The sequence below is a fragment of the Muscardinus avellanarius genome (assembly GCF_963383645.1).
Source record: "Muscardinus avellanarius genome assembly, chromosome: X".
NCBI classification, from domain to species: domain Eukaryota; kingdom Metazoa; phylum Chordata; class Mammalia; order Rodentia; family Gliridae; genus Muscardinus; species Muscardinus avellanarius.
The window spans coordinates 110323562-110467740 of record NC_137792.1 but is presented as its reverse complement, the minus strand read 5'-3'; the positions used below and the strand labels follow the sequence as shown (position 1 = coordinate 110467740).

Below are 144179 nucleotides of genomic sequence, written 5' to 3'. Positions count from 1 at the left end.
TATTTTTGTGGATTTGGGGATGGAACCCAGAGGCATTTGACCTCTGAGCTATACCCCCTTCCCAATTTTTTATTCTTTCTTTTGAAACAGGGTCTCACTGAGTTGCAGAGGGCCTCACTAAGTAGCCGAGGCTGTCACCACGCCCGGCCAGAAAATTCTTCATAGAAAGATTTCAAAAATAATTTAAAGCCAGGCATCAGTGGCCCACTCTTGTATTCCCAGTAATTGAGAGTCTAAGACAGGAGGATTACAGGTTTGCAGTCAGCCTCAGCTATTTAGTGAGGCCCTCTGCAATTTAGTGAAACTCTGTTTCAAAATAAAAATTAAACACAGGGTTAGCGGTATAGCTCAGAGGTAGAATATCCCTGGATTCAATCCCCAGTACTGCAATAAATAAAATAAAGTTAAAGCTGTGCATTGTGTGGCGCAAGCCTGTAATCCCAGTACTTGAGAGGCTGAGACAGGAGGATCTCAGGTTTGAGGACAGCCTTGGCAATTTAGCGAGACCCTTGGCAATTTAGTGAACACTGTTTCAAAAACAAAAATATAAAATAGGGCTGGGGATGTAGCTAAGAGCTAGAGACCAAAACTGGGGAAAGTGTTTGACACCTCCTATCTTCTTCCATCTGGAACTCTCTTTTAATTTGTACGTGTGTGTGTGCGCGCACGCATGTGTGGTGCTGGGGATGGGCCCTAGGGACCTTCTTCCTCTGGGCTACACCCAGTCTCCTTTTATTTATTTATTTATTTTGTGAAGAGGGTCTCGCTAAATTGCGGAGAGCCTCACTAAATTGCTGAGGCTGACCTTGAACCTGAGATTCTCTTATCTCAGCTTCCCAAGTACTGAGATTGCAAGCATGTGGCACCGTGCCCAGCTTGCCATTTATACTTGTATGCCTTTATTTTGTGGAAGATGAAAAGTGCCAATTTCCTAGATTTCAAAAAGGAAAATATACTGGGTGTAGTGGCAGACGTTTGCAATCTCAGTACTAGGGAGGCTGAGACAGAAGGATCGGAAGGTTCTAGGACAGACTCAGGAAGCAGTGAGACCCTGTTCCAAAATAAAAATGAAATAGGGCTGGGGTGTAGCTTGAAGATAGCATGTCCCTGGGCTCAACCCCCAGGACCACAAAAAAAAAAAAGGAAAATAAAGCTTGGGCGTCGTGGCAAATGCCTGTGATCCTAGTTAGTACTCGGGAGGCTGAGACAGAAGGATGGCAGGTTCCCTAGTTCCCAAGCTATTCCCCGCACAGTGAATCCAATTCCAGACGAGATGCCAGGAAACTCACACAAGTACCCTATGGTGATTATGATGATCAGACATGTTTGGGAAACTGCTGTACAAATCCCTTAGAGCCTTCGAGAAGAAAAAGACCAGCTTAGCTGGGCATAGTGGCACGTGCCTGTAATCCCCACTACTTGAGAGGCTGAGGCAGGAGGATTGCAGCTTTGAGGCCAGTCTCAGCAATTTATCAAGAACTCCAGCTGCTTAGTGAAACCCTGTTTCAAAATTAAAGAAAAATAAAGTAGGACTGGGTGGTGTAGCTCAGAGGCGGAATGCCCCTTGGGTCAATCCCCAGTATATAGGCCGGGCGCAGTGGCGCACGCTTGTAATCCCAGCATTCGGGAGGCTGAGACAGGAGGACTGCGGTTGGTGGACAGCCTCAGCTACTGAGTGAGGCCCTTTGCAACTCAGTGAGACCTGGTTTCAAAAAATAAAGAAGAAAAAATAGGGCTGAGGGTGTTGCTCGGAGGTAGAATGCCCCGGGATCCATCCCCAGTACCGCACACACAAAAGAGACAAAGACAAAATTCTAATTACAACACAGATGAAGAAACACGATATGGGTGGTAGTGCAGGTAATATTGTAGAGGATGGTAAAATTAGAAAAAGCCAAAACGCAACGAGGCAGGGTCGCGGACATAGCTCAGTGGTAGATACGGCTGCTTGCCTAGCATGAGCGAGGCCCTGGGTCAAATTGAGGACCATAAAAATATGTAAGGAGTCAAAAATTTGTTAATTACTGGGGTGGTTTTAACATAGGTCCATAAGTTCTTGGATCTATCACCCTCTAGAAGGTGGAACTTAATTCCCCCTCCCCTTGAGTGTGAGCTGGACTGAGTAACTTTCTTCTAAAAAAGAATACGGAAAAGGAAAAATAGTAATTTTAGCTGGCCATGATGGTGCAGGCCTGCAATCCCAGTACTTGGGAGGCTGAGACAGGAGGATCACAGGTTTAAAGCCAGCCTCAGCAACTTAGTGAGACCCTGTTTCAAAATAAAAATTAAAATAGGGCTAAGGGTATATCCTGGAGGTAGAATGCCCCCTGGGTTCCATCCATAGTACCACAGCAAATCAAAAGAAACAAAACAGTAATTTTTTTTTTTTTTTTTTTTTTTTTTTTTTTGGTGGTACTGGGGTTCCTGGAAGCCCTCCTTCCTCCGGGCTACACTCCCAGACCTATTTTATATTTTTGAAACAGGGTCTCTTACGCCAGCGCGGCTGGCTTCGAACCTGCGCAATCCTCCTGTCTCTGCCTCCCAAGCGCGGGGATTACAAGCGTGCGCCACCACGCCCGGCACAAAACAGTAATTTTTTTTTTCTTTTTTTGCAGTACTGGGGATGGAACCCAGGGACATTGTACCTCTGAGTGACACCTCCAAGCCTATTTTTTTGTTGTGTGTGTGGTACTGGAGTTCCTGGAACCCCTTCTACCTCCGGGCTATACTCCCAGACCTATTTTTTTATACTTTTTAAAATTTGGAAACAGGATCTCTTAAGCTAGCGCCGCTGACTTCGAACCTGCACAATCCTCCTGTCTCTGCCCCCCAAGCGTGGGGATTACAAGCGTGCGCCACCACGCCTGGCTTTTTTTTTTTTAATTTTTGAAACAGGGTCTCACTGAGTTGCAAAGAGCCTCACTAAGTAGCTGAGACAGCCTCGAACTGCAATCCTCCTGTCTCAGCCTCCAGAATGCTAGGATTACAAGCGTGCGCCACCACGCCCGGCAAAACAGTAATTTTATAGTGGAGAAAACTTGTAGGCAGTTCCTTAACCTATTGATCAAAGATACTGATGTCATGTGTATCACAAACTCACATTCTACAAACACCTAAACAGCACTCTTCCAGAAACAGCAAGGTTAAGCCTGGCGCGGTAGCGCACACTTGTAATCCCAGCATTCAGGAGCCTGAGACCGGAGGGAGGATCGCAGTTCGCGGACAGCCTCAGCTACTTGGTGAGGCCCTCTGCAACTCAGTGAGACACTGCTTCAGAAGGAAAGAATAATAAACTGGGCGTGGTGGTGCACACTTATAATCCCAGCATTTGGGAGGCTGAGACAGGAGGATCGGTTCGCTGACAGCCTCAGCTACTTAGTGAGGCCCTCTGCAACTCAGTGAGACTCTGCTTCAAATAAAGAATAAAAAATAGGGCAGGGGGTGTAGCTCGGAGGTCGAATGCCCCTGGGTTCCATCCCCAGACCTGCAAAAAAAAAAAAAAAATCAAGGTTATAACAGGCAAGGAAATACTGAGAAATTCTCAAGAAACTGGAGGAGGCTAAAGAGACATAATGACTAAATAAAACAGTATCCTGGATTAGATCCTGGCAGAGTTTGAAAAGGACATTTACCAAAAAAAAGAAAAAAGAAAAAAACTGTGTGTGTGTGTGTGTGTGTGTGTGTGTGCGCGCGCGCGCGCGTGCTCCTGGGGATGGAACCCAGGGGCATTCTAACTCTGAGCTCCACCCCCCGCCCTATTTTTATTCTTTATTTGGAAACAGGGTCTCACTAAGCTGCGAAGGGCCTAAGTAGCTGAGGCTGGCCGCGACCCCGTGCTCCTCCTCTCAGCCTCCCAAGGACGGCGATTACAGGCATGAAGCACCGCACTCAGCTAAGCCTGTATGTCAGAGGACCACATTACAATATTTCCAAGGCACGTGGATTAGAAATGTGAATTTTGTTGAAATGTTTTTTCCTTCTGGTGCAGAAAGAGATCCTTCTAGAAGATGGTGTTCCAGCTGGCATTTAGAAGACTGGAGGGGGTGGAATGACTCGTAAATTTATCTCAAGCGAATAAAAATGTGATGCCCAAACTTTTTTTTCTATTGTAAATTGGCAAACCAGCTTGCAACTTGATTCTTGTGTGTGCCTGTGTGTGGGCGCCTGTGTGAGAGAGCCAGAGGGATACTGGGGATGGGACCCAGGGGCATTCTACCTTTCAGCTACACCCCCAGCCCTTTTTATTTTGTTTTGTTTTGTTTTTTCTTTTAGCAGTACTGGGGATGGAACCCAGGGGCATTCTACCCCTTGAGCTATATCCCCGGCCCTATTTTTTATTCTTTATTTTGAAACAGGGCCTTACTGAGTTGCAGAGGGCCTAAGTAGCTGAGGCTGGCTGCAAACCGCGATCCTCCTGTCTCAGCCTCCCAAATGCTGGGATTACAAACATGGACCACCATGTTGGCTTTTTATTTTATTCATTCATTTTTTATTTTTTGCAGTATGGGGATAGAACCCAGGGGCTTTCTACCTCTGGGGTATACTCCCAGACCCATTTTATATTTTATTTGGAAACAGGGTCTCACTAAGTTGCTGAGAGCCTCACTAAGTAGCTGAGGCTGGCTTCAAACCCGTGTGATCCTCCTGTCTCAGCCTCCCAAGCGTGGGGATTACAAGAGTGCGCCACCAAACCTGGCTCTTATTTTTTATTTTTATTTATTTAATTTTTGTGGGTCTGGGGATGGAACCCAGGGGCATTTGACCTCTGAGCTACACCCCCTGCCCTTTTTTTATTCTTTATTTTGAAACAGGGGCTCACTAAATTGCCCAGGCTGGCCTCTTACTTGACATCCTCCTGCCTTAGCCTCTCCGAGAGCCGGAATTATAGGTGTGTGCTACCGTGCCTTGTTTATTGCTTACAATTGTGTGTGTGTGTGTGTGTGTGTGTGTGTGTGTGTGTGTGTTGTGTGTTGCTGGGGATTGAATCCAAGGGAGTTCTACTTCTGAGTCACATCCCAGCTCTATTTTATTTTTAAGTTTGAAACAGGGTCTCCCTAAGTTGGTAAGAGTCTCACAATGTTGTTGAGGCTGTCCCTGAACCTGTATCCTGTATCCTCCTGTATCAGCCTCCCAAATACTGGGATTACAAGTGTGCACCATCATGTCTGGGTTTTTTTTTCTGGTACTGGGGATGGAACCCAGGGACCTTCTACCTCCAGGCTACACTCCCAGACCTATTATTTATATTTTATTTGGAAACAGGGTCTAAGGTGCTGAGAGCCTCACTAAGTAGCAGGGGCTGGCTTTGAACCTGCGTGATCCTCCTGTCTCAGCCTCCCAAGTACTGGGATTACAAGTGTGCGCCACCACACCCAGAATTCTGGGATTTTTTATTTTTTTATTTTTTCGTACTAGGGATGGAACCCAGGGGCTTTTCTACCTCCTGGCAATACTCCCAGACCTATTTTATATTTTATTTGGAAACAGGGTCTCACTAAGTTGCTGAGAGCCTCACTTAAGTAGCTGGGGCTGGCTTCAAACTTGCATGATCCTCCTGTCTTAGCCTCCCAAGTGCTAGGATTATAAGCATGTGCCACCACGGCTGGCTCTGGTTTATTTTTTTTTTTAATTTTGAAACAGGATCTCAGTGTTGCTTTGGCTGGCCTTGAACCTGCAATCTTCTTGTCTCAGCCTCCCAAGTACTGGAATTACAGAGATGGGCCACTGACCCAGCATGATTCTTTTTTCTTTTGTGGTATTAGGGGTGGAACCCAGGGACATTCTACCACTGAGTTATACCCCTACCCTTTTAATTTTTTTATGTTTATAGTACTGGGAATTAAACCCAGGGGGAGTTTACTTCTGAGCTACACCCCTGGCCCTTTTTATTTTTATTTTATTTTTGTGGCACTGGGGATTAAACTCAGGCAGTTCTACCTCTGAACTATACCCACAGCATATTTTTTAAATTTTGACACAGAGTCTCACTAAGCTGTGGAGGGCCTCACTAAATTGCTGAGGTTGGCTATGATCCTGTGATCCTCCTGACCCAGCCTCCCAAATACTAGGATTATAGGCATGCATCACCATGCCCAGTTCTTTTTTTTTTTTTTTTTTTTTTTTTTGGTGGTACTGGGGGTGAAACCCAGAGGCTTTCTACCTCTGGGCTATACTCCCAGACCTTTTTTATATTTTATTTGGAAACAGGGTCTCACTAAGTAACAGGCTGGCTTCAAACCCGTGCGATCCTCCTGTCTCTGCCTCCCAAGCGCGGGGATTACAAGCGCGCGCCACCACGCCCGGCTGCCCAGTTCTTTTTTAAAAAATAAATAAATAACTTATTTTTGTGGTACTGGGGATGGAACCCAGGGACATTCTAACTCCAAGCTACACCCCCAGCCCTATTTTATTCTTTTATTTTGAAAAAAGGGTCTCACTAAATTGTGGAGGGCCTAAATTGGCTAGGCTGACCAGAAACCTGTGCTCCTCCTGTCTCAGCCTCCAAAGTACTGGGATTACAAGTGTGTGCCACCATGCTCAGCTTTTTAAATTGTTTTTGGTGTTACCGGGGATTGAACCCAGGGATGTTCTACCCCTGAGCTACATCCCAGTCCCATTTTATTTATTTATTTATTTATTTATTTATTTATTTATTTATTTATTTATTTATTTATTTATGTTTGCAGTACTACAATGGGATCCAGGGGCATTCTACCTCTGAGTGACCCAGCCCTATTTTTTAATCCTTTTTTTTTTTTTTTTTTTTTTTTTTGCGGGTCTGGGGATGGAACCCGGGAGCATTTAACCTCCGAGCTATACCCCCTGCCCTAGTTTTTTTTTATTCTCTAATTTGAAACTGGGTCTCACTAAGCTGCGGAGGGCCTAAGTAGCTGGGGCTGCCTGCGAACCACGATCCTCCGGCCTCAGCCTCCCGAATGCTTTATTTAGCTATGTTTCTTTACAACTGAAACTCTAGGAATTCAAAGTTAACATCCTTATTCTGAGCTTCTTATAGACACCAGAAAAGGTTTCAAGCTGTGCTGCCGTGGTTCTGCGGCCTTTGTCCAGCAGGACCTTGGTGAGCCAGCTGCATCCCGCCTCACTCGGATTCTCCTGCCCACAGTCTCGCTCGCCAAGACCAGGTCCTCAAGGATGGCACCGGTCACGGCTGCCTCCGTGCGGCTTCTGGGACGCTTTTTTGTGTGTGTGTGCGGCTTTTTTGAGTTGGCTTAGGTAGAATTCTCCTCTGAGCCCTAAAGACCACGGGCTTCCCACTCAAATTTTTCTCCAATTTCACATACTAGCTGGACTTGAATTTTCTGGAAAGATTGCAGTTGAGGAATGGGAACAAAAATTGTGATCGCTTTCCAACCACTGCCAAATTCAGTTTCCTTGGTGGCTGTGGCCTTGAGCTTCCGCAGCTGCGCCTTGAGGTCCGAGTTCACCTCCAGCCAGCAGCGCCTGTGAGATGCTGGTCTGGAACGTGTCGGCCTCTCGCCATTGGGCTTCACGATCTTGGCGCCCAGCTGGACTCGGCTGGTCCTTGCAGAGCGCTGTCTTCCGAAGCTCCCCTGCACTTTTCCTTCCTTCCTTCCTTCCTTCCTTCCTTCCTTCCTTCCTTCCTTCCTTCCTTTTCTTTCTTTCTTTCTTTCTTTCTTTTCTTTCTTTCTTTCTTCATTTTTGCAGGTCTCGAGATGGAACCCAGGGGCATTCGACCTCCGAGCTACACCCCCTGCCCCATTTTTATTCTTTATTTTGAAACAGGGTCTCACTAAATTGCGGAGGGTTTCTCTCTCTCTCTCTCTCTCTCTCTCTCTCTCTCTCTCTCTCTCTGTTACTAGGGATTGAGCATAGTGGAGTTCTACCACTGCAATAAATCCTCAAACTTTTTTTGGTGATACAGGGGCATTCTACCTCTGAGCTACACTTCTAGCCCTGTTCTACTTTTTATAATTTTCAGATTTGAGTTTGTTATCTTTATTCAGGATATCATGAAGAGGATGGATGTACGGGTTCCTAGTTGGGTTTTATTTATTTATTTAATTTATTTATTTATTTTTGTGGTACTGGGGGGTTGAACCGAGGAGGGTTTTACCACTGAGCTACATCCCCAGCCCTTATTTTGAAACAAGGTCTCACTAAGTTACTGCACACTGGCCTTGAACCTGCGGTCCTCCTTTCTCAGCCTCCCAAGTACTGGGATTACAGGTGTGCACCTCTGTGCCCAGCTCCTGTTTGGGTTGTCTGAGTGAACTTCCTGGAAAAGGAGGATGCTGCATTTGTAATGTTTCTGCAATGCTCATTCCCAGCTCTGCTTGCCTCCAGTGGTAACTGCACCTTGATCTTCTCTTTCTCCTTTCCTGGAATGGGCCCCTTCACATAGTTTGTTTTACAAAGGTGCTTCCTTTGAATAACTGGGTATGGGTGGAGATGACCAGGCAAAGTTTCATGAGGATGAATTTTTTGTGTGTGTGCGGGTCTGGGAATGGAACGCAGGGGCGTTTGACCTCCGAGCTACACCCCCAGCCCTATTTTCTATTCTTTATTTTGAAGCAGGGTCTCACTGAGTTGCAGAGGGCCTCACTAAGTAGCTGAGGCTGCTGTCCGTGAACCGCGATCCTCCAGTCTCAGCCTCCAGAATGCTGGGATTACAAGCGTGCGCCACCACGCCCGGCTCTGTGAGGGTGAATTCTGAGCAAAAATTTGGAAGCATGACAAGTTGTAATGGAAAAGAAGAGGGGCATTTGGTCTAGAAATGTGGACTGTCAAGCCGGGCGTGGTGGTGCACGTTTGTAATCCAGCATTCCGGAGGCTGAGACAGGAGGATCGCGGTTTGCTGACAGCCTCAGCTACTTAGTAAGGCCTTTTGTAACTCAGTGGGACCCTATTGCAAAAGAATAAAAAATAGGGCTGGGGGTATAGCTCAGAGGTAGAGTGCCCCTGGGCTCAATGCCCAGTACCAGACTGGAAATAATTAGAAATAATGAATAATAGGGGGAAATTGAGAGCAGGTTTTCTTTTGTGTGTGTGTGATACTGGGCATTGAACCCAGGGGCATTCTATCTCCGAGCTCTACTGCCAGCCCTATTCTTTATTTTTGAAACAAAGTCTCACTAAGTTGTAGAGGGCCTAAGTAGCTGAGTTTGGACGTGAACCTACAATTCTCCTGTCTCATCTTTTCAAGTACTAGGATTATAAGCGTGTGCCACCACCCCCAGCTAACAGCATGTTTTCTTAAAAGGAATGGAAAACATATTGCCAAGTAGTAAGAACCAATTAGCAATTTTATAGCACTTTTATGTATATATTTTGTGGGATTTGATGCCATAATTGTAAACCAACACGAATTAAGTCAAAAGTGGACTGATAGAATGAACTGAATTTTGGGAGCTGGGCGTGGTGGTGCACACTTGTAATTCCACCATTTGGGAGGCTGAGACAGGAGGATCCGGGTTTGCAGTCAGCCTCAGCTACTTAGTGAGGCCCTTGGTAACTCAGTGAGACCCGGTTTCAAAATTAAAAAAAAACAGAGCTGCGGGTGCAGCTCGGAGGTAGAATGCCCCTGGGTTCCATCCAAAAAAAATGGACTTTGGAATTATACTGTCATAGGTTCAAATCCCAGTTTTATATTTGGTCTGACCTGGGCAAGTTGTGTAATCTCTGAGGCTTTGATTTCTCAGTTGTAATAGTCCCTCAGTTTTCTTCTCTGTAACAAAAGTGGTAATAACCTGAGTAGGTGACACAGGCCTTTAATTCTGGAACTTGAGAGGCTGAAAGAAGAGAATCACAGGTTTGAGATCAGCCTTGCAATTTAGGGAGGCTTTGAACAACCTAGCTAAAGCCTGTTTCCAGATAAGGATTTAAATCAGGCGGGGGTGTGGCTCTGAGCTCAGTACACTCACCAATAGATAAATAAATGTTTGCTTTTGTGTGCGTGCCTGCGTGCGTGGTACTGGAGATTGAACCTGGGGGCATCTACCTCGGGCATCTACCTCTGACTACAACCCAGTCCTATTTTAGTTTTATTTCTTTATTGGAAATACTGAGGTTTGAACTCAAGGGCATTCTACCTCTGAGCTACACTCCCAGTCCAATTTTTTTTTTTTGGGTGGTACTGGGGGTGGAACCCAGAGGCTTTCTACCTCCGGGCTATACTCCCAGACCTTTTTTATATTTTATTTGGAAACAGGGTCTCACTAAGTTGCCGAGAGCCTCACTAAATAGCTGAGGCTGGCTTCGAACCTGTGCGATCCTCCTGTCTCAGCCTCCCAAGCACCAGGATTACAAGCGTGCGCCACCACGCCCGCCTCCCAGCCCTATTTTTTTTTTTTTTTGGTGGTACTAGGGGTGGAACCCAGAGGATTTCTACCTCCGGGCTATACTCCTAGACCTTTTTTATATATTTTTATTTGGAAACAGGGTCTCACTAAGTTGCTGAGAGCGTAAGTAGCTGAGGCTGGCTTTGAACCCGTGGGATCCTCCTGTCTCAGCCTCCCAAGCGCGGGGATTACAAGCGTGCGCCACCACGCCCGGCTTTCCCAGCCCTATTTTTATTCTTTACTTTGAAACAGGGTCTCACTATGTCACAGAGGCTTCACTAAATAGCTGAGGCTGGTTACGAACCTGTGATCCTCCTGTCTCAGTCTCCCAAATGCTGGGATTACAAGCGTGTGCCACCGCATGTGGCTTTTAATTCTATTTTGAAACAGGGTCTCACTAGGTTGAAGAGAGTCTTACTACTTGCTGAGGCTATCCTTGAACTTGTGATCCTCCTGTCTCAACCTCACAAGTATTGGGATTACAGGCATGTGCCAACAATGCCCAGAGAAATTTCATTTTATTATCACATGATGTGAAAAGGCATATACAGTACAGTATCATGGTAGATCCTCTGTAAATGGTGATTGGCTTTCCTTTCTATGTAATGTTTTAGAAAAATATTATTTGGCCAAGATGGTAGTACACACCTGTAATCCCATTATTTGGGAAGATGAGACAGAATCATGGGTTTGAAGCCAGCCTCAGCTACTTAGTGAGGCCCTCAGCAATTTAGTGAGACTTTGTTTTTAAATAAAAAATAAATTAGGCTTAGGGGTGTAGCTAGGAGGTAGGACACTCCTGGGTTCAATATCCAGTACTATTAAAAAAACAACAACAGAGGGAAAAAAGTATTATTTGTTGCTCTGGGGTTTTAATTATAGACCAAACTTTCAAAGTATGATGCTGTTCTTGCAAGCTAGATTTAAATTTATCAAGGTATAGAATAGGACCACATTTGCTGGAAAATGATAGGATGAAACTTGAGTGTTGCTGACAAAAGTATCAGTATGACTTGTTGAGTGAAAAAGTGTGCTGGAAAGAGTATAGACTTGTCATTAATCCAGACTTGAATTTTTTTTTGGTGGTACTGGGGGTGGAACCCAGAGGCTTTTCTATCTCCGGGCTACACTCCCAGTCCTATTTTTTATACTTTATTTGGAAACAGGGTCTCACTAAGTTGCTGAGAGGCTCACTCAGTAGCTGAGGCTGGCTTCGAACCCGTGCGATCCTCCTGTCTCAGCCTGCCAAGTGCTGGGATCACAAGCGTGCGCCACCACGCTTGGAACAGACTTGAAGTCTTACTTTGCTATTTAAAGCACTATGATGCTGTATAAGTCACTTAATCTCTGTATCTCAGAATAACACCTATTTTGTGGCATTATTGGGCTAGCTAGCTACAGCACATAATGGGAGCTCAATAATGGAAGTCATTGTAGTTACCGCTATTAATGACTAGAGTACATGTTGAGGCTTGAGAGATGGAGATCATAGACTAAAGTCAAAGTGAGAAAATGAGGATCGAGCCGGGCGTGGTGGCGCACGCTTGGAATCCCCGCGCTTGGGAGGCAGAGACAGGAGGATCGCGCGGGTTCGAAGCCAGCCGCGCATGCGCGCTGGCTTAGGAGACCCTGTTTCCAAATTTTAAAAAAAATGTAAAAATAGGTCTGGGAGTGTAGCCCAGAGGTAGAAGGGCTTCCAGGAACCCCAGTACCACAAAAAAAAAAAAAAGAAAAGAAAATGAGGATCGATACGGTATTGATAGTAACATAAGGGAATTCAAGAGAGGTAGAGGGTATTTTGCTGGTTTTTTTGTAGTACTAGGGATAGAACGCAGGAGCATTCTATCTCCGAGCCACACCTTCAGCCCTATTTATTATTTATTATTTTGAGGCACTAGGGATTGAGCCCAGGGCATACTAACTCCAGGCCCAATTTTTATTATTTTTTCTTACTAAGTTACAGAGGGCCTCACAAGTACCTGAGAATGGCCGTGAACCTGCGATCCTTCTATCTCAGCTCCCAAGTACTGGGATGACAAGCATGCATTACCATGTCTGGCCTTTTATTTATTTACTTATTGGTGTGGGGGGGGTACCAGAGATAGAACCCAGGAGCATTCTACTTCTGAGCTGTACTCCCAGCCTGCATTTTTATTCTTTATTTTGGAACAGGGCCTCACAAGTTGCTGAGGCTGGCCCCAAACCTGCAGTCCTCCTGTCTCAGTCTCCCAAGTACTGGGATGACAAGCACGTGCCCCCACGCCCAGCTTTTATTCTTTATTTTGAAACAGCGGCTCACTAAGTTGCAAAGGGTACTTGGGATTGACCCAGAAGCGCTCTTCCTCTGAACTGCACTACTCCCAGCTTGATTTTGTTTCTTATTTGGAAATGGGGCCTTGCTAGGTTGAGAGTCTCACTGCTTGCCGCAGCTGTCCTCAATTTGCAATCCTCCCATCTCAGCCCCCTGAGTACAGGGTTATAGTCCTGTGAAGCACTCCTGGCTTCAGTGTATTCTTCAGGCATATGTCTAATGTGTTCTGTGGTGCTTTAAATTCTTGAGTGGCAAGAGAGCTCATGGTTATCATGCGCCATCATGGATACTGAGGAGACGACGCTGGTCTTTTTAGATTATGATGAAGATGACTATGATGCTGATTGTGAAGATATTGATTGCAAATTGATGCCTCCACCACCTCCACCCCCAGGACCCATAAAAAAAGATAAGGACCAGGACGCTCTCACTGGTGGTAGGTAGAGACGGTCTACTTTTGGCTAAGGAACAAGTTTACATTCATAGATCCAGGCTTTTGGCACACTCCATATGTAAGGGGGTATTTAAAAAAATTAAGATGCTAGGGAAGGATGACACTTGTAGAAACGAGCCATACAGTCTCAGCTTTTAGTATTAAACGCGAAGTTTTACCTTCAAAACATCTGGTGGCAGTATTTTAACATGTACTCAAGAAGTTGTTTACGTCAGTGGCTCTCGAATCTGGCTGTCTATCAGAATTACTCGGGTCTTTGAAAAATTACAGATATCTTCGTCTCACTTCTGGGTAATTGATTCTTCAGGCTATCTGGGGTAGAATGCGGGAACTTAGAAGTATTCTTCGAGACTTTCTGAGGCAGCTAATCTGCCTGTTGGGATTTGGAAGCCACCTGTTAACAATACTGTGGAATGCTTCTGAGGCACGCGGCGTCTCCTCTCACAGTCAGATTTCAAGCTGGTGTGGTCTTCAGTGCACGATCATCTCACCAACTCCAGTCGGTGTTACAGTAATCACCCTGCCACAGGCTTGAAGACTGGGGAGAAACCGTGCCTTTGGTCCCCTGTATCTTGGTGTTATGTTAACCTAAATTCTTCCCATCGGAGTTGTGAGGCGATTTGAGTCTTTTTAAACTTTGAAGGCCACGGTTAGCATTGTTTATCGATCTTAGTTTACAGACAATCTTACCTTTATCCTGTGAGCTGAAAACATTCTCCAGTTTATAGATGCCTGAACTGGGCGTGGTAGGACAACTGGACATGGTGGGGCTTGTCCGATAGAAGTATTACATAGTTTTATTGCTGGGCACGATATCGGTCAGTTATGGGAAGTAGTAAATGTAGTAATAGTGTTTGTTTTCTCTCATCACAGTCCTAGGGTACCAGGTACCAGGTGAGTTTGGGATGGTGGGAAATGATGTCTTGGTTGACTTTTCTGGGCCGCGTGCTCTTCATGTGGGCGCTTGGGACTGCCTCCCCTGCCACTGAGCCATGCATCTGGCCTGGAGTGGGTGTTGGCTGAGTATGAGGAATGCTGCTCACAGTTACATGCCAAAGGGTTTCTCTTCCTTGTTGCAGTGTCTGAAGATGGAGAAGGCATCATCTTGCCCTCCATCATTGCCCCTTCCTCTTTGGCCTCAGAGAAAGTGGACTTCAAGTAGTTCTTCTGACTCAGAATCTGAGATGGGACCTCAGGAAGTAACACAGACAGAATCTGAGGATGGAAAGCTGACTCTACCATTGGCTGGGATTATGCAGTATGATGCCACCAAGCTGTTGCCAAGTGGTGTGTGTGTGTGTGCGTGCGTGCATGTACGTGGCACTGGGAATTGAACCCGGGGCATTCGACCTCTGAACTACACCTCCAGCTCTATTTTACTTTTGTTTTGAAATAGGGTCTCACTAGATTGATGAGAGCCTCACTAACTACTGTCCTCAAACCTGTGATCCTCCTGTCTCAGCCTCTCAAGTACTAGCATTACAAGCACATGCCAACACGCCTGGCTGGAGACTCTCTTAAAGTAATAGAGCCAGGTGTGGTGGCACACACTTATAATCCCAGTACTTGGGAAGCTAAGGCAGGAGGATTGTAGGTTCAATACCAGCCTCAGGTACTTAGTGAGGCCTTCCACAACTTAGTGAGACCGTTTCACTAAAGGAACATAAAGAATAAAAAATAGGGTTTTGGTGTAGCTTGGATGTAGAATGCTCCTAAAAAATAGGGTTTTGGTGTAGCTTGGATGTAGAATGCTCCTAGGTTCAATCTTTAGTAACACACACACACACACACACACACACACACACACACACACATGCACGCAATTAGTAGGTCAGGCATGGTGGGGGATCCAAGTGATTGAGGGGCTGTGACAGAAGGATTTCTGGTTCGAAGCAGCCTCAACCACTTAGTGAGAGCCTGTTTCACACTAAAAAATAAAACAAAGCTAGGATGCAGCTTGGATATAGAATTCCCTGGGTTCAATCTCAGTACCACTAAAAAAACAAACCAAACCAAACCAACAAAAAACCTACCTTATGTAATAGCCAGACATGGTGGTGCATGTTGCCTTAGCAACTTAGCATGACCATCTGAAAACAAAAATAAAGCCGGGGGTGGTGGCGCACGCTTGTAATCCCAGCATTCGGGCTGAGACTGGGAGGATCGTGGTTCGCGGACAGCCTTAGCTACTTAGTGAGGCCCTCTGCCAACTCAGTGAGACTCGGTTTCAAAATAAAGAATAAAATACAGGGCAGGGGGTATAGCTCTGAGGTCGAACACCCCTGAGTTCCATCGCCAGACCCGCAACAAAACAAAACAAAAAATAACATAGGGCTGGGGTAGCTTAGGGTTAGAATGCCTTATTTTCAATTCCCAGTACCATTATTTTTCTTTTTGCAGTACTGGGGATGGAACCCAGGGGCATTCTACCTCTGAGCTACACCCCTGGTCCTATATTTTTGTCTTTTTATTTTTTTGAAACAGGGTCTCACTGAGTTGCAAAGGGCTTCACTAAGTAGCTGAAGCTGTCCACGATCCGTGATCCTTCTGTCTCAGCCTCCAAAATTCTGGGATTACAAGCATGCGCCACCATCCCCGGCTGCCAGCCTAATTTTTTATTTTAGTTTGTTTGTTTTTGCAGGTCTGGAACCCAGTGGCATTTGACCTCCGAGCTACACCCCCTGCTCAATTTTTTATTTTGAACAGGGTCTCACTGAGTTGCAGAGGGCCTAAGTAACTGAGGATGTCCGCGAACCATGATCCTCCAGTCTCAGCCTCCCAAATGCTGGGATTACAAGTGTGAGCTACCACACCCTGCTTCTGATGTTTTATTCTTTATTTTTGAAACAGGATCTCAGGCCGGGCGTGGTGGCACATGCTTGCAATCCCAGCACTTGGGAGGCTGAGACAGGAGGATTGCGTAGATTTGAAGCCAGCCTCAGCTACTTTGTGAGGCTATCAACAATTTATTGAGACCCTGTTTCCAAATAAAATATAAAATAGGTCTGGGAGTATAGCACAGGGGTAGAAAGCCCCTGGGTTCCATCCCCACAACCGAAAAAAAAAAAATAGGAAACAGGATCTCACTAAGTTGCAGAGGGCCTCACTAAAGTAGCTGAGGCTGGCTGCCAACCTGGATCCTTCAGTCTCAGCCTCCCAAGTATTGAGATTACTAGCATGTACCACCATGCTTGAGTCTCGTATCATTTAAAAAAGAAACTGCTGGGTATGGTGTGGGCACATGCCTGTAATTCTAGTACTTGGGAGGCTGAGATAGAAGGATAGCAGGTTCCAAGTCAGCCTCGTCAACTTGGTGAGGCCCTGTTTCCAAATAAGAAATAAAAAATAGTTGGGCTTGTGGTATGCCCAGGAGGTAGAAGTCTCCTGGGTTCCACCTTTAGTACCACATGCAGGAAAAAAAACATATGCACTATGTATTTTTCTCTGGATGGAATATCCACGAGTTTTATTACAGTTTTCAAATTGTCTCTACCCCCTAAACAGGTAAAGATACGTGTGTGTGTGTGTGTGTGTGTGTGTGTGTGTGTTTGTGTTGCACTGGAGATTAGACCTAGGGCTATTCTACCTCTGAACTACAGGTTGACGAGAGCCTCACTCCTTGCTGAGGCTGTCTTAAACCTGTCATCCTCTTTCAGTCTCCCAAGTACTGGGATTACAAGTGTGTCACCACACCTGGCCTAAGATACATTATTTTAACCACTAATGTGTGTGTGTGGGGGGGTACTGGGGATAGAAACCAGGGGCATTCTACCTGAGCTACACTCCTAGTCCTTTTGTTTTTATATGGAGGTATAGGTCTGAGGACAATAGTCTCAGCAAATTAGCGACACCAGTATCAACATAACAAGACCATGTTTCAAAATAAAAAATAAAATAGGGCTGGGGGTGTAGCACAGAGTCGTAGAATGCCCCTGGGTTCAATCACCAGTACCACAAAAATTATTTTCCTTCCTAAATGTTTAATGATTTCTTTAATTTTGAGGATTTAGTTGCTTCTAATTTTATTTATTTATTTATTTATTTATTTTGTGGTACTGGGAGTGGAACCCAGGGGCTTTCTACCTCCGGGTTATACTCCCAGACCTATTTTTTATATTTTATTTGGAAACAGGGTCTTACTAAGTTACTGAGAACCTCACTAAGCAGCTGGCTTCGAACCTGTGTGATCCTCCTGTTTCAGCCTCCCAAGCGCGGGGATTACAAGTATGCGCCACCACGCCCGGCCTAGTTGCTTCTAATTTTATAACATAGCCTTTTTCTTTCCTTAAAGTAGTCTTGGTTTCATAAGAAAACAGATTTTTTTTTTATTAAGGGTCTCACTAAGTTGCTGAAGGTCTCTGCTAGCCTTGATCCTCCTGTCTCAGCCTCCCAAGCGCTAGGATGACAGGCTTGCACCACCACGCCAAGCCAAAGGTAATTTTTTGATTACTTCTGACATGCCCTCTGTTAAAAAGTAATATAATTCTGCTTACTGTTATTTGACTGCCTCTTACATATGTTATAGGACAACTGAGTCAATTTTTTGGTAATAAGAATGAAACCTAGAAGCCGGGCGTGGTGGCTCACGCTTGTAATCCCAGCATTTGGGAGGCTGAGATATGAGGATCATGGTTCGTGGACAGCCTCAGCTACTTAGTGAGGCCCTCTGCAACTCAGTGAGACGCTGTTTCAAAATAAAGAATAAAAATGGAGTTGGGAGTGGAGCTTGGAGATAAAATGTCCCTGAGCTCCATCCCCAGGACCAAAAAAAAAAAAAAAAAAAAAAAAAAAGGAACCCAGGATGCCTCAGATATGCTAGGCAAGTGCTCTACCACTGAGCTATACTCCCAGACTTTTTTTCTTGTGTGTGTGTGTGTGTGTGTGTGTGTGTGTGTGTGTGTGTGTGTGTGTAGTACTGGGGATGGAAGCCAGGGTCATTCAGCCTCTGAGATAATATTCCCAGCCTATTTTATTTTTTTATTGTAGTGAGGATTGAACATTGAACCCAGGGGTATTCTATCTCCAAGCTACACCCTCAGCCCTATTTTTTATTTTTATGTGGATCATATTGAAAATGACATACATTCACACAGTACTTGGTGCCACCCCCACTTCCCCTCCCCGCTCCTAACAATGAGTGTCCAGGTTGACTATGCTATATTCAACTTATACACACATTCAGATGTAGCTCCTCCAGTAATCAACCTCAACCTTCTTCCTCTCCTACCCTTCCTTTCTAGAGTGGCTGAAGTTTCCCCTCCATTATCTGGAATCCCTCTGGTATTCCTTCTAATACTCCCCAGTTTGGGCATATTAGAGAAAAATTACGTTCCTTCTCTTTCTGTTCAGCCCCCCCCCTTTTTTTGTGGTACTGTGTGTGGAACCCAGAGGCTTTCTACCTCCGGGCTATACTCCCAGACCTATTTCATACTTTATTGGAAACAGGGTCTCACTAAGTTGCTGAGAGCCTTGCTAAGTAGCTGAGGCTGGCTTTGAACCTGCACAACCTTCCTGTCTCAGCTTCCCAAGTGCTGGGATTACAAGCGTGTGCCACCATGCCCAGCAGCCCTATTTTTTATTTTGTTGTGGTACTGGGGATGGGACCCAGGGACATTCTACCCCTGAGCTACACCCCCAACCCTATTTTTTACTTTTTTATTTTTGGTTGCAGCGGGGATGGAACCCAGGGGCATTGAACCTCTGAGCTACACCTCTAGCCCTATTTTTTAGTCTTTTATTTATTTATTGCGGTACTGGAGATGGAACCCAGGGGCATTCTACCTCTGAGCTACACCCCCAGCCCCAATTTGTTATTCTTTATTTTGAAACAAGGTCTCACTGAGTTGCAAAGGGCCTAAGTAACTGAGGCTGTCTGCAAACCCAGATCCTCCTGTCTCAGCCTCCCAAATGCTGGGATTACAAGTGTGCACCACCACACCCAGCTTCTCTTTTTCATTTTTGAAACAGGGTCTCACAGAATTGCGAAGGGCCAAAGTAGCTGAGGCTGGCCATGAACCGCGATCTGCCTCCCAAATGCTGGGATTACAAGTATGTGTTACCAAGCCCCACTTACCCTTTATTTTGAAATAAGGCCTCACTAAATAGCTGAGGTTGTGTGCAAACTGGGATCCTGCTGTTTCAGACTCCCAAGTACTGGGATTACAAGCATACGCCACCATGCCCAGCTTCCTATTTTATTTTTTAGTGATACTGGAGACTGAACATTATTCTACCTTTGAGCTACACTCACCCAACCATATTTTTTTATTTTAAAACAGTCTCCTAGGTTGATGAGTCTCAATACTTCCTGAGGCTGTCCTTGAACCTATGATCCTGTCTCAGCCTTCCAAGTACTGGGGTTACAGGCTTGCACCACAATGCCTGGCTCCTAGACTATTTTTTGTGTATGTATGTGGTAATGGGGGTTGAACTAGAGGTTTCAACATCTGAGCTACTTAAAGCTTCCATGCCCCCACTCTATTTTTTATTTGGAAACAGAATGTCACTAAATTGCAGGCAGCCTTACTAAATGGCCAAGAACCTATGCTCCTCCAGTCTCAGCCTCCCAAGTACTGGGATCACATGTGGGCACCCCTACACTCGACTCCTAGACCTTTTAAAATCAATTAAATCATTTTTGTTGTATTGGAGATTGAATCCAGAGGAATTCTACCTCTAAGCTACACCCCCAGCCCTTTTTCATTTATATTTTTATGGCACTGGGGATTGAACTCAGGGGCATTCTGCCTCCGATTTATACCCTCAGCCCTGTTTATTTTTATTTTGAAACAGGGTCTCACTAGGTTGATGAGATTCTTACTATTTGCTGAGGCTGTCCTTGAACCCGTGATCCTCCTGTCTTAGCCTCCCAAATACTGGGATTACAGACATGGGCCACTATACCTGGCTCCCGGATCTTTTAAAATTTTATTTTGGGGCAGGGCCTCACTAATTGGACTTGAACTTGTGATCTACCTGCCTTGGCCTCTCAAGTACCTGGAATTATTACCATCATTATTTTGCAATATTGGGGATTGAACCTAGGGACATTCTACCTCTGAGCTACACCTCCAGCCCTATCTATCTATCTATCTATCTATCTATCTATCTATCTATCTATCTATCTAATTTAGCGGTACTAGGAATGGAACCGAGGAGCATTCTACCTCTGAGCCACACCCCAATCCTATTCTTTAGTCTTTTTAAATTTTTTTTGTGGTACTGGGGTTCTGGGAAACCCTTCTACCTCCGGGCTACACTCCCAGAACTATTTTTTATACTTTTTTAAAATTTGGAAACAGGGTCTCTCAAGCCTGCTTGGCTGGCTTCGAACCTGCGCGATCCTCCTGTCTCTGCCTCCCAAGTGCGGGGATTACAAGCGTGCACCACCATGCCTGGCATCTTTTTTTATTTTTTGAAACAGGGTCTGAGTTGCGAAGGGCCTCGCTAAGTAGCTGAGACTGTGGGAGAACAGCTATCCTCTGGTCTCCGCTTCCCGAATGCTGGGATTACAAGTGTGCGCCACCTCGCCTGGCTTCAGCCCTATTTTAAAAAATTCTTTACTTTGTTGAAACACACTCTAAGTTACAGAGGGCCTCACTAAGTAGCTGAGGCTGTCCACGAACCTGTGATCCTCCTGTCTTAGCCTCCCAAATGCTGGGATTACAAGCGTGTGCTACCATGCAGGCAAGTAACTAAAATTAAAGGCAAGTGTTGCCAACAGTGCCCACACTGAATCAATTTTTTAATGGAAGGCCTTATTTATACTATATAAGTGTTAGAGTCATAAACAAGGCTATAAGCACACACTTTTATTTTAATATAAATCAGGATGAATGTATATTTATACAAGTTGAGAAGTTGTAAAACTTAGTTGGCTGAAAACACTGGATTCCGAATCTCCAAAATGTGGAAAATCCAAACCTATACAAGGAAAAATTAAAAAGAAATGATTTTGAGTCTTATGCCTACTTAAACCAATAGGCAGAATTATAATCTATGTGTAACTTTAATAGTTTATGCATGGTATTTATTTCTGTGGTACTGGGAATTGAACTTGGGGAATTCTACCTCTGACCTATAGCCCCATTTTTATTTTATTTGTTATTTTGAAATGGGGTCTCATTAAGTTGCTGAGGACCTTGCTAAGTTGCTGAGGTTGGCTGTGAACTTATGATCCTCTTGTCTTAGTCTACTGAGTAACAGGATTACAGAAGTATGCCACCACATACAGCTATGCATGATAATTATAAGCAGATGAAATATAAAATACTAAAACAAAATTATTACTTAAAACACCTTGATTACTGTTATTATAAGAACCAAAAAATAAGGGCAAAATTCAATAGTTTATTTTTTGTGTGGTACTGGGGGATAGAACCTAGGGCCTTCTACCTCTGAACTAAACCCCAGCCCTATTTTATTTTGGAACAGGGTCTCACTAAGTTGTGGAGGGCCTGACTTATGTTCTTGAGGCTGGCTGTGAACCTGCGATTCACCTGTCTCAGTCTCCCAGTACAAAGATTACAAGTGTATACCACCATGCCCATCTTAAAAATTAATAGTTTTTTGTGGTGGTACTAGGGATATTATCCAGGGGCATTCTATCTCTGAGCTACACCCCCAGCCCTATTTTACTTTTATTAACTTTTTTTATTTTATAATGCCTTTATTGGTTGCATTATAGTCTCACATCCTAGTGCAAATTATATAAATCACTCACACAATATTTGGTGGGAAAAATCCCTGACTCCCTCCTCATTCCCCCCACTTTCCAATACAGAACACTGAATTGACATCGGTACTCTCCGTATGTTCATAGTATCGATGGAAGTAATTCCTTTTTTTAAAAAATTTTTTTATTGGTGCACTGTATTCATACATCATAGTGGGATACAAACTTTTGTAGACATACATGCATACATCGCCCAGTCAGCCCCCACCCGATCCCCACCCCATTCCCTCCCCATCCCTCCTTCCCATGCTTGGCTTAGTGGTTGACATCTAGTATTATAGCAATTTATCCAAAATTAAAAATGATAATCTCACATAACAGTTTCATTTGTCTGATACCAAGCTTTTGATAACTTAAAGATAACATTTCAATATTTCTTTTTGCTTTCCTTCTTACCAGAGAATATTTTTTTCTTTTCTTTTTTTAGGTGAAACTATCATATATTTATATATTTATTTTTCAGAAAAAAACTCTATCCTAACATGGAATATGGACTCTAGATACCCAAAATGATCTCCAAAAAGAACAAAGCTAGAAGATATATATTTTCTGATTTCAAACCATATAAAGCTACAATAATTGAAACAGTGTAGTACTGTTCTAAAGGCAGATATATAAACCATTGGAGTTAAATAAAAGCCCAGAGCTAAATTCTTTCATATATTGTCAAGTTATTTTTGACAAGGTTTCCATGAACATTTGGTGGGGGAAATAATAATCTTTTAACTAAATATTGTTGAAAAATAATAATTACATGAAAAAGAATAAAATTGGACCCTTACCTAACACCATATACAAATATTAATTCAAAATAGATAAAAGACCTAAATATAAATCTTAAGACTATAAACTTTTAGAAGAAAATCTGGGTCATAAAACCTCACAACATTGAAATTGGCAGTGATTTCTTGGACATGATTTCAATGGCAAAGGCAACAGAAGAGTATACAAACTCCCTAAAAAATATATATTGTATATCCAAAGACAATGTAAACAGAGTTAAAAGTTACTGATTGAATGGGATAAAATATTTCCAAATGCTATATCTGAAGGTATATTAATATTCCAACTAGAAATCCTAAAAATTAACAACAATAAAGGCAAAGAATACCATTTAGAGATAGGTAAAAGACTAACATAAGTAATGAATCTCCACAGATAACTAATCTTAGTTGTCTGTTGGATGGAAACTCTTGTTTCTCTAGTTCTGGAGTGTGTTACCTATTTCTTCTTTGTAGTTAATCTCTTTGAGTATTTTCTCTAGTGCTGGTTTTGAAGACATAAATTCCTTCAGTTTCTGTTTGTCATGGAAGCTTCTTATTTCTCCATCTAATTTGATAGAAAGTTTTGCTGGGTAGGAAATTTTGGCTGGAAGTTGTTTTCTTTCAGAGTTTGGAATATGTTACTCCAAGCCCTTCTGGCTCTCATGACTTGGTTTGGGAAGTCTGGAGTGATTCTAATTGTCTTGCTTCTGAATGTCACTTGGCCCTTTGTTTTTGTTGCCTTTAAGATTCTCTGCTTGGGAGACTTCCGGGAAGATGGCGACCGAGAAAAGCCTCAACAACAAATCTCCATTACCACAAAATCAGCGCCTTTCATAGCCAGAAAACACCATCACCAGTGAAACAAAAAATCACCAGGCTCCAGAGAGAAAGCGGACTGAGAACAGAGCCACAGAGGAGATACACCGGCCTCGCGCCCAAGGACGCGGCAGAAGCGGCAGCAGCGCCATACTGCCGGAGGCACCGGCGAATTCACCGGACGGCTACAGCAAGCCGAGGTGAGCCACTGCGGAACTGCTAGGCGGGATTTCTCCGCGCAGAGAGCATCTAAAGCTCCCAGTGGCCGAGCTCAGCACACGCTGCAGGGATTCAGAGTAGAAATCAAAATCAAGAAGAAAAACGCCAGCCCCATAGCCAAGGGCGTAGCAGCGGCGCCATATTGCCACCGGCGGCAGCAGCAGAGAATCCACCGAATCCGGTACAGCTACATCTGCGTACTCAAGAACAGTGAGTCAAATTGCGGGCCACAGAGGAGAAATCCCAGTACTGTACTCCCTGGGACTTGACCAAGTGGGGGAGGGGCGGTGGCAGAGATATCACACCATAGGAGAATGTGCAACCTGGCACCCCCCACAGTCTAAAGCAGCCTCTATCGACTCTCTGGGTCGGAGACTCTGTGATAAAACCCAGTAAAGGAGCAGTGGGGTCCGAGATACTACTGACTCGAGATCCAGAACACCTTAAGGGAAGTCATAGTGACCCAAGGGAAGAACCCAGAGAAGGCAAAAACATCAGAAATCATGGGAAAGAGGAATAACACTGGAGCAATTAATGCCCACTACCCCACAACATCAGAACCCGATAAAACAGAAAATCAGAGATTTCTAGAAGATCAAATCAGGAAAATAACTGTAGAAATAATAGAGGTGCTTCGAAAAGAACTCAGAGAGAGCCAAAAAGAGATAAAGGATGCAATTAATGAAGTAAAGGCCTCAATTCAAAGCACAAACACCCGATTAGAACACATGGAGAACAGAATCTCGCTCTTAGAAGATGAGCAATCCAAAAATGAACTCATAGTTTCTAATCTAGAAAAAAATATCCGACAGCAGGAATCTGATATTGAAGAAATATGGGCCCATTTTAAGAGAGCTAACCTAAGAATAATTGGAATAGAGGAGGGAAAAGAAAGTGAAACCAAAGGGATCAACAATCTCTTCAAAGAAGTAATAGCAGAAAAATTTCCAAACATAGAGCAAGAGGTTGATACAAAGGTCCAGGAAACTTATAGAACTCCCTTTAGACAGGATCGGAGAAGAGGATCCCCACGCCACATAATTGTCAAAATGACCAATGTGGAAGCCAAGCAGAGAATCTTAAAGGCAACAAAAACAAAGGGCCAAGTGACATTCAGAGGCAAACCAATTAGAATCACTCCAGACTTCCCAAACCAAGTCATGAGAGCCAGAAGGGCTTGGAGTAACATATTCCAAACTCTGAAAGAAAACAACTTCCAGCCAAAAATTTCCTACCCAGCAAAACTTTCTATCAAATTAGATGGAAAAATAAGAAGCTTCCATGACAAACAGAAACTGAAGGAATTTATGTCTTCAAAACCAGCACTAGAGAAAATACTCAAAGAGATTAACTACAAAGAAGAAATAGGTAACACACACCAGAACCAGAGAAACAAGAGTTTCCATCCAACAGACAATTAAGATTGGTTATCTGTGGAGATTCATTATTTATGTTAGTCTTTTACCTATCTCTAAATGGTATTGTTTGCCTTTATTGTTGTTAATTTTTAGGATTTCTAGTTGGAATATTAATATACCTTCAGATATAGCAATTGGAAATATTTTATCCCATTCTATTAGTAACTGTTAACTCTGTTTACATCGTCTTTGGATATACAATTTTTTTATTTTTTTATTTTTTAGGGAGTCTGTATACTCCTCTGTTGCCTGTGCCATTGAAATCATAACCAAGAAATCACTGCCAATTTCAATGTTGTGAGGTTTTATGACCCAGATTTTCTCCTAAAAGTTTATAGTCTTAAGATTTATATTTAGGTCTATTATCTATTTTGAGTTAATATTTGTATATGGGATTAGGTAAGGGTCCAATTTTATTCTTTTCCATGTAATTACTATTTTTTTACAATATTTAGTTAAAAGATTATCATTTCCACCACCAAATGTTCGTGGAAACCTGGAATAATTTATCTCTAGGCTTTTATTTAACTCCAATGGTTTATATATCTGCCTTTAGAATAGTACTACACTGTTTCAATTATTGTAGCTTTATATGGTTTGAAATCAGAAAATATATATCTTCTAGCTTTGTTCTTTTTCAAGATCGTTTTGGGTACCTAGACTCCATATTCCATATTAGGATAGATTTTTTTCTGAAAAATAAATACATAAATATATGATAGTTTCACCTAAAAAATAGAAAAAATAGATTCTCTGGTAAGAAAGAAAGCAAAAAGAAATATTGGAATGTTATCTTTAAGTCATCAAAAGCTTGGTATCAGACAAATGAAACTGTTATGTGAGATTATCATTTTTAATTTTAGATAAATTGCCATAATACTAGATGTCAACTACTAAGCCAAGCATGGGAGGGAGGGATAGGGAGAGAATGGGGTGGGGATTGGGTGGGGGCTGACTGGGAAAAGTGTGCATGTATGTCTACAAAAGTATGTATCCTACTATGATGTATGAATACAGTGCACCAATTAAAAAAAAAAAAGATTATCTGCTTGGCTTCCACATTGGTCATTTTGACAATTATGTGGCGTGGGGATCCTCTTCTCCGATCCTGTCTAAAGGGAGTTCTATAAGTTTCCTGGACCTGTGTATCGACCTCTTGCTCTATGTTTGGAAAATTTTCTGCTATTACTTCCTTGAAGAGATTGTTGATCCCTTTGGTTTCACTTTCTTTTCCCTCCTCTATTCCAATTATTCTTAGGTTAGCTCTCTTAAAATGGGCCCATATTTCTTCAATGTCAGATTCCTGCTCTCGGATATTTTTTTCTAGATTAGAAACTATGCGTTCATTTTTGGATTGATCATCTTCTAAGAGCGAGGTTCTATTCTCCATGTGTTCTAATCAGTTGTTTGTACTTTGAATTGAGGCCTTCATTAATTGCATCCTTTATCTCTTTTTGGCTCTCTCTGAATTCTTTTCAAAACACCTCTATTATTTCTACAGTTATTTTCCTGATTTGATCTTCTATAAATCTCTGAATTTCTGTTTTATCGGGTTCTGATGTTGTGGGGTTGTGGGCATTCATTGCTCCATTGTTATTCCTCTTTCCCATGATTTCGGAAGTTTGTGCCTTCTCTGGGTTCTTCCTTTGGGTCACTATGACTTCACTTAAGGTGCTCTGGATCCCGAGTCTGTGGTATCTCAGATCCCACTACTCCTTTACTGGGTTGTATCACAGAGTTTCAGACCCAGGGAGTCGATAGAGGCTGCTTTAGAATTGTGGGGGGTGCCAGGTTGGGCGCTCTCCTATGGTGTGATATCTCTGCCACTGCCACTCCCCCACTGGGTCAAGTCCCTGGGAGTGCAGTACTGGGATTTCTCCTCTCAGGCCCGCAATTTGACTCACTGTTGTTGAATATGCAGATCGAGCTGTAGTGGACTCGGTGAATTTGCTGCTGCTGCCGCAGGTGACAATATGGCGCCGCTGCCACACCCTCGGCCGTGAGGCTGGTGTATTTGTTCTGTTTTTGAGCCTTTTATTAACTTTTTTGTAATACTGGGGGTGGAACCCAGGGGCATTCTGCCTCCAAGCTACATCCCCAGCCCTATTTTTTATTCTTTATTTTGAAACAGGATCTCACTGAATTGATTGCGAATGGCGATCCTCCTGTCTCAGCCTCCCAAATGCTGGGATTACAAGCGTGCACCACCATACTTGGCTTTTTTACTTCTATTTTGAAACAGGATCTTGCTAGGTTGATGAGAGTTTCACTATTTGCTGAGCTGTCCTGAAACCTGCGACCCACCTATCTCAGGGTCCTGTCTCAGCCTCCCAAGTACTGGGACGACAGGCATGCCTTGCTAAAAGCATACCTTGCTAAAATTTGGAAATTTGCATAATTATGGCTCCATATATCTCTTAAAGTAGTTATGCTTACCAAAAGATTATTATTAATAATATTGCCATTATTTTTTGTGGCACTTGGGTGGAACTGGGAATTGAGTCCAGGGGCATTCGACCTGCGAGCTACACCCCCAGCCCTATTTTTTATTCCTTATTTTGAAACAGGGTCTCACTAAGTTGCAAAGGGCCTAAGTAGCTGAGGCTGTCTGCGAACCACAATCCTCCTATCTCAGCCTCCCAAATGCTGGGATTAAAAGTGTGTGCCACCACGCCTGGCTTCCCCAGTCCTATTTTATTTTTATTTTAAAACAGGGTCTCACTACTTGCTGGGGCTTTCCTTGAACCTGTGATCTTCCTGTTTTAGCCTCCCAAGTGGGATTACAGGTATTTGCCACCACACCCGGATCTTAATTTTATTTTGAGACAGGGTCTCACTAGGTTGGTGAGTCTCACTACTTGCTAAGGCTGTCTTCAAATCTGGGATTCCAAGTACTAGGATTATAGGCAAGCGCCACCATGCCTGGATGTAATTTTTATTTTATGGACTATCTGCATCAGAATTACAAGTGTGCAAGCTGGGCATGGTGGTGCACGCTTGTAATCCCAGCATTCAGGAGGCAGAGACCAGAGCTTTGTGGTTCAAGGACTATTGAGTGAAGCTCTTCACAACTCAGTGAGACCCTGTTTCAAAAATAAATAAATAAAAAATAGGTGTAGCTCAGAGGTCGAATGCCCCTGGGTTCCATCCCCAGATCTGAAAAAAAAAAAAGAAAAAAAAAAGAAAACAGAAACAGGGTTTCACTAAGTTGCTGAAGGCCTCATAAGTTACTACAGTTGTTCTTCAATCTACGATCCTCCTGTCTCAGCCTCCCAAGTACTGGGATTACAAGTGTGCGCCTCTTGTGCACACCTGGCTATTTTTTTTTTTTTGAAACTTGGATCTTAAGATGGGCATGGTGGCACATACCTGTAATCCAGTACTGGCTATGACAGAAGATCTCAGCAACTTAGTGAGGCTCTCATCGATTTAGTGAGACCTTGCTTCTAAATAAAAAATAAAACAAGCCTGGGGGTATTAGCTCTGAGGTTGAATGCCCCTGGGTTCCATCTTTAGTACCACAAAACAAACAAAAAGCAAACAAAGAGGGCCTTACTAAATTGTGAAGGGCCTAAGTAGCTGAAGCTGGGTTTGAACCTGCAATCCTCCTGTCTCAGCCTCTCAAATACTGAGATCACAGGCATGCAACACCAAGTCCAGGTGTTTGTATGTGTGGTGCTGGGGATAAAACCCAAAAGCAAAGAAAAGAAGAAAAAAACCCATCCAGAAGTGTTCTACTTGTAAGCTACTTCCCTAGCCCTATTTTATTTTTATTTGGAAACAGTATGTAGCTAAGTTCTTTTTTTTTTTTTTTTTGTGGTACTGGGGGTGGAACCCAGAGGCTTTCTACCTCCGGGCTATACTCCCAGACCTTTTTACCTTTTTTATACTTTTTTTGGAAACAGGGTCTCACTAAGTTGCTGAGAGCCTCACTAAGTAGCTGAGGCTGGCTTCGAACCCACGTGATCTTCCTGTCTCAGCCTCCCAAGCGCGGGGATTACAAGCGTGTGCCACCACGCCTGGCTTTGTAGCTAAGTTCTAAAGAGTCTCCTTAAATTGCTGAGACTAGCTCTGAATCTGTGATCCTCCTGTCTCATCCTCCCAAATAGAATACAGGCATGTGCTACCACACTCAGCTTCGTGTGTATGTGTTTTTACTGGGGATTTAACATAAGGCCATTTTAACTCTGAGCTACATCCTCAGTCTTATTTTTCATTTTGAAACAGAATCTTGTTGAATTGTTGAGGATGATCTCAAATCTGCGATCCTCCTTGATCAGCCTTTCCAAGTACTGGAATTACGGGTGTGCCTACCTGTGGAACACCTGTGGGATATCTGTTTTTTGTGGACCTGGGGATTGAACCCAGGGGCATTCTACCCCTGAGCTACACCCCAGCCTGATTTTTTTTTGCAATGATGAGGATAATACTCCAGGGGCATTCTACCTCTAACCTACACCCCCAGCCCTATTTTTTATTCTTTATTTTGAAACAGGGTCTCACTGAGTTGCAAAGGGCCTCACTAACGTGCACAATCATGCCCAGCAGATATCTGTTTTTTTAATGAGCACTGTAGTTTTCAAAATTGGGAGAGGGGAGCCAGCTGTGGTGGCACATGCTTGTAATCCCAGTACTTGGGAGGCTGAGACTGGAGGATATTCGTTCGTGGCCAGCCTCGGCAACTTAGTGAGGCCCTCTAAATTTAGCAAGACCCTGTTTCAAAATAAAGAATAAAAAAAATAAGGTTGAGGGTGTATCTCAGAAGTGGAATGCCCCTGGGTTCCATCCCTAATAATACCACAAAAAAAAATGGGAGAGGGGAAAAGTTATATTTAGCATGTTTTTGTATGTGTGGTACTGAAGAGGGAACCAGGGGCATTCTACCTTCAAGCTACACCCCCAGTCCTATTTTTTTTTGGTGGTATTGGGGGTGGAACCCAGGGGCTTTTCTCCCTCCGGGCTATACTCCCCAGACTTATTTTATACTTTATTTGGAAATAGGGTCTCACTAAATTGCTGAGAGCCTCGCTAAGTAGGTGAGGCTGGTTTCGAAACTGTGCGATCCTCCTGTCTCAGCCTCCCAAGCGCTGAAATTATAAGTGTGCGCCACCACGCCCGGCTCCCAGCCCTATTTTTTATTCTTTATTTTGAAACCGGGTCTCACTGAGTTGCAAAGGGCCTCGCTAAGTAGCTGAGGCTGTCTGTGAACCACGATCCTCCTGTCTCAGCCTCTCAAATGCTGGGATTACAAGCGTGCGCCACCATGCCCGGCTTTATTTAGCAATCTTTTTATGTATGTATGTATGTATGTATGTATGCATGCATGCATGCATGCATGCGATGGGTCTTGCTATACTGCTCCAGCTGGGTGTCTACTTCTTGGGCTCAAGTGATCTTCCTGTCTCATTCTCTCAGGTAGCTGGAACTAGAGGCATATGCCACCATTCCTGGCATGTGCTTACAAAATACTGTACTGTAATTTCAAAGATTCTGGAATTGCAAGAAAAAGAAAAGCTTTAACTAACGATAGAAAAAAAAAAAAAACTTGGAGCTGAGTGTGGTGGCGCATGCTTGTACTCCCAGTCCTTGGGAGGCTGAGACAGAAGGACTGCAGGTTCACAGACAGCTTCAGCTATTTAGTGAGACCTTCCACAACTCAGTGAGACTGTTTCAAAAGAAAAAATGAAGGGTGTAGCTCGGAGGTAGAATGCCCCTGGATTCCATCTTCGGTACCGCAAAAATTAAAAAAAAAAAAACTTGGTTATTTCCACAATGATTTGCAAACAAACCTGAGATCGCCTTCCCACATAAGCACTCTACTATTGCACTTAATGCAAGGCCCTCCGACACTCATGCTTCTGACCTTAGTTTAATGGTAGTCCTTTTCTACTCCAAAGCTAATACCTCTTCTGGTGTGACCCTGAACAAGTTCCTGCATTTGTAAACTGGAAATAATAACACCTATCTCATAGATGGTTCAGTGTTAGATGAGGTCAGGTAAGCAGAGCTCTCTTGTACAAGAGGCTGGCACAATGAATAATAGCTATTATTTTATCAAATCAAGCTCTCATAGACTGTTTCTACTTCCTCTCATTCAATCCTTCAACCCACTTGCCATCTGGTTTCTGCACCCATCATTCTAATGAGACTGCTTTCACCAAGCTCACCAATGGCCAGACCTAAATGACAAATTTCAGGCCGTCTTTGATTGGACTTTCTTACAAACACTCCTCTGGCTCCCCTCAAAACAGTGTAATCTGGTTTCCACATATTTCTGTGACCGGGTGTGTTGTTTTGTGGTGCTGGGGACTGAATCCAAGGCTGTTCTACCTCCAAGCTACACCTCCACCCCTTTTTATTTCAAAACAGGGTCTTGCTAAGTTGCTGAGGCTGACTGTGAACTTGTAATAGGTCTGGGAGTGTAGCCCGGAGGTAGAAGGGTTTCCAGAAACCCCACTACCACCAAACACACACACACACACACACAAAAAAAAAAAAAAAAAATTGGTCTGAGGGTATAGCTAAGAGGTAGAGTGCCTCTGGGTTCAATCCCCAGTATCATAATAAGTCAACTGTTATGCAGAGTTTTGTTTTTCACTCCTTAATCTTCCCCCTCCCAGGGCCTTATAAGTGCTAGGCAGGCATTGTACCACTGAACTATATACCCATCTGTAACTGCTTACTTTTGTAAATTCTATTTATTTTTGTGGTAGAACTGAATCTAGAGGCATTCTACTTCTGGGCTATAGCGCTCAGCCCTATGTCCTGTTTCTTCCATCCATCGATCCATCCATCCATTCATCCAGTGTTGGGGGATAAACCCAAGGGCATTCTACCTCACAGTTACACCTCAACCTTTTTTATTTTATTTTTAAATTTTATTTATTTATTTACTTACTTATTTATTTATGTATTTATTTTTGCAGGTCTGGGGATGGAACTCAGGGGCATTCAACCTCCAAGCTACACCCCCTGCCCTATTTTTATTTTTTATTTTGAAACCGGGTCTCACTGAGTTGCAGATGGCCTCACTATGTAGCTGAGGCTGTCTGCGAACTGCGATCCTCCGGTCTCGGTCTCCCAGGTACTGGAATTACAGGCGTGCATCACCATGCCTGGCTCCTTTTCAAATTTTAAGAATTATTTTAAGTTTACCAACGCCAATAGCAGCTACTCAGCAAGGCCTTCTCTATTAATTTAGAACACTCAGCCAGATGTGGTGGTTCATGCCTATAATCCCAAGTACTTGGGAGGCTGAGACAGGAGGATTGCAGGTTCAAAGCGGGCCTCAGCAATATAGAGGCCTGCAGCAACTTAGCAAGACCTTGTTTCAAAATACATACATACATACATACATAGCCAGGTGTGGTGCCTCATGCTTGTAATCCCATTACTTGGGATGCTGAGATAGAAGGAATTCAGGTTCGAGGATAGCCTCAACAAGTAGTGAGACGCTCAGTAACCTAGAGAGAGACCTTGTTTCAAAGTAAAAAATAAAATAGGGCTGGGGATGTAGCTTGGAGATAGAATGCCCTGGGTTCAATCCCCAGTGCCACATAAACAAACAAACAAACAAACAAACAAATAAATAAGGCTGCGGGTATAGCTTGGAGACAGAATGCCCCTTGGTTCAATCTTCAATACCCCCACCCCTACAAGTTCTTACAAGTAGGGCATGGTGGTGGCACAGGCTTGTAATCCCAGTTCTTGAGAGGCTGAGACAGAAGGATAGCAGGTTTGCAACGACTTAGTGAGATCCTGTTTCAAAATAAAAAATGAGGTAGAATGCCCCTGGGTTCAATCTCTAGTAACACGCGCGCGCGCACACACACACACACACACACACACACCCCTTACAACAAACCTTTAAGAAAAATACATCCCTATGTAAAATAAAAATGGTTAAGAATATTGGTAATTATCAGTAGAATATAGGTGATTCTCTATATTTTCACTGCAGACCAACCTGTGGTATCACAATAAGCTTTGAATTTACAAGTGAGCTAAGAATTCTTATGGAGTATATAGTCAAAGGAATTATATTCTATTAGGTGGAATCTCATGATTAGTTATACAAAATTGATTTGCTTCATGATTAGAAAAGGATCCACAATTGCCCCTTTAAAAATAACCATCTGAGCCGGACATGGTGGCGCACGCTTGTAATCCCAGCATTTGGGAGGCTGAGACTAGAGGATCGTGGTTCATGGATAGCCTCAGCTACTTAGTGAGGCCCTCCACAACTTAGTGAGATCCTGCTTCAAAATAAAGAATAAAAAATAGGGCAGAAGGTGTAGTTCGGAGGTAGAATGCTTCTGGGTTCCATCCTCAGACCCGCAAAAACACAGACCCCCCCCAACAAAACCAAAATAAATAATAAAAATAGGGCATGGGTGTAGCTTGGAGGTAGAATGCCCCTGGGTTCTATCCACAGACCAGCAAAAAAAAAAATCATCTGAGCCAGGTGTGGTGGTGCACATTTGTAATCCCAGCGCTTGGGAAGCTGAGACAGGAGGATCACACAGGTTTGAAGCCAGCCTCAGCTACTGAGTGAGGCTCTCAGCAACTTAGTGAGACCCTGTTTCCAAATAAACTATAAAATAGGGTGAGGGTGTAGCCTGGAGGTAAAAAGCCCGAGTTCCACCCCCAGTACTACAAAAATAAATAAAAATAAATAAAAATAATCCTCTAAACTGAGTTTGGTGGTGTACGCTTGTAATTCTTAGACTTGGGAGGCTCAGACAGGAGGATCACAGGTTTGAGGATAGCCCCAGTAAGTAATGAGATTCTCATCAACCTAGCGAGACCCTGCTTAAAAAAAAAACACACACACAAAAACCAAAAAGGGCTGAGAATATGGTTCAATTCCCAATCCTAAAAAACAAACAAACAAACAAACCAAAATCATCTAAGTTGGGCATGGTGGCGCACACTTGTAATCCCAGTACTTGGGAAGCTCAGGTACTTGGGAATCACAGGTTTTCGGCCAGCCTCAGGAACCTAGTGAGGGCCTCTATAACTTAGACTGTTTCAAAATAAAGAATAAAAATTCTACCTCTGAGATTCACCCCCGGCCCGATTTTTATTTTTAGACAGGGCCTTCCTAGGTTTTGAAGGCCTCACTAAATTGCTGAGGCTGCTCTTGAACCTTTGATCTCCCTGTGTCAGCTTCTTAAGTACTGGGATTAGGGCATATACCACCATTCCCAGGCCCCAACTCAAAATCCACACAACAAGCTGGGCCTGGTGGCACACACTTGTAATCCCAGCATTTAGGAGGCTGAGACCGGAGGATCGCGGATCGTGGTTTGCTGACAGCCTTAGCTACTTAGTGAGGCCCTCTGCAACTTAGTGAGACGCTGGTTCAAAATAAGAATAAAAAATAGGGCAGGGGGTGTAGCTCGGAGGTCAAATGCCCCTGGGCTCCATCCCTAGACTTGCAAAAAAAAAAAAAAAATCCACAGGCGACAGTATTTGCAAAGGTGAAACTGGTCAGAAACATGTATGTCCCTATCACTCTGAATTACATTATGACGCAAGACTACAATGCACCAATACAATAAACTCTATTAAAAAATTTAAAAAATCTTCTTGAAAAATAGTATATGATCTTTATCATTCCTGCCTCATCTCCCATCTGTTCCTCATCGTGCCCCTGGCTGGATTCCAATTTTACTACTGTGCTAAAGTGCTATGCTCAGGTCACCAACCCTAGGGCTCTCTCTCAGGCCGGATTTTATATCTCTGCAGTACATGTTTTCTTTCTTTTCTTCCTTCCTCCTTCCATGACAAGTGTCACTTTTAGGTTCTTTTGTGTGTGTGTGTGTGTGTGTGTGTGTGTGTGTGGTACTGGGGTTTGAACCCAGGGGCATTCTACCTCTGAGCTTCACCCTCGGCCCTATTTTTTAGTCATTATTTTTTATTTATTTATTTTTTGCAGTACTGGGGATGGAACCCAGAGCATTCTATCTCCAAGCTACACCCCCAGCCCTATTTTTAGTCTTTTATTTTTGAAACGGGGTCTCAATGAGTTGAAGAGGCCCTCACTAAAGTAGTTGAGCCTGCCCGCAAACTGCAATCCTCCTGTCTCAGCCTCTCAAATGCTGTGATTACAAGCCTGCGCCACCCTGACCAGCTAGGTTTTCTATATTTGATGGCTCTTAAATATTGGTCTTCACCAAGATTCTGTCCTCCACATTTTTTTTTTTTTTTTTTTGCGGGCCTGGGATGGAACCCAGGGGAGATCCTGTCTCAGCCTTCTGAGTACTGGGATTACAAGTATGCATCCCCTCCCTCTCTCTTTCCCTCTCTCGGTACTGGGGATAGAACCCAGAGGAATTCTACCTCCAAGCTGCACCCCCAGCCTTATTTATTATTTATTATTTATTATTTTTATTTTTATTTTTGGTGGTACTGGTGTTCCTGGAAGCCCTTCTACCTCCGGGCTACACTCCCAGACCTATTTTTACATTTTTATTTGGAAATAGGGTCTCCTAAGCCAGCGCGCGGGGCTGACTTCGAACCTGCGCGATCCTCCTGTTTCTGCCTCCCAAGCGTGGGGATTACAAGCGTGCACCACCACGCCCGACTATTTTTTATTTTGAAACAGGGTCTCACTGAGTTGCAAAGGGCCTCACTAAGTAGTAGCTGAGGCTGTCCTCGAACCGCAATCCTCCTGTCTCAGCCTCCCAAATGCTGGGATTACAAGCATGCACCACCATGCCCGGCTCCACATTTCTTTTTTTTGTACTGAAGATTGAACCCTGGGGCATCCTACCTTTGAGCTACACCCCCAGCTGGATTTTGTTTTTTATTTGGAGACAGGGTATCACTAAATTGCTGGGGTCCTTGCTAAATTGCTGAGGCTGGTCTTGAAACTGTGATCCTCCTATCTCAGCCTCCCAAGTACTGGGATTACGGGTGTGTGAGATCACAGCAGGCTTCCTCCATACTCTTGATCCTGCATGTGCTTCCCCGATGATTTGACCTACTTCCAGTGCTGCACAAATCCTAAACTTTATACCCAAGCCTACCTGAAACTCCAACCGAACACAACATCTATTTACCCTACCTTCCACCCTTGGCTTTTCCAGTGAATGATATCACCGGTTAATCAGTCACCCAAATCAGAAACCTATGTCCCATACTCCTACTTTCCAATAATCAGTCACTGACAGGTGCCTCTTGTTCCATCTCTACTGTAAGTGCCTCGGTCACATCGAGGCTTCCGTGACCTCACCTGTCATCACTCCTCTGCAGTCTAACCACATTCCTACTGCTGCTAGTGATTACACTAATATAAGTATTTTATCTGGAGGCTTAGAATTATTGTATTACATATGTTCCTTATATTCTAGCTACTTAGAGCTATGCTCGTAATACTCTGTCCCCTCTTCCTAGAATGTCTTCCTACCCCCAATGCCAGCAGTCTGGTAAACTTTTCCCTATTCTTCATGGGGGGGGGTGTCTCTCTCTCTCTCACTGGAAACTGAACCCAGAGGCATTCTGCCTCTGAGCTACACTCTCAATCCTATTTTATTTTGGTGGTACTGGGGGTGGAACCCAGAGGCTTTCTACCTCCGGGCTATACTCCCAGACCTTTTTTTTTTAAATATCTATTTTATTTGGAAACAGGGTCTCACTAAGTTGCTGAGAGCCTCACTCAGTAGCTGAGGCTGGCTTCGAACCTGTGTGATCCTCCTGTCTCAGCCTCCCAATCACAGGGATTACAAGCTTGCGCCACCACGCCCGACTTCAATCCTATTTTATTTTGAAACAGGGTTGTACTAGGTTGATAAGTCTCACTATCTGCTAAGGCTGTCCTCGAAACTGGATCCTCCTGTCTCAGACTCTCAAGTACTGGGGTTAAGGCATGCACCACCACATCTAGCATATCTCTCTTGCGAGGTTGCTGAATCTCCCAGCGGGGAGTGTTGGTGCACACATATAATACCAGTAACTTGACAGGAGGTTTAAGATCTTGTCTTGCTAGGTTCCTGAATCTTCCTACTTCTGAGGCTGAATTTGTGATCCTCCTGTCTCAGCCTCCTAAGTACTGGGATTACAGGCATGCACCACCACACTTGGCTTATTTTATTCTTTATTTTGATATGGGGGTTTCTCTAAGTTACTACATACTGGCCTCGAACCTGTAATTCTCCTGTCTCAGCCTCCCAAATACTAGGATAACAGGCATGTACCACTATGCCTGACTCATGATCTTTGTTTGTTTGTTTGTTTGTGGGTCTGGGGATGGAACCCAGAGGCATTTAACCTCCAAGCTACATCCCCTGGCTATTTTTTTTATTCTTTATTTTGAAACAGGGTCTCACTAAGTTGCAGAGGGCCTCACTAAGTAGCTGAGGCTGTCCGTGAACCGCGATCCTCCGGTCTCAGCCTCCCAAATGCTGGGATTACAAGCGTGTGCCACCACGTCTGGCTATGATCTATCTTTTTAGTTTCTTCAGATGGACTTAGTGCACATGCCTGTAATCTCAGTACTTGAGAGGTTTAAGACCACCCTCAGGCACCCAGTGTGGTGGCGCATGCTTGTAATCCCCGCTCTTGGGAGGCGGACACAGGAGGATCGCGCAGGTTCGAAGCCAGCCTTAGCTACTGAGTGAGGCTCTCAGCAACCTAGTGAAACCCTGTTTCCAAATAAAAAATAGGGCTGGGGGTATAGCTCAGAGGTATAATGCTTCTAGGGTTCAATTGCTAGTAACCCCCACCAGAAACACACAAAAATCCCAGCTGGGAGTGTTGGTGCAAACCTGTAATCCTAGTACTTGGGAAGCTAAGACAGGAGGATCACAGTAATATCAGCCTCAGCAACTTAGTGATTTTGTTTCAAAACAACAACAACAACAAAACCCAAACAAAAAACCAAACAAAAAATAACAATACTGGGTATGGCGGCGCATGCTTGTAATCCCAGTACTTGGGAGGCTGAGACATGCAATCAGACACAACATTTTTCCTCTGTATTAGCATGTAGTAGGCTGCTCCATAAAAAGACAAGTGGTTTGGTAAATGTTAAAATGAATGAATGAATACTATGTATCCAACCAATTTCCCAAACCAAAATTCTAGAAGTCACCACCTTCCATTCATCCTTCTCTACTCCAAAGTCTTGTTTATCCTATCTAAAATGATCTCAAATCCATCTCCCTCCTCTCTATCCAATGTCACAGACCCATTCCCCCTTACTTGAACTACATTTGCTTCCTTCCAAACCATTCTCCACACTATTGCTGAGAATTTTTAAATTTTATTATGAAAATAATTCATACTTATAAAAATGCAAACAATACAGAAATAAAAACAAAATACCCACCTGGTATACATACAACCACATAAACCTCTCCCCTTCATTAGCATTCCTCAGAGGATATCACTGCAAACAATTTAGCATAAATCCTTTCATACCTCTTCCTTTGCATATGCAAGTATACATAAACACATAAATATACACATGATTGTTTTTTTACAAAAATGGGACCATACATGTCTGTGACATATGTTTCTTCATTTTTTTCTTCATTCAATAAGCAGAAAATTTCTAAAACACAAATCTGATTATATTGCTCCTCTAGAGTTCATTTCTCATAATGTAAAACTCATTCATTAGTAGCAATGCAAAGCTCTTGATGACATACTTCCTGCTCATCTTTCAGTCATATTTCTAGTAATTCCAGCATTAAAACATGAACATAAACCATCTAAATCCTTCCCGAAGCAAGGCAGGTACAAACAAACAAACAAACTAGGAACACACTGCCATTTCTAGATTTTGGCTTTTTTACTTCATGTGACATTCTGCCTGGACTTTTCCATCAGGCAAGCTCCTACCAATTAATTCAATAATCAGCTTAAAAAATTACCTCTAGGAAAATTTCCTAACTTTTTTCAAACATGATCACTCCCCTATTTCCCCTATACTTTACAGCTAGCTTCATAATTGCACTTATCTCATAGTACTATAATGATTTAGTAAGACATTTCGAAATCCGCTCCCGTCACCCAACTTGATGGTGAGCTCTTTACGGAAAAGGGATGGGGTCTTATTTACCTTTGCATCCCAAGGATCTGATAGAGTGCTTACAAAAAGCAGATACTCAGTAACATATCTGTTGAGGATTTAATGGCTCTAGAAACATTTACTGAATGCCTACTTTGCACAGAACCATAACCTAAGCATGAAAAGAAACAGAAGTACAATCTTTGCCCTAAGAAAGTTACCGTTTCCGTACTATTTCCCCTGGGGGAGGAACAGACACATTTACAGGGCAACATTTCATTTCTGACATACAGGCGTTCCAAACAGTCATTTGCCTTAAATCCTTTAGGAACAAGGCATCTTCTAATCAAATAAATAAATGGGCAGTGTGTCCAAAAGCTTTGCTTTTTAAGTATGGCACAGAGCTGACCAGAACCCAATTCCTTGTTCTAGCAGGGGTATTCTCCCCTATTCCAGCCTGCAAATTAGAAAACTGAAATGATGCCATGCTTAGAAAATTTCTAATATACCAAGAAAATATGAAGTTATTAATCCTTTCAGAATTTTTCCTCCTTCCCCAGGGAAAAGTTGTACCAAGAGCAATAAATGGAATTAAAGGAGGGCACTGGAAAAGAGTGAGCGTGCTCTCTTTTTGGTAGTGGTAAGGAGGAAGAGGGTTGCCTTGTTTGACTCAAAGGGTGACATTGCCCCAAGATCAGGAGATGTGATTCAGTATCATTTACTTATTTTTAAAGGCTAAAGTGTTAGTTATTATGGTGATTTCAGGATCAGACACTGTACAAATATTAACAAATTGGGGAAAAGTGAACCACCTAGCCTGGAGAACAGGAAAGGCTGACCAAGGAGGCCTAAAGGAAGCCTCATTCATCAGAGTCCAAGTCACTGTCCCCAGCAATGGAGTGGAAATCCTCACTGTCCTCCTCGTCCTCTGACAGGTGGACCTGGCTTAGTACACTCGGCCCAGAGCGCTGCTCTTCCTCCTCATCTTCTTCCTCCTCTGATACCTCATACCCACCGATGCTGCTGAAGCTTGTGTCCTGGGTGTTCGACTTGGGATCAGGCTCCTCCTCATAGCTCCCATAACTGAGAAGAGAAACATGTCATTTCTCAAGCTCGGGCATTGTCCTGTAGCTGATCATTCCCATTCTCAGTGCCACCAATGATCAGCCCATCTCACCTCCCCTAGACACTAACGTGACTGATTCTGGACCGCTCTACATCTCCTTAAGAAAAAAATGAACCTGTTCTGAAACAACTTGTCAACTTCATATACACAAGTACTGGGTGAAACTCTTCTCTATTCCCCAAACAACACACACTGCCAAGCTAGCATAAGCATAAATGCTCTAACAGCTTCACAGCTTCACCTGCCACTTACACTTTCCCTCACATATCCAGCCAAAGTTAGCCAATCGTCCTGGAGATTCTCTCGGCACTTTATCCGGTCTCCGTCCCCTCCTTTCCATCCCCACTCTGCCTGTCTAGCTTGGCTGTTTGTTAACTCTGGCCTGCACTACTAGAATAGCCTCCAGTCGTGCTCTCTTTCAGTTAATTCTTCACACTTCTGCCAGAGTGCTCTTTCTTTTTTGTTTGTTTGTTTATTCTTAATTTTACTTAAAAAACCACACAAGTAATGCACATTTCACTGGTTAGAAAAATTAGAACATACACCAGAAAAAAATCACCAATAACTCCGCCACCCAGAGATAATCTGTTGGTACATGACCTTCTAATTTTGTTATATGTACTTCAGATGCCTAAACATTTTCTTACAAATGAGATATTCTCTATGTTCTTCAGAAACCCGATTTTCCACTAATGACTATAATGAATATCTTTCTGTGTCGATAAATGTGTTTATAGCATAATTTTAATAACTTCATGGTATTCTGCTGAATAGCACTGTACCATGATTTAACAGTCTTTCACAAGGACATTTCAGCTGTTTCCAATTGTTCCATTATGAGAAACGATGCTATGATAACTATCCTCATACAAACATATTAATGAAGGCATTTTATTACTCCCATAGAATAATTTCCTAGCTATGAATTTTGGGGCCAAAAAGGATACACATTAAAAACTTTTATCTTATCTTATTGTTTTTATTTTTTTGGTGGTACTGGGGTGGAACCCAGAGGCTTTCTACCTCCAGGCTATACTCCCAGACCTATTTTATACTTTATTTGGAAACACGGTCTCACTAAGTTGCTGAGAGCCTCACTAAGTAGCTGAGGCTGGCTTCAAACCTGTGTGATCCTCCTGTCTCAGCCTCCCAAGCGCTGGGATTACAAGCGTGCGCCACCACGCCCGGCTTCACATGAAAAACTTTTAATTTTAGCGATAAGTTGCTATACCCATCTCGTACTACTTTTCCTTTTTTTTTTTTCTTAGTATTGGGGATTGAACCAAGGAGCATTCTATTTTGAAGCTATACCTCTAGCCCTGTCTTCCTTTATTTTGAAACAGGGTCTCACTAAGTTGCATAGAGCCCAAGTAGCTGAGGCTGGCAGAGAACCAGTGATTCTCCTGTCTCAACCTCCCAAGTAGTGGGATTAAAAGCGTGCTTGCTCCATCATGCCTGGCTCCTCACAACTTTCTTTTTTTGTGGGTCTGGGGATGGAACCCGGGGACATTCGATCTCTAAGGTACAGCCCCTACCCTATTTTTTATTCCTTATTTTGAAACAGAGTCTCACTAAGTTGCAGAGGGCCTCGGTAGCTGAGGCTGTCTGCGAACTGTGATCCTCTGGTCTCAAGCCTCCCGAATGCTGGGATTACAAGCGTGCGCCACCACGCCCGGCTCCTCATACTCTTCCTGACACCAAACGTTATCATTCATTTTAATCTTCACCGGTCTGATATGTAAAAAACTGCAGTTAGCTGTTTTATTTCATTTCTTTGACTATGGAAGTTATTTTTTTCATATACTTATTGGCCACTAGCATTTCTTTTATAAATTACTAGTTCATGCTGTTTATCCATTTTTCTCTTGCTGTGAGAGCAATCTTTTTTTTGTGTGTGTGTGGTACTGGGGACTGAACCCAGGGGCAGGCTACCTTCAAGTTATAACCCAGCCCTGTTTTTTTTTTTTATTTGGAAACAGGGTCTCCCTAAATTGCTGAAGCTGTCCTCAAACCTGTGATCCTCTCGTCTTGGCTTCTCAAGTACTGGGATTACAGGCATGCGCACCATGCCCGGCTCAGTGCAACATTTTAAAAATGTAAGAGCATACTATTCTCTTTCAATGCCTGCACAAAACTTCAGGACCTTTATAATTTGGTCCTTACCTACTTCTTTAAGTAATTTATTTTTTTTATGTGGTACTGGAGATGGAAACCAGGGGCATTGTACCTCCAAGGTACACCCCCAGCCCTGTTTTTTAGTATTTTTATTTTTTGAAACAGGGTCTCACTAAGTTGCAGAGGGCGTCACTAAGTAGCTGAGGCTGTCTGCGAAACACAATCCTCCAGTTTCTGCCTCCTGAATGCTGGGATTACAAGCGTGCACCACCACGCTCAGCTTCCAGCCCAATTTCTTATTCTTTATTTTGAAACTGAGTCTCATTAAGTTGTGGAGTGCCTTGTTAAGTAGCCGAGGCTAGCCGTGGACCAGGATCCTCCTGTCTCAGTCTCCCAAGTACTGGGATTACAAGCGTGTGCCACCACGCCCAGCTACATTATTTGTGCCACCACGCCCAGCTACATTATTTCTTATTTTTAATTTTGCATGGCTGGGGATTGAACCCAGGGCTTCCCACATGATAGGTAAGGACTCTACAATTGAGCGATATCACCAGCCCTTTATTTTTTTATTTGCGGCACTGGAGGTGGAACCTAGGAGCATTCTATCTCTGAGCTATACCCCTAACCTTATATTTTATTCTTTATTTTGAAACAGGGTCTCATTGAGTTGCAAAGAGACTCACTACATAGCTGAGGCTGTCCTTGAACCACAATCCTCCTATCTCAGCCTCCGAAATGCTGGGATTACAAGCCTGTGCCACCATGCCTGGCTACCAGCCCTTTATTTTACTTTATTTTCTGTGGTACTGGGGATTGATCCCAGGGGTATTCTACCTTTCAGCTATACCCCAGCCCAATTTTATTTTTTTATTTTGAAAGAGTCTCACTGGTTGATGAGTCTCAACTACTTGCTGAGGCTGCCCTTGAATCTGTGGATTACTGGCATGTACCACTACATCTGGTCACCAGCCCTTTAATAAATCATTTCTATCACATAGATCATGGATCTTACATATAGATCAATCAAAAACTCTAGCCACACTGAGACAGCTGTATTCTCTAAAAGTATTTTGGGTCTCTGGGTCTTCACACATGTTCCTGGTCTCTGGAACATCTTTTGCTTTCTTTATCTAATTACTATTCATATTTGGCTCAGTTTCCTTCTCTAACCAGCTTCCTTCCCCTTTCGTTTCCAAGTTCTAGAGAAACCCAATGGTTGCCTGCCACAGAACTTTTTATGCTACCCTGTGATTGCCTGTCTACCTGTGTTAGGCTTCCTCCTAGACTGAATGCCTTAAGGGAAGGAAGCACATTTTAGTTGTTTTTGTACTTATAATAAATATATGCTGAATGAATAAAGACACTTATGTGCTTGCTGGGTAAATCTATCATATATTAAATCCAATAGGTTTTTCCCTCCTCATCTCATGCTTGTATTATCTATAAATATCCACCCATTGGCTGCCACAATGTCTACTTAGTAGATGCCTCTTCATCACTTAAGGCCCAATTCAAAATGTTCCCTTGTCTGTGAGGCTTTCCCTGCTGACTTTAAGCAGAGCGAGACACTCCCTCTCTTCAGTGGTGCCTTGGCACTTTGTACTTTTATTGTGTGTGTGGTACTGGGGGTGGAACCCAGGGGCCTTCTACCTCCGGGCTACCCTCCCAGACCTACTTTATATTTTATTTGGAAACAGGGTCTAAGTTGTTGAAAGCCTCACTTAGAAGCTGAGGCTGGCTTTGAACCTGCGTGATCCTCCTCTCTCAGCCTCCTAAGTGCAGGGATTACAAGCGTGCACCACCACGCCTAGCTTTGGCACTTATCACATTGTATTTGGAATGCTTTGTGTCAGTCTCTTCCACTAGAAGAGCTCCTCAGAGGCAGGCTATTTCTTGCTCCTCTGGGTATCCCCAGGGCCTAGCATAGTGCCTGGCCCTAGTAGGGGCTCAGGAAATGTTTGATGGAGAAAAGCAATCTGATGCTGGGCCCTTTGACATCCTAGCTGTGCATTGATGCCACAGCACTGTAGCATGTTGCTGCCGATTACCTGATGTTGCTATCCTCCAAAGCACGGGTCGCCTCCCCACCGTCTCCCTCATAGGACAGCATGCTTTCTTCATTGTCCATGCCCATCCTTGTGTTCTCCTGAAGCACGCGGGGCTGTCTGGGTCTTATACCACCAGATCCCACATCAGAGTCGCTTCCACTCTCACTCAACTGAATAGCTGTAAAAAGAGAAGAGATAAGCTTGACAGAAGTAACATCTTCAGCTAGGCCATCCAGAACGTGTTTCTCTAATACATCTACACAGACATGTTGCCTGTAATCTAAACCTCAGAGGCCTCTATAGTGGCAATACCTATAGTTTAGAGACTGAATCCAAATCACTTTTCTCCATCTCAGTCCAACCTACATGATTCCTATAATCTCTTCCAAGACAACCAATACCATGGATATTAATACAGAAAACATCCCCAAACAGGATATTTTTCCCTTAATTTTCCTTCTCTGTTGCCACACTTTGATCTTGTTTTTAGCATTATTCAAATCAAAGCTACTTAGGCACTGACTCTTTCACTGTTGTCTGCCTGTCTCTCTTTTGCTGGTTCTGGGGACTGAATCCAGGGGACTTCTACCTCCAAGCTATGCCCCAAGACCTTTTTTGTTGTGGTACTAGAAATGGAACCCAGGGACATTTTATCTCTGAGTTACATCCCTAGCCCTCTTTTATCTTTTCTTTTCTTTATTTATTTTTATGGTACTGGGGATCAAACCCAAGGGCTTTCTACCTCCCAGACCTATTTTTAAAAATATTTTATTTGGAAACAGGGTCTTTATGTTTCTGAGAGTCCCATTGAGAAGGTGAGGCTGGTTTCGAACCTGTGTGATCCTCCTATCTCAGTCTCCCAAGTACTGAGATTACAAGCACACCCACCATACCTGGCTTAGTCTCACCAAGTTGCAGATGGCCTCACTAAGTTGCTGAGGCTGACCGAGAACCTGTGATCCTATCTCAGTTCTCAAGTACTGGAATTACAAGCACATGCTACCATGCCCAGCTATTTTATTTTTATTTGGAAACAGGGTCTCACTAAGTTGGTAAGTCTCACTACTTGCCGAGGCTATCCTCAAACTTGCAATCCTCCTGTCTCAGCCTCTCAAGTACTGGGATTACAAGGGCGTACCACCATGCCCAGCCACTCTTATATCTCCTGTGTTGTGTTTCTTCACTTTTAAGGCTAATGAACTGTGACCATCCTATGAGTGAGTGTTCAGTACCCTCATGTGTATTAATAGAACTTCAAAACAAGAAGTTTCAGATAATAGCACATGTGGCCAAGAGCTTCACATTCTGTCCCAAGGGTGCTACAGTAAGCTATGTAAGAGCAGAAGCAAAGGAGCTTCTAGCGGGCCAATTATTTCTTTCTTTTCTTTCTTTTCTGTACTGGGATTGAACTCAGAGGCATTTTACTGCCAAGCTATACTCCCAGCCTGATTTTATTTATTTCTTACCAGAGAAAGGATTATCTCCTTCTTCATCACTCCCAGCATCTTCCTCATCATCTTCTCCTTCAGACATAAGCAAATCCTCATACAGGACACTAGCTTGAGGCTGTTGCACAGTTCCTTCCTCTTCATCTGCAAGATCACCGTCTCCATCTTCACCTTCCTGGAGGAGACCAGGTAGAGATCAGAGTCCCATCAATTGACTAAATAAGAGACAAAAAGCCACTACCAGCCCCATGCCCTCCCACGCTGCTGCCTCACAAGAAGTCATTTTGGTGGGTAAACTTGTTTCTTAGCTGTTCTAAGGATTAAAGTCAGACTGGGGCTCACCATAAAGACCCTCTGATAATACCTCGAGATTTGGCCTGCCCTATTCTACTGGGGCTCCTATCATGTAAGGGTATAATGTAACCATAAGCTTTCTGTAAGCATACTCACTGGGGCTGGAGTCTTAGGTTTCCCATCCTCCTCCTCCTCCTCATACCCTTCAATATCTACATCAGAGTCTTCCTCGCCCAGCCTACCTCGGCCCTGGTGCATCTGAGTAAGGAACACAAATAGCACATCATTGAGGGACGTGCCTGGAGGAGGAGTTAACCAAGGGCTCTTTACCCAGGACAGAGGCTCCTCCCTGATATCCTAGCCACCCCCACTGTGAGTGGGGGCTGCTTACATAGCACAAGGCATGTGCATTTATCTCCAGTTACTCTCCTTAAATCACAGCTAGGGTAAGAAAACCAAAGACCAGGAAAAGTCTTTGGTCTATTCTTACTGTATCATGTTTCTTTATAACCCAGGGTTTTGCTATAGTTTGTATTGGATTCTTAGGGATAAAAATCCTACCTGGGTTTTACACTCTACAGTGGAACCCTGACTGAAAATAACTAAAGGAATTCTGGATTCAGATTAGTATATCTTTACTTCTTTTTTTTTTGTGGTACCTGGGTTTCTGGAAGCCCTTCTACCTCCAGGCTACACTCCCAGACCTCTGTTTTATATTTTTATTTGGAAACAGGGTCTCTTAAGCCAGCGCGCAAGGCTGGCTTCGAACCTGCGCGATCCTCCTTGTCTCCGCCTCCCATGCGCGGGGATTACAAGCGTGCGCCACCACGCCTAGCTATCTTTACTTCTTAAAAGGCCAATTTAAAAAATTTAACGTTATAAATAGCTTTAATTTGGAGCCAGGCATGGTAGCCCATGCCTATACTCCCAGGACTTGGGAGGCTGAGACAGGAGGATCAGAAGATCAAGGACAGTTTCAGCAAGCAGTGAGACTCTCAGCAACCTAGTGAGACCCTGTTTCAAAATAAAATAGGGCTGGGGATGTAGCTTGGAGGTAGAATGCCCCTGGGTTCAATCCCCAGTATCATACACAAAAAAGCTTTAATTTGGGTTATACTATATATATAAACTAGTAGGCCAATCATTTCTTTTTTTTTTTTCTTTCTTTTATGTACTGGGGATTGAACCCAGAAGGCATTTTACTGCTAAGCTATACTCCCAGTCCGATTTTATTTCTTATTTGGAAACAGGGTCTCACTAGGCTGCTGAGAGCCTCACTAAATTGCCAAGGATGGCTATGAACCTGTGATCCTCCAAGTACTGATATGACATTATAAGCGTGAGCTACCACACTTGTTTTGAATTGTCATTGAATGAAATTGGTCTTTCTAGTTATCGGTTAGGTTGCTCTGATATCACATATAGTGTTGTTTTTTTTTTGTAGTACTGGGGTTTGAGTTCAGGGATGTTCTGCCTCCGAGGTATATCCCTAGCCATATTTTACTTTTTATTTAGAAACAGGGTCTTGTTAAGTTGCTGAGGCTGGCTTTGAACCTGCAATCCTCTTGTCTCAGCCTCCCAAATACTGGGATTACAGGTGTGTACCACCATGCCTGGCTCTCATATACTTTTTTTTTGCAGTGTTGGGGATGGAACCTAGGGGCATTCTATATACCCCAACCCTATTTTTTTATTCTTTATTTTATTTGTGGTACCAGGGATGGAATCTAGTACTTTCCACCTCTGGGCTATACTCCAAGACCTATTTTATATTCTTTTTGGAAACAAGGTCTCACTAAGTTGCTGAGAGCCTAGCTAAGTAGCTAAGGCTGGCTTCGAACCTGCGTGATCTTCCCGTCTCAGCCTCCCAAGCGCAGGGATTACAAGCGTGTGCCACCATGCCCAGCTATATTCTTTATTTTAAAACAGGGTCTAACTGAGTTGCAAAGAACTTCACTAAGTAGCTGAGGCTGGCTGCAAACTCTGAACCTCCTGACTCAGCCTCTCAAATGCTGGAATTAAAAGCATGCACCACCACGCCCAGCTTCTCATATATTTTTATATACTTATGCCTTCCTGGAAGTTTTACTGTGCTTTGACTCTGCCCATGGGGACAGACAGAAGACAATGCCAGTTATGTGGCCTGCTTCCTTTATAGTCTCAACCCCAAATCACAATTCTAATCCTTTATTCCCAGGGCCAAGGGGCCTAGTCATCCTCGAGTATGTCATATACCACCTCCTTCATTCCCTTACCCCTCATCCTCCAGGGATACTACCAATCTCACAAAGACAAAAGTAATATCCTACCTGTGTTACCTGTTTCTCTGGAGTAGCAGTAGGAATATCGAGGACAGACATATTGCTCTCATCTTGAAATACAGAGGCATCTCGAGACATACTGAGGGATGTATTGGTATCATACAAATCAGGAGGCTGTGGCACAAAACATATAATTTAGCTTCTGCCAAGGGAAGGGAAAAGACATACAGAAAATTTCCCTTTAGAGCACTCACTGCAGAAAAAGGTCATGCAGAGCAATCCAGTTAAAGAGAAAACAGTTTGCCCCAGCTTTATGGACAAATTTTTTGGAATCTTACAAATGTTGCCTATTCTAGCTTATAGATCTGATTTATGTGATCAGAAGCCTAGCAGAAATACATCAAAGCTAAGAGATAATTCCATGTTCTAATAACCTCTCTGGTCAATAACCTACAGCCTTCTGAGCCTTGTCTTACTGTTTTTAGATCCAGGGCTTCCTAACAGTGCTATTTTGATTGTTTGATTTAGAGACATCTAAGAGGCAATAAGATAAAGAATTTAAATTCAAACAAGAGGATGAAATGGTTTGCCAGTAAAACAAAATAAAGTGATAAAAAAACCATGGGCTCTGGAGTAAATTGCTCTGGGTTTGAGTCTTGGCTCCACCACTTGTTAGCTGAGTAACTAACAAACAAATTAATCTCTCTAACCCTTGGTTTCCTCAACTGTAAAATATGGATGATAATGTCTATCTCATATTGTTGCTATGAGAATTAAGAGACGTGTGTACACAATGCCTGGTACTTGATAAATTACAGATCATTCTTTTCTTCCCTGAAAAGAATAGAGATTTAGCAAATGAAGTATTCAGAGACAGGAGGGACTTTAATGCTCATAATTAACAAAGTGAAAAGAACAGGACACAAAATCATATTGACAGATTATATTTCAAAGGTATATCTATGAATACACACACACATACCACAGATATACACAAACACATGAAAATATTAATTGATTTTTTTTGAGTGGTGGAATTAATAAGTAACTTCTTGTTTATGTTTTCTAATTTTTCCAAATGAATGTGTTACCTTCATCAACAGAAAATCTAGATGTGTTATTTTGTGTTTTTAAAAGCAAACACGCAAGACTGAGAAGAGGGTTTTGGAGAATAAAGGGCAAAATGGAATTCAAATTATTACACGTAGAGCAGATAATCCAAGTGAAACAAAAGGGTAAAAGGAAATGAAATTTCTACAAAATATTAAAGGTTACTATTGAAAGTAAGAAGGACTAGGTGGGAAACTGTAAAACAAACACTTTTAAAGCATTAAGGTGAATGTATGATACAATGCAAGCTAGGTGGAAAGAGCTGAGTGAGAATACATTATTGAGCCAGGTGTGGTGGCACAAGCCTGTAATCCCAGTACTTGGGAGGCTAAGACAGGAGGATGGCAGGTTTGAGGACAACCTCAGCAAATAGTGAGGCTCTCATCAACCTGTGATACCTGTTTCAAAACAAAAAATAAAACTGGTCTGTGGAGTATAGCGTGGAGGTAGAATGCCCCTGGGTTCAATCTCCAACACCACATTAAAAAAAAAAAAAAACAGAAAGAAAATACATTATTGACTACCTGCCACCATTTAGAAGTTGAAAATGAGGTTTGATTACTGCTATGCTTTTACAATCAAAACTGTAATATGGTAGATTAAATTTATGCAAACACTTTCTAATATCACTCAATGTGTATCTTCCACAGGTTAAGAGGCAATGATTTAGGCTCTCTTTTTCCTTTGGTGCTAGGGATTGAACCCAGGGGCATTCTACCTCTGAGCTATTCCCCATAGACTGACTGATTTATTTATTTACTTATTTACTTACTTACTTACTTGCTTATTTTTGTGGAACTGGGGATCAAACACAGGGGCATTTCACCTCCAAGCTATACCCCAGCCCTATTTTCTATTCTTTTTCTTGGGACAAGGTCTCACTAAGTTGTGGAGGGCCTCACAAGTTGCCAAGGCTGGCCACAAACCTGCGATCCTCCTGTCTCATCCTCCCAAATACTGGGATTATAAGCATGCGCCACCACACCCGGCTGATTTTTTGTGGTGCTGAGGATGGAACCGAGGGGCTACACTCCCAGACCTATTTTACATTTTTATTTGGGAACAGGGTCTAAGTTGCTGAGAGCCTCACTAAGTAACTGAGGCTGGTTTTGAACCTGCACAATCCTCCTGTCTCAGCCTCCCAAGTATTGGGATTTACAACCGTATGCTACCATGCCCGGCTATATGTTATTTTAAAACAGCGTGTCAGTAGGTTGAAGAAGTCATCACTAGGTTCCTGAGGCTGGCCATGAACCTATCATTCTCCTGTCTCAGGCTCTCAAATACTGGGATTACAAACCTAAGCCACCACAACCAGTTTTGGCTATTTTTTTTTTCGGGTCTGGAGATGGAACCTAGGGGAATTTGACCTCCGAACTACACCCCCTGCCCTATATTTTTATTTTTTTATTTTGAAACAGGGTCTCACTGAGTTGCAGAGAACCTTACTAGGTAGCTGAGGCTGTCTGCGAACCATGATCCTCCAGGCTCAGCCTCCAGAATGCTGGGATTACAAGCGTGCGCCACCTCGCCCAGCTTTGGCTGACTATTTTAAAATGTGAATGTATGAGGGAAGTGTGAACTACAAAAAATGAAGTAGTATTACCTACATCTTACTCTTTATGAGTACTCTAACTACCAAATAATAGCTACTTCTGAGGAAGGAGCATAGGTGACAGGGGTTTCCTCAACCATTTGATGTAGTGTGGGAGGGGTAGGGAAGAAAGGAAGTTAACTTTTGTGCCCAAGGCTTTGACTCACCAAAGGACTAGGTTTAGCTTGCCCTAGACCTGAGCAAACCATATGTCACTCAGTGGCTAGACTCCTCTGGAGAATGGTGGCTAATACCCAGGCTTTAACTTACCAAGAAAACACCTTGTGGAAGCTGTGGGCCTACTAGCAAATAGGGCCTTCCTGGGCAATATCACTCACCCAAGCCCCCTTGACCCAATCTGCCCACATACTCCAAGAGCCTTTCCTTGTTCTGGACCTTGAAGAAGTATTTGAGGGTTCTTTATACCTGGCCCCTCAGTAACCTAGGTTTTGGGATGAAAGAGAGAGTAAAAGATAGATAGGGAGAGTGCATGAATGAGACACAGACACAGCAATTATCCAACAGAGACGACATAGGTTGCATTATAAGTTCAGAGAGAAATTTGGGTAGAATAAAAATTTTTTTTCTTGTGGTAATTTGGAGAATTCTGCATTAAAATACTTGATTAAATTTGAAAGAGCCTATGGGGACATTTATAGACAACTTTCATACAGAGACGGAAGCAAACATTTACTTTCTGCTATGTGTCAGGCAAATTTAATGTTTAGAACAATTTTGAAAAATAGATTTTAGAGAAAAGGAAACTGAGTTAGAAAGGTTAATGTCCCAAGATCACAAGGCTAGACAGTAGCAGAGCTAAGACTCAAGCCCAGACCTGTTTTACGTCAAACCTCATGTTTCCCATTCTACTACTAATTCTACTGTGTCTCTAATAAGGAAACCAGTTACATTCTGTTAATTTCTTTTTATGTGTGTGGTGCTAGGGGTGGGACCCAGGGGCTTTCTACCTCTGGGTAGACCTATTTTATATTTTTATTTGGAAACAGGGTCTCACTAAGTAGCTGAGAGCCTCACTAAGTAGCTGAGGCTGGCTTCAAACTCATGCAATCCTCCTGTCTCAGCCTCCCAAGCACGGGGATTACAAGCGTATGCCACTACGCCCGGCTCATTCTATTAATTTCTAGTCTTCAAATATGCCAGCCCTTTATGAGTGCAGCACAGAAAATATACTAATATATTCAAAGGTTCAGTCAGACCAAAAAGACTAAAAATTCTCTTCATCTTGCTCTCTAGTCTTTTGACATGTAAATTTAAGAACATTCCAAATATTACCTGTTTTCATTTACTAGGAGAGGGAGTCAATCCAGGAAAATGAATATACTGAGATACCTCTAAAGGAATGAATAATCAGAAATCTATAAAGCACAGAAAAATGTAGCCTATAACCATAACTGAGCAGTCTGCACTCTAGGTGATGTCCGGCAACCTCAAAATTTATGGATGAAAGAACAGGACTCAGAGACTACCTCTGGCTATGGTAACTAGGGATCTGGTATTCCAAAATACTGCTTACACAACTGAGACCCCACCCTGATCATTTATCCCACAGTTGGCTCTTCTGAATTTAAAAAGGACACCAAGACACATGGCCCTCACTCACCTTAGCCTTTGAGAAGACAAGAAAGCACACGAAAGGCATATGAAGAGGAAGGACAGAGAAGAACGGTATCTCAGTAAACAGATTTGTTAACATACTCCCAATTTCCCAAACCAATAAGAAAATTATAAGAGAAAATCCCTAGTCCTTAGCCATACCTGAGGTGTGTAGGGCCCTGGGGTCATTGGGTCTAGGCTTTCTAATTCTGCTTCCTCCAAAGCTGCTTCTTTAGCTGTACAAATATCCTTCTCAAGTTGAGTCAAATGCTCATCATACTGAGAAATAAAGACAAGGAAGTTATTCAATATGTGCTTTAGGCAAAGGGAATAAAAAAGTAAACAAAAGAGAAAAATATTGCTATTTTCACAGAGCTTTTATTCTAATGGTAGGACACAAATGATAACCAAAATAACTAAAGCAAGGAAGGAAATGAGGAAACAGAGTGAGGGTACAAAGTATGATGTTACATTTTTTTCTTTTGGTGGTACTGGGGTTCCTGGAAGCCCTTCTACCTCCGGGCTACACTCCCAGACCTATTTTAACATTTTTATTTGGAAACAGGGTCTCATAAGCCAGCGTGCGCGGCTGGCTTCGAACCTGCGCGATCCTCCTGTCTCTGCCTCCCAAGTGCGGGGATTACAAGTGTGCGCCACCACGCCTGGCATGATGTTACATTTTAAAACTGGATCATCAGCTGGGCATTGTGGCACACGCTTACAACCCTAGAAACTTAGGAGGCTTAGACAGGAGGATCTCAGGTTCGCGGCCAGTCTCAGCTACTTAGTGAGGTCCCCTGCAACTTAGTGAGACCTTCTTTCAAAATAAAGAATAAAAGCTGGGCGTGGTGGTGCATACTTGTAATCCTAGCGCTTGGGAGGCTGAGACAGGAGGATCGCACAGGCTCAAAGCCAGCCTCAGCTACTGAGTGAGGCTCTCTGCAACTTCGTAAGACCCTGGTTCCAAATGAATTATAAAATAGGTCTGGGAGTATAGTCCAGAGGTAGAAAAGCCCCTGGGTTCCACCCCGAGTACCATACACATTCACAAAAATTCATAAACAAAATAATGAATAAAAATGAGGCTGGGGATGTAGCTTGAAGATAGAATACCCCTGAGTTCAATCCCCAGCACTGCAATAAATAAATAAATAAATAAATAAATAAATAAATAAATAAATAAATAAAATAGAGCTGATGATATAGTTTAGAGGTAGAATGCCCCTGAGTTCAAACTCCAGTTCTGTGCAAAAAACAAACAAAAACACTTGTTTCATCAAGCTGGGCGTGGTGGCACATGCTTATAATCCCAGTAGTTGGGAGGCTAAGATAGGAAGATCACAGGTTTGCAGCCAGCCTCAGCACCTTACTGAGACTCTGTTTCAAAATAAAAGAATAAAATCAGGCTGGGGGTATAGCTCAGAGGTAGACTGCCCTGGGTTTCATCTCCAGTACCAACAAACAAACAAACAAACAAACAAACAAACAAACAGGGTCATCAGGAAAAGCTCCTCATCTGAGGGAACAAACGGATTTCAGACAGCTAGGTGACAAGAAAACCTCCTCCACACCACCTACCTCAGTTAGTGTCTGGTAACAGACATTCACAATTTCCTGAGCAGTCTTCGTATACTGACTCTCAGGCCCTATAAATGAAATAAGAAAATGTTATTAGCTTTTGAGAACTTCAGTTCCAGAATTTTATATTACAGTACCAGTAGTATGCTCCATTTTCCTAGACTCAAAGTATTGACTCCTCTTTAACTTGGACTTTTATTCTACTTGTAGAATTGGAAAATTACAAACATAAAAAATAGACTAATATAATGAATTCCCATGTACTTACGTATCAGTCAGCTTCAATAATTATCAACACATGGCCAATCTTGTTTCATTTATACAACTTCCCAGACTGTTTCAAAATTATTTTCAAGCAAATTTCAGCATATCATTTATATGTTAATTGGTTAGTATATATCACTAAGGACATTTAATTTTTATTCATTTTCAGGGGTACTGGGAATTGAACCAGGTGTGCTCTACCACTAAGCTACAACTCCATTTCTATTTAAAAAAATTTTTTTTTGCGGGTCTGGGGATGGAACCCAGGGGCATTTGACCTCCGAGCTACACCCCCTGCCCTTTATTTTTTATTCTTTCTTTTGAAACCAGGTCTCACTGAGTTGCAGAGGGCCTCACTAAGTAGCTGAGGCTGTCCGTGAACCTCGATCCTCCAGGTCTCAGCCTCCTGAATGCTGGGATTACAAGCCTGCGCCACCACGCCCAGCTTTATTTTAAAAATTTGAATCAGTCTCATTAATTTGCTGAGGCTGGCTTTGAACCTGTGATCCTTCTGTCTCACCCCCTAAAGTTATTGGGATTATAGACATGTGCCACTGTGCCTAGGACAGTGGTAGAGTGCTTGCCTAGCAGGTGCAAAGCCTTAGATTCAAGTATCAGTACTGCAGAGCCGGGCGTGGTGGTGCACACTTGTAATCCCCGCGCTTGGGAGGCTGAAACAGGAGGATTGCACGGGTTTGAAGCCAGCCTCAGCTACTTAGTGAGGCTCTTAGCAACTTAGTGACACCCTGTTTCCAAATAAAATATAAAAAAAGGGTCTGGGAGTATAGCCCGGAGGTAGAAAGCCTCTGGGTTCCACCCCTAGTACCACCAAACAATTATCAGTACTGCAAAAAACAAACAAAAGCTATTTATAGTAATTAATAAATTAGTAATTAAAAAAAAATCACAGTCCAAAGTCTACAGTGTATTTGATGCGTCTCCTTATAGTGATTCTTTATTTTTTGGTAATATTTGGGACTGAACCCAAAACCACTCTACCACTGATCTACATCCTCAGTCCTGCTAAGTTGCTGAGGATGGCCTCAAACTTGTGATCCTCTTGTTTCTGCCTCCTGAGGAACTGGGATTATAGACATTTGCCACTGCACCCAGATACAAAGTGATTCTTTGTGTGTGTGTGTGTGTGTGTGTGTGTGTGTGTGTGTGTGTGTGGTATTGGGAATTGAATCCAGGAGCATTCTGCATTCTAACACCCAAGGCCTATATTTATTTTTTATTTTGAAACAAGATCTCACTAGGTTGATGAGTCTTACTTCTTGCTGAAGCTGTCCTTCAACAGCTCCTGTCTCAGCCTTCCAAATACTAGGATTACAGGCATGCACCACCATGCCCAGCTAAAGTGATTCTTAACTATACAGTTCCCAAAATGGCCTTAGTTAAAAGTAGCAAACTGATAGTTTATAAGTCAACACAACAGGTTTGGCTATATAAAAATCAGTTCATCTTGCCGGGCGTGGTGGCGCACTTGTAATCCCAGCATTTAGGAGGCCGAGACAGGAGGATCATGGTTCACGGACAGCCTCGGCTACTTAGTGAGGGCCTCCGCAACTCAGTGAGACCCTGATTCAAAATAAAGAATAAAAAATTCAGCAGGGGGTATAGCTCGGAAGTCAAATGCCTCTGGGTTCAATCCCAGACGCGAAGAAAAAAAAATTAGTTCATCTACAGTGATCATCTAACATTAAGATTCTGTAAGACTATAATGCACTAATAAAAAATAAAAATACCTATTTCTTTTTTGTGGAGATTGAACCCAGGGGCATTCTACCCTCGAGATACACTCTAAGCCCTACTTTTTATTCTTTATTTTAAAACAGGGTCTCAGCCGGGTGTAGTGGCGCACACTTGTAATCCGAGCGCTTGGGAGGCTGAGACAGGAGGATCGCACAGGTTCGAAGCCAGCCTCAGCTACTTAGTGAGACCCTGTTTCCAAATAAAATAGAAAATAGGTCTGGAAGTGTAGATCGGGGGTAGAAAGACTCTGGGTTCCATCCTCAGCATCACAAAAAATAACTAATTAATTAAAAAAAACAGGATCTCAGTAAATTGCAGAGGGTCTCACTAAGTAGCTGAGGCTGGCCACGAACCTATGATCCTCCTCTCAGCTTCCCAAGTATGGATTAGATGTATGTGCCACCATGCCTAGCTTATCATTTTCTCTATGTAAGTTATACCTCAAAAAGTTTTTTTTAAAGGGGAGTAAAAGGTTTATTGGAAGCAGCAGGGAATGGGGAATGGTGGCTGAACACCCCAAAGGGGCTGGAACTCTGGGGTCCAGCAGCTGCCTTCAGGACAATACTTGAGAGTAGCCCAAGCCGAATTGCCTTCAGTTGCAGGCTGCTTTCCTCCAGAGTCCACGTGATCTGCCAGAAGGGAATAGAAAAAGAGGCAGAACACCACTCGGGCTGTCGGGTCTTCTGGTGTCCAATAGTTGCCCTTAGGTCACTACCCGAGTGTCGCCCAAGCCAAGTGCCGTCAGTTGCAAACTACTTTCTCCCAGAGTCCATGTAATCGCCAGAAAAGAGGTGCAGGTCACCCCTAGGGGCCCTGGTCAGCCTTGATGTCCAGCAGAGGCCTTCAGGTCACTACCCAAGAGCATCCCGGGCCACGTGCCATCAGTTGCACTCTGCCTTCTCTCAGGGCTAACATGACCTGAGAGAGAGAGAACAGCTCCCCAAAAGGAGAGGGTCCCGAGAGGGAAAAGCCCCCTCAAAAAGTTTTTTGTTTTAAAAAACCCTTTTTGGTACTGGGGATTGAACCTTGGAGTATATTTTATTTTGAAAAAGGGTCTCAGTAAGTTGCTGAAGGTCTTGCTCAATTGCTAACACGAATCTCAAACCTGTGAACCTCCCTTATCCTCCCAAGTACTAGGATACCACTTAAAGCTTTCTCAGTTGGGTGCAGTGGCACATCCCTGCAATCTAGCAACTCCAGAGAGTGAGGCAGGAGGATCACAAGTTCAAAACCAGACTCATCAATGTAGAGAGACCCCGTCCTTAAATAAAAAAGAGCTGGAGATACAGCTTAGTGGTAGACTGCCCCTGGGTTCAATATCCAGTAATACACACACACACACACACACACACACACACAACACACACACACACACAGAGCTTTAAAAACTAATTAGTTGACAACATTTAAAAATTTGAAGATTTTATGTAAAAACTCAGATGTCTGGCTTCTTTTAAACAATGGAAATGTATGTTGCAATACAGGGTCACCACTCCCACAGGCACTGATGGAGCTGAGTAGCAGCTATTCCTTTTCTAGAAAGCATTTGTTCTCTAGGTTACCACAGTCCCACCCAAGTCTGCTTAACTTATTTATGCTTAGAAATGAAATTCTACTTTCAATCCTTGCCTTAATTGATTTGTAGTGTTCTGCTCACTCATTTATTCATAAAACATTCCTAATGTGCCAGGCATTAGAAATTACAAGAACAAGTAAGATATAGGCCATATCCTTAGGGACTTTATAATTTAGTTCAATGAGATGGACTCTAAATAAATATGGCAACAGAATGCAGTGAAAAAATATATATATATACCGAGGCACAAAGAAGGAAATGCCTAACTCTGGGGAGTTAGAAGGGAATAATTAGTAAAGATTTCATGAAGTGACCCCTGAATTAAACCTACTATTTATCAGGATATAAAGAAAAAAGAACAGGTGAAGCTCTCAGCCCATGCTTCCTATGATTATTACAAGCGATTATATAAACAAAGAATCTCCTTCAAAGCATAGACCATTTATTCTTTAAAAGATCTAACATAAAGCCAGGCGTGGTGGCGCACGCTTGTAATCCCCACGCTTGGGAGGCTGAGACAGGAAGATCGCCAGCTTCAAAGTCAGCCTCAGCTACTTAGTGAGGCTTTCAGCAACTTAGTAAGAGCCTGTTTCCAAATAAAATATAAAAAAGGTCTGGGAGGGCCGGGCGTGGTGGCGCACGCTTGTAATCCCCGCACCTGGGAGGAAGAGACAGGAGGATCGCGCAGGTTCGAAGCCGGCCGCGCTGGCGTAAGAGACCCTGTTTCAAAAATATAAAATAGGTCTGGGAGTGTAGTCCAGAGGTAGAAGGGCTTCCAGGAACCCCAGTACCACCAAAAAAAAAAAAAAAAAGGTCTGGGAGTATAGCCTGGAGGTAGAAAGCCTCTGTGTTCTACCCCCAGTACCACCAAAAAATAAAAAAAAATTAAAAAAAATAAAGGATATAACATAAGCCGGGCGTGGTGGCGCATGCTTGTAAACCCCGCGCTTGGGAGGCTGAGACAGGAGGATCGCACAGGTTCAAAGTCAGCCTCAGCTACTAAGGCTCTCAGCAATTTAGTGAGACCCTGTTTCCAAATAAGTATAAAATAGGTCTTGGAGTATAGCCTGGAGGTAGAAAGCCTCTGGGTTCCACCAAAATAAATACATACCTACAAACATACATACATACATGATATAACAGAGCTGGGCATGGTGGCCCACGCTTGTAATTCCCGTGGTTGGGAGGCAGAGACAGGAGGATCGCGCAGGTTCGAAGCCAGTCTCTCTGGCTTAATAGACCCTGTTTCCAAATAAAAATAAAAAATAGATCTAGGAGTGTAGCCCGGAAGTAGAAGGGTTTCCAAGAACCCCAGTACTACCAAAAAATAAATAAACAAAAAATAAAAATAAAAGATATAACATAAAGTTGTGCCCTTACTTGGGCTGCCTGCGACAGACACAAACCAGAAATACAACTAAGTCAGTTATCAATATATTTAGGAGCTGGGCGTGGTGGCACACGCTTGTAATCCCAGCATTCGGGGGGCTGAGATGGGAGAATCAGGGTTTCCGGACAGTCTCATCTACTTAGTGAGGCCCTCGGCAACTTAGACCCTGTTTCAAAATAAAGAATAAAAAATAGGGCAGGGGGTGTAGCTTGGAGGTCAAATGGCCCTGGGTTTCCTCCCCAGACCTGTAAAAAAAATTTAGGAAAGAAATATAGCCAGAAATGGCTCACAATCAAGAATAGTGTGAGTGAGAAGCTGGGCGTGGTGGTGCACGCTTTTAATCTCAGCATTTGGTAGGCTGAGACAGAAGGATCCGGGTTCATGGCCAGCCTCAGCTACTTACTTATTGAGGACCTCTGCAACATAGTGAGACCCTGTTTTAAAATAAAGAATAAGAAATGGGGCTGGGGGTGTCACTCGGAGGTAGAATGCCCCTGGATTCCCTCCCCAGTACCACACACACACACACACACACACACAAAAAAAAAAAAAAAAAAAGAATAGTGTAAGTGGTAGACTCCAGATCAAGTCTCTGTAGTTCTCATCACCTGGAGCCACCAGTACGTTGGTCCTCAAAATGCTGATGGAAATAAAACTGCAAAAGTCATCAGATAAGATTTTGAGTTGGTGGTAATACATGATACTAAAACAGATAGGCTGCATACAGGTTATAGGTCTCCTTAACCGGGGCAGTACAATATCAGTTTCTTGTATACTGGTTCTTTTACCTAAAGGGACCTGTTTCATGGCTAAAATTCTTGTTTATGGGTTAGGAATCCAGCCTTTGTTTGTTTGTTTGTTTGTTTGTTTGTTGGTACTGGGGATGGAACCCAGAGGCTTTCTATCTCCGGGCTACACTCCCAGACCTATTTTATATTTTATTTGGAAACAGGGTCTCGTTAAGTTGCTGAGAGCTTCAGTAAGTAGCCGAGGCTGGTTTTGAACCTGTGTGATCCTGTCTCAGCCTCCCAAGCACGGGGATTACAAGTGTGCGCCACCATGCCTGGCTCAGCCTTTATTCTACATCAGTTTTGAAGCTTAAACATAAATCCATCTCCCAACTTCTTTATTTCATAATTCAAGGAAAAATTAATTTTACATGTAGAAAGTTTTCTCTTTTACTTTAAACCGTTTGAAGACAAAATATTCATTAACAAGCTGGGCGTGGTGGCACACACTTGTAATCCCAGCATTTGAAAGGCCGAGACCGGAGGATCGCGGTTCGTGGACAGCCTCAGCTACGTAGTGAGGCCCTCAGCAACTCAGTGAGACCCGGTTTCAAAATAAAGAATAAAAAATAGGGCAGGGGGTGTAGCTCAGAGGTTGAATTCCCCTGGGTTCCATCCCCAGACCCGCACACACACAAAAAAATTAACAATACCTTTACAATACAAAACTAAATACTTATTAACATAGTTGATACCTTTGCCTATGTGTTTTTGTTAATAGCTCTTTGTGTCTGTTAAGTTTTAGACAGTCCATGCTCTCAAGAGTTATAAGGGGTAGTTGGGCATGGTGGTACACGCTTTTAAACCCAGAATTTAGGAGGCTGAGACTGGAGGGTCACGGTTCACGGACAGCATCAGCTACTTAGTAAGACCTTGTTTCAAAATAAAGAATACAAAATAGGGTAGGGGGTGTAGCTCAGAGGTCTAATGCCCCTGGGTTCCATCCCCAGACCCACATACATACACAAAAAAATAATAGGGCTTTTGTGGGAGTAATAAAGGTGCTAGGGTTACCATTGGAAAAGATAAATTAGATAGCAAACTCTAATTCCCAGTCACTAAAGGGCTACTATACAGAAACTCAGAATTAAGTTATAAAAAAAAATCCAGAATGACATCAAAATGTTTATCAAAGACAAAGTATAAATTATCACTATATCAAATAGGTTAAAAGTTACCCAGTTAGAAAAAGAAATGTTTTTCCACTGAGTATATTTCTTTTTTTTTTTTTTTTTTTTTTTGGTGGTACTGGGGGTGGAACCCTGAGGCTTTCTACCTCCAGCCTATACTCCCAGACCTATTTTTATATTTTATTTGGAAACAGAATCTCACTAAGTTGCTGAGAGCCTCACTAAGTAGCTGAAGCTAGCTTCCAACCTGTGCGATCTTCTAACCTGTGCGATCCTCCAGTCTCAGCCACCCAAGCACAAGGGTTACAAGCATGTGCTACCACGCCCGGCTCATTGAGGGTATTTCACTTTTCTCTTATTAAATCATGGCCAAAGCAACTGCAAATGTCTTGTTGAAATAATGTATTTATTTAAACTCTGCTTCATAATAAAGATTGGTGGAGTCTACATAATCCCATATAATTAAAATCCAAATGTCCTTTATTGGTAATTCCTATGATATCTTTGAGAAGTTAGCATGTCACCAAAATCAAGATAATCTATTTTGTCATTTCTCCTTTTTGGTCCTTGGGATTGAACCAGGGGTATTCTAACCTCTGAGCTATATCCCCAGGCCTATTTTATTTTATTTTTTTGGCAGTACTGGGAATGGAACCCAGAGACATTCTACCTCCCAGATACACCCCCAGCCCAATTTTTTATTCTTTATTTGAAACAGGGTATCACTAAGTTGCAGAGGGCCTCAATAAGTAGCTGAAGGCTGGCTGTGGACCTGCGATCCTCCTGTCTCAGCATCCCGAGCACTGGGATTATAAGCATGTACCACCATACCCGGATTGATTTTTTTAAATTTTTAAATAGGGTCTTGCTGTGATTGAGGAGACTGGTATTGAACTTGCAATCCTTCTGTTTTAGTCTCCCACTTGCTGAGATTTCAGGTGTGCCCATGTGGTCATTTCTAAGTTAATTTCTGTCTTTATAATGTTGAGAAGAGAGTCACAACCTTTGTGATTCCGGTGTGTGGAGGAAAAGCAAGTACTGTTGCTATCTGGGAACTTTCAGGAAAAAATATACCAAATAGGTGTGCAACTCTGGGCAATTTAGGAGTAAAGGAGGTTTGTGACTACTCCTAGGATCAATTCCCTTGAGAACTCTTCTATAATACTAAAAATAACTCCCCTCTAAGAAAAAAAATACTCTGCCAAAACAAGCATAAATTATCTTCACAATGAATAGTGTGGGGTACATGCATTTAGTTCAATGTAATTGATTTTTTAAAAAATCTTTATGGGCATGCCTGTAATCCCAGTACTTAGGATGTTGAGAAAGGAGGATCACAGGTTCAAGACTAGCCTCATTAACTTAGCGAGACTCTCAGCAACCTAGCAAGACCTTGTTTCAAAACAAAAGATAATAAACTGGGCATGTTGGTGCACACCTATAATCCCAGTACATGGAAGACTGGACAAGAGAATTGCAAGTTCGAGAACAGCCTCATCGAGCAGTGAGACTCTCTTCAACCTAGTAAGAAAATGTTTCAAAATAAAAAATAGGGCTGGGGGTTTCATTCAAAAGTAGAATGCCCCTGGGTTCAATTCCTAGTACCACAAAACAAAAACAAAACTAAAAAATAAAAAGGCTGGGGTTGTATGTACTTCAGAGGTAACAGAATGCTCCTAGGTTCAGTTCCTAGTACCCAAATAAATAAATAAATAAATAAAATCTGTTGCAGTAGAAAACTTAAAAAAAAAAAAACAACAAAAAACTAGCCAGGCGTGGTGGCACACACTTGTAATCCCAGGATTTGGGAATTTGGGAGACTGAGATCTGAGGATCGTGGTTCACGACAGCCTCAGCTACTTAGTGAGGCCCTCCTCAACTCAGTGAGATAGTTTCAAAATAAAGAATAAAAAATTGGGCAGGATGTGTAGCTCAGAGGTAAAAAAAAAAAAAAAAACAACAAACAAAAGAAAAACTACCATGAGCCGGGCGTGGTGGCACACTCTTGTAATCCCAGTACTTGGGAGGCTGAGAAAGGAAGATCGCAGGCTCGAGACCAGCCTCAGCAGCTTAATGAGGCTATTAGAAACTTAGTGAGACCCTGTTTCCAAATAAAACAAACAAACTACCACTTTTTAAAATATTTTATTTGGAAACAGGGTCTCACTACTAAGTTGCTGAGAGCCTCACTAAGTAGCTGAGGCTGGCTTCGAATCTGTGATCCTCCTGTCTCAGCCTCCCAAATACTAAGATTGCAAGTGCGTGCCATCACGGCCGACACAGCATAGCTAATTCTGAAATAATTTAGAATTATTAAAATCAATTATTTATATTCTTTAGTTCTCAGAGATGGCCTCTAGTTTTCCAATTCTCAAATAGAATAGGGCTCTATTTGAGATGAAAAAAAAAATACATCTAAACACTAAAGTGAATGCTGCCTTCACTGGAATGCAATATCACTACTCATTTTAATACAGAAACAAAAGAAGGTTAGAATTATGAACATATTATCTGTTCCTCTTTTTTCGGTGCTAGGGATTGAACCCCAGGACGTTCTACCTCAGAGCTACACCATCAGCCCTATTAATTTTTAAAAAGGGTCTCAGGTGGGCATGATGGTACATGTTTGTAATCCCAGTACTTGGTAGGCTGAGGCAGGAAGATTGCAGATTTGCAGCCAGTCTCAGCAATTTAGTTAGGCTCTCTACAACTTAGTGAGACCCTGTTTTTTAAATAATAAAGAATACAAAAAGTATGGCTGGGAGTGAAGCAGAAAGGTAGAATGTCCCTGGGTTCAATTCCCAGTACCACAAATAAATAAAATAAAAATAAAAAAACAAAGTGGAGCCAGGTGTGGTGGTGCATGCTTGTAATCCCAGTACTTGGGAGGCTGAGGTGGTTTGAAGACAGCCTCAGCTACTTAGTGAGGCCCTTCGCAACTCAGTGAGACTCTGTTTCAAAATAAAGAATACCAAGCATGGTGGCACATGCTTGTAATCCCAATACTTGGGAAGCTGAGACAGGAGGATCATGGTTCGCACCTACCCTCAGCTACTTAGTGAGGCCCTCCGCAACTTAGTGAAACCTTATTTCAAAACAACGAATAAAAAATTGGGCTGAGGGTTTAGCTCAGAGGTAGAATGTCCCTGGGTTCCATCCCCAATACCACAAAAAAAGAATAAAAAATAAAGTTGAGGGTGTAGCTCGGAGGTAGAATGCCCTTAGGTTCAATCCCTAGTACCGGGGGAAGCCAGGTATAGTAATGTATGTTTCAAACCCCAGTACTTCGAAGGGAGTATTTCAGGTTTGCAAGCAGCCTGAGCAACATAGCAAGGCCCTAGCAACTTAGTGAGACCTTGTTTCTTCAAAATAAAAAGTCAATGCTGGGTGTAGTGGCTCATGCTTGTAATCCCAGCATTTGGGAGGATCGCAGTTTGAAGACAGCCTCAGCTACTACTCAGTGAGGCTCTTTGCAGCTCAGTGAGACCCTGCCTGTTTCAAAATAATAAAAAATAGAACTGGAGGTGTAGCTCAGAGGTAGAATTCCCCTGGGTTCCATCCCCAGTATAGCAAAAAAAAAAAAAAAAAAAAAAAAAGGCATAAAAGGATGGTTGTAGCTCAGAGGAAGAAGGTCTCTGGATTCAACCCTAGTATTAAAACAAAAAACACAGCCTGGCATGGCGGCACATGCTTGTAATCTCATTATTATTTGGGAGGATGAGACAGGAGGATCACAGGTTTGAGGATAGACTCAGCAAGTAGTTAGACTCTTCAACCTAGTAAAACCTTGTTTCAAAATAAAAATAAAATAGAGCCAGGCGTGGTGGCGCACGCCTGTAATCCCCACACTTGGGAGGTGGAGACAGGAGGATCGTGCAGGTTCGAAGCCAGCTGTGCTGGCTTAAGAGACCCTGTTTCCAAATATAAAAAAAGTATAAAATAGGTATGGGAGTGTAGCCCAGAGGTAGAAGGGTTTCCAAAAACCCCAGTACCACCAAAAAATAAAATAAAATAAAATAGGACTGGGGGTATATCCTGGAGGTGGAATTCCCCTGTGTTCAGTCCCTAGTACCAAAAGAAAAGTTAGATGAAAAGGAAAAAGAACTAGAATATGAATCAGTTTTCAAAAAGTGAAAAAAAAAGCTGGGCATAGTGCACATACTTATACTCCCAATATTTTGGAGGCAGAGACAGAAGGATTACAGGTTCAGAGGTAGCCTTGACAATTTAGTGAGACTATGTTTCAAAATAAGAAATAAAATCGGACTGGGGATGTAGCTTGGAGGTAGAATGCCCCTGAGTTTAATCCCCAGTGCCACAAAAAAGTGAGAAAAATCACTCTACCTGATGATAAGTCTTCCTATATAACTACAAAAATTAAGGCACTATCTAGAGATAGACCACAGATTAATGTGCAATATAGTCAACTGTTTTTTTTTTTTTTTTTTGGTGGTACTGGGGGTGGAACCCAGGGGCTTTTCTACCTCTGAGCTATACTCCCAGACCTATTTTCTATTTGACTTGGAAACAGGGTCTCACTAAGTTGCTGAGAGCCACACTAAGTAGCTGAGGCTGGCTTCAAACTTGTGTGATCCTCCTGTCTCAGCCTCCCAAGCGCAGGGATTACAAGCGTGTGCCACCACGCCCGGCTATTCAACTGTTTTTTTTTTTTTTAATAAGTACATAGAAAGCAACTGAAATGGGGAAAGGCTAGTCCTTTCAACAAATAATGCTAGAACAAATGGACATTTATAGGCAAAAGAAAATACTTTAACCTAAACCTATACCACATACAAAAATTAACAGATCATGAATTTAAGTGGAAAATGCTAAAACTAGAGACTTCAATTGGGTTAGGCAACAATTTAAGAGATTCACCAAAGGCACAATTCATAAAACAAAAAAAAAATTAGACTTCAACAAAAGTAAAAAATTCTGCTCTCTGAAATATACTGTTAGGTATTGGAAAAGGCAAGGCAGAGTAGGAGAAAATCTTTGTAAATCATTTATCTAATAACATTTTATATCTAGAATGAATAAAGAACCAATTAAAAATAAATGATACCAGCTAGGCATGGTGGCACATGGTTAAAATCCCAGTAATTAAGAGGCTGAGCCAGGAGGATTGGAGGTTTAAGACAAGTCATAGCAAAAGAGTGAGGCCTCCAAAACTTAGATACTACTTAAAAACATAGGGCTGGGGGTGTAGCTCAGAGGTAGAATGTCCCTGGGTTCAATCTCCAATATTCCCCACATACATGCACACACAGAAAACAACTTAGGAAAGCTGGGCACTGTGACAGGCCTGTAATCCAGTACTTTGGAGGTTGAGAAAAGGTTTGTAGGTTCAAGACCAGCCTCACCAACTTAGGTTCTCCAAGCAACTTAGACCCTGTTTCAAAATTAAAAATAAGGCTGGAGGTATAGCTCAGACATAGAATGTCTCTGGGTTTAATCCCCAGTAAACACACACACACAAATACACACACACACACACACACACACACACACACACACCTGAGCTAAGGAAATTAAAAAAATACTTCATCAAAATGTTGAATGCCTGTAATCCTAGTTTTTGTAATCCTACTTGGGAGGCTGAGAAAGAGGATCACATGTTTGAGGCCAGCCTCAGTAACTTAACAATGCCTTCAGTAACTTTTCAAGACCTTGTTTCAAACTAAAAAAGAAAACAAAGCTCAGGATATAGGTGGGAGGCAGAATGTCCCCAGTACCATACAAAATAAATAAAATATACAGATAGCAAATAAGCATGAAGGTGCTCAACATCTTTAGTCATTAGGGGAATGTAATGTAAATCCATAAAAAATGAAATTAGAAATATATATATATATATATTGCGGTACTGGGGATGGAACCCAGGGGCATTTTACCTCTGAGCTACACCCTCAAACCTATTTCTTATTCTTTATCTTGAAACAGCGTCTCACTGAATTGCAAAGGGCCTCATTAAGTAGCTGAGGCTGGCCGAAGAACTGTGATCCTCCTGTCTCAGCCTCCCAAATACTGGGATTACAAGTGTGCGCCACCACGCCTGGATTAAAGTTAGAAAATACTGATAATAAATACTGCAGAGAAACTAGATCACTCAGACACTGCATAAGTAATTCAATGGAAAAGTACATGAGAGTTTATTATAAAACTAAACATACTGCTCTTGAGTATTTTATCAGAAAAATGAAAACTTATATTCACACAAAGCCCTGGACATGAATGTTCACGGTAGGTTTGTTAAGGATAGCATACTAGAAATCTGAATGTCTTTCAATGAGTGGCAGAACAAACCCTGACACATCCAAACAGTGAAATACTGCTCAAAAAATTAAAAAAAATGAACTACCATTCCACATAACAATTCTGATGCATCTCAAGGGAATTTTACTTTGTGAAAAAAGTCAAATCTCAAAGTTACACACATTATCACATTTATATAACATTCTAAAAGGTCAGAACTATGGAGATGGAGAACAGATAAATTGGACAAGAACAGCGGTGGGTGCATGTGTGTGGGGTGCAAATACAAGGAAGAAGAGTTCTTTCGTGGTGATAGAAGGGTTATAAATCTTCACTGTGGTGATTACACAGGCATAGGCCTGTAGCTTGAAATTGCACAGAAGTACATATACTAAACAGTACAAGTGAGTATAGATCTTGAAGAGGTAAAAACCTAATAAGGTCTACAAACTAGTTTATAAAAATGTACAAATATCAATTTCCTGGTTTTGACATTGAACCAAATACATCAGATATCACTGGAAGAAGTTGAGATAATGACATACTGGATACTTTACGCTGGGTTTTGTAATTTCCCAAATCTATAATTAGCTAAAAAAAAAGAGGCCAGGCACAGTGATGTATACCTGTAATCCCAGTACTTGTGAGGCTGGGACAAGAGGACTACAGGTTCAATGCCAGCCTCAGCAACTTAGCATGGCCATCTGCAATTTAGTAAGACCTTGTTTCCTTTTTTTTTGGTGGTACTGGGGGTGGAACCCAGAGGCTTTCTACCTCCAGGCTATACTCACAGACCTATTTTCTATTTTATTTGGAAACAGGGCCTCACTAAGTTGCTGAGAGCCTCACTAAGTAGCTGAGGCTGGCTTCAAACCTGTGCGATCCTGTCTCAATCTCCCAAGCTCAGGAATTACAAGTGTGTGCCACCATGCCCAGCTATAAGACCTTGATTCAAAATGAAAGATAAAATAGGGCTAGGGTGTAGCTAAGAGGTAGAACACCCCAGGGTTCAATCCGCGGTACCAAAAATAAAGTTAAAAAAGAGTTCAAGAAGGGCATGGTAACACACACTTATAATCCCAGTACCTGAGAGGCCAAGAGCGGAGGATCAGAAGTTTGTAGCCAACTTCAGCTACTTAGTGAGGCCTTTTACATCTTAGTAAGACCCTGTTTCAAAACAAAGAATAAAATATAGTACTAGGGGTGTAGCTTAGTGGTAGACTAGCCATGGATCAATCCCTAGTACGGCCAAAAAATAATTTATAAACAAAAAGAGCAAATTTCATCAGGCACAGTGGTGCACGCCTGTAATCCCATGATCTGGGAGACTGAGAAATGAAGATTGCAGGTTTGAGGCCAGCACATAGTAACTTAGATCCTATTTCTAAATTAAAATAAAATAGGAATAGGGGTATAATTCAGAGGTAGAACACCTCTGGGTTCAATCCCAGTACTAAAAATAAGTCCAACAGTGATTAAAAAAAAAAAAAGAGAGACAAAGGATGGCATCAAGAAGCTAAACAGGACTGAGGAAATTTTTATTTTCTTTAACGATATAAAAACCTTTTGTATAATATTTTTTTTATCATAGCCCCAATCATTGACAAAAATACCCTTTTATTTTTCTCTTTTGTGGTTCTAGGAACTGAACTCAAGGCCATCCCCAGCCTTATTTTATTTATTTTTCTGTGGTACTGCGGGTGGAACCTAGGGGCATTTCTACCTCCGGGATATACTCTCAGACCTATTTTTATACTTTATTTGGAAACAGGGTCTCACTAAGTTGCTGAGAGCCTCACTAAGTAGCTGACACTGGCTTCGAACCTGTGCGATACTCCTGTCTCAGCCTCCCAAGTGCTAGAATTACAAGCATACACCACCATGCCTAGTTCCCTATTTTATTTTTTTTAATCAGATTTTCAGTAAGTTATCGCATGCTGTCAGGCGTGGTGGCGCATGCTTATAATCCCAGCATTTGGGAGGCAAAGTCAGGAAGATCGCGGTTCATGGACAACCTCAACTATTTAGTGAAGCCCTTTGCAACTCCGTGAGACCCTGTTTCAAAATAAAGAATAAAAAATAAGGCTGGGAGTGTAGCTCAGAGGTCGAATGCCCCTGGGTTCCATCCCTAGTACTGCAAAAACAAACAAACAAACAAACAAATAAGCCGGGCGTGGTGGCGCATGCTTGTAATCCCAGCACTTGGGAGGCTGAGACAGGAGGATCACACAGGTTCGAAATCAGCCTCAGCTACTTAGTGAGGCTCTCAGCAACCTAGTGAGACCCTGTTTCCAAATAAAATATAAAAAAGGTCTGGGAGTATAGCCCAGAAGTAGAAAAGCCCCTGGGTTCCACCCTCAGTACCAACAAAAAATAAATGAATGAATAAATGAATAAACACAAACAAATAAATGTTATCGCATGCTGGCGTCAAACCTGAAATTCTCCTCTCTCAGCTTTCCAAGTACAGGGATTATTTCAGGCACGTGCCAATGTACCTAGCAAAACCTTTATTTTCTGATACTGGGGATTGGACTCAGGGATATTCTACTCCCGAGGTATATCCCAAGCTCTTTTTTATTTGAAAACAGGGTCTAAGTTGCTACGGGTCTCCCTAATTTTCTGAGGCTGGCATCAAACCTGTGATCACCTTGTCTCAGCCTCCCAAGTATTGGATTACATGCGTGCACCATCACATCTGGCAGAGCCTTATTATTTATTTATTTATTTATTTATTTTTAGCAGTACTGGGGATGGAACCCAGGGGCATCCTACCTCCAAGCCACACCCCCAGGCCTATTTTTTATTCATTAGTTTGAAACAGGGTCTCACTAGTTGCAAAGGATCTCACTAAGTAGCTGAGGCTGGCTCCGAACCTGTGCAATCCTCCTGTCTCCGCCTCCCAAATGTTGGTATTACAAGCATGAGCCAACATGCCCTGCCGAGCCTTATTATTTATTAGTGTAAGTTTAGAAACTCAGAGCAGTGGCCTCATAGCAAAGACTTAGAAACTAGTATTACTGAAATACTCTAAGCCTTCTATTGACCTATGAACAATACTGAATTTTCTATTCATCTTCTTTAAACTTAGTGAAATGTTTAGACTTAACTAACCAGTTAAAAGGAATAAAGGAACAAATATACATAGGTGCCTGCTTCAAAAAAAGCAGACTAAGTCACTTGACTTATTCAACTGGCTATCATTGGTCAAGACTACTTTATACACTTAAATTGTAACAATGTTAAATAATATTAGATGAATGGGGGATGGATAATGATGGAAAGAGGAAAAAAGACATACTCACCATTGTACTTAACACTGTTGGCCAGAATAAGGTTTACATCATCTAGAAAGCTCTCCCGACTCTGGTACTTGTGCTTGGAGATGTTCTGTGATAAAAAGGATCAAACATTCAGATACATACACACAAAGGCATTGAATACTATGAGACCTTTTACATAACATCACTCACCTTACGTATAGTCTCTAAATCCATTGGGTTGACAATCACTTTGTAATAATCTGGAACAAACTTCTTATTAACTGGATGATGGAATGGCCAAGACTAGTAAAAAGGAAAGCATGAAATCATTTTTTTGCGTGTATAGTATTAGGATTGAACACAGGACCTTCTATCACTGAACTATACCCCAGCCCTTTATCTTTTATTTTGAGACAGATTTTTGCTAGTTTTCCCAGGTTAGCCTCAAATTTGCAATCTTCTTACCTCCAGCCTTACGAGGCAATAGGATTACAGGCATATATGCCACCACACCTGGATGAAGACCGTGTGTGTGTGTGTGTGTGTGTGTGTGTGTGTGTGTGTGTGTAAGTAACTGGGGATGGAACCCAGGGGCATTCTACCTCCAAGCTACACCTCCAGCCTCACGAGGCAATAGGATTACAGGCATATAACCTGGATGGAGAGAGAGGCAGGGGGAGGGAGGGAGGGAGGGAGGGAGGGAGGGGGACTTTGTGTGTGTGTAACTGGGGATGGAACCCAGAGGCATTCTACCTCCAAGGTACACCTCCAGCCTCATGAGGCAATAGGATTACAGGCATATATGCCAACACACCTAGATGGAGACTGTGTGTGTGTGTGTGTGTGTGTGTGTGTGTGTGTGTGTGTGTAAGTAACTGGGGATGGAACCCAGGGGCATTCTATCTCCAAGCTACATCCCCAGCCCTATTTTTTATTCTTAATTTTGAAACAGGGTCTCACTAAGTTTTGAAGGGCCTAAGTAGCTGAGGCTGCCCACAAACCTAAGATCCTCCTGTCTCAGCCTCCCAAGTACTGAGATTAGAAGCGTGCACCACCACACCCGGCTCTTCATTGAGTCACAAACAACCTTGGGTCAAAGATATGGACATTTTCCCCAGAAAAAGTACATTATCTTATAAAACTCTGTATGTAATTTAAGAGACTTACGGACTTTACCCTGCTAGGAAAAGAATTCCTACTCTACACTTACAATTAAAACTCCTTATTCCTAAGATTAGATCTCCAGAATAGTGCGTGCGCACACGCACACACACGCGCGCGCACTTTGCTCTTTATGTCACACAAAAGTTTTAAAGCATTACCAATATAGAATATATGCCTAAATTGCAAAATAAAACTCAATTCAGAATTTCTAGGGAGGATCATTACAACAAAATTGCCCACAGAATCAATGCAATAGACAATATAGCACTGGCATAAAAGTTGCAAAGCAGCAACAACAACAAACGAAAACAAAGATAAGAATAAAAGGCAACAAACAGTGGGCAATTATCAAAGTATAGTTTGAGTAAAAGCACCTCTAAATCAAGAGCCACTCATTAGTTTTCATCCTTTCTCTGGAGGAATATTCAGAATCATTCAAATATTGAAGGAAGTTCTTTATTTTTGGTACTGGGGACTGAATCCCGGGGCTTTCTACCTCCATGCTACACCCTCAACCTTTTTTTTTTTTAGGTACTTGGCATTCTAGCTCTGCGCTACACCCCAGCCCTATTATTTTTATTCTTTATTTTGAATCAGGGTCTCACTGAGTTGCAAAGTAGCTGAGGCTACCCGCGAACCCGGATCCTCCTGTCTCAGCCTCCCAAATGCTGTGATTACAAGCATGCATCACCACACCCTACCCCCCAACCCTGTTTTGAAAAACAAATTTGGCTGGGCATGGTGGTATATACTTGTAATTCTAGTACTTGGGAGGCTGAGACAAGAGAATTGCACGAGGACAACATAGCAAAACTCTCAGTAAGTAGTGAGACCCTGTTTCCAAACTAAAAAAGGGGTGGGGTGTAGCTCAGAGGTAGAACTTTGCTGGAGTCAATCCTCAGTACTACACAAACAAAAAACAATTTCATGTTAAAACAGTCTTGGATAGCCGGGCGTGGTGGCGCACGCTTGTAATCCCCGCGCTTGGGAGGCGGAGACAGGAGGATGGCGCAGGTTCGAAGCCAGCTGCGTGCGCTGGCTTAGGAAACCCTGTTTCCAAATAAAAATGTAAAAATAGGTCTGGGAGTGTAGCCCGGAGGTACAAGGGCTTCCAGGAACCCCAGTAACACCAAAAAATAAAAAAATAAAAAATAAATAAAACAGTCTTGGTAAGCTGCTGAGGCTGACCTGCTTTAATCCTCCTGGCCTCAGCCTCCCAAATACTGGGGTTACTGACATAGGCTACCATGCCGTTATGAGAAGTTCTTTAAATCCAGAGATCCATGCCTGTCTGATTTCAATAACGTACTCATACAAAAACAAGGCTGATATTTAAAATGACATACAAATACACAATGCTCTCAGTTCAATCCCTAGTAGCACAAAAAATAATAAAAGTATACAGCAGTTTCTTTTTCTTTTTTTGGTACTGGGGATTGAACCCAGGGGCGTTACCTCTAAGCTATTCCCTGGTTCTATTTTACTTTGAAATGGGTCTTACTAGGTTGATGAGAGTCTCACTATTGGCTGAGGCTGTCCTTGAACCTGAGAGCCTCCTGTTGCTACATTCCAAGTACTAGGAATACAAGCATGAGCCACCACGCTCAGCTTGTAAAAGTTTCTGTTAACATCCACTACTGCAAATAATCTCTAACATATACTCTATACTTTCCTTTTCCCTATACTATCTTCAACAATATTTAGTATATGGTCGACTTACATCTGGAACGGCCATCATTTTCTGGGTGACGATGTTGTCCAGAATGAATGAAAATGCCACTTGGTCATCATCATCCAGCAAGGGGTTGATAGCTTTCTCTAAACGAGCCAATTTGTCTTCTTTCTGAAATAAAGCCAAGACAGAGGTTCCCCTGAGGTATATAATCACCACAGAATCGTTCAAGTTAATTTAAGGTTCAGCTACTAGCTCGTTATGATCCATGCCCCAAAAAGCTTAACTTTGAATTACCTATTAAGTTACAAGCAAGAAATCTATATAAAGGATATTCCAACAAAAATGTCAAAAGGATGGCTTAACAACTTGCTATAGGTATTCTATATTCATTTATTCATTCATTCGTTCGTTTGTTTGTTTTTGGTGATACTGCGAACTGAACCCAGAAGCATTCTACATCCTCAGCCCTTTTTAAAATTTTGAGGCAGGGTCTCATTAAGTTACTGAGTCTCACTACATTGCTGAGGCTGTCCTCAAACCTATGACTCTCCTGGATCAGCCTCCTAAGTAATGGAATTAGAGGCTTGAATCACCACACCTGGCTTGTTTAGTCCCTATTGATTAGGAACTTTCCCTTTTTTTGGTACTGGAGAATGAGCCCTGGGCATTCTACCACTGAGCTACACCATCAACCTCTACATATTTTTTTTACTTTGATATTTCAAAGTGTCTCATTAAGTGACCACACTCTGGCCTCAAATCTGTGATCCTCCTGTCTCAGTCTGCCAAGTTCTGTGATTACAGTATCTGACTTGATTAGTGACTTTTTTTGTGCCGGGGATTGAACTCAGGGGCATTCTACCTCTCAGCTATACCTCCAGCCCTATTTCATTTTTTATTTTGAAACAGAATCTTGCTAAGTTGCTGAGGTTGGCCCTGAATCTGTGATCCTCCAGTCTTAGCCTCCAAAGTTCTGGTATTACAAGAGTATATATACCACAATGTCTGGCTGGCGTTTTTGGGTTTTTTTTTTTTTTTTTTTTTTACTTTTTTGGTACCAGGGAAGAAACCCGGGGCCATTTTGGCTCTGAGCTACACCTCCAGCTCTATTTTATTTTGAAACAGGGTCTCACTAAGTTGCAGAGGGCCTGGTTGCTGAGGCTGGCTACAAACCTGAGATCCTCCTGTCTCAGTCTCCTAAGTACTGGGATTACCAGTGTGCGCCAGTCCACCAGCTCTTATTTTTAAAATTTTAAAACAGGGTCTCTGCACCAATAAAAGTATTTTTTAAAAAATAAGCATGATTTCTTTTTGTTGTGTGTGCAGTACTGAGGATTGAACCAAGAGGCATTCTACCTTCAAGCTACACTTTCAGCCCAATTTTATTTATTTGGAAACAGGGTCTTGCTAGGTTGATGGAGAGTCTCACTACTTGCTGAAGCTGTCCCGGAACTTGCGATGCTTCTGTCTCAGCCTCCCAAGTACTGGGATTATGGGTGTGCACCAAAATGTCCTGCCAAAATGATTTTTTTTAAAGGTCTCACTAGGCCGGGCGTGGTGGCGCACACTTGTAATCTCCATGCTTGGGAGGCGGAGACAGGAGGATCGCGCAGGTTCGAAGCCAGTCTCGCTGGCTTAAGAGACCCTGTTTCCGAATAAAAATATAAAATAGATCTGGGAGTGTAGCCCGGAGGCTGAAGGGCTTCCAGGAACCCCAGTACCACCAAAAAAAAAAAAAAAAAAGTTTCACTAGATTGCTGAGAGCCTTGATAAATTGCTCTGGCTGGCTTCAAACCTGCAATTCTCCTGTCTCAGCCTCCAAGTACTGGGATCACATGCATGTGCTACCACCCCTGGGGCTTGATTAGTGACTTTAAGTGTATGTGTGGTACTGGGGATTGAACCAGAGGCGTTTTACCTCAGAGTGACACCCCCAGCCCTATTTTTTATTTTGAAGCAGGGTTTTGCTAAATTGTTAGGGCAAGCCTTGAACCTGGGATCCTCCAGTTTTAGCATCCCAAGTACTAGGATTACAAGTATTTACCACCACACCCAGCAAGCGATTAGTGATTTTATGTAAGGTCACTCAACCCAACGAATCCATTTCAGACTATGTTCTAGGAAATACTTTGTGTTCCCACTGTTCCATGTCTTCACCAAAACTTAGTCTTGTCAGTCTTTCTAACTGTACCCTTTCTGCTGGGTATTTAGTGGTATCTAATTATGGTTTAAATGTTTCTCCCAAATAATCAGGTTTAGAATTTTTCATGTTTATTGGTCATTCAGTTATTCTTTTGTGAAATGTCTACTGCCATATATTATTATCATCACTCTGTGTGTAGTGGGGTGTGTGTGTGTGTGTGTGTGTGTGTGTGTGTGTGTGTGTGTTTTACTAAGAATTTAATCCAGAGGCATTCTACTACTGAGATACATCCCCAGTTTTATTTTACTTTTTATTGTTGAAAAAGGGTCTTGCTAAATTATCACGTGCTGGCCTTGGACTTGAGAGTCTCCTGTCTCAGATTCCTACATACTGGGATTACAGGTGTATGTCATTGTGCCCAGCTATATTTGTGTTTTTCTAAGCATGTAACTGCCACAATTATTTTGGTAAAATGGTAGAATATAGACATATTATCATTTAAAAATTAAAATTCCAGCCAGGTGAAGTGCTGCATGCCTGTAATACCAGTATTTAGGAGGCTGAGATAAAACCTGAGGATTACAGGTTCAAGACCAGCCTCAGCAGTGTAGCAAGAGTCTTATAGCAATCAAGCTAGACTCTGCTTCAAAACAAACTTAGCTGGGCATGGTAGTGCCCACCTGTAATCCCAATACTTGGGAGGCTGAAACAGGAGGATTGTAGGTTTGAGGCTAACCTCAGCAATTTAACAAGAACCTGTTTCAAAATTTAAAAAAGGGCTAGAGGTGTAGTTCAGAGGTAGAATGATCCTGGGTTCAATTCCCAGTACCCATCCCCCTCAATACACAAAAGAAATCTAAAAAGGGTTGGGGGTATAGCTCAGAGGTAGAATGCCCCCAAGTTCAATCCCCAGTGCCTAAATAAATAAATTCCTAACTTGGTATGTTGGTGCATACCTATAATCCCCATGACTTGAGAGACTGCTGTAATAGGATTGTATGCGCAAGGCCAGCCTTAACAACTTAGTGATTCTCTGCCTGAAAAGAAAAAGCAAAAAGGGCTGGGAATGTAGCTCAGTGGTGGCTGGGAATGTAGCTCAGTGGTACAGCTCCCCTGGTTCAATCTCTAGTACTGCAAAAATAAATAAACAAATTCCTCCCTGCCAAAACTTTGACTAGTAGCTACTACTGACTTCCTAGGAAGTCATTTTTCTTCACCCTTTCATATAGTCATTAGTCACACAGGTTTTTTTTTTTTTTTTTTTTTTTTTTTTGCAGTACTGAGGATGGAACCCAGGGACATTCTACCTCTGAGCTACACCCCCAGCCCTATTTTTTATTATTTACTTTGAAACAGGGCCTCAACGAGTTGCAAAGGACCTCATTAAGTAACTGAGGCTGCCTGCAAACCATGATCCTCCTATCTCAGCCTCCCAAATGCTGGGATTACAATTGTGCATCACCACGCCCAGCCAGGTTCAGTATTTCTAACCATAATTTACTACTTAATAATCATGATGTCCAGAGTAAGTAATTTTCTTCTATTGATTTAACTTTTACATCTACAAAAATGAGGACGGCCTACACCATTCCTGTGGGCCCATCCAGCTCTCATCGTTAAATATATGCCATTCCCATGTATACTCTTCATTCTGTTAAGTTTCCTTCTTAATACTGCCTTTCTCTCATTCTAAATGTCTCACCTCAGCCAGACGTGGTGCTGCACATCTGTAATCCCAGTACTTGGGAGGCTGAGATGGGAGGACTACAGGTTCAAAACTAGCCTCAGCAACTTAGCGAGGCTCTCAGAAGACCCAAGTAAATAAAATTAAAATGGGAGTGAAGCTTGGAAGTAGAATGCCTCTGGGTTCAATCTCCAGTATGATAGGATGGATGGATGGATGGATAGATAGATAGATAGATAGATAGATAGATAGATAGATAGATGTTTTACCTCTTTGAGTTTTTCATCACAGAGATCCAGCATGGATTGAGAGATCTGGGTCAATGAGTGCTTTGGCCCTACATAAGAACAATAAGACACGGAACCATTAAAAATGGGAAACAGCCTGGGCATGGTATTGTACATCTGTAATTCCAGTACTTGGAAGGCAGGCAGAATGCCTCTGGGTTGCATCCCCAGTACAAAAGAAGGAAAACAATAGCTGCCAATATTTCTTCATCCTTTTAACACATTAAGAAACTACTATGTGCCATGCACCAGCCTAGCTGCTGAGTTAGACAGATATACTTAATCTCCCTTTTTCAGTGCCCAACATAACTGTTACACAATATAATGACTAATTTGAATTCTTTGTGTTTGTTTATTCTCTTTTATCTAATACTAGTAGTATTACTGTTGCATTTTTTCCCCTGTGTGATACTGGGGATTAAACTCAGGGGCATTCAACCTGCAAGCTATATCCCCAGAGCTGTTTTTTTATTTATTTTTGAAACAGAGTCTTGCTAAGTTGATGACAGTCTCACCACCTGCTGAGGCTGTCCTCAAAACTGCAATCCTTCTGTCTCAGCCTCCCAACTACTGGGATTAGAAGCATGTACTACCACGCCCAGCTCCTACTGATTATATATAATTTTTTTGGCGGATCTGGGGATGGAACCCAGTGGCATTCTACCTCTGAGCTACACCCCCACCCCTATTTCTATTCTTTATTTTGAAAAAGGGTCTCACTAGGTTGCAGAGAGCCTAAGTAGCTGAGGCTGTCCGTGAACCGTGATCCTCTGGTCTCAGCCTCCCAAATGCTAGGATTACAAGTCCTACTGCTAAATTTTATTTTTCATTTTTGCAGCACTGAGGATGAAACCCAAGGGCAATCTATCTCTGAGCCACACCCTCAGCCCTATTTTTTATTCTTTATTTCAAAATAGGGTCTCACTAAGTTGCAGAGGGCCTCACTAAGTAGCTGAGGCTGTCCACAAACCATGATACTCCGGTCTCAGCCTCACAAATGCTGGGATTACAAGCGTGCGCCACCACGCCCGGCTCTACTGCTATGTTTTAAAACACTGAAAATGATTCTATACAGCTATACCACTCCTGGATATAGATGAAATAAGGGACTGAAATCAGGGAATAACATATCCATGTTCATAGCAGCACAATTCACAACAGCCAAATTATGGAACTAACCTAGGTATCCATCAATAAATGAATGGATTACAAAATTATGAGGATATACACACAATGAAATTCTACTCAGCAATTAAAAAAAGAATAAAACAATGTCATTTGCAGGAAAATGGAAGGACCTGGAGAACATTGTTAGGTGAGTTAGCCTGTCACAGAAAATGAAGGGTCATGTCTTTTCTCTCATATGCTGAAGCTAGGGAGTAATTGGAATACCAGAGAGAATTCAGAAAATGGAGGAAGAACTTCAGTGGAGCCAGAGAAGTGGCCTACGGGAGGGGAAACAGGGAGGATCAATGAGGGAATTACTTTGACATATGTACATATATGAAAATACCACTGCCAATCTCAATATCGTGTATGGGAAAGGGGGAAAAGCCCACTAAATGCTGTGTGCATGTGTGTCACTATCAACATGATTTATATTATAATGTGAAATTTTTTTTGCTGTACTGGTGATGGAACCCAGGGGCATTGTAGCTCTGAGCTATACCCTTAGCCCCATTTTTTTTAGTCTTTCTTTTTTTGTGGTACTGGGGATAGAACCCAGAGGCTTTCTACCTCCGGGCTATACTCCCAGACCTATTTTTTTAATATTTTATTTGGAAACAGGGTCTCACTAAGTTCTGAGAGCCTCACTAAGTAGCTGAGGCTGGCTTTGAACCTGTGTGATCCTCCTGCCTCAGCCTCCCAAGCATGGGGATTATAAGCGTGCGCCACCACACCCGGCTTATGATGTGAAATTATAATGCCCCAATGAAAGTTTTTTTTTTGTGGTACTGGGGGTCAAAACCAGAGGCATGCTACCTGAGCTACACCTTCAGCCCTATTTTTTATTTTTAATTTGAAACAGTCTTGCTAGGTTGATGTGATGATAAATCTTACTATTTGATGAAGCTGTCCTTGAACCTGTGATCCTCCTGTCTCACTCTCCCAAGTACTGGGATTATAGGTGTGAGCCACCATGCATGTCCAGCCCAATAATAGTATTCTAAGAGTTTATGTATATGACAATTTGTTTAAGGATAACTGAGGAGATTAATAGATGATTTATAACTTTTTCATACTTAGTAGGTTAAATTTGTAATTGTAATTTAATTTTGTAGAACTCTGGTTTGTGATGTTCTCAGAATACATGGACTAATAGTCTTTTATTATAAAACAATCCCCATCATATATCTGACTATTACTTCAGTTTCCCTGAAATCCCTATCTATCAGAAACCTCAGAAAATCCTTTAAGTATCCCACCTACACTATTATCTCCTTATGGCTAAACTAACTTAAACTGGTTATAGGAATAATTAAAACATTTTTATCTACACTGTAATTCTGACTACGTCCTTTTTTTTTTGGTACTAGGGATTGACCCCAGGAGCTTCTACCTCCAAGCTACATCCCAGCACTATTTTCTTTTTCTATTTTGAATCAGAGTCTCACTAGGTTGCTGAGACTGGACTTGAATCTGTAAACTTCCTGTCTCAGCTTCCAAAGTACTGGGATTATAAGTCTGCACTACCATACCCATCTCCTTTCAATATCTTTTGCTAGATTATCTTCCTCTGTCTATGCTTTTCTGTTGGTGTTTTCCAGGGCCTAACCCTCAACTCTATTTACAACTACTATTTTTTTTTTTGTGGTACTGGGGTGGAACTCAGGGGCTTTCTACCTCTGGGCTGTACTCCCAGACCTATTTTATACTTTATTTGAAAACAGGGTCTCACTAAGTTGCTGAGAGCCTCACTAAGTAGCTGAGGCTGGCTTTGAACCTGTGTGATCCTCCTGTCTCAGCCTCCCAAGCGCCGGGATTACAAGCGTGCGCCACCACGCCCGGCTTACAACTACTATTTAAGTGAGCATTCATTTGGTTATTCATTCAACAAGTAGCTAAATGACCATTATGAAATGTCCAATGATGGGAATATATAGAAAATATCTAAGACAGAGTTCCTATTAGAGTTCTTGGATTAGTCAAAAGTAAATGACTTGAAAATAAATCACTACAAGACCGAGTATAAGTACTTCAACTATCTATGGATGAAAGGATACAATATCTGGAAATATATATTCTAAACAAGATTGACCTTAGGCTGACAAATTGTTGAACTGGGTGAATAGATCCACTGAGGTTTATTTCCTCTTCTGTCCTTCTGAATATAGCTAACAATTTCTATAATAAAGTTTTAAAGAATTCAGTATTAGTTTAAATGTAAGAATACATAAGATGTTAAAAAATATGAAAAGGTCACATAAAATATATTCTATGTTGAATTATAACAATCAAATCTGCTTTTTGAGCCAGGCATGGTGGTGCTCACCTATAATTCCAATATTGAGAGGCTAAGTTAGGAGGATCCCAGGTTTGAGGACAGCCTCAGCAAGTAGTGAGACTCAACCTAGCAAGACACTGTTTTAAAAATGATATAGGGCTGGAGGTATAACTCAGAGGTAGATTGCCCCTGTATTCAATCTCCAATACTACAAAAAAACCTCTTTTTCGGAGAGTAAGGAATTCTTATTGTGACCCACATCTATTTTATTTTTTGTGGTACTGGGGATTGAACCCAGGGGCATTCTACCTCTGAGCTACACCCCTAGCCTTATTTCCTATACTTTATTTTAAACAGGGTCACACTAAGTTGTGGAGGGCCTCACTAAGTAGTTGGGGCTTGCTGGAAACCTGCAATCCTTCTGTCTCAGCCTCCCAAGTACTGGGATTATGAGCATGCCACACCCAGCTTGTGACTCACATTTAAGCATAATCTTTATTTTTTTTTTTGGTACTGGAGATTGAACACAGAGGCATTCTACCTCCGAGCTACACCCCCAGACCTATTTTATTTTTTATTTTGAAACAAGCTCTTGCTATGTTGATGAGAATCTCACTTCTTGCTGAGGCTATCCTCGAATCTGTAATCCTCCTGTCTCAGCCTCCCAACTACTAAAATTACGGGTATGCACTCCCACACCCAGCTAAGTAGAATCTTTAAAAAACTTGAACAAGCCAGGCATGGTGGTGCATGTTTGTAATCCTAGCATTGAGGAGGTGGAGACCTGAGGACTGTGTTTTACGGACAGCCTCAGCTACTTAGTGAGGCCCTTCACAACTCAGTGAGACCTTGTTTCAAAAAAATAAAAATATGCAAAAATAGGACTGGGGTGTAGCTCAGAGGTAGAATGCCTCTTGGTTCCAATCCTATTACCAAAAAAAAAAATAACCTTGAACAAGTAAATAACGGGAAAAACAGGAAAGGCGGAGGAAAGAACAAGTGTGCAAAAACATTTAAGTATGAAAATTCTTAAAACTATGATATAATGCACTTTACCATTAGAATATATGTACTCATGTAAGAAAAACTGTAAATCAACTTGGAAAGTCAGGAGAAACCCTGTTATAAAGATCTCATATGCACCAGGCATGGTGGTGCATGCTTGTAATCCCAGCATTTGGGAAGCTGAGACAGGAGGATCATGGTTTGCTGACAGCCTCAGCTACTTTAGAGAGGTCTTTTGCAACTCAGTGAGGCCCTGTTTCAAAATAAAAAATAAAAAATGGGGCTAAGGGTGTAACTTGAAGGTAGAATGTTCCTGGGTTCCATCCCCAGAACCACAAAAAATTAAATAAAATAAAAAATAAAAAAGGAGGCATTCGGGAGGCTGAGACCAAAGGACTGTGGTTCGTGGCCAGCCTCAGCTACTTAGTGAGGCTCTCCTCAATTTAGTGAGACCCTGTTTCAAAATAAAGAATAAAAAAATAGGGCAGGGGGTGTAGCTTGGAGTTCAAATGCCCATGGATTCCACCCCCAAACCCGCAATAACTAAATAACTAAATAAATAAATGGATAATGATGGGTTTGAAGCCAGCCAGAGCAACTTAGTGAGGTTCTCGTCAACTTTGCAAGATCCTGTTTCAAAATATAACATAAAACAAATCTGAGGGTATAGCTGAAAGAACACTCCTGCATTCAATCCCAGTACCACACATACACAAAAGAAGGTAAAACTTACGGAATTTGTGTACTGATGAGTATAGAAAAGAGAGATTAGAATTAATCATGACTAATATTTCTACAATGTACAACTAGATCAATGGTAAAAGTATTAATCTAAATAAACAATTAGTTAACAAACTGTCAGGAGGGCAATGAAAAATGGATAGGTCTGGCAGGTAATTAGAAGCAGGGTAGAGAGCCCAGAGAGAGGTGCGGGCTAGAGATAGTGGCACCAGTGGATATATGGTAGGTTGAAGTAGTAAGAATGAAAAGGGTGGGATGTGATTTTACTCCTGGAAAAGGAAGGGAATATCAAGCAGGAAAAAGTGGGTGACAGTGTTGAATGCATGTTCAAGAAAGGTATTTCTTTTCCTTTCTCTTTTCTTCTTTCCTTTTTTTTTATTTTTTATTTTTATTTTTTGCAGTACTGGGGATACAACCCAGAGGCATTCTACCTCCGAGCTACACCCTTAGCCTTTTTTATTCTTTAATGTGAAATAGGGTCTCACTGAGTTGCAAAGGATCTCACTAAGTAGCTGAGGCTGTCTGCGAATTGCAATCCCGTCTCAGCCTCCTAAATACTGAGATTACAAGCATGTGCCACCACCTGGCTCAAGATAGATATTTCTAAGTACATACAAAGATTCTCATTGTCATTTTGGAGATATAAATACCACTTCACACACACTAGAATGGCTAGAATTAAAAAAACAGACAGAGCTTGGAATGGTGGCATGGGCCTATATTCCCAGTCATTTGGGAGGCTGGAACAGGAGGATCCCAGGTTTGGGGCCAACATCAATGACTTAGACCCCATGTTAAAATAAAAAATAAAACAGAAGCTGTGCGTGGTGGTGCATGCTTATAATCCCAGTACTTGGGAGGATGAGACAAGAGGATCACAGGTACATGAGCAGCCTCAGCCACTTAGGCCCTCCACAATTTAGTTTCAAACTGAAGAATAAAAAATAGGGCTGGGGGTATAGCTCAGAAGTAGAATGCCCCTGGGTTCAATCCCCAGTACTGCAAAGAAAAGTAAATAAATAAAGTAAATAAATAGTATAGGGCTGGGGATGTGGCCTGGAGGTAGGATGTCCCTGAGTTCAAGTCCTAGTACCAAAAAGAATGTGAAGAAAATTGAACTCTTATACAGAACATTGCTGGTCTGACTGTAAAATAAAGCAGCTACTCTGGGGGAATTGGAAAATAGTCTGGCAGCTTTTCAGGAAGTTAAACACAGAGTTTTGCATAGACATAACAATTCTAGCTCTGTACCAAAGAGAAATAAAAACAAATGCCAAAAATGAAAGTTTGGGCACAAATGCTTCATTACTTGTACTAGATAAAATGTACAAATAGGCTGGGCATGGTGGCACATACTTGAAATCCCAGTAATTTGAGAGGATGAGACAGAAGGATCACAGGTTTGCAGCCAGCCTCAGCTACTTAGGCCCAATGCAACTTAGACCCTGTTTCAAAATAAAGGAGAAAAAAGGGCTGGGGATATAACTCTGAGGTAGAAGGCCCCTGGGTTCAATTCCAACTGTCATGAAAAAAGAAAACATAATGTTTGTCCATGTAATAAAATATGATAAGGAAGAAATGAAGTATTGACACATACCATGATACAAATGTCACATGTTAATACTGGCTACTTTATTTTTATTTTTTAACTTTTTTGTGGCTGAACCCAGAAGCTTTCTTCTTTCAAGCTATAATCTTGGACCATTTTTTTTCTTTTTTTTTTTGGTGGTATTGGGGTTCCTGGAAGCCCTTCTACCTCCGGGCTACACTCCCAGACCTATTTTTACATTTTTATTTGGAAACAGGGTCTCCTAAGCCAGCGCGCGCGGCTGGCTTCGAACCTGCGCGATCCTCCTGTCTCCGCCTCTCAAGCGTGGGGATTACAAGCGTGCGCCACCACGCCCGGCTCCATTTTTTATTTTAAAACAAGGTCTCGCTAGGTTGTTGAGGATCTCACTGAATTGATGAGGTGAGCCTCGAACCCGTGATCCTAATGTCTCAGCCACTGGGATTACAGGCGGGGGCCACCACACCCGGCTCCTACTCCTCTTCTTACCTACACCTGTTTCTTCCTCCTCCTCCTACCACATGCAACTGTTTTTCAACACAGATTCCAAATTTTCCAAATAATATATTGAGTTAAATAGTGGGAATAAAAAGGATGTTAATAGGAAACGTACACTGCCTGATTTTCATAACCACAAATGTACTATTACGTTATAGTCCTTTAAGTCATTCAAATTTTGTCTGAATTTAGGATCAAGTAAGGGCTAAATGAGGATCTCAAAGGTGACCTTTGCAGATAAGGAACAAGCGATCCTTACCATTATATGTTGCACTATTTTTCACAATTAGCTCCAAATGCTCTCTAAACTCTTCCCGAGATGGGTAGAGGCGCTTGCGCACATTTTCACGGAGTGTTTGTAGGTCCATTGGTCGAGTGATGATTTTGTAGTAATCCTTTACAACTTTTGCATTGACCGGCGTGTGGAAAGGGTATGTCTATGGAAATTAAGAGCCAGCACCATCCGTGAATAAAACACTTGCCAGAGCCAATTTGTAAAGACTGAATACCTGGTCATCAACTCAAAGTAGTCTTTCTAAATTGAGTAGATCTATTTCTTCTACTATTTTTATTTTTTGGTTTGGTTTTGGTGGTACTGGGGATGAAACCCAGGGGCCTTCTACCTCTGAGCTATACCTCCAGCCCTATTTCTTTTATTTTTATTTATTTATTTATTTTGGTGGTACTGCGGTTCCTGGAAATGCTTCTACCTTCGGGCTACACTCCCAGATCTATTTTTATACTCTTTCTTTCTTTCTTTCTGTCTGTTTGTCTCTCTCTCTCTCCCTCCCTCCCTCCCCCCCTTTCTTTCTTTCTGCCTTTCTTTCTTTCTTTCTTTCTTTCTTTCTTTCTTTCTCTCTCTCTCTCTTTCTTTCTTTCTTTCTTTCTGTGGTACTGGGGGTGGAACCCAGAGGCTTTCTACCTCCGGGCTATACTCCCAGACCTTTTTTAAAATATTTTATTTGGAAACAGGGTCTCACTGAGTTGCCGAGAGCTTTACTAAGTAGCTGAGGCTGGCTTCGAACCTGTGCGGTCCTCCTGTCTCAGCCTCCCAAGCGCTGGGATTACAAGCGTGCGCCACCACGCCCGGCTCTATTTTTATTTTTAAACAGGGTTTCACTAGGTTGCTGAGAGCCTCACAACTTTCTAAGGCTGTCCTTGAACCTGTTATACTCCTGTCTCAGCCTCCAGAGTACTGGGATTACAAGTGTGTACCATCACACTGGCTTTCCTCTACTAAATTATTAAAAAGTAATACAGACAGGCATGGTGGCACCCACCTGTAATCCCAGTACTCAGGAAGCTGAGACAGGAGGATCATAGGTTTAAAGTTAGCCTCAGCAATTTAACAAGGCTCTCAGCAATTTAGCAAGGCCCTGTTTCAAAACAAAAGATAAAATAGAGCTTGGGGTAGAGCTCAGAGGTAGAATATCCCTGGGTTCAATCCCTAGTACTGCAAAACAAAACAAAACACCATAGCAAAGAACTCGAAGTTCCAGGTATCTATGCCTGTACACTACTGCCTTCTATCTGAAATCACAGGTAAAACAAAGGGCCTTGCCATCCTTGCTGTGCAGATCCTAGTCATAAACTCACATTTGGAAGATCTCGCATGTCATTAATGATAGATTCCAAGATAGATGACAGCGTCACCATAGGGTCCGTACGGCGCCGATGGATGGACTTATGAGGTCTCTAAGGAGAAAAAAGAAATTGGAAAGCTTTACCCTAAAATATCAACATTACCTAAACTTATCTTAAAATGAACAATATGCATCATTCTCAGGGAAAGGCCACAGGGAGAATCTAAGGCTGTCAAAGCCTTGTCAGGAAAGATGAGGGAAATGAGTGACACAGGAGGATCGAAGGTTCTCTTTGATCAGAAAGAGAAAATATACTCACATTCAAATAGTCACAATGAACAGTGGTTCCAACCCGTCGTTTCTTCTTGGGAGGAAGTTGCTGTTTAGGGAACTTGAGAACCAGAGATTTTCTGCGAACCTCATCTGCGCTGTAATCAATAACACTTTTATAGCATGCAGCCCCTTTTTCTTATTCCCAGAAAAAAGCAATCACAACAAAAATGTCAAAGTACCTAAGCATGAGCATGGGAGGAAAAAGCCAAACCAAATGCCAGACATCAGCCGGGCGTGGTGGCGCACGCTTGTAATCCCCACACTTGGGAGGCTGAGACAGGAGGATTGCACGGGTTTGAAGCCAGCCTCAGCTACTCAGTGAGGCTTTCAGCAACTTAGTGAGACCCTGTTTCCAAATAAAATAGAAAAAAAAGGGTCTGGGAGTATAGTCCGGAGGTAGAAAGCCTCTGGGTTCCACCCCCAGTACCACCAAATGCCAGACATCAGAGCTGGGAAGGACTCCTAAGAGATCCAAATTAATAACTAGTCAAGTCAAAACTTCACCTTCATTTCCTATTTGAAAGATATGGGAACTAGGTTGAAGGAATTTTTTTTGGTGGTACTGGGGTCCTGGAAGCACTTCTACCTCTGGGCTACACTCCCAGACCATTTTTTTTACATTTTTTAATTTGGAAACAGGGTCTCCTAAGCAAGCACGCGTAGCTGGCTTCGAACCTGTGCAATTCTCTTGTCTCTGCCTCCCAAGTGCGGGGATTACAAGCGTGCGCCACCACGCCCGGCCAGGTTGAAGGAATTTTAAGATTCTTTCCAGTTCTAACATTCTATCTTAGATTAAAAGGGTTAGGAAACTTGACACATTCAGAATAAAAACAAGAAAGAAATTAAAAACCAGTTTTAAAGCAAGGCGAGGTGGCGCACGCTCATAATCCCAGCACTTGGGAGGCTGAGACAGGAGGATCAAAGGTTTGTAGCTAGCCTCAGCAACTTACTGAGGCCCTCCAGAATTTGGTGAGACTGTTTCCAAATAAATAAAAAAATAGGGTTGAAGGTGTACCTCAGAGGTAGAATGCCCGAGTTCAATCTATAGTCACACACACACACACACACACACACACACACACACACACACACACACCAGTTTGAATACTAGCTGGGCATGGTGGTACACACCTGTACTCCCAGTATTTGGGAGACTGAGAGAAGAGAATTGCAAGACCAGCCTCAGCAACTTAGTGAGACTCTGTTAAAAAAATAAAAAATAGAGCTGGGTGTGGTGGCATATGCTTGTAATCCAGTACTTGGGAGGCTGAGACAGAAAGATGACAGGTTCCCAACCAGACAGCAACTTAGGCCCTCCACAATTTAGTGAAACCCTATTTCAAAATAAAAAATAAGCTAAGCATGGTGGCACATGCTTGTAATCCCAGCGCTTGGGAGGCTGAGACAGGAGGATTGCACAAGTTCGAAGCCAGCCTCAGCTACTTAGTGAAACCCTGTTTCCAAATAAAGTATAAAAAAGGTCTGAGAGTATAGCCCAGAGGTAAAAAAGCCCCTGGGTTCCACGCTCAGTACCACCAATAAATAAATAATAAAAATAATAAATAGGGCTAGAGGTGTAGCTTGGAGGTAGCATTAGCATGTCCCTGGCTTCAAATCCCTAGCACCAAAAACCAAAAAATAAAAAGGGCTGGGGGGTGCAGCTCAGTGGTAGAAAGGCTCCAAGGTTCCATCCCCACTACTGCCAAAAAATAAAAAAAGTAAGCTATTTTGGGTTGAGTTTTCCTTGATCATTACACTCCATTCATCTTTGTCCCTCCATTGTAAGGATATTACATTTCCTTTCCTTTTTTAGGCATGTGTGGTGATTGGGACTAAATTCAAGGATACTCTACCTCCAAGTTATAACCCTAGCCCCATTTTACTTTTTAATTGGAAACATGATCTCTCTAGATTGCTAAGGGCCTGAATTGCTGAAGCTGGTCTTGAACTTGTAATCCTCCTGTCTCAGCCTTCCAAAGACTGGGATTACAGGTATGTGCCTCAATGACTGGCTCACATTTTCCAGTTTTTTTATGATACAAAATATTTATTATAGCCAGGCTTGGTGGCACAAGCTTGTAATCCCAGCACTCGGGAGGCTAAGACTGGAGGATCGCAGTTCGCAGACAGCCTCAGCTACTTAGCGAGGCCCTCTGCAATGCAGTGAGAACCAGTTTCAAAATAAAGAATAAAAAATAGGGCAAGGGGTGTAGCTCAGAGGTCGAATGCCTCTGGGTTCCATCCCCAAACCACACACACACAAAATATTTATTATATAAAGAGCAACCTAGAAAGGTACTTAAAATAGTTGGTACTACTGAGTAATCTCCAACACAAATATCATATACCACATGATTTTTTTTAAAGCTAATCTTAGCTGAGCATGATGACTCATAGTACTGTAATACCAGTACTTGGGAGGCTAAGACAGGATTATTGCATGTTTGAAGTCAGCCTTAGCAAATAGTAAGACTTTCATCAACCTAACGAGACCCCTATTTCTTTTTTTTTATTTTGGTGGTACTGGGGTTCCTGGAAACCCTTATACCTCCAGGCTACACTCCCAGACCTATTTTATATTTTTATTTGGAAACAGGGTCTCTTAAGCCAGCCTCCTGTCTCCGCCTCCCAAGTACGGGGATTACAAGGGTGTGCCACCATGCCCGGAGCAATGAGACCCTATTTCAAAAAAAAATTAAAAAGGGCTGGGGAGCCAGGCGTGGTGGTGCACCCTTGTAATCCCAGCATTCGGGAGGCCGAGACCCAGAGGATTGCGGTTCGCAGACAAGCCTCAGCTACTTAGTGAGGTCCTCTGCAACTCAGTGTGACCTGGTTTCAAAATAAAGAATAAAGTATAGGGCAGGGGGTGTAGCTCGGAAGTAGAATGACCCTGGATTCCATCCCCAGACCAGCAAAAAAAAAAAAAAAAGGCTGGGGGTGAGGCTTGGAGGTAGACTACCCCAGGGTTCAATCTCCAGTGCCACAAAAATAAATAAGCTAATTAATTAATTAATTAATTAACTAAAAAATTGAAGAGGGCTGCAGGTGTACCTTGGAGTTAGAATATCCCTGGGTTCAACCTCCAGTACCAAAAAAATAAAAGGTCAGGCTGGGCTTGGTGGCACACGCTTGTAATCCCAGTACTTGGGAGGCTGAGACAGGAAGATCATGCAGGTTCGAAGCCAGCCTCAGCTACTTACTGAGGCTCTCAGCAATTTAGTGAGACTGTTTCCAAATAAAATATAAAATAGGTCTGGAAGTGTAGCCTAGAGGTAGAAAGCCCTTGGGTTCTATCCCAGTACCACATACACACACACACACAAAAAAAAAAAAAAAAAAAAAAAAAAAAAAAACCAAACACCAAAGTCAGGTGTGGTGCCACATTTCTTATAATCCAGTATTTGGGAGGCTGAGACAGGAGGATCACACGTTTGACGGCAGCCTCAGCAAATAGTGAGACTCTCATCAACATAGTAAGAGACTGTTTCAAAATAAAAATAATATAGGGCTGGGGGTATAGCTCTGAAGTAGACTGCCCCTCGGCTCAATCCCCAGTACTACACACACCAAAAAAAGAGTAAAAAAAGAGAACATCTCCCAGCATCTAATATATGCCAAACACTGAAATATACTATGTGCTTTATAGTTTCATTTTATCTTTTTTGTGGTATTAGGCACTCTAGCACTGAGCTGTACCCCAGCCTTTTTATTTTGAGACAGGTTGCACTAAGTTGGTGAGGTGGCTTCGAACTTGTGATCATCCTGTTTCTGCCTCCCAAATACTAGTAGTATAGGCAATGCTAACAAACCTGGCTTTTGTATCTTTTGTACAAACCTGTTAGAGGCAGTTTTATTTTGTACATAAGGAAACTAAAAGAAAAGTCAGGTAGCATGCCCAAGAGCAAGTAGTTGAGTCTTAATGCATGCTGTAAGTTTCACTGCTGCCAACAACTACTATGGAGAATCCATCAAAGTTTCTGTATTCTCAATTCCACTTCAGAGACCACCATCAAATCCACCACCACAAACCGCCAACACAGTCAACAGCACTCCTTGCCTGCTATTTCTTACCTCTCAATTAGCTGTTTCCCTAAGACAATCTTGGTCCCTTCAACCTTGATAAGTTCTTCATTATCATTATGAATGACAGTCTTTTCCAACTCCTCCTCCTGCTCCTCTGTCATAGCAACAGGGTTGGAAGGTGGCGCATTTGTTTGATAATAAAGGGGACAGAATTTGTTTGTCCTCATGTGCCCAATGGCACCACATGCTCCACATTTCAGCTGCAAAAGAAAAAAATATGAACAGGTGAGAGATAATAAGCAGGCAGATAAGAAATATATAAAAGGTAGGAAAGAAACAAGGACAGCTTCAAAATTTCTGCTCCAGCCAGGCCTCAGGGTGACATATGCCTATAATCCCAGTACTTGGGATTCTGAGCCAGGAGGATTGCAAGTGCGAGGAAAGCCTCAGCAACATAGTAAGGCTCTCAGAAACCTAGTGAAACCCTGTTTCAAAACAAAAATAAAGCCGGGCGTGGTAGTGCATGCTTGTAATCCCAGCATTTAGGAGGCTGAGACAGGAGGGTAACGGTTTGAGGACAGCCTCAGCTACTTAGTGAGGCCCTTTGCAACTCAGTGAGACCTGTTTTAAAATAAAGAATAAAAATAGGGCTGGGGTGTAGCCTGAAGGTAGAATTCTCCTGGGTTCCAACCCCAGTACTGCAAAAAAAAAAAAAAAAAAAAAAGTGAAAAGTTAAGCCGGGCGTGGTGGTGCACTGCTTGTAATCCCAGCATTTGGGAGGCTGAAACAAGGAGGATTAAGGTTTGCAGACAGCCTCAGCTACTTAGTAAAGCCTCTTGCAACTCAGTGAGACCCTGTTTCAAAAATAAAAATAAAAAGAGCCGGGCGTGGTGGCACACACTTGTAATCCCCGCGCTTGGGAGGCACGCTGGTTCGAAGCCAGCCGTGCTGGCTTAAGAGACCCTGTTTCCAAATAAAAATATAAAATAGGTCTGGGAGTGTAGCCCAGAGGTAGAAGGGTTCCATCCCTAGTACCACCAAAATAAACACAAATAAATAAATAAATAAATAAATAAATAATAGGGCTGGGAGTATAGCTCTGAGGTAGAATGACTCTGGGTTCCATCCCTAGTACCAAAAAAAACCCCAACAACAAGAAACAAAACTAAGCTGGATGTAGCCAGGTGTAGTGGCACATGCTTATAATCCTCCCAGTATGTAAGACAGGAGGATTGAACCTGCGATCCTCCTGTCCTAGCCTCCCTAGTATTGAGATTACAAGGGTGTGCCACCACACCCAGCTAAAATATGTTCAAATTTTTAAAAGTGTGGGGCTGAGGATATTGTTTAGTGGTAGGGCTCTTGCCTAGCATGCATGAGGCTCCCTAGTACTGAAGAAAAAAGTTAAGGTCTATGGCTGGGTATTCACACACACACACACACACACACACACACACGAATGTATATGTAAAAAGTCCACCAAATCTATCGTGTGTGGCCCTGAGGATTGAACCCTCAGGACCACCTTTCTACCACCTTTAAGCTATAACCCCAGCTCTTTTTATGTCTTTAAACAGTGGTCTCACTAGATTGCTGAGAGTCTCACTAAGTTGCTGAGGCTGCCCTCAAACCTGTTATTCTCCTGTCTCGGCCTCTCAACTACTGGGATTCCAGGTAGGAGCCACCACACACAGCCACCAAATCCAATTTTAGCTTCTAGAAAATATTTCAAATGAATTATAAATGACACGTAGTGAGAACAATGGCATCAGACTGATGTTGTTGGTACCATTTACACTAGTACTTATAACACAAATAGCAAATAACCAAATGAATTATAACTAGCTTTCAGCAATACTGCTCTCGTTCCCAGCAAAGGATGGTGATGAAAGCTAAGGGGAAAGAGGGGCACAGTGGTGCTTCCTGATGTGGTATAATCAGAACATAGGTGGCACACACGTGTAATCCCAATACTTGGGAGGCCGAGACAGGAAGATCACAGGTTGGAGACATCCTCAGCAAGTAGCAGAATTCTCAGCAACCTAGCAAGACTGTTTCTAAACAAAAAGATAAAAAGGACGCCAAGCGTGGTGGCGCTTGCTAGTAATCAAAACATTCAGGAGGCTGAGACTGGAGGACTGTGGTTCATGGACAGCCTCAGCTACTTAATGAGGCCCTCTACAACTCAGTGAGACTCTGTTTCAAAAATAAAGAATAAAAAATAGGACAAGGGTTGTAGCTCAGAGGTAGAATGCTCCCAGGCTCAATTGCCAGTATTGAACACACACACACACACATACATACACACACACACACACACACACACACACACACACACACACACACGATTTCTAGCTAGGTATGGTGGTACATGCTTGTAATCCCAGTACTTGGGAATCTGAGACAGGAGGAACACAGGTTAGAGGTCAGCCTCAGCAACTTATAGTGAGGCCATCAGTAACTTAGTGAGATCATGTTTCTTTTTTTTTGTGGTACTGGGGGTGGAACCCAGGGGCTTTTCTACCTCTGGGCTATACTCCCAGACATACTTTATACTTTATTTGGAAACAGGGTCTCACTAAGTTGCAGAGAGCCTCACTAAGTAGCTGAGGCTGGCTTCGAACCTGTGCGATCCTCCTGTCTCAGCCTCCCAAGTGCTAGGATTATAAGCGTGTGCCACCATGCCCGGCTTTGAGATCATGTTTCTAAAAAAAAAAAATAAAATCAGGCTGGGGGTATAACTTGGAGGTAATATGTTAGGATCAATCCCCAGTATCAAAAAAAAAAGAGTTAAGAGATGCTTTCTTCCCTTGCTTCATTAATTACAATCACAGCACATTATACTGACTTTTAGGTCAGGACGCTCCTTCATTTTCTTGGGCTTCTTCTCAGGAGGACCCTTAAGTTTCTCCTTTTCCTGGTTTCGCTTAAGCCTCCTCAATTGCTCTTGTATTCTCCGCCGTTCTTTTCGCATCTCTTCTCGATGCTGTTCATCAAAAAGGGCAAATTTTCGACTGAACAACAAGGGGGAGGAAAAAATCACAGGACCATAAGCAAACCTAAACCAAGAAAACTGTTCTCATAGCTGATCTCAAAACAAAAGTAATTTATATAGGTTGAAATAATAGTGGACACTTGTAATTCTCATTTCCCTCGCTAGTCTGCCTTCCATCTACAAAGAGCTACCTCTCTTAGAATATGCCCTGAGTAATCCCTGAGATTTTTGCAAACTGAACAATAGAAATGCAAATAACCCTGGTGGAACACAAAATGCCTTTATTTTGCAGCACCAATGGAATTTTTCCAGTGATTTGGCTCTGTTCAAAACCAAAGATATAAAGGTAAAATGGCTCCTACTTATGGCTAGCTTCTAGAGACAACTATGCAGAAACCTGTCACTAAAACTCGTGCTTATGCCGGGCATGGTGGTGCACGCTTGTAATCCCGGCATTCGGGAGGCTGAGACTTGGAGGATCGCGGTTCGAGGACAGCCTCAGCTACTTAGTGAGGCCCTCTGCAACTTAGTGAAACCCGGTTTCAAAATAAAGAATAAAAAATAGGGCAGGGGATGTAGCTTGGAGGTCAAATGCCTCTGGGTTCCACCCCCAGACCCACAAATAAAACCCCAAAAACCAAAACAAAACTCATGCTTAAGACACTGGGAATGTAGCTCAGTGGTAGAGTGCTTACCTAGCATGATCAAGGCCCTGAGTTCAATTCCTACTACAGGAAAACAAAACTCATGCACCCAGCCCATCCCCACCATTATTCTTATCACACTTAAAAATGGTAAGTCAAATCCAGGCCTTGTGGTGCATATCTGTAATCCTAGTACTTGAGAGGCTGAGACAGGAGGATCACAGGCTCTAAGACAGCCTCAGCAAGTCGAGAAATTCTGTTTCAAAGCAGAAAATAGAATTGGGCTGTGGTAGAATGCTCCTGGGTTCAATCCTCAGTACAACAACAAAAGAAAAGAAAAGAAAATGGTAAATAAAACTCACATGAATTCTTCATCTTTTGTGGTCCGTATGCGCACATATGCATCAATGACAGCTGGTTTTCGGACTGTCTCACATCGAACATATTCTTTCCCCTCTTCATCTCGAAATGTGCGATAAATCTTAAGACAGCGACCAGTGGCAGAGGAGTTAAGGCTAGTCACAGAAGCTGTGTCATCATCTCTGTGATTGTTTCCTGAGGCTGCTGAGCCTGCTGCTGCAAGGTAGAAAAAGATTTCCAAAACATTTCCCCTACCACCCAAAGGGCCATTTTCTTGAGGCTGAGTAGAGACATTAAAGATCAACCATAAAAACTATGGTTCTACAGAAAGCATCAGTCACCACCAGCCTCAAGAATACATTGATTTGTCCTTTCCTGACTTCATTATTCCACTGCCAACTTCCACTTTTACAAGTACAAAATTTTTTGGGAAAAAAATCTCAAAGAGCTACATCTTTGCTATAGCAGGCAGAGGAGCAGTAGCTACATTCTGATTCCTCTTAAGAGCAGGAAAATAGAAAAGTACAAGTAGGATGCAGTCGATGAAAACACCCAAGTGAGCCAGGAGGGAAAAAAAGAAACCACAGAAACAAGCCCAGAGTCTTAAGGCTTAGTGCATATTTCTCAAACTTTAATAAGAATAGAAAACCTGGGGATCTTGATAAGATGTAGATTTTTAATTTGATAGGTTTGGAGAGAGGCCCCAAATTCTGCTTTTCTAACAGATTTCCATGTGATGTAAATACTGTGGTCCAGGACCACACTAGCAGAGACATAGTGGACCACACTGGTGGAAGGGCTATATCACAACTTGTACAAAATAGTCAAAAACAATGAAATTACACAAACATTTTTTACAGAGAGGGGAAAACAGGGAAGACTAGGTGAATCAGAATCGTCATTCAAATCTTTACATCTTTAGCCTTTATACTCACAGTACCTACATCCAAGTTTTCAACTGCCTGCTTGACATTCATACCCAGAACTGACATAGGAACTTCAAATCCCATTCATTACACATCATCTTCCTAAAATTGCTTTTCTCTGAAATGAATGTTATCAACATCTTCCTGATAAATCAGAGTTTAAGGTGGCCTTGAATTCCCATTTTCTGCCCCAATTCTCATATCCCAAACCCAGCTTTACTCATCATCCTCATTCTTAACTCCTGAAACTTTTGGTTAATTATTTTAAAGGGTGTAAGAATCTTCTGAAAACAAGTTTTATAGGGTCTAAGACTCCTCTGAGAATCTTCTGAAAGCCATGAATCCTCTCAGGAAACACATATTTGGACAAAATTTTACATGTAACTTCAGGGTTGAAGGACAACCCTGAAATCCAACCACATTCTGTATTAAAAACTTACCTCTAGTATAAGTACTCAGAAAGCTCAATTTATTTTTTTGTGTTGCAATGGGAATGCCGGGGGCATTCATTCTACTTCTGAGCTATGTCTCCAGCACTTTTTTGTATTTTATTTTTATTTGGAAACAGGGCTTTACTAAATTGCTGAGGCTGGCTTCAAACCTGTGATCTTCCTGTCTCAGCCTCCCAAGTACTGGGAATTATAGGCATGTGCCACCACGCCCGGCAAAGAGCTTACTTTAGATACAGAACTGATAGCCCTGGTTTGATCAGGTACTCCAAACAGACGGAGGCAGTAGTGGATTATAATATCTCTTCAATTTGTCCCTCCAGACAAATCTATAATCCAGTTTGCAGAAATCTCTCTACCTCATCTACAGGCTTTTCTAGAGTCATCCCCTATTTCTTCTGCCTCCAGCTTTGCCTCAGTTATAGTCTGTATTTATATTCCTTTTTCGATCTTTTCTTTCTTGTCTGTCTGTGAAACCACTCCCCTCACCCAGTAGCATCCGCTGCAGTTCCTTCCGCTCCTGTTCCTCCCGTTCACGTGACAGCTGAGAGCTGGTTTTCTTGTTCTGCAACATGTTCTCAATATTCTTTCCCATTTCTTCAAAATCACTGTCTTCTGCTGAGCTACTATCCGTGTCAGTTGATAAGATTTCAGTTGATGACAAAACCCTAAAATGAGAAAAAAATGTTAAAATAAGATGAGGGGAAGGACATACAAATATAGAAAAAACTAAAGAAACAGGGTTGCAGGCAAGAGCAGAACATTGGCAAATCAACCTTAAAAAAACACATACTCAAAATCCACCAAAATGTGAAACAATAGAAAAACATTCGTTTAGTCAGCCAGGAAAGTTTACAAAATGGCAATAATTTAGTATTCCTGGAAAAAGCTAAGCAATACTCAGGTGTGGTGCTGCATGCCTGCAATCCCAGTACTTGGGAGACTTGACAGGAGGACAGCCTCAGCAAACAGTGAGATCCCATCAACCTAGCGAGACATTACTTCAAAATAAAAGTTACATAGGAACCAGGCTTGGTGGGGCCCATTTGTAATCCCAGTACTTGGAAGGCTGAGACAGGAGGATCAAAGGTTCAAGGCCAGCCTCAGCTACTTAGTGAGGCCCTCTGTAACTTACTGAGACCCTATAATAAAATAAAGAAAAAAACTAGTGCTGAGGCTGTAGCTCAGAGGTAGAATGCCACTGGGTTCAATCCCCAGTACCACAAAAAAAAAAAAAAAAAGGAAAGAGGAATGGGGATGTAGCTTGGAGGCCGAATGCCCCTGGGTTCAATTCCCAGCAACCCCCCCAGCTGAGAAATCAGCACACAAGCCATTTTTAATACTACAATACTGTTCTCTCAAGAAGCCTAGAAGAATACTAGGCATGGTGGCGCATGCTTGTAATCCCCGCGCTTGGGAGGCGGAGACACGAGGATCTCGCAGGTTGGAAGCCAGCCTCGCTGGTTTAAGAGACCCTGTTTCCATATAAAAATATAAAAATAGGTCTGGGAGTGTAGCCTGGAGGTAGAAGGGCTTCCAGGAACCCCAGCACCACACACACACCAAAAAAAAAACTTGAAAAAGCTTCAATGCCAGGTTCAGAAAGTTAGCAAGACCCTCTTTTCCTTCCTTCCTTCCTTCCTTCCCTTCTTCTTGTTCTTCCTGTTGTTCTTCTTGGTACTAGGGGTTGAATCCAGAGGCATTCCACCTCTGAGTTACACCACAGCCTTGTTTATTTTTATTTATTTTTCAAATTTTTGTAGTACTGGGGATGGAACCCAGGGACATTCTACCTTCGAGCTACATCCACAGCCCTATTTTTTCTTTATTTGGAAACAGGGTCTCACTGAGTTGCAAAGGGCCTCACTAAGTAGCTGACACTGGCCGCGAACCAGGATCCTCCTGTCTCAGCCTCCTAAATGCTAGGATTACAAGCACGTCCCACTACACCCAGCTCTTATTTTTATTATGAAATAGGGCCTCAGCCTCACAAGTACTAAGACCCTGGTTCTTTATACAGAGCTGGGGGTATAGCCGGGTATGTAATTTTACTACTTAGAAGGCTGAGACAGGAGATTAATTACAGATCAAAAGCCACCCTCCACAATTTTGCAAAGCTCTCAGCAATCTAGCAAGAACCTGTTTCCAAATAAATAAAATTGAACTGAGGGGTGTTTCTCAAAGATAGAATGCCTTGAGCTAGGCATGGTGGCACATGCTTGTAATCCCAGCATTCGGGAGGGAGGCAGGAGGATCACGGTTGGCGGCCAGACTCACTTAGTGAGGCCCTTTGCAACTCAGTGAAACCCTGTTTCAAAATGAAGAATAAAGCCGGGCGTGGTGGCACATGCTTGTAATCCCTGCCCTTGGAAGGCTGAGACAGGAGGATAGCACAGGTTGGAAGCCAGCCTCAGCTACTTAGTGAGGCTCTCAGCAACTTAGTGATACCCTGTTTCCAAATAAAATATAAAAAAGGTTTGGGAGTATAGTCCGAAGGTAGAAAGCCCCTGGGTTCCACCCCCAGTACCACCAAAATAAATGAAGAATAAAAAATAGAACTGGGGGTGTAACTCAGAGGTAGAATGCCCCTGGGTTCCATCTTCAGTGCTGCAAAAAAATAATAAATAAATAAATCAAAACAAAGACAGAATGCCTTTGAGTTCCATTCTCAGTACCTTCCCCCTCAAAAAGAGAGCTGGGGGTATAGTTTGAAGGCAGAATGACCCTGGGTTCAATCCCTAATACTAGAAAAGAAGAAAAACAACCCTAAGTCTACAGAAAAAGTCCTGTCACCATGACCACTATTATGACTGCTTGGTCAAAATAATGGTCAAGTGTGGCAGTATATAACTATAACCCCAGTATTTAGGAGGCTGATATAGGAGGATTGCAGGTTCAAGGAGAGCCTTAGAAACTTATCGAGGCCCACAAGCATCTTAGCAAGACCCTATTTCAAAATAAAAACTAGAAAGGGCTGAGGGTATAGCTGAGATGTAGAACACCCCCAGATTCAATCCTTAATAGCTCAAGCCTAGCATTTCTTTTGGTGTGTGTGTGTGGTGCTGGGATTGAACCCAGGAGCATTCCACCTCCAAGCTACACTCCCAGTCCAATCTGTAATTTTTATTTTATTTTTTGCGGTATTGGGGATGGAACCCAGGGGCATTCTACCTCTGAGCTACACCCCAGCCCTATTTATTATTATTTTAAAACAGGGTCTCACTGAGTTGCAAAGGGCCTCACTAAGTATCAGCTAAGGCTGTCTTCAAACTGCGATCCTCCTGTCTCGGCTTCCCAATTGCTGGGATTACAAGTGTGCATCACCACACCCGGCTCCAATTTTTTTTTTTTTTTTTGGTCAGTACTGGGGATGAAACCCAGGGGCACTGTACCTCCGAGCTACACCCTCAGCCCTATTATTTTTTTATTCTTTAATTTAAAACGGGGTCACTGGACGTGGTGGCACACACTTGTAATCCCAGCGCTTGGGAGGCTGAGACAGGAGGATCGCACAGGTTCGAAGCAGTCTCAGCTACTTAGGCTCTCAGTAACTTAGTGAGTTTCAAGCCTAACACTTCTTAACCTTCTAAACCTTTGCCAAGCTGGGCGTGGTGGCGCACACTTGTAATCCCAGCATATGGGAGGCTGAGACAAGAGGATCTGGGTTCGTGAACAGCCTCAGCTACTTAGTGAGGCCCTTTGCAACTCAGTGAGACCCTGTTTCCAAATAAAGAATAAACAAGTTGAGTTGGGGATACAGGTCGGAGGTAGAATGCCCCTGGTTTCCATCCCTACCACTGCAAAAAAAAAAAAAAAAGAAAATTGCCAAATCACTTTGAATGGAACAGATAATCTAGCAGTATTACTACGAACAGATAATTTCACTGATATCACAGATAACCTGACCACCTAAAGTTAAGTGACCCCCTTTTCATTATTCAACAGTGTGTGTGGTATGGGGATATACCTCAGTGGTAGAGCACTTGTGTAGAATATCACAGGCCCTTACTTCAATCCCCAACATCACAAACAAAAAACAAAATTAGTGTCTAAGAACCCTCCTCCTTCCAGTTTATACTGTCTGTAGCACTAACACAACATACTTGTTTTGTAGATCAAAGATACGCTGACATTCTTCTTTGTAACGCTCTTGATGTTCAGCCACAGAAAACCTTGATCCCCGGGCAAATTTACTCATGGGCCCCTCTCCAGAGCGGGCCTGTTCAGTTGACATTGTGCGAACCACATCGATCACTTCCCAGCGAGACAATTTCTTAATCTATGAAACAAATGAACAAATAGATATACACAAATTATTCAGGGATTTGCTTTTTGGTGCTGGAAATTGAGCCCTTCAAGTTACATCCTGAGCCCCTTTCTATTTGTTATTTTGAAACAGGATCTTGCTTAATTGCTGAGGCTGTCCTCTAACTTGCAATCTTCCTGTCTCAGCCTCCCAAGTACTGGGATTGCAGGCATGCACCACCATGCTCAGCTTCATTCAAGGATTTCAAGGGACAAAACAAAGAACTTCATTAGAGAGGAAAAAAAGCCCTACACAAATTAATCACAAAGCTTTGGGGAAACTACCCCTTGGAAAAAAATCTAAGACCTATTTTAACCTATACCACAAAGTTATCCAGATAATTATTTTTTTAATTTTTTATTTGTACATAATAGTGAGATACATAGTGCAACATCTACAAATGTAAATAACATTATGTGCTTTGTTACCTTCCCTGTACCTCCCCTCCAGAGAGTACTTTAGACATCTACCTGCTAGTCTTTTTCTCTACATACAAAGCCTCTAAAAGCACCCAAGTTTTCCTTTTCCATACTCACTTCTTCCTCAGGCACTCCAAATTTACGTAGTAGTTGCTTGGCGTTTTTCAGAGAAAGGCGACGAAGGTCTGCATCTGTTCCTGTCACTGTCTTTTTTACTGGCTGAGGCTCCTTATCATCCTACCTCAAACAAAAACAGGTGAAAATCCTGAGAAGCTGAACTCCTTATAGTAGGCACCTAAGTCATTGTGCCAGCTCAACCATTTTCCAGGGCCTCTACTCCATCTCTACTCCTCCATCCTCATTTCTTCTTCCTTGGATTTTCTCCCCCTAAAAATTCAGAAAAAGCTCACCTTCTGCTGTGTTGGTTTATTTGGAATCTTCACATAGGAGAAGCCCTCACCACAACCTGTGGGATCTGCCACCCCATTCACCTCCAGGAGACATTTGCCCTTCATGGCAGCAATGAAAGCTCTTGTGGTATTCCAAGGAGCAGTGCGAACCTAAGGTACAGAAAAAGATTCTCAGGGCTATGAAAAATATTTGTTCTATGTCTAGCCATTACTAAGTCAGAAAGATCACAATGAACAAGTTCATGCATTTTTAAATTGTCCAAAAAAATCAACAGTTAAGTATGACTATCACCAGACATGATGGTGCAGACTAGGCATCCCAGTACTTGGGAGGCTGAGACAGGAGGATCACAGATACCAGGACAGCCTCAACAAGTAGTGAGACTCTCATCAACCTAGTGAAACCATGTTTCCACATAAAATTAAAATAGGACCAGAGGTGTAGCTCGGAGATAGAGTGCTCCCCCGGACTCAATCCCCAGTGCCCAATAAGCAAGTAAGACTGGCTAGTATTCAGCTCTTGTCTCCTACAGTACTTCAATATAACTTTTTTTTGGCAGTCCTGGGGATTGAACCCAGGGGTATTCTACCTCCGAGCAACACCCCCAGCCCGATTTTTTATTCTTTATTTTGAAACAGGATTTCACCAAGTTGCAGAGAGCCTCACTAAGTAACTGAGGCTGGCCAAAAACCTGCATTCCTCCTGTCACAGCCTCCCAAGTGTGCCACCATGCCCAGCTCAATATGATATATAATAGAAGTCAACATCTCAGCCAGGGTAAGGAAAATGAGAAACAGTGGTATCCTTCAGCCCCATATCCCTCAGGCTTCAATGAGCGTTCTCAGAGGCAGTGTTACCTCCACCTTCAAGATGCTCAAAGTTGGAGTGATAACTATTTGACAGCCCAACTGCTCAAATGTCTTTTTTTTTTTTTGCGGGTATGGGGATGGAACCCAGGGGCATTTGACCTCCAAGCTACACCCCCTGCCCAATTTTTTTATTCTTTATTTTGAAACAAGGTCTCACTGAGTTGCAGAGGGCCTCACTAAATAGCTGAGGCTATCCACGAACTGCAATCCTCCAGTCTCAGCCTCCCAAATGCTGGGAATACAAGCGTGCGCCACCACGTCCGGCTCTCTCAAATGCCCTCTTTAATATGACATATCTATTACAAGAATAGGCATGTTTATTTCCTTTTTTGTGTATATGGTACTAGGGATTGAGTCCAGGGTGTTTTATCTCTGAGCTACACCCCAGCTCTATTTTTTATTTTGAGAGTCTTCCTAGGTTGAAGAAGAGTCTCATTATTGCTGAGGCTGTCCTCTGACCTGCAATCCTCCTGTCTCAGCCTCCCAAGTACTGGGATTACAAGTGTGCCCCACCACACCTGGCTAGTATATTTGTTTTCAAAGCACTGGTTCCCACCCTAGTTGCCACTGGTTTGGTCAAACAGTCTTTTACCACAAAATAATTAGAGGACTAAGACAAGGGGTGAATCTGCTTACTCACATGGACCAGTCAAGAGTATACACGATTAGCTAGAAAATGGCCAATTCTCTACTCAAGATTCAATCTTGAAGGCTAATCAACATTATCCTTAATTTCTGAAATTCTTAGACATCCAACTCATTTTTCATTCCAACCTCAAAGATGTGGTACAATGCTTCTTTTTTAACTGACATAAAAACATAAAAGTTGTACATATTAATGGGCTACCATGTGATGTTGATACATGTATATATAATGCAATGTTTAAATCATGCTAAACATGTCTACCTCCTCAAGCATCTATCACTATTCTCTTGTTTTTGGTTATTAGGGATTGAAACCAAGAGTATTCTACCTTGAAACTACACCCCCAGCCCTTTTAATTTTTATTGTGAATCATAGTTTCACTAAACTGCTTGAGGGTGGCCTTAAACCTGCAAACTTCCCATGGGACCCTCTACAACTTAGTGAGACCCTATTTCAAAATAAAATAATAAAAACAGGGATGGGGGTGTAGCTCAAAGTTATATGATTTTATTCCCAGCACCACAAAAAAAAATCATTCAACTCTTTAACAAATGATACTGGAATTAGTAGACATTCACATGCAAAAAATGAACCTTAATCCATATCTTGTACCCCATACAAAATGAACTCAAATGGATCTAAATGTAAACTCTAAAACAATGCAACTTTTAGCACAAAACTTAAGAGAAAAGTCTTATAACCTCGAGTTAGACAAAAATTTCTTATATAAAATAACCTTACAAGAGAAAAGAGAATACTGACACACTAAACATTCCTTTTAAGACATTATTAACACAATTGAAAGACATGCCACAGACTAGAGGAAAATCTTTGCTAAGCATATAACTGAATATAAGATTGGTTTCTTTTTTTCTGGTGATACTGAAGATAAAACCCAGGAACATTCCACCTTTGAGCTATACCCCTAGCGCTATTTTTTATTTTTTAGTTTGAAACAGGGTCTCACTGAGTTGCAAAGGGCCTCATTAAGTAGCTGAAGTGGTTCTCGAATTGAGATCCTCCTGTCTCAGCCTCCCAAATGCTGGGATTACAAGCATAAGCTACCACACCCAGCTGGATAAAGGATTCATTTATCTAGAATAAAAATCTCTCAAATTTCATTTAAAAAACTTAGCATGTAAGCCAGGCATGGTGGCGCATGCTTGTAATCCCCGCGCTTGGGAGGCTGAGACAGGAGGATCACACAGATTCGAAGCCAGCCTCAGCTACTTAGTGAGGCTCTCAGCAACTTAGTGAGACCCTGTTTCCAAAAATAGGTCTGGGAGTATAGCCCAGAGGTAGAAAGCCTCTGGGTTCCACCCCCAGTACCAAAAAAAAAAAAAAAAAAAAAAAGCTCAGCATGGTGTCATACAGGACAGCCTCCACAAGTAATGGGACTCTTCTCAACCTAGTGAGACCCTGTTTCAAAATAAAAATAAAAGACAGGCACTGTGTCACATGCTTGTAATTCCGTACTTGGGAGGATGGGACAGGAACACACACACAGTTCGAAGCCAGCCATGGCAACTTAGTGAGGCTCAGAGCAACTTGGCAAGACCCTGTTTCCAAATAAAATATGAAATAAGCCTGCAGGTGTAGCTCAGAGGAAGACTCTATCTAGGTTCAATCCCCAGTGTCATTCATAAATAAATAAATAAATAAATAAATATTAAAAATATGTAGCTCGGTAGAATACCCCTGTGTTCCATCCTTAGTACCAAAAACAAAAATCATAATAAGAACACAATTAAATATAAAAATGGCCTTTCTAGATAATTATGTCTACATAGTTGTACCTTTAATTTCATAATTAACATTGAACTGGAATATAATTGAACAGATAGCCTCATTTTATTTATTGTGCCCCATTGCAGTTTTATGGCTCAATAAATATATAATTCTTTTTATAAACATAAAATTAAGTTTAAGCATTGTAAAGTTAGAGCAAAAGCTTACAGATCTGTTAATACACAGAATGTATATAGGTTATGTTACAAAAATAAAACACTCAAAATAAATGATTGTTTAGCATCTAAAATTCTGAGCCAGGAGTGAGGGTGCACACTTTTAATCCCAGCATTTGGAAGGCTGAGACAGGAGTATCACAATTCGCAGCAAGCCAGAGCTATTTAGTGAGGCCCTTTGCAACTCAGGCCCTGTTTCAAAATAAAGAATAAAAAATAGGGCTGGAGGCACAGCTCAGAGGTAGAATGCCCCTGGGCTCCATCCCCAATACTGCAAAAAATAAAATAAACTTCCAACTGAAATGATTTTATTTTTTTATATTTATTTACTTTTTGGTGGTGCTGCGGATTGAACCCAAGGGCATTCTACCTCCGAGCTATGCCCCCAGCCCTATTTTTTTTTTTTTCAGTGCTGGGGATGGAACTCAGGAGTACTCTACCTCCGAGCTACAAGCCCAGCCCCAATTTTTATTCTTTATTTTAAAACAGAGTCTCACTGAGTTGCAAAGGGCCTCACTAAGCAGTCACTGAGGCTGTCCTCGAACCCCAATCCTCCCAAGTGCTAGGATTACAAGTGTGCACCACCACATCCAGCCCTACTTTTTATTCTTTATTTTGAAACAGGGTCTCACAAAGTTGCGGAGGGCCTCATTAAGTAGCTAAGACTGGCCACGAAGCTGGGATCCTCCTGTCTCACTTTTATTTCTGCTTAACTTTCAAGTAATTTTCTAATGTTTTGCTTTTCGAGTGGTATTACTATTAAATGCTGTATCTGTTTTGAGACTCTTGTGGCTCTTTATTGCCAGATAGATCCTGGTGTGTATCTATATTTTTGAGTGCCCAAAAAACAGTGTTGGGGAAGAGGCAAAACTTTCCTGACAGATATACTGCTCAAATTATGTGTATTATTAAAAACAAAATGGGAGCAAGGGGTCTAATTTTAAGCTAATATTATTAACACTTAACTTGTAGGTACAAATTGGTATATATTCCACCTTCTAGAAGTATTTCCTACAGTAGATAAGCTGCTCACATTTCATTTTTTTCTAATGCAGTACTAGGGATAGAACCCAGGGGCATTCTACCTCCAAGCTACACCCACAGCCCTATTTTTAATCATTCATTCTTATTTATTTATTTATTTATTTATTTATTTATTTATTTATTTTGTGGTACTGGGGGGTGGAACCCAGAGGCTTTCTACCTCCTGGCTATACCCCAGCCCTATTTTTTTTATAATTTACTTGGAAACAGGGTCTCACTAAGTTGCTGAGAGACTCACTGAGTAGCTGAGGCTGGCTTTGAACCTGTGTGATCCTCCTGTCTCAGCCTCCCAAGCGCGGTGATTACAAGCGTGCGCCACCACACATGGCTTTAATCCTTTATTTTGAAACAGGGCCTCACTAAGTTGCAGAGGGCCTCACTAAGTAGCTGAGGCTGGCTGTGAACCTGGATCCTCCTGCCTCAGCCTCTCAAGTACTGGAATTACAGGCGTGTGTCGCCATGTCCAGCTTTAACCTTTGGTTTGGAATGGGCATATCCTAAGGAAATATAGCATGACATCAGTACCAATTGCATGTGTAAATACATGATACTGGCAAACCACAAAATATGAATTTTGTATCATTATTCATGTAACATCTACAGATTTGTAAGAGTACAGGATAAAAGAATTACATAGTATTTAATAACGCAAAATATTCTTATCAAAAGATTAAAAATAAAAATGCAAGCCAGGCCATGGTGGCACACGCCTGTAATCCCAGCATTCAGGAGGCTGAGACAGGAGGATTCGAGTTCGTGGACAGCCTCAGCTACTACTTAGTAAGGCCTTTTGCAACTCAGTGAGACCCTGTTTCAAAATAAATAATAAAAAATGGGTCTGGGGGTATACCTCAGAAGTAGAATGTCCCCGGGTTCCATCCCCAATATGCAAAAAATAAAAAATAAAAAAATGTAAGATAAAGATGGATAGACACTTCATAAAATGGTAACTGGGTGGTAAATCACAAAAAGTTCAACATCCTTAGCGATTATGGAAATACAATTTTTTTTCTTTTTTTTGAGATGAGGGGGTTCTACTACTTTGCCTGGGCTTGCCTTAAAAAATGCTCCTGCCTCAGCCTCCTCAGTAGTTGAAAATACAGAAACCTGCCACCACATGTAACAAAATGCAATTTAAAACCACTATGGAGCCAGGTGTGGTGACACACACCTGTAATCCCAGTACTTGGGAGGATAGACTGCAGGTTTGCAGCCACTCTCATCTACTTAGTGAGATGCTCTTTCAAAATAAAAAAGGTTTGGGGTATAGCTCAAAGGTAGAATGCCCTGGATTCAATCCCCAGTGTCACAAAAAATTAATAAATAAATAAAAGGAAGAGTCAGCTGGGTGTGGTGGCACAGGTTTGTAACCCCAGTGCTTGGGAGGCTGAGACAGGAAGATCAGAGGTTCCTGGTCAGCTTCAACAATTTAAACCCTGTTTCCAAATAAAAAAATAAAAGCCGAGTGTGGTAGCACAGGCTTGTAATCTCAGTACTTGGGAGGCTGAGACCGGAGGATTGCAGGTTCCTCGCCAGGCTCAGCTACTTAGTGAGGCCCTCTGCAGCTTAGTGGGACCGGTTCAAAATAGAAATTAAAATAGGGCTGGGAGTGTAGCTTGGAGGTAGAATGCCCCTGGGTTCAATCCTCAGGGGCATTAGAAAAACAAACAAGCAAGCAAGCAAGCAAGCAAGCCAGCCAGCCAGCCAGGCATTTGGGAGGCTGAGACAGGAGGATCGCAGTTCGCGGACAACCTCTGCTACTTAGTGAGGCCCTTTGCAACTCAGTGAGACTCTATTTCAAAATAAAGAATAAAAAAATAGGGCTGGGGGTATAGCTTGGAGGTAGACCACCCCCCGGTTCCATCCCCATAACCATAAATAAATAAATGAATAAATAAATAAATGCAATGGAGTTGGGGTGAGGCTCAGAGGTTGAAGGCCCCTGGGTTCAAACTCCAGTATGAAAGAAAGAAAGAAAGAAAGAAAGAAAGAAAGAAAGAAAGAAAGAAAGAAAGAAAGAAAGAAAGAAAGACACACTGTATAATTTCATTCCTCTAAAATTATAGCATGGTACATGCCTGTTAATCCTAGTACTGAGGAGGCTGTAATAGAAGGATCACAGGTTAGAGGCCAGCCTCTCAGCAACTTTGCAAGACCCTGTTTCAAAATAAAAAATAAACTTTTTAAAGGGCTGAGGTTATAGCTCAGAAATGGCATGCCCCTTGATTCAATCCCCAGTACCAAAAAAAATAAAAATACAATTGTAGAAAACACAAAGTAATCTGTATTGAGAGGAAGCAGATCAGTGGTTGCCAGAAAACAAAATGGAAGAAAGGGACCTGGTGCAAAACTATAATCCAAGTAATTGGGAGGCTGAGACAGGAGGATCACAGATTCATGGCCAGCCTTAGCTGCAAACTTAGTGAGACCCTGTTTCAAAATAAGGAATAAAAAAGGCTGGGGGATTAGCTCAGATATAAAATGCCCTTGGGTTCAATTCCCCAGTGCCACAAAAAATCAAACAGTATGTGCACAACTATTTAAATCTGTGCAACTTATTATACATCATTGCATCTTAATAGAGCTGTTTCTTTAAAAAAGATAAATGAGATGCGCAAATAAATGTGAATGTAAATAAAGCCTTACTTCATCATCAATCTTCATCTGGAAATCTTCTTCATTTTCTTCTTCAGGAGCAAAAAAGGATTTCTCACCATAACCGGCATCCTGAAAGAGGACAATTCCATGCATAAAAAGTCAATTAAAAAATACAAAGCACAAGTTTTATTGATTAACAAGTACACAATATCCTACACGACATCCTGGTCATGGTAGGGCATTCTTGTATTGTAATCCCAGTACTTGGGAGGCTGAGAGGAGTATCTCAGATTCCCAGCCAGCCTCAGCTACTTAGTGAGACCCTCTGCAATTTATTGAGACCGTTTCCAAATAAGAAATAAAATTGGGAGCCCGGCGTGGTGGCGCACGCTTATAATGCCAGCATTCGGGAGGCTGAGACCAGAGGATTGCGGTTCATGGACAGCCTCAGCTACTTAATGAGGCCCTCTGCAACTCAGTAAGACCCGGTTTCAAAATAAAGAATAAAAAAATAGGGCAGGAGACAGGATTGTGCAGGTTCGAAGCCAGCTGTGCTGGCTTAAGAGACCCTGTTTCCAAATAAAAATATAAAAAAATAGGTCTGAGAGTGTAGCCCGGAGGTAGAAGGGCTTCCAGGAACTCCAGTACTACAAAAAAAAAAAAAAAAATAGGGCAGGGGATGTAGCTTGGAGGTACAATGCCCCAGGGTTCCATCCTCAGACCTGCAAAAAACAAACAAACAAACAAAAAATAAAATGGGGGTATAGCTCAGAGGTAGAATAACTACAATTCCCAGTACCACAAATAAATAAAAGCCAGGCATGGTGACACATGCTTGTAATCCCAGTATTAGGGAGGCTTAGACAGGAGGATCACAGGTTCAAAGCAAGCCTCACAATTTAGTGAGACCCTATTTCAAAATAAATAAATAGAGTTGGGGGTATAGCTCGGAGGTAGAATGCCCCTGAGTTCAACCCCCAGTACTACAAACAAAAAGAAATGCATACATACATACACAAAAACAAAAACAAGCTGGGCATGTTGCAAATTCTTAGACAGCCTCACTAATTTAGTGAGGCCCTCCGTAACTTAGTGTGATCCTTTTTCAAATGAAAAAAATAAAACAGGGCTGGGGTGTAGCTCAGAAGTAGAATGCCCCTGGATTCAATCCCCATTACCAAAAAAGGATTAAAGTCACCATTCACATGGATTAGCAACCATTCTCAAAGCAAAACAATATGCCCTAAACTCCTTCATTAAGTCTTCCCATTGATACTTAGCTACACTGTAGTTCTCAGAATTGATGTACACAGAAGGCATCTCATACCAATTTTTTAGTAACTGATAATAACCTAGTAACCATCATCTCCCAGTCAAAGAGAAAGAACCATCTCAATTCCTCTGAAAAAAACCCATGGGTGTGAGCAGCGTCTAAGAGGAACTCATTTACCTTCAGCCGCTGCTCTGCAGCTATCATGCTATAATAAGCACAACACTGCTCTGGTGACACCATAGCTCTGATCTCCTCTTCAGTTGGTAAACGAAAATCAGATTTCAACACCCACCAGTTTGAGTCCATGCCTGAAATAGATAAGAGTATTTTGAATTTTAAAGACCCTAACATTCATCAACAGAAATAAGATAGCAAACAATGGCTGCAGCAGGCAATGCTCTAGGCAGTAAAAGGCCAATAGCCATAGTTAGAATGTGTATATGGCCAAAAAAAATCTTGTGCTAAGTTTATGACACTTGATATGAGACATCTGACAATCCAGGAATGATGGTGCACACATGTCATCTCATGTATTGGGGAAGCTGAGACATGAAGATCACAAGTTTGAAGAGAGCACAGCAATTTAGTAAGATTTTATTTCAAAATAAAATGGAGTCAGGCGTGATGGTGCATGCTTGTAGTCCCAGTACTTGGGAGGCTGAGACAGGAGGACTGCAGATTCGCAGCCAGCCTTGGCTACTTATTGAGGCCCTCCACAATTTAGTGAGACTCTGCTTCAAAATAAAGAATAAATAGGGCTGGTGGTGTAGCTCGGAGAAAGAATGCCCCTGGGTTCAATTCCCAGTGCAAAAAAAAAAGTGAGTCAAGCCAGGCATGGAGGCATGTGCTTGTAATCCCAGCATTTGGGAGACTGAGACAGGAGGACTGAGGTTTGCAACCAGCCTCAGCTACTTAACGAGGCCCACTGAAACTCAGTGAGACTGTTTCAAAAAAAAAGAATAAAAAATAGGGCTGAGGGTGTAGCTCAGAGGTAAAATGCCTCTGGGTTAAATCCCCAGTACCACAAAAAAAAAAATTAGAATGCCCAGGTTCAATCCCAGTGCCATTAAAAATAAATAAATAAAAGCAGTCGATCTAGACACCATGGTGCATACCTATAATATCTATTTGAGAGACTGAAGCACAGGAGAATCTCATGTTGTAGGCTAGCCTCTGCAACTTAAGGGAACCTTGTCTAAAAACAAAATAAACAGAGCTGAAGTTCAGTGGCAGAACATCTGCCTGGCATGTGAGGGTCCTTGGATTCAATACCACAGAAAAAAAGCAGTCAAAGCCTCTACAGTTAGTAGGTTTGCTACACCTTCTCCTTTTGATGCCTATCAATATATATATTTTTGATTGTGGATTTTGTTTTGATTTGTTTTGTGGTTCTAGGGATTGAACCCTAAAGGGTCTTACTAAGTTTTTGAGGGCACTGCTAAGTTGCTGAGTCTGACCTCGAATCTGTGATACTCCTGTTCATCCTCTCCAGTACTGGCATTACAGGCATGTGCCATTAGGCCCAGCTATTTACTAGTTATAAACTTATCCTTTAACTAAAAGCCAACATTCTTTGAAACTACAAGAGAATTACAGAAGGGACAAATAAGTTACACTCATATAACCTGTGCGTTTGAAGTCAGCACAGAGCTTTAGCCTCTTCCGGATGCTGCTTTCTGAATGGGAAGGAAAGGCTTTTTTTATATCTTCCATTCGGATACGCCGTGGTCGATCTTTACTCTTCCAAAAGAGGCGGTAAATAAAAACCTGCCCAACAGACCAAATGCATTTTGTTAGGTAAAATAAAAGTCCTCACGAGGGCCCCTTCCCCTGCTGAGCTTGATCTAGTCTCAGCTTTCCCCCCCCAAATCCACACATCCTTTTCACATGCATCCTGCCCTCTTCCTCCATACTCCAACTCTTACTTGTAGAAAGTCTCGAATATGTGTATTGGCCCTTTTAGAGTTGGGCCCAGGAACTTCAAATAAGGGACACTGTTGGCCAACCACAAAAATATCCACTAATTCCCGAATATAATAACCCTGTCTTGTCCGAATGATCAGGAAATCAGTTTCTGGCATCTTATGAAGATAAATTGGAGCACGAAAAAGGTTGTTCTCAAATGCCTAGCAAAAGAAAAAAACAAAAATTATGTACAGAGAAGCCCTAAGAAATTCAGCCGACTAGTAAGAAAAGAAAATCAAGCATGTTGCTCTTCATCTTCCTTAGTTCACCTAAGGGCTAGCCAATAAAATAAATGAATTACATAGAATATCAAGTAAGATTAGATCATTTTTTCTTTTATTAGATTAATTTTACCCATTATTTCTTTTAGTTTTAGCAGTGGAAAAAATAGAGGACTTGGATTGATAAGCCTTACTTAGTGCTTTACTATATAAAAGTCAGACAAGATATTTAAAGTCTCTGAACTTAACTTTCCTACAAAATAGAGATCTTAAAATGCCCATACCTCACAGGATTTCTGTGACATTACATATGAAAATCACTCTATAAACTAACAAGCATTAAGCCGGGCGCGGTGGCGCACGCTTGTAATCCCCGCGATTGGGAGGCTGAGACAGGAGGATCACACAGGTTCGAAGCCAGCCTCAGCTACTTAGTGAGGCTCTCAGCAACTTAGTGAGACCCTGTTTCCAAATAAAATAGAAAATAGGTCTGGGAGTATACCCCAGAGGTAGAAAGCCTCTGGGTTCCACCCCCAGTACCACTAAAAATAAAAATAAAAAAATAAACTAACAAGCATATTAATATCCTAGACCCTAACATGGCCCCTGACATACAATAAGTGAAATAAAAATATTTGTTCAACCAGACATGGTGAAGCATGCCTGTATTCCCAGTACCTGGGAGGCTGAGACAGAAAGATCTCAGGTTCAAGGTCAGTCTCAGCAAGTAGTAAGACTCTCATCAACCTAATGAGACCCTCTTTCAAAATAATAAAATAAGGCTGGGGGTGTAACTTGCAAGTAGAATGCCCCCGGGTTTAGTCCCCAGTACTGAAAAGAAGAAAATTTAAAAACAATTTAAAGCCAGGCATGGTAGCATAAGCTTATAATTCCAGTATTTGGGAGGCTAAAAAAGGAGGATTGCAGGTTTATGGCCAGCCTCAGCTACTTAGTGAGGCCTTTGCAATTTAGTGAGACCCTGTTTCAAAATAAAGAATAAAAATAGGGCTAGGGTTGTAGCTCGGAGGTAGAATACCCCTGGGTTCAATCCCTAGTAACACAAAAAAATAAAAATAAAAATAAAAAAGCCAGCCTCAGCAATTGTGAGGTTGTCACCAACTTAGTGACACCCTGTTTCCAAATAACAAAATAAAAAGGGCTGGGGATGTGGCCTGGAGGTGGAATGCCTCTGGGTTCAATCCCCAGTATAACAAATGATAATAAAAATTAATAATAATAATAATAATAATAATAATAATAAGAAGAAGAAGAAGAAGAAGAAGCAGCAGCAGCAGCAGCAGCAGCAGCAGCAGCAGCAGCAGCAGCAGGGCATGATGGTACAGTACACACCTGTAATCCCAGTATTTGGGAGGCTGAGACAGGAGGATTACAAATTCGCAGCCAGCCTCAACATCTTAGTGAGGCTCTCTGCAACTTAGACCCTATTTCCAAACAAAAAGTAAAATAAAATAGGGCTGGGGGTATAGACTGGAGGTAGAAAGACCCTGGATTCAATGCCCTGCACCAAAAATAAATAAAAAATTAGATTATACTGATCTTCCCTATATTTGATCAATTAGGATTGTTTCCTTCTGAGCTGATCAGCTCCTTTTTAACTTTTTAAACAAAGAATAAATAAAAAAAACTCTTCACCTGTAATAACTGGCCAGGATGGAGAGAGCCCAGGAAAGGAGATGTGTGGCAATAAACAGTTTCCCCATATTTACAGTCTGGGGCTCCAGGATCTTTTCCAGGTTTCTATAAGAAACACATCAAACTCAGTTACTACCACAAAATAAACCAATCAATATACCTATACACAATATACCATGAGCATGGCGCTAATATTAACTACTCCTTTCTCCCAAGAAATTTATATTATAAAAAGACAAAGTATACATTCACAGATAATCACTAGGTATCTAACTAGAGTTATATTATTAACAAAGATTTTGAGTAGAACTCACTCGTTTATAGTAGTTTTTTATTTTGGTTGCCATGCCAACTTGCATCATTAAGGGTCCATTTTCCTCACTGTATTCTGCAAGAATAAGATCTCCATCTTTGCCTGTGAGGTCCTGAGGTGTACGCATAAAAAACATCTCTCCGCCACCTGAAGCTTGCCTCTCTTGTTCTCTCATCTATCCAGAAAAAAGAAAATATAGTCCAGCTCCCGAAAGGACAGTAACTACACAGTCTAACATCAGAGACAAAGACACCCCTAAAAAAGTTTCAGCTTGCTATTATTCAATTTCACAATGAAAATTTTCAAACATCAATAAAGTTGAAACAATCTTATTATGAACACCTACAATCTCACTACCTACATATAACTATATTTTCCCATATTTTATCTGTAACTGTCCTGAACCATTTTTGAAAGTCATAGTATCGTAATACTTTACCTTGAAATATTTTCTTATGCATCTCCTAAATATAAGGACATTCTCCTAAATAGCCAAAATAACATTTTATCACATCTGAAAAAATAGGTAATTCCTTAATATAATCGAATATACAGTGCATTCCTCCAACTTATACCATAATTATCTTTTATAACTATTTTATTAACAAAGATTCAAGTATACCTTGGCCTTCTTTTTAATGTGCTTTAACAAAGGCTGGACTGAATGGGGACCTGGCTGAGACAGTGCCCCAAATGAGTACTTTTTCAAAGGTGGGCGATGAAACTGCCGGAGTTTGATGGGCCCCATGTGGGTGGGAAAGAATGGCTGCCGCAATTCCACAGCTGGAATGGAGTGCTAAAACAGGAAAAAGATTTAAAATTAAATACTGCTGGAGCCGGGCGTGGTGATGCACGCTTGTAATCCCAGCATTCAGGAGGCTGAGACCTGGAGGATCACAGTTCGTGAACACCCTCAGCTACTCAGTGAAGCACTCTGCAACTCAGTGAGACACTGTTTCAAAATAAAGAATAAAAAATAGGGCAGGGGGTGTAGCTCGGAGGTCAGATGCCCTGGGTTCCATCCCCAGACCCGCAAAAATAAATAAATAAATGAATAAATGAATACTGCTGGGTGCAGTGGTGCATGATTTGTAATCCCACCTACTCAGAGGAAGAAAGATTCCAAATTAGAGGAAAGCCTTGGCTGGCATCTTAGTGATGTCCTGTCTCAAAATAATATAAAAAGGGCTGGAGATGTAGATCAGTGTAGTAACGTGTCCCATGTAACATAAGTAAATAAATAAATAAATAGCCGGGGTGGTGGCACATGCATGTAATCCTAGTACTTGGGAGGCTGAGACAGGAGGATTGCACGTTCATAGCCAGCCTTTAGCAAGACCCTGTTTCAAAATAAAACTAAAACAGGGCTGGGCATGTAGCCCAAAGGTAAAATGCCCTGGGTTAAATTCCCAGTATAAAAAATAAATTGAAATTAAATACTAACTCCAGCCAAGGCAAGATCTACCCATATCTCTCATCAGAACAAAACTGTGGGTTCTCCTCCACTACAGAAAAGATGCTATTTGTACCTGAATAATATTTCCTCCGAAAGTACCTCGAAGACCCTGTTGCTTGGGGTAGTAATACTCATCATTGGAGAGATTCCATGGATCTTTCACTTCTGGCTGAGACATATTCTAATAACAGATCATCAAAAAAATCTTAGTCAGACTACTTAGACTACCCTTCTTCATTACCTTTCTTTGTTCTTCTAAATGCCAATCCCCTTTCTCTTAACAGACCTGCTGTGGCTCTTCCTTGATGACTCCTGTCTTCCCTAAGAGAATTCGACTTTTCTTCAAAGAAGATTCTTTCTTACTCTCCTTGGAAGGGGAATTAGAAGTGGCTTCTTCTTTCTCATCAGGAATCTCTAAGAACAACAACAAAAAAAATGATTGGAATTACTATCCCTGAAGATTCATGTTTCCAACTGACATCTCTGCAGTTCCCTAAGCAGACCTCTCTCATACCACTTCAGACCACTTCTAGTCCATACCTTACCCAACTGAACTACACTGCCTGACATCTCAAAGGTGCTGCTTTTCAATATTCCTATGTGAATTTTCCCTAAACAATACACAAACACTAGAAACTGATTGCTACAACTCTGCTCTATCAAACTTTTACCTGAAAGCTAATGGCTTTGGCCTTCTTCAAGCTATCAGAGATGGAGAAATAACACTGGCTTCAGGCATCTAACTTACCCAAAATGAGGTTCTCATCATTGGGATCAAGTGTCAAAACAGGAGGTTCCAACAGCCGGGGCATGGCTTGAGCATCCCAAATGATATTGTCCTCCCAGCGTCCGTATACTAGGTCCTCATTGTCAATGGGAAAAATGGAATACCAAGGCTTGTCATCATCCAGAGTGGCTGTAAAACCTAGTAAAAATAAAACCAAAACCTAGTCAAAAAAAAAAAAAAAAGGACAGAATGGGGCAGGAATTGGGGAAGAGCTAAATGAGTGATGTATGCCTCTACCATTTTATACTCCATTACGATGTATGACTACAATGCACCAATACAAAATTTTTTTAAAGCCAAGTATGGTAGCACATGCCTGTAATGCTAGCATTTGGGAGGCTGACAGGAGGACTGCGGTTCATGGACAGCCTCAGCTACTTAGTGAGGTCCCTTGCAACTCAGTGAGACCCTGTTTCAAAGTAAAGAATAAAAAATAGGGCTGGGCAGGCCAGTCGTGGTGGCGCACACTTGTAATCCCCGCACTTGGGAGGCTGAGACAGGAGGATCGCACAGGTTCGAAGACAGACTCAGCTACTTAGTGAGGCTCTCAGCAACTTAGTGAGACCCTGTTTCCAAATAAAATATAAAATAATAGGTCTGGGAGTATAGCCTGGCAGTAGAAAGCTCCTGGGTTCCGCTCCCAGTACCACACACACACACACACACACACACACACACACAAAAAAAAAAAAGGGCTGGGAGTGTAACTTGAAGGTAAAATGTCCCTGGTTTTAAAAAGGAGAAAAAATAACACAACATTTATGAACCTTTCCAACATAATTCTAGCAAAGAAAAAAATATCAGCAGTTATTCCTGTAGATCACAAAAAGAAAACAAATACATTTCTCACTTTTAGGGTAAGAGCTTTACCCTAAATAATAATACAGTAAAATAGGCTAAAATAGTAATAAAACAAAACAAAAAAAAAAACAAATGCATCAATAATTTGCAGAGAAACAATGAAACAGGTAAGAATACTATGAGGCTGAGATAGGGGGATTGCAGGTTTGAGGACAGCCTCAACAAGACTCAGAAATCTGGTGAGACCCTGTTTCAAACTAAAAAAAATAAATAGGGCTGGGGTATGGCTCAGAGTAGAAGCCCCCTGGGTACAACACCCAGGACCAAAACAAAACAAAACAATACTATGTAATTGGGTGTGTGTGTTTTGTTTTTTTTTTTTTTTTGGAGGTACTGGGGGTGGAACCCAGAGGCTTTCTACCTCCAGGCTATACTCCCAGACCTTTTATTTTTAATATATTTTTATTTGGAAACAGGGTCTCACTAAGTTGCTGAAAGCCTCACTAAGTAGCTGAGTCTGGCTTCAAACCCGTGCAATCCTCCTGTCTCAGCCTCCCAAGAGTGGGGATTACAAGCGTGTGCCACCACGCCCAGCCTGGGTTTGGTTTCCTGTGTTTGTAATTCTAGTACTTGGGAGGCTGAGACAGGAGGATCACAGAGGTTCGAAGCCAGCCTCAGCTACTTAGTGAGGCTCTCAGCAACTTAGTGAGACCCTGTTTCCAAATAAATTATAAAATCGGTCTGGGAGTATAGCCCGGAGGTAGAAAAGCCCCTGGGTTCCATTCCCAGTACCACACACACACACACACACACACACACACACACACACACACAAAATAGGGCTGGGAAGTGTAGCTCAGAAGCAGAATGCCTCTGGGTCCAATCCTTATTATCAGGGAAAATAACCACTATGAACCCTTTAGTGTATTTCTTTCCAGCCAACTTTCTGTTCATATAGTTTGCTTCTGTCATATTTTTCTTTTTTTTCTTTTTGTACCAGAGATTGAACCCAGGGACATTCTATCTCCGAGCTACACCCCCAGCCCTATCTTTTATTCTTTATTTTGAAATAGGGCCTTACTAAGTAGCTGGGGCTGGCTGCAAACCTGTGATCTTCTATCTAAGCCTCCCAAGTACTGGGACTACAAGCAAACGCCTGGCACTATATATATATATATATTTATTTATTTATTTATTTATTTTGGCGGTACTGGGGTTCCTGGAAGCCCTTCTATCTCTGGGCTACACTTCCAGACCTATTTTATATTTTTTATTTGGAAACAGGGTCTCTTAAGCCAGCGAGGCTGGCTCCGAACCAGCGTGATCCTCCTGTCTCTGTCTCCCAAGCGCGGAGATTACAAGCATGCGCCACCACACCCGGCCTCACATTTTATTTTTTTGAAATAGGGTCTCACTAGCTTGCTGAGACCTTGCTGAAGCTGGTCTCAAACCTGCCATTCTCCTGTCTTAGCCTCCCAAATACTGGGATTACAGGCGTGTCCCCACCATGCCCAGTGTCATTAAACATTTTCATGAAAAATTCTGAAATGACCAAGAAAAATACTTGATTCCAATATACACTATACAACTCTACAGTTGAACTACACACAAAAACAGAAGACAAAAGAAAGCACCTAAAAAAGTTAACTGTTAAGCTGGGCATGTTGTCTGCAAGCTTGTAATCGTAGTACTTGGGAGACTGAGAGAGGAGGATCACAGGTTCAAGGAGAGCCTCACAAAGTAGTGAGATTCTCATCAATCAACAGGGCTGAGGGTATAACTTGGAATAGAATTTCTCTGAGTTCAATCTCTTGTACCAAACACACACAAAAGTCAACAGTTAGCTGGGAGGGATAGCACACACCTATATTTACAGTACTTAGAAGGCTGAGACAGACGGACTACAGGTTTGAGGACAGCCTCATCAAATAGTGAGATGCAAGTCAACCTAGTCAGATGTTGTTTCAAAAATAAAAATAAAATAGGGCTGAGAGTGAAGCTCAGAGAAAGTATGTCCTTGGGTTGAATCCCCAATACAAAAAAAGTTTAACAGTTAATAATCATTTCTAGATAGATTTCCAGTGATTTTCTTCTTGACACTGTATTTTCAAAATGTTCTACCATAAGTCTGACATGCTTTTAGCAAGGAGTAGTGGGGCATGCCTGTAATTCCAGTACTTGGGAAGCTAAGACAGGAGGATCATAAGCTCAAGGCCAGCCTCAGCAACTTCGTGAGGCTCTCCACAATTTAGCAAGATGCTTTTTCCAAATTAAAAATTAAATAGGGCTGGGGGTATAGCCTGGAAGTAGAAGGCCCTTGGGTTCCATCCCTGGTACCACCAAAAATAAAATAAAGCCAGGCAAAGTGCTACACACATGTAATTCCAGTACTTGGGAGGTTGAGACAGGAGGATCACAGGTTTGAAGACAGACTCCAAGTACTGAAACTTTCAGTAACATGGTGAAACTCTCTTTCCAAAAGAAAAACAAAAACTGAAACTTTCAGTAACATGGTAAAACTCTCTTTCCAAAAGAAAAAAAAAGGGCTGGAAATGTAACTCAATTGTAGAATGCCTCTGGGTTCAATGCCCATTACCACAAAAATAAAATAAAATAAAGTGTGGTGGCACACACCTATACTATTTTTTAGGGGGTAGGGGTACTGGGGATTGAATCCAGGGGCATTCTACCTCTAAGCTACACACTTAGCCCTATTTTTTATCCTTAATTTTGAAACAGGGTCTCACTAAGCTGCAGAGTAGCTAAGTTTGGCCATGAACCTACAATCCTCCTGTCTTGGCCTCCCAAATTCTGGGATTACAAAAACGTATGCCACCAAACCCAGCTACTTAAGAGGATTGGAGGATCTAGGAGAGCCTGAGCAACTTACCAATAAACTGTTACAAATAGCGCTGGGGTAGCCGGGTGCGGGGTGTGGTGGCGCACGTTTGTAATCCCCGTGCTTGGGAGGCGGAGACAGAAGGATCATGCAGTTTCGAAGCCAGCCTCGCTGGCTTAAAAGACCCTGTTTCCAAATAAAAAGTATAAAATAGGTCTGGGAGTGTTGCCCAGAGGTAGAAGGGCTTCCAGGAACTCCAGTACCACCAAAAAATAAATAGAGCTGGGGTATAGTTCAGAGGTAGAATGACCCTGGGTTCAAATATCAGTATCACATACAAACAAAAAAGGCATAATATGCTTTTTTTTTTTTTCTGCAGAACTGGGAAAGGAACTCAGGGGCATTCTAACTCTGAACTACACCCCTAACCCTATTATTTTTATTCTTTGTTTTGAAATAAGGTCTCACAAAGTTGGAGAGGGCATCACTAAGTAGCTGAGGCTAGCCACGAACCTGCGATCCTCCTGTCTCTGTCTCCCAAGTACTGGGATTACAAACATGCGCTACCATGCCTGACTATACTATACTTTTTAAAAATCCTATTCAAGTTGGGTTTGGTGGTACATGCAAGCAATCCCAGTACTTAGGAGGCTGCAAAAGGAGAACCAAAGGTTCAAGGACAGCCTGAAGAAGTAGTGAGACTCTGATCAACCTAGCTAGACTGTTTCCAAATAGGAAATGAGATTGGGCTAGGGGTGTAGCTCAAATATAAAATGGCTCTGGATTCAATTCCCAGTACTACAAAAAAATCATGTTTAAGAAGAGAAAAATCAGCCAGGCATGGTTGTGCATGCTTGTAATTCCAGCATTTGGGAGGCTGAGACAGGAGGATCCGGGTTCATGGCCATCCTCAGCTACTACTTAGTGAGGCCTTTTGAAACTGAGTGAGACCCTGTTTCAAAATAAAGAATAAAAAATCGGGCTGAGGGGGTAGCTTGGAGGTAGAATGCCCCAGGTCCCATCCCCAGTACTGCAAAAAAGAAAAAGAGTAAAACTGAGCCAGGCATGGTGGCACATGCTTGTAATCCCAGCATTTGGGAGGCTGAGACCAAAGGATCCCTGTTCACGGCCAGCCTCAGCTCCTTAGTGCGGCTTTCTGCAACTTAGTGAGACCCTGTTTCAAAATAAAGAATAGAAAATCGGGCTGAGGGGGTAGCCTGGAGGTAGAATGCCCCTGGGTTCCATCCCCAGTACCGAAAAAAAAAAAAAAAGAAAAAATGAGAAAAATCAGCCAGGCGTGGTGGCACGTGCCTATAATCACAGTCCTTAGGAGGCTAGGAGAGGAAGACCAGAGGTTCAAAGCCAGCCTCAGCAACGGTTTGAGGTTCTCAGCAACTTGGTAAGAACTTGTTTCCAAAAAAAAATGGGTCAAGCTTGGTGACACATACTTGTAATAGCAGTACTTGAGTGGCTGAGACAGGAGGATCACAGGTTCACAGCCAGCCTCAGCAACTTAGGCCATCTTTTAGTAAGGCCATCTACAACTTACTGAAACCCTGTTTTAAATAAAAGAATAAAATAGAGCTGAAGGCATGGCTAAGAGGCAGAATGTCCCTGGGTTCCATCCTCAGTACCAAAAAGATAAATAAGTTAAATTAAATGGGCTGGGGTGTAGCGTGGAAGTAGAATGCCCCTAGGTTCAATCCCCAGCACCACGAAAAAGAGAGAGACGAAGAGACAGACAGACAGACAGACAGACAGACACAGAGAGAGTGCGAGCGCGAGCAAATTCTAAATCACAAAGATTTTTTTTTTTTTTTTTAGTGGTGCTGGGGTTCCTGGAAGCCCTTCTACCTTCGGGCTACACTCCCAGACCTATTTTATTTTTGGAAACAGGGTCTCTTAAGCCAGCATAGCTGGCTTCGAACATGCGCGATCCTCCTGTCTCCGCCTCCCAAGCGCGGGGATTACAAGCGTGCACCACCACACCTGGCCAAATTACAAAAATTTTAAAGGAGGACTTTGGAAATAAAAATATGAAGATAAAGCATTTTGGGGGGTGATTAAGAGGTTTATCTAGCATAGTGAGATACAGTTTAAGAGGAGACCATCATAAACGAGTACATTCCAAAGATAGAATCTGGAACAGTCCATTTCTGGAAGTAGACAACAGCCAAAATATTGTTAATTTCAAAATGGCTGTCACCTTTTTTTTCTTTCTTTTTTCTTTTTTCTTTTTTTTTTTTTTTTTGCAGTACTGGGGATGGAACCAGGGGCATTCTAACTCTGAGCTACACCCCCAGCCCTATTATTTTGGTATTTTTATATTTTGAATCAGGGTCTAACTAAGTTGCAAATGGCTTCACTAAGTAGCTGAGGCTGTCTGCAAACTGCAATCCTCCGGTCTCCATCCCCCAAATGCTGGGATTACAAGAGTGTGCCACCATGCCCGGCCTATCACCTTTTTATAATAATGAAAAAGTAAATGTTAAGAAACTAGAATCAGGTTCTAATTCAAAATATTTCACTATCCTAAAGCAACCCAAAGGATCACATAGGATGATTGAGATGAGGGAGTTCTAGACACAGCCAGCATAAAAGCACACCTTGCTGAACATTGTAAGCCATGGCATTCCTAGTCATACTGGAAGGGAGCCAGCCTGCCAGACTTGCTCGCTGAGGTTTTGTTCCTTTGTGTTTAACATCCTCCCCATCCCAGATGATGTCATCCTCCCAATGGAGCTGTGTCACCATCAAGAAATTTTCATCAGCCAGAAGATCAGTGCCATTGATTTCTTCAAGTTTTGTAAATTCCTGTAGAAAAGAATAACAAAACTTAGGTCACTGGTCAAACTTCCTACTCTAAGTTCCACACCAGAGATAGAAGGAAACACATCAAAATAGATACTTTGAGAGGAATGCCTCAAAATGAAATACTATCTTCCTTCTCTTCCATTCCTAGTTGGAAACAGCACTCATTTCAACAGAATCCTGACGGGCATGGTGGTGCACGCTTATAATCCCTGCGCTTGGGAGGCAGAGACAAGAGGATCGCGCAGGTTCGAAGCCAGCCTTGCTGGCTTAAGAGACCCTGTTTCCAAATAAAAAAAATATAAAAATAGGTCTGGGAGTGTAGCCTGGAGGTAGAAAGGTTCCATCCCCAGTACCACCACCACCACCACCAAAAAAAAAAAAAAAAAAAAAAAACCAGAATCTTTGCCAGGTATGGTGGCATTTGCTTGTAATCCTAGCACTTGGGAGTCTGAGCAGGAGAATTGCATGTTCAAGGATAGTCTCAGCAAGTAGTGAGACTCTCAACCTGATGAGATCCTGTTTCCAAATAAAAATAAAATAGAGCTGGAGGTATAGCTCAGAGGAAGAATTCCTCTGGGTTCAATTTCCAGTGCCACAAAAAAATAAATAAATAAAAATAAACAATCCTTGGAATGGCACATAGTTACCAGAGTGATATACCCTACCAAGTAAAAGGTCTCTAAACCTCCTACCCAAAGGAATTTTACCAAGTATCTCACCTAATGAAAAGTAAATAAAAATGATAGGGCACTGGGCACATTGTTTCCTTTTTTACAGGCCAGTATATTGCTCACCTCTAACATTCTGCATTTTGACACAGGCTCATGGTCATTCTTCCTCAGTTTGAAGCCATAGTCAAACCCACTGCCATCTTCTGGGACACCCAGCATATCATACCACAGTCGGGCAGGCCCATAACGCCACTCAGCCACTCTTGGTTTGGTATCTGTCACTTTATCTATATCTCCAGGTGATTGGGAGAACTTGGACTCCACAGGAGCCATCATTGTGATCTGTAAAAGAGCAAAATGGTAGAAAGGTTCCTTCCAGGTGTGGTGGCACACACTTCTAATCCCAGTACTTGGGAGGCCTAAGACAGGAGGATTGCTGGTTCAAGGTGAGCTTCAGAAATTTAGCAAGATCCCTTTTCAGAATAAAAAATAAAAAGGGCTGTGGGTTGAGCTGGGCATGGTGGCACATACTTGTAATCCCAGAATTTGGGAAGCTGAGACAGGAGGAATGTGGTTCATGGACAGCCTCAGTTACTTAGTGAGGCCCTCTGCAACTCAGTGAGACCCTGTTTCCAAATAAAGAATAAAAAACCGACCCAGACATGGTGGTACACGCTTGTAATCCCAGCCATTTGTGAAGCTGAAACCGGAGGATCGCAGTTTGCAGACAGCCTCAGCTACTTAGTGAGGCCCTTTGAAACACAGTGAGATCTTGTTTCAAAATAAATAAAAATAGGGCTGGGGGTGTCACTTGGAGGTAGAATGCCCCGGAGTTTCATCCCTAGTACGGCAAAAATAAATAAAAAAATAAAAATAAAAACTTGGGCTGAGGGTGTAGCTTGAAGGTAGAATGCCCTGGGTTCCACTCCCAGTACCACAAAAAATAAAAGGGCTATGGGTATCACTCAAAGATAGGATGTCCCTGGGTTTAATCCCTAAAAGTGGGAAAAAAGGGAATTTCCCTATACACTCCCTAAGGTGATAGAGAATTAACAATCAGTAAAAAAAAAAAAAAAACTTGGAGGAGCCGCCATGAGAATAATTCTTGAATGGAATGATTCGTGTGTGTGTGTGTGTGTGTGTGTGTGTTTTCCTAGGGATTGAATTCAGTGGCATTCTACCTCCAAGCTATCTCCCCAGCCTTATTTTCTTTCTTTCTTTTTTTTATTTTTGCGGTACTGGGGATGGAATTCAGGGGCATCCTATCTCTGAGCTATACTCTCAGCTCTTTTTTTTTATTCTTTATTTTGAAACAGGGTCTCACTGAGTTGCAGAGAGCCTCACTAAGTAGCTGAGGCTGTCCACGAACCGTGATCCTCCTGTCTCAGCCTCCCAAATGCTGGGATTACAAGCTTGAGTCACCACGCCCAGCTATTTTTCACTTTGAAACAGGATCTAAGTTGCAGCTGAGGTTGGCTGCAAAGCTATGATCCTTCTGTCTCAGCATCTCAAGTACTGGAATGCACTGGGCATGCACCACCATGCCCAGCTGAATGGAATGATACTTTTTTTTTTTTTTTTGCAGGTCTGGGGATGGAATCCAGGGGCATTCGACCTCTGAGCTACACCCCCAGCCCTATTTTGAAACAGGGTCTCACTAAATTGCGGAGGGCCTCATTATGTAGCTGAGGCTGTCCACGAACCACAACCCTGTCTCAGCCTCCTGAATGCTGAAATTACATGCATGCACCACCACGCCCAGCTCTGGAATGATTCTTGAACAGGAATCTTTATCTGGAGTTAGAATGTAAAAATGAAGGCATATCAAGAAATGTTCTATCAGATAAACCTTCTTATTCAGCAGTATATCATCATCTGTACCCCACTACCACATCCCCTACCAAATATTTATTACAACAGGGAAGAACTGTCATTGAAATTGATTCATGGTTTATCACTGATAATTAGCACAGAACTCTGCCTGCTATTTCTAATTTTGACACAAGCTAAGGAAAACACTACTTGGTCCCATAATAGGCCTTATCCCAAGTCTCTATTTTGCCTACCTCATCATCAGAGAGACACTGCTCTGGAGGTGGCGGTGGAGCATAGTCATAAGTCCACAAAGACTTCGGGATGACCTCTGATTCTACTGAGCAGTCCACCTCCTGCATTTGTTCTTCCTGAATCAGCTCACGGTGTTTCTTTTTCCTCTTTCTCCGAGCACTTCTCCAAACTGATGGAACATTCTTTCCCGGTCCAAAAAGACGTAAGAAGCGTAACACCTAGAACATAAGACACGTTAATATGTCAGAGACTCAACATTAGATAAGAAAACAGTATTTGGGTTTGAAAAGTCTAGAGAGATCTATTCAACTGGACAGGAGGAATCAAGGAGTGCTGCACTCAGATCTATAACATCTACCACAGAATTTAAAAAGTGTATGTTAAGCCCAGTATGGGGGCAAACATCTGTAATCCCAGTACCTGAGAGACTAAGAGAGGAATATCACAGGTTCAGAGCCAGCCTCAGCAAATAAGCAAGACCCTCAGCAATTTAGTGAGATGCTGTTTCAAAATAAAAAATAAAGCAGAGCTGGAGTAACAGCTCAGAAGTATAATGTCCCTGGGTTCCCATTCCCAGTACCAGAAAAAAGTGTATTTCAATAATTTGGACTACCCGAGCACAGTGGTGCATGCTTGTAATCCCAGCATTTAAGAGGCTGAAACAGGAGGATCGCAGTTTGTGGACAGCTTCAGCTACTTAGTGAGGCCCTTTGCAATTCAGAGAGACCCTTTTTCAAAATAAAGAATAAAAAAAACAGGGCTGGGGTGTACCTCGGAGGTAGAATGCCCCTGGGTTCCATCCCCAGTATCACCCAATCAAACCAACAAAAATAAAAACCCTAAAATAAAAAATATGAAGCCGGTGTGGTGGCGCACACTTTTAATCCCAGCACTTGGGAGGCTGAGACAGGATCGTAGGTTCGCGACCAGCCTCAACTACTTAGTGAGACCTCCACAAGTTATTAAGACCCTGTTTCAAAATAAAGAATAAAAAAATAGGGCTGGGGTGTAGCTCAGAGGTAGAAATGGCTCTGGGTTCCATACTTAGTACCACAAAATAAATAAATTAATTAAATTAAAAATACAGGCAGGCATGGAGGCATACACTTTTAATCCCAGCATTTGGGAAGCTGAGACAAGAGGATTTTTGTTCGCAGACAGCCTCAGCTACTTAGTGAGGCCCTTTTCAACTCAGAGAGACCCTTTTGCAAAATAAAGAAAAAAAATATGGCTGGGATGTAGCTCGAAGGTAGAATGCCCTTGGCTTCCATCCTCAGTACCACAAAAACTAATAACAATGATAATTTAGACTAGTACTTTTAAGACAACAGGATAATTCCTAAAGAGGACAGCATAAATCACATTTTCTCTGAATATGTACAACTATAAAAAAGATCTAATACAAAGCCTGGTCTTGTGATATACTCCTGTAATACTAGTACTTAGGAGAATGAGATAGAATGATCACAGGTTCAATGCCAGCCTCAGCAACTTGTTGAGACCCTTAGGAACGTAGTGAGATGTTGTTTAAAGTAACAAATACAAAGCTGGTGGTGCACACTTGTCATCCCAGTATTTGGTAGACTGAGACAGGAGGATCATAGGTTTGCAGCCAGCCTGAGCTACCTAGTGAGACCTCTACAACTTAGTGATACCCTATTTCAAGATAAAGAATAAAAAATAGGGCCGGGGGTGTAGCTCGGAGGTAGAATGCCCCTGGGTTCCATCCTTAGTACCGCAAATAAATAAATAAAATAGAAAATACAGATGGATGTGGTGGCGTACACATTTTTGTGTGTGTGGTGCTGGGGGTGTAACCCAGGGGCTTTTCTACCTCTGGGCTATACTCCCAGACCTATTTTATACTTTATTTGGAAACAGGGTTTCACTAAGTTGCTGAGAGCCTCACTAAGTAGCTGAGGCTGGCTTCCAATCTGTGCGATCCTCCTGTCTCAGCCTCCCAAAGCACTGGGATTACAGTGTGCACCACAATGCCCGGCCTGGCGTACGCTTTTAATCCCAGCATTTTGGAAGCTGAGACAGGAGAATCTTGGTTCACAGACAGTCTCAGCTACTTAGTGAGGCCCTTTACAACTCAGTGATATCCCATTTCAAAATAAAGAATTAAAAATAGGGCTCGGGGTGTAACTCAGAGGTAGAATGACTCTGGATTCCATCCCCAGTACAGGGAAAAGAAAACTAAAAAAATGAAAAGGCCTGGGGTATAGCTTAAAGATACAATGCCCCTAGTTCAAATCCCAATACCACAAAGGAAAAATAAAAGATTTAATACAGTTTAAAAAGCTTCTTGTATGCCAGACATGGTGGTGCACACTTGTAATCCCAGCATTTGGGAGGCTGAGACTGGGGGAAGGTGGTTTATGGACTGGGGGAAGGTGGTTTATGGACAGCCTCAGCTACTTAATGAGGCCCTTTGCAACTCAGTGAGACCTTGTTTCAAAATAAAGAATAAAAAATAGGGCTGGGAGTGTCGCTTGGAGGTGGAATGCCCCTGGGTTCTATCCCAAGTACAAGAGAAAAAAAAGCTTCTTGTAAGCTGGGCATGGTGGCAGTGGCTCATGCTTGTAATCCCAGTACTTAAAAGTCTGAGACAGGAGGATCGCACAGGTTCAAAGCCAGCCTCGGGTACTGAGTGAGCTCTCATAGACATAATGAGATCCTGTTTCCAAATAAAATATAAAATAGGTCTGAAACTGTAGCCCGGAGGTAGAAAGCACCTGGGTTCCATCTCTAGTATCACAAAAAAATAGGTTCTTGTATGTGTGTGATACTAGGGACTGAACTCAGGGTTCTTCTGTGTCTGACTGCAAGCTCAAGTCTAATTATTACTTTTTCTGCATATGTGTGGTACTGGTATACCCCCAACCCTAACTCTTTTCAGTTTTAATTTTTATGTGTGGTAATAGGCATGGAACACAGAGCCCGTCTACCTCCAAGATACACTCTCATAACTATTTTATTTTTTATTTGGAAATAGGTTCTCACTATGCTGCAGTGACTCACTAAATTGCCAAGGCTGGCTGTGAACCTGTGATCCTCCTGTCTCAGTCTCCCAAGTACTGAGATTACAAGCATGTATCACCACATCCGGATCAATTTTCATTTTTTTTTAATTTTACTTTTTTCTGGTGCTGGCGATTGAACCCAGGGGCATTCTACCTCAGAAATACATCCCCAGCTCATTTTTTTTAATTTGGAAATAGGGTCTCACCAAGTTGCTAAGAACCTCACAAGGTTGCTGAAGTTGTCTTCAAACTTGTGATTCTCCTGTCTCAGCCTCCAAAGTAGTGGGAATATAGGAGTGAGCTACCACACTCAGTTTCTTTTTATTTTGAAACACGATCTCCTAGGTTGATGAACCTCACTACTTGCTGAGGCTGTCCCTGAAGCTGTGATCCTCCTATCTTAGCTTTCCAAGCACAGGGATTCCAAGCATGCACCACCATACCCGGCTTATTTATTACTTTGTGTGGTACTAAGGATTGAACATAGGGGCATTCTATCTGAGATACACCCGAGCCTTACTTTTTATCCCTTATTTTTTTTGAAGATTTAAAGAAGTTTATTAGAAAGATAGAAATACAGAAAATAGAAATACAGTCCCATACCCGAGTGGCATGGAGGGGTGACTCAAATGAATACACCCTTATCCCTTATTTTGAAACAGGTTCTCACTAAATTGTGGAGTACCTAAGTAGCAGAGGTTGGACAGAAACCTGTGATTCGCCTGTCTCAGACTCCTAAGTACTAGGATTACAAGCCTGCGCCATCTTGCAAGGCTCTATTACATTAAAAGAGGTTTTAGGGATCGAGCCTGGTGGTGTGTGCTTGTAATCCCAGCATTCGGGAGGCTGAGACAGGAGGATCGCGATTTGCAGACAATCTCAGCTACTTACTGAGGCCCTTTTACAACTCAGTGAGACCCTGTTTCAAAAGAAAGAATAAAAAATAGGGCTGGGGGTGTAGATCAGAGCTGGGTGTGGTGGCGAACATCTGTAATCCCAGTACTTGGGAGGGTGAGACAGGAGAATCGCAGGTTCGAGGACAGCCTCAGCAAGTAGTTAAGACTCTCATCAACCTAGTAAAACCTTGTTTCTAAATTAGAAATAAAATCAGACTACTGAAAGCCAGGCATGGTGGCGCACACTTGTAATCCCCGCACTTGGGAGGCTGAGACAGGAGGATCACACAGGTTCGAAGCCAGCCTCAGCTACTTAGTGAGGCTCTCAGCAACTTAGTGAGACCCTGTTTACAAATAAAATATAAAATAGGTCTGGGAGTATAGCCTAGAGGTAGAAAGCCTCTGGGTTCCACCCTCAGTACCACCAGAAAAAGAAAATCAGACTAGTGGTCTAACATTAAGGTAGAATGCCTATGGGTTCCATCCCAGTAACACACACACACACACACACACACACACACACAAAAAAAAAAAAAAAAAAAAAAAAAAGAGGATTTCAAGCCAGGAATGGTGGCACACGCTTCTAATTCTAGTACTTGAGAGGCTGAGACTCTCAAGCAGGTTTGTGCTGTAGAAAACGAGACTCATCAATGTAGTGAGATCATTTAAAACAAAAACAAAAACAAAAAAAGTAGGGCTGGAAGTGTAGCTCAGAGGTAGAATGCCCCTGTGTTCAATCCCCAGTACCATAAAAAAACTAAGAGTATTTCCATATTTTGCCCAGGCTGACCTTGAACTTGCAATAAACAGCCCAAAAAGTAGGACTATCGGTGTAAGTCAGCATGCCCAGCTGTATACAACTTTGTATGTGTGGCACTATGGATTAAACCCATGGGTCTTCTGCCTCTGGACTATATCCCTAGACCTATTTTATTTTTTATTTGGAAACACGGTCTCATTAAGTTTTGAAGGATCCCACTATTTGCTAAAGCTGTCCTAGAACCTCCAATCCTCCTGTCTTAGCCACTCAAGTACTGGGATTTCAAGTGTGCACCACTATGCCTAGCTGTAAAAACTTTTATAAGAAAATTATATGTCAATGAATAATTAGATCCTTCAATTTTTTCTTTCATATTCAGCATCTTTTTGTTTTGTTTTGTTTCCAGTACTAGGGATGGAACCAGGAGCATTCTACCTCCAAGTTACACCCACAGCCGTATTTCTTATTCTTTATTTTGAAACAGGGTTTCACTGAGTTGCAAAGGGCCTCACTAAGTAGTAGCTGAGGCAATCTGAGAACTGCGATCTCCTGTCTCAGTCTCAAAAATGCTGGGATTATAAGTGTTCGCCACCATGCCCAGCTTGTTTTATTTTTAGTTAATGGAAAATGAATCCAGAGGCATTCTACCTCCAAGCTATATCCCCAGAACTTTTTATTGTGAAACAGGATCTTGCTGAGTTACTGAGGATCTTACTAAATTGCTGAGCCTAGTCTTTTTTTTTTTTGCGAGTCTGGGGATGGAACCCAGGGGCATTCTACCTCCGAGCTACACCCACTGCCCTATTTTTTATTCTTTATTTGGAAACCGAGTCTGAGTTGCAGAGGACCTTACTAAGTAGCTGAGGCTGTCCGCAAACCACGATCCTCCAGGTCTCAGCCTCCCGAATGCTGGGATTACAAGCGCGCGCCACCACGCTCAGCTCTGAGCCTAGTCTTAAACCTGCAATCCTCCTGTCTCAACCTCCCAAAAACCTGGGGTTATAGACATGTACCATCACTCCTGACTTTATTTAGCATCTTAACAACAGAACTCAGGATCTGAAAGAGGTCAGTAATACACAAGGTGGGTTTAGTCCATAAAAATACTTCTGCAGGATAGGCATGGTGGCACAAGCTAATAATCCCAGTACATGGGAGACTGAGACATGAACAGCTCAGGTTTGCAGCAAGCCTCTGCAATTTGTGAGGCCCTCTGCAACTTAGTGAGACCTTGTTTCAAAATAAGAAATAAAGTAGGGAAGGGGATATAACTCAGAGAGAGACTGCCCCTGGATTCAATCCTCAGTACCCCAAAAAATAAAAAAACAAAAAATAAAAGAACAATACCTTTCCAGGCCGAAATTCTGGAAAAAGTTCTGTCACACTTGGCAACAGCTTGGTGGCATCATACTGCATAATCCCAGCCAATGGTAGAGTCAGCTTTCCATCCTCAGATTCTGTCTGTGTTACTTCCTGAGGTCCCATCTCAGATTCTGAGTCAGAAGAACTACTGAAGTCCACTTTCTCTGAGGCCAAAGAGGAAGGGGCAATGATGGAGGGCAAGATGATGCCTTCTCCATCTTCAGACACTGCAACAAGGAAGAGAAACCCTTTGGCATGTAACTGTGAGCAGCATTCCTCATACTCAGCCAACACCCACTCCAGGCCAGATGCATGGCTCAGTGGCAGGGGAGGCAGTCCCAAGCGCCCACATGAAGAGCACGCGGCCCAGAAAAGTCAACCAAGAAATCATTTCCCACCATCCCAAACTCACCTGGTACCTGGTACCCTAGGACTGTGATGAGAGAAAACAAAAACTATTACTACATTTACTACTTCCCATAACTGACCGATATCGTGCCCAGCAATAAAACTATATAATACTTCTATCGGACAAGCCCCACCATGTCCAGTTGTCCTACCACGCCCAGTTCAGGCATCTATAAACTGGAGAATGTTTTCAGCTCACAGGATAAAGGTAAGATTGTCTGTAAACTAAGATCTATAAACAATGCTAACCGTGGCCTTCAAAGTTTAAAAAGACTCAAATCGCCTCACAACTCCGATGGGAAGAATTTAGGTTAACATAACATCAAGATACAGGGGACCAAAGGCACGGTTTCTCCCCAGTCTTCAAGCCTGTGGCAGGGTGATTACTGTAACACCGACTGGAGTTGGTGAGATGATCGTGCACTGAAGACCACACCAGCTTGAAATCTGACTGTGAGAGGAGACGCCGCGTGACTCAGAAGCATTCCACAGTATTGTTAACAGGTGGCTTCCAAATCCCAACAGGCAGATTAGCTGCCTCAGAAAGTCTCGAAGAATACTTCTAAGTTCCCGCATTCTACCCCAGATAGCCTGAAGAATCAATTACCCAGAAGTGAGACGAAGATATCTGTAATTTTTCAAAGACCCGAGTAATTCTGATAGACAGCCAGATTCGAGAGCCACTGACGTAAACAACTTCTTGAGTACATGTTAAAATACTGCCACCAGATGTTTTGAAGGTAAAACTTCGCGTTTAATACTAAAAGCTGAGACTGTATGGCTCGTTTCTACAAGTGTCATCCTTCCCTAGCATCTTAATTTTTTTAAATACCCCCTTACATATGGAGTGTGCCAAAAGCCTGGATCTATGAATGTAAACTTGTTCCTTAGCCAAAAGTAGACCGTCTCTACCTACCACCAGTGAGAGCGTCCTGGTCCTTATCTTTTTTTATGGGTCCTGGGGGTGGAGGTGGTGGAGGCATCAATTTGCAATCAATATCTTCACAATCAGCATCATAGTCATCTTCATCATAATCTAAAAAGACCAGCGTCGTCTCCTCAGTATCCATGATGGCGCATGATAACCATGAGCTCTCTTGCCACTCAAGAATTTAAAGCACCACAGAACACATTACACATATGCCTGAAGAATACACTGAAGCCAGGAGTGCTTCACAGGACTATAACCCTGTACTCAGGGGGCTGAGATGGGAGGATTGCAGATTGAGGACAGCTGCAGCAAGCAGTGAGACTCTCAACCTAGCAAGGCCCCATTTCCAAATAAGAAACAAAATCAAGCTGGGAGTAGTGCAGTTCAGAGGAAGAGCGCTTCTGGGTCAATCCCAAGTACGCTTTGCAACTTAGTGAGCCGCTGTTTCAAAATAAAGAATAAAAGCTGGGCGTGGGGGCACGTGCTTGTCATCCCAGTACTTGGGAGACTGAGACAGGAGGACTGCAGGTTTGGGGCCAGCCTCAGCAACTTGTGAGGCCCTGTTCCAAAATAAAGAATAAAAATGCAGGCTGGGAGTACAGCTCAGAAGTAGAATGCTCCTGGGTTCTATCTCTGGTACCCCCCCACACACCAATAAGTAAATAAATAAAAGGCCAGACATGGTAATGCATGCTTGTCATCCCAGTACTTGGGAGCTGAGATAGAAGGATCGCAGGTTCACGGCCATTCTCAGGTACTTGTGAGGCCCTCTGTAACTTAGTAAGAAAAAATAATAAAAATTGGGCCTGGAGTTAGTATGCCCTGGGCTCAATCCCTAGTGCCTCAAAATAATAAATAATAAATAGGGCTGAAGGTGTGGCTCGGAGATAGAATGCCCCTGCGTTCTATCCCTAGTACTACAAAAAAACCACCAAAATACCCTCTGCCTCTCTTGAATTCCCTTATGTTACTATCAATACCGTATCGATCCTCATTTTCTTTTCTTTTTTTTTTTTTTGGTGGTACTGGGGTTCCTGGAAGCCCTTCTACCTCTGGGCTACACTCCCAGACCTATTTTTACATTTTTTTTAAAATTTGGAAACAGGGTCTCCTAAGCCAGCGCGCGCGGCTGGCTTCGAACCCGCGCGATCCTCCTGTCTCTGCCTCCCAAGCGCGGGGATTACAAGCGTGCGCCACCACGCCCGGCTCGATCCTCATTTTCTCACTTTGACTTTAGTCTATGATCTCCATCTCTCAAGCCTCAAAATGTACTCTAGTCATTAATAGCGGTAACTACAATGACTTCCATTATTGAGCTCCCATTATGTGCTGTAGCTAGCTAGCCCAATAATGCTGCAAAATGCTGAGGGAATATTACAACCGAGAAATCCATGCCTCAGAGATTGTACCACTTGCCCAGGGTCAGACTAAATATGAAACTGAGACTTGACCTATGACAGTCTCACTCCAAAATCCATTTCCTTTTCATTCTTTTAGCCCATTTTCTACTTAATCCATGTTAGTTTACAATTACTGATGGCATCAAATTTTACATAATATAAACAGAAGTCCTATAAAATTGATCTATCCTTGGTTGTTAGAAAGCTGGGAATGAGCATCCCAGAGACATTACAAATGCAGCATCCTCCTTTTCCAGGAAGTTCACTCAGACAACCCAAACAGGAGCTGGACACAGAGGTGCACACCTGTAATCCCAGTACTTGGGAGGCTGAGAAAGGAGGACCGCAGGTTCAAGGCCAGTGTGCAGTAACTTAGTGAGACCTTGTTTCAAAATAAAAACAGGCCGGGCGTGGTGGCGCACGCTTGTAATCCCCGCGCTTGGGAGGCAAAGACAGGAGGATCGCGCAGGTTCGAAGCTAGCCGCGCGCGCTGGCTTAGGAGACCCTGTTTCCAAATAAAAATGTAAAAATAGGTCTGGGAGTGTAGCCCGGAGATAGAAGGGCTTCCAGGAACCCCAGTACCACCAAAAAAATAAAAAAAATAAAAAATAAAAAAATAAAAACAGCTGGGGATGTAACTCAGTGGGAAAAACCCTCCTAGGTTCAATCTCCAGTACCACAAAAATAAATAAATAAATAAATAAATACATAAATCACACCTAGGAACTCCCACATCCATCCTCTTCATGATATTCCAAGCAAAGATAACAAACTCAAATCTGAAAATATTTAAAAAGTAGAATAGGTGGCCAGACATGGTGATGCACGCCTGTATTCCCAGCATTTGGGAGTTGGAGACCAGAGGATCACGGTTCACAGACAGCCTCAGGTACTTAGCGAGGCCCTTCGCAGCTCAGTGAGACACCATTTTAAAAAATAAAAAAGACTAAAAAATAGGGCTAGGGGTGTAGCGCAGAGGTACAATGCCCCTGGGTTCCATTCCCAGTACCATAAAAAAAATAAAATAGGGCTAAAGGTGTAGCTCTGAGGTAGAATGCCCCAGGTTCCATACCACTGTATCTCTTTCTCACACACACACAAAAGAAGTTTGATGATTTATTGCAGTTGTACAACCCCACTATGTCTGTCTGTCTGCCTGCCCCCCCCCACACACACACACTAGCCAGATGCTGTGGTGCAGGCCTATAATCCCAGGGACTAGGATGAGGCAGTAGAACTGCTGGTTTGAGGCTAACCTGGACAACTCAGCAAGACCTTGTCTAAAAATTTCAAAAAGCAAAAAGATCAAAAGATATAGCTCAGTGGTAGAGTCCCTCTGGGTTCAATCCCCAATACCACAAAAAAAAATAGGGAAAAAAAGAGGTGGACAATAATGTGTAACTTCATATAATAAGTTTGAAGCAGGGAGATGTGACAAAGGACAGTGCAAGAATAAAGTATGGACAATAGCTCTAGACTCCTAACCACTAAACTGAGCTCCTCTACACCAGAAAATTAGATTTTATTGCCAGGGATAGTGGCACACACCTGTACTTCCAGTACTTGGAAGGCTGATACAGGAGGATCACAGGGTCAAGTCAGTCTCAGCAGTTTAGTGAGACTCTGCTTCAAAATAAAAAGAATTTTAAAAAGCTAGGTTGCAGCTTAGAGGTAGAAAGGCCCTGATTCAATTCCCAGTTCAAAAAAAAAAGACTAAAAAAAGAGAAAATTAATTTTATCACCTATGGGTCACACTGCCTTATTTATAGCACTTAACAGGAGCTCAAAGCCTAATAAACTGAGTTCTTAATTTAGTTAGGATCTAGTAGAAGCTAATTGCAGAACTGTAAGTTTCATATTTTATTGAAGTTCTGTAAAGTTCCAGTTTTATCTACTGGGAGACTAAAACTAAATAATCACTAAGATATTATCCAGCTCTGACATTCTGATTTTATGATGTAGCACCTTATACTGGTTAGAAAAACCTTACGCTATGAGCATTAAGAGCACTGTGCCAACATACAGGTGGGTAACTGATTTGAGACCTGTGTTCATTTGCATATGAGATTTATACTTAATTCTGTATATGAGATTTATACTGTTTCAACTATCAGTTTTTTGAGGACAAAGACTAAGTTTATGTCATAGTATCTACTTTTTTGGGGGGTACTGGGGTTCCTGGAAGCCTTTCTACCTTTGGGCTACACTCCCAGACCCATTTTATATTTTTATTTGGAAACAGGGTCTCTTAAGCCAGCCAGGCTGGCTTCGAACCTGCGCGATCCTCCTGTCTCCGCCTCCCAAGCGCGGGGATTACAAGCGTGCACCACCACACCCGGCTCATAGTATCTACTTTTGAAAAATATCTAAAAATAATGCCATGAAACTTGTAAGAACTCAATTACCACGTGTCAAACAAGAAAGCATTTAGCCTGGTGAGCAAGCATGTTCTGAAACAGGAGGATCGCAGGTTAGAAGCCAGTCTGAGCAACTTAGTGACACCCTCTGCAACCTAGTGAGACCCTGTTTCAAAATAAAATCAGGCTGAGGGTGTAGCTCAGAGGTAGAATGTCCCTGGTTCAATCACCAAAAAAAAAAAAAAAAAAAAAAAGCATCAGCTAGCTACAGTAGCACACTCCTATAATCAAAGAACTTGGAAGACTGGGACAAGAGGACTACAGGTTTGAGGCCAGCCTCAGCAACTTAGTGAGGCCCTCAACAACTTACTGACAACCTTTTTCAAAACAGAAAATAAACCAGGAGTGGTGGCACATGCTTATAATCCCAGCATTTGCGAGGCTGAGACAGGAGGATTGAGGTTCGAGGAAAGACTCAGCTACTTAGTGAGGCCCTTTGCAACTCAGTGAGACTGTTTCAAAATAAAAATAAGAGGCCAGGCGTGGTGGCACACGTTTGTAATCCCCCACACTTGGGAGGCGGAGACAGGAGGATCGCGCAGGTTCGAAGCCCCTCACTAGCTTAAAGAGAACGTGTTTCCAAATAAAAATATAAAATAGGTCTGGGAGTGTAGCCCGGAGGTAGAAGGGTTCCATCCCGAGTACCACCAAAAAATAAAGAAAGAAAGAATAAAAAATATAGGGCTAGGGGTGTAGCTCAGAGATAGAATGCCCCTGGTTCCGAAAAAATAAAAATAAAAAAGATGGAGCCGGGCATGGTGGCGCATGCTTGTAATCCCCGCACTTGGGAGGCTGAGACAGGAGGATCACACGGGTTTGAAGCCAGCCTCAGCTATTTAGTGAGGCTCTCAGCAACTTAGTGAGACCCTGTTTCCAAATAAAATATAAAAAAGGTCTGGGAGTATAGCCTGGAGATAGAAAGCCTCTGGGTTCCACCCACAGCACCACCAAAAAAAAAAAAAAAAAGATAATACAGGGCTGAGGGGTATAGCTCAGAGGTAGAATGTCTCTGGATTCAATCCCCAGTCTCAGTCTCTCAGTGTCTGTGTGTCTGTCTGTCTCTCTCTCTCACACACACACACACACACACACACACACACACACACACACACTCTACCTGAGGATGTTAAGACTGTCTCAAAATATAAAAAAGGCTACTTACAACTAAATTGAAAAAGGAGAAGAAAAAGCACAGAGATCAGAAATAATGGCAAAGTTCATACATAGAATCCAGCGCCCAAACCAGTCTACGCAGCATGAAAATGCACTGGAATGCTATTCATGACAGAAAACTATCACCTGAGTGGCAAAGGGGCTGCAAGCTTCCCATTGTCTGCTGGTATCTTCTGCTTTCATCTTCTGCTACCTCGTTGATATCTGAATAATCCACAGCATCTTCTGTACTCCTGATCCAACCTATAAATAAAGATGGGGGATCTAAAAAAGAGCAAGTATCTCTGACCCCCTCAAATCATTCCTATTTAAAAGAACATGTAGCCGGGCATGGTGGTGCACTCTTGTAATCCTGCGCTTGGGAGGTGGAGACAGGAGAATCAAGCAGGTTCGAAGCCAGTCTCGCTGGCTTAAGAGACCCTGTTTCCAAATAAAAATTAAAAAAAAAAGAAAATACATGTATAGCTGGGCATGGTAGCACACACTTGTAATCCCAGCATTTGGGAGGCTGAGACCAGAGGATCACGGTTTGCGGACAGCTTCAGCTACTTAGTGAGGCCCTTTGCAACTCAGTGAGACCCAGTTTCAAAATAAAGAATAAAAGAATAGGGCATGCAGCTCAGAGGATGAATGCCCCTGGGTTCCATCCCCAGTACCGCAAAAAAAAAAAAAAAAAAAAAAAACAGTACATGTACAGCGGGCGTGGTGGCGCACGCTTATAATCCCAGCACTTGGGAGGCTGAGACAGGAGAATCGCACAGGTTCGAGCCAGCCTCAGCTACTTAGTGAGGCTCTCGGAAACTTAGCGAGACTCTGTTTCCAAATAAAGTATAAAATAATTCTGGGAATATATCCTGGAGGTAATAAATGCCCGTGGGTTCCACCCTCAAGTACCACCAAAATAAATAAAGTAAGTAAGTACATGTACAGTAGTGGCTAGCCTCCACCCCACCTTACTTCCCATGACCCAGACTTCACCTTCATCATTTACCAAGGCACCATCAGTCCCAGCCAATTCTTCATTTGCTGTGAGTTCAGTGATCAAGCTGCCCAGACCCAAAGCCCCCAAGCCTGCCAGGTGCTTCTTACATTCCTGAAAAAGGACAGTATGAGAGTCGCAAGTAACAACTAAACATGAGTGTCCCACACATGGCTTATTTCCCTGGGTCACAACAAAGTCACAAATCCGTATGGAAAATGAGACTGAGGTGTGCTTGCTAAAAGGAGCATCACATTGAATAACCATACAGTAGTCAGCCCATGACTCCATAGTGATCAGATCTTTATTAGAATGTCCAACTCCATGACTACACTATAACATGGTGAAAAAAAAGATTATTCAAAGAACAGCAAGACCAAATGAATGGAACAGGTGTTCTCTGAGTAAAGGCCAAGACAACTGCAGTCTTTCAGATTAGAGACACCAAGGCCTGGTCTTTTTGCTTGTTTTTGTGTGTTGCAGGGGAGAGGGGACATTGGTCTACAGCTATATTCTTTGACAAAAGGAACCGAAATCAAAGTACCTATGTTTCTGCTGGGCACAGGGATAATTTCATGAAAGTCAGTGACTACATTGGGTCAACAACCTGAACAGTGCACTAGTACCAGCAGAGATCTTTCCCCTCCCATGATCTGAACGTTCATTATCCGACCACTGGGGGCTGGAACCAAACGATGACTGCAGATTCTGTCCAGTCCTCTGGCTCTAGAACCTTCTCAGGTGGGCGATGTCAGAAATGCAGTTTCCTGGAGGCTGAGACCGAGGATCGCGGTTCGCAGACAGCCTCAGCTACTTAGTGAGGCCCTCTGCAACTCAGTCAGATCCGGTTTCAAAATAAAGAAGAAAAAATAGGGCAGGGGGTGTAGCTCGGAGGTCGAATGCCCCTGGGTTTCATCCCCAGACCCGCAAAGAAAAAAAAAAAAAAAAGAATGGAGTTTCCTTTCTTCTTCTTCCTCTTTTTTTTTTTTTTGTTGTTGTTGTTGGTACTGGGAATTGAATCAGGGGCTTTCTACCTCTGAACCACACACCCAGCCCTATTTTACTTTTGTTTGAAAGAGAGTCAAGCTATGTTGTCCAGGCTGTCCTCGAACCGGCGATCCTCCTGTCTCAGCCTCCCAAGTAGTCGATTACAGGCGTGCGCCCCTACACACTCCAGAAATGCAAGAAAGCTCTCATTGTTACGCTGCGGAAGCAACTTCACTAGATGCAATGGCTAGTTGTCCCACTGTCTAGTGAACTAGAACGTTATCTCCAATGCCACCCAACTCCGTGTCCCAGACTTCCAGGACTTGTCCACTCTTTTCCCCCCATCCTTGCCTACAAATTGTAAGCCCCCTCTGCACTGCTCTTCCAGTCTGTGGGGATGGGATTTTCGCCCTCCCAGACTGAGCCACGATCCCCCCCGCCGGTTTCCTAAGCAGCCTCCACTCTCACTCCGCCTACTCTCCGTACGCACACCACCCCAGCCCGACCTCCACGCCCAGTCTCTCACGTCATCCAAGACGCTTTCCCCCTCCAGCTGCCCGGATCCATTGATGTTGCCGAAAAGGAAACCGGTCAAAGAAAATGGGCCGCCTCCCGCGGAATCTTCATCGCTGTCAGTGTCGGACATGATGGCGGCAGTATTGCCCGCGGTGGCTGCCAGCAGCAGCAAATCCCCGCCGAGTTCCATGGACCGGAAGTCAAAACAGCAGTCGCACAGAAGTGACTTAACGGCGCCTTGACCCTAAAGGACCCTACCGGAAGTTGAAGAAAGGGGAAGAGAAAAGCAACCGGAAGGACCGGCTGTCCTACCGGAAAGGAGAATAGGTGTTGCTACTTTGCTGACCATATTTGATTTGCCCGTGAGAGATCAGGAGGCTGGATAGGTGCGAAGCGGTTGGTCAAGCAAAATGTTGGGTTCCGCCCTCTCAACTGCGCGCGAGAGTTCGACTTGTGCGAACTAAGGAACGTCGTCCAATAGGAAGGGACTTCCGGGTCACGTGACGCAGGCCTGGGAAGCGCGGGTCGATGCGCGAGCACACACGGAAGTGTAGGTCCGGTCTTGTCTGTCTCCGCTCTTCTCTTCCCGACTTCTCCGCTCCTTTCCAAAACAGGAAGCTTTTCCGCAAATTGTACAGGCAGCCCTAAACTGCCAAAGGCTCCGATGCACGTTAGTTGTTTGAAATTGACAGGCCCCCCATAGAAACAGGTTCCCTCTCCCCACTGTTCTTTTTCACGAAATGTCAAAAGGATAGTAAAAACTCGATCTCGACCTAGATAGACAATTGTTAACATTTCCCTAGAGTTTTATCCACCTAAACTATTTTTGTGGTACTAGGGCTGGGATTCAGGGGCCTTCTACCCCTGGGCTATGCCCTCAGCCCTATTTTTTTATTTGGAAGCAGGGTCTCTAAATTGGCAAGAGCCTCACTAAGTTACTGAGACTGACTTCGAACCTGTAATCCTCCTGTCTCAGCCTCCCAAGGACTGGGATTACAAGCGTGCGCCACCACACCGAGGTATTACGGGTTTTAACCCAAGGGCATTCTACCTCCGAGTTACACCCCCAGCAGATTTTTTATTTTACTTTTGTGATACTAGGGGTGGAACCCAGGGGCTTTCTACCTCTGGGCTGTACTCCCAGACCTATTTTTTTTGGGGGGTACTGGGGTTCCTGGAAGCCCTTCTACCTCTGGGCTATACTCCCAGAACTATTTTTACATTTTTTTAAAATTTGGAAACTGGGTCTCCTAAACCAGCGCGCGCGGCAGGCTTCGAACCTGTGCTATCCTCCTGTCTCTGTTTCCCAAGTGCAGGGAATACAAGCGTGTGCCACCACGCCCGGCTCCCAGACCTATTTTATATTTCATTTGGAAACAGGGTTTCACTAACTTGCTGAAAGCCTCATTCAGTAGCTGAGGCTGGCTTCGAACCTGTGAGATCCTCCTGTCTCAGCCTCCCGAGCGTGGGGATTAAGCCGATTTTTTTTTTCAAAACACCTCTCTTCAAGTTGCAGAGGCCCTCACTAAGTAGCTGAGCCTGGCCGGGAACTGGGATCCTCCTGTCTCAGCCTCCCAAATACTGGGATTATAGGCCTGCAACGCCACACCTGTCTTAGTCCTTTGTACTCGGGAGGCTGTAACCTGAGGATTCGAAGTTCAAGGCCGGCCTCAGTAACTTATCAAAACCCCATTTCAAAATAAAAAATAGAGTCTATCGTGGTGTTGCAATCTCAGTACTTGGGAGGCTAAGACAAGGATTGTAGGTTCAAAGGCAGCCTCCGAAACTTAATGAGACTTTCATCAACATAGTCAGACCCTGTTTTGAAAATAAAAAAGGGTGTAGCTCAGAGGTACAATGGCCCTGGTTTCAATTCCCAGTTTTTATATATATATATATATATATATATATATATATATAACCTATAAATATATAATTTTACATATTAAAATACAAAAATGACTGGGGGTAGAGTGTAGAGGTCAAATGCCCCTGGGTTCAATTTCCCCTACCACACACACACACACACACACACACACACACACACACAGAATAAAACACCTCAGTTTCAGGACAGACCAGCATCCTATTCTGCTTATCTATGAAATGCAATTAACACATCAGCTGGACCTATTTCCCTTTTGTTATTTGTTGGGGCATGAGATTGAACCCTGAGGCATTTTACCTGGGAATTAAGCCCTCAGCCCGATTTTATTTATTTAGAAACAGTCTCACTAAGTTGTCCATTCACCTTATAAAGTACTGGCGAGGGTGTTGAGCAACTGGAGAGCTGGTGCATATCTGATCAAATTGTGCAATATTCATACAATGCGATACTGCCTGACAATAAAAGCAATCAATATAATAATATATGCAACATGGGCAAATCTGGAAAAAATATTTTTTGCGGTACTGGGGATGGAACACAGGGGCATTCTACCTCCGAGGCTGTCTTCAAACCTGTGACACTCCTGTCTCAGCCTCCCAAGTACTGAGCCAGGCATGGTGGTACACGCCTGTAATCCCAGCACTTGGGAGGCTGAGACAGGAGGATTGCAGGTTTGAGGACAGCGTCAGCTACTTAGTAAGGCCTTCTGTAATTTAGTGAGAACCTATTTCAAAATAAAGAATAAGCTGGGCGTGCTAGCACAGGCTTGTAATCCCAGCATTTGGGAGGCTGAGACAGGAGGATGGCAATTTGCACACAGCCTCAGCTACCTAGTGAGACCCTTTGCTACTCAATGAGACTGTTTCAAAATAAAGAATAAAAAATACAGATGGGGCATAGCTCAGAGGTAGAATGCCCCTTTTGGGTTCTATCCCCAGTGCTGCCACAAAAAAGATAAAAAATTGGGCTGGGCATGCAGCTTGGAGATAGAACATGCCTGGGTCTCATCCCCAGTACCAAAAAAGGCTTCCTGAAATAATAAGTATTACAAAAGTCAAACGATATTTTAAGCCGGCCGTGATGGTGCACGCTTGGGAGGCTGAGAGAGGAGGATTGTGCAGACTTAAAGCCAGCCTCAGCTGGCTTAAGAGACTTTGTTTACAAATAAAAAATATAAAATAGGTCTGGGAGTGTAGCCCAGAGGTAGAAGGCCCCTGGGTTCCATCCCCCAGTACCACCACCAAAAAAAAAAAAAGATATTATAATACTCTGTTAATTGGCTAAGTTTAAGATTACTCCACAATATCTTGTGCCTGTACCAAATGTAACAGCAAAAGTCACTCCATTTTGTTTCTGTCAGCCATTCTATAGTGTTTCACTTACCGCCCCTCCCTTTCTTTCCCACCACACAAAAGTAAATTGTGCTGCTCAAGGTTGGGACATTAAGCTCTTGCCAACTAAGATATCGATAACCGCCTTCTGCTTCTGTAAGATGGCTTGCTCTGGCTCATCTCAAGGCCACCTGCATGTGGGTTTTTCCCCCTCTCTTCCTCCCCTATGTAAGTCCCTCTCCCCGGCAGATAGTGCCCCTCCAATCAGACTTCTAGACTTGAGGGTACTGCCGCTGACCAGCTAATAAAGGCTTCAATTGGCACTTTTTTTTTTGGTGGTGCTGGGGTTCCTGGAAACCCTTCTACCTCCGGGCTACACTCCCAGACCTATTTTATACTTTTTATTTGGAAACAGGGTCTCTTAAGCCAGCGAGGCTGGCTTCAAACCTGCGCCGTCCTCCTGTCTCCACCTCCCAAGCGCAGGGATTACAAGCGTGCGCCACCAGCCCAGCTCAGTTGGCACTTTCCCTTGGACTATCAAGTCTCTCATTTCTCGCTAAACCTTCACACAACAATATATAAACTGTCTTCACAAGAAGAAAGGACTGGGACATTATTAGATGGTATGATTAGTAGAATGTCAAAAGAAGATGTGTTGTGCCAGGCGTGGTGGCGCACGCTTGTAATCCCAGTGTTCGGGAGGCTGAGACAGGAGGATCACGGTTCGCGGACAGCCTCAGCTACTTAGTGAGGCCCTTTGCAACTCAGTGAGACCCTTTTTCAAAATAAAGAATAAAAAATA

The 144179-nt window shown here is 42.5% G+C and overlaps 1 protein-coding gene and 1 pseudogene across 4 annotated transcripts; both read right to left on the bottom strand.

The window, feature by feature from the left end:
• Positions 1 to 6958: 6958 nt before the first annotated feature.
• Positions 6959 to 12774, bottom strand: LOC308279023 (small ribosomal subunit protein eS7-like; annotated as a pseudogene). Its single transcript has 2 exons — positions 12737 to 12774; positions 6959 to 7536 (listed from the first exon to the last, which is right to left on the bottom strand). The product of its transcript is annotated as a small ribosomal subunit protein eS7-like (transcript).
• A 27138-nt stretch (positions 12775 to 39912) lies between these two features.
• TAF1 (TATA-box binding protein associated factor 1) lies at positions 39913 to 140348 on the bottom strand (the record flags this gene model as incomplete). Of its 3 annotated transcripts, XM_080718429.1 has the most annotated exons (39): positions 39913 to 40135; positions 44345 to 44522; positions 45811 to 45967; positions 46243 to 46344; positions 48396 to 48521; positions 52828 to 52944; positions 54244 to 54311; positions 70707 to 70791; positions 70875 to 70967; positions 73549 to 73671; positions 77600 to 77667; positions 85133 to 85310; positions 86470 to 86568; positions 86776 to 86884; positions 90861 to 91072; positions 93661 to 93826; positions 94814 to 95027; positions 96676 to 96854; positions 100290 to 100465; positions 101029 to 101148; positions 101322 to 101471; positions 108492 to 108572; positions 109894 to 110024; positions 111342 to 111483; positions 111642 to 111842; positions 113556 to 113660; positions 113870 to 114043; positions 114491 to 114664; positions 115398 to 115505; positions 115611 to 115738; positions 116073 to 116249; positions 122358 to 122565; positions 123360 to 123578; positions 125303 to 125521; positions 131333 to 131574; positions 132672 to 132791; positions 137803 to 137919; positions 138655 to 138769; positions 140169 to 140348. In XM_080718429.1, 39 exons carry the CDS (start codon positions 140346 to 140348, stop codon positions 39913 to 39915), a joined length of 5784 nt encoding a protein of 1927 aa, XP_080574555.1. The 3 variants fall into 3 exon arrangements, with proteins under 3 accessions (XP_080574555.1, XP_080574557.1, XP_080574556.1); XM_080718431.1 differs by lacking the exon at positions 46243 to 46344 and having other exon boundaries at positions 140169 to 140327; XM_080718430.1 differs by lacking the exon at positions 46243 to 46344 and having other exon boundaries at positions 131333 to 131511; positions 140169 to 140288.
• Between the last annotated feature and the right edge of the window lie 3831 nt (positions 140349 to 144179).